Below are 144,179 nucleotides of genomic sequence, written 5' to 3' on the forward strand. Positions count from 1 at the left end.
TATTTTGCCTTCATATTTTTTTATTTCTAGTTCCTTGTGTCATGTCTGTTGTGTCATGTGTTTTTCATGTTTGAGCAAGGTGCAGTATTTTGCTAGCGTGTAGTATTTGCAGCCCTTTTTGTTTTGCTTTTTTTTTCATGAGGTAGTGTATTGGTGTTTTAGCGCCTAGTGTCATTACAGTTCTGCCTTTTCAAGCATAAGGTTGTAGCTCATCCAATCCTTGGAATTAGTGCTGTTATGGTTTAGTAAGGATATGAGTGTGTTTTTGCACAAGTTTGTGTATAGCATTTTGCAGTGGAGAGATTGTGGGATAATGTAATTATATTTAAAAATATCAATTTTTCTATTAAGTATGTATGTGGTTATACTGATGAAGGGCAGCTGTTGGGTATCAAGTGAATTCTAAGGTATTATTTTGTAGGATCCCAAGAGACACTACTCATACTTATATAGACAGTGCGTGCCCATCCATATTAGCTCTGGGCCCACCCAAAAATCTCAGGTCTGGCTACGCCACTGCCCACAGTCTCCAAAAATAACAAAGCCTTTCACTGTCTAAAACAACTGAAACCAGAAAAAGTCAAACAAGCTTTTCTAGCACGTCTGCAGAAGTGTGTGACTTCTCTATGTATCATCTCCGCAAGGGACAGGCAGCAGCAGCCGCCCCGCAATTACTTAAAAGCTGCTGCCAGTTGAAGGGAGGAGAGGGGGCGCTGGGTAGGAGCGCCACTTTTTTTTTTTCTTCCATGACGTCACCGCGAGCTCTTCTCCCTTCTTAGAGTGTCAGTCACACACTTGTAGACAGACAGTCAGATCCCCTTTTACACGGAAGGGAGGAAATAGAAACCACTGAAGCGAGAGAGGGAGGGATGAGTCGGGAGATGTCGATGAGTAGCAGCCGAGTCCACGGCGGCCCTGCTGCGCACACGCCTCCGTAAGTAACTCTTCTTCCTTTGCTTTTTCCTTCCTGCCTCGTTTCTCAGCAGCATCCTTTTAATCGCTACTAAATCGGGCCAACTTTAAAACTTCGGGGCTGGAGCTTTTGAGGGTAAGTAGTAGTAGTAGATTTTGTGCCACGGCGCTCACAACTTTTTTTTTTTTTTGGGTGCTTTGCCAGGTCGCGCTGCCTTGTTGTAGCTGAAGGAGCAGAAGGGGAAGGACTCGATTCTGCGCCAGTGGATACTTTGTAAATAAGTGTGTGTGTGGTTTTTTTTGAATTCATGGACTGTCAAGTATTTTGGAACGGTAGGATCTTATTTTTCATCACTTTCCAGACTTTTAGACTTTGTTTTTGGATTTAAGTAGGAACTCGTTGATTGCATACGCTTAGTTCATACCAAAACGAACGAATTAAACTTAAGTGGAGGAAACGATGTTTCCATTAACTGAAGGTGATGCGCGTCTATGCTGTGCCAGACTGTCTCCTGGCTATTTTTTTATCCAGAGTGAATAGGTCCTGCCTTTTTGCAATGGTAATGTAGATAAACAACCCTAAGCGAGTACATCCAAGGAAGCTCAAGTTCCACGTTAAATGCAGAACTTGTTATCTGCGATTGGTTTATAGCTGTGAACACATATTAACGGTTAATCTCAGGTATTTGTGAATTGTATTAAACAATTATTAATTCCTGCCATGTGGTCATGTGCCCTCAATTGCCCCACGTGTAGTTGTTTCAAAACCTGGCTGTCTCCAGCAAGACTAAACCAGGCCCTTCAGTATAATCTGGGGTGGGGACTTGATATCTCAGAGGAAAGTCACAGCCATACAGAGCCTGTCATCCTCGGCCCACAGTTCATATCCCAGTACATAACTATTACCGTACTGGGACAGACCAAAGGTCCATCAAGCCCAGCATCCTGTTTCCAACAGTGGCCAATCCAGCCTCCAGGTCACAAGTACCTGGCAAGATCCCCAAAAAGTACAATACATTTTATGCAGCTTATCCTAGAAATAAGCAATGGATTTTCCCCAAGTCTATTTTAATAATGGTCTATGGACTTTTCCTTTAGGAAGCTGTCCAAACCTTTTTAAAACCCCGCTAAGCTAACTGCCTTTACCATATTCTCTGGCAACAGATTGCAGAGTTTACTCATTGAGTGAAGAAACATTTTCTCCTATTCGTTTTAAATTTACTACTTTTGCAGCATCATTGCATGCCCCCTAGTCATAGTGTTTTTGGAAAGAGTAAACAAACAATTAATGTTTACCCATTCCACTCCACTCATTATTTTATAGACCTTTATCATATCTCCCCTCAGCCATCTTTTCTCCAAGCTGAAAAGTCCTAGCTGCTTCAGGCTTTCCTCATAGGGAAATCGTCCCATCCCCTTTATCATTTTTGTCACCCTTCTCTGTACTGTTGAGAATTTAGGGGTCCCGAGCCCCCCCAAGAAGGCTAGAGTGACCTTAATCTGACTCCATCTCCAAATAGCATTAGTACTGGGGTAATCAGAGAGTTGTGAAGTTCTAAGAGGAATTGCCACAGAGAGAGACGTTAGGTCTAAGGGACCCGCATTAGTCCGCCTCTCAGCACTGGCAAGGAATAGATACCAGCCTTATGACAAACTGGATTTAGGCTACAGGTTATACAATGCAGCGAATGATAGCCTGATATAGCAAAAGCATTTATACTTACAGCCTTTCATCATTAAGTGAAGCCCACAAATCATCATTTGGAATGAGGAGTTTATTTGCTAAGGTATAAGTCAAATCAGTGATTGACAACAGGCATGTACAATCAATTAATTATAGGAATATAATAAGCTGCAAACAGGTGTTACTTATTTGCTAATGTTTTATAATTTCTTTTACCAATTAGAGGTTTTACAAGGGAAAGCAATTAGGTAATTTGTCAATTCTGCTGGACACATTGGTTTCCCTTGGAGAGAGAGTGGCAACCCTTTTCTCTCTAACTCAAACCAGGAAATACCCTGATTTTTATAGGTGCCCTCAGGATATGGATAATATGACAGTAGATATACCTGATTGGATCTATGCTAATGTCATGGTTGTCACTGATTGGCTCATGCTAATGAGTAGCTTCTATCTTGCTAACATGGTTTTATCTTTAGCTCGCTTGACCACAAATCTTAAGCAAGACCCTGCTCACAGGAAAGTCTCCCTCCTCTCTTGGACAGCTAGTTCCCTATTTTCTCTGCACCTGGCATGACTCACTCATTGCTCAACTTGTTTTTCTAACTTACATTAGAGAAAATTCCACTTTGTAACAGATACGGGCTTCCATTTTGTGTTGAAATCCTCCATTTTGTTTCCATATCTATTAACTTAACTTTTAGGCCTCAATCTGGGCTACAAACTAGGTCATACTTTTCCAGTAAGCTCCCAGTTATGTCAGCCATCAGATTTCTGACTCAGCCAAGGTCTGTAATGGCTTGAGCTCTATGACAGAGCCCTCCACCATTCCAGTGGGGGGGTCTCTGGCTGTACCATAATTATACAGTACCTTTTCTAATTTCACTATATCCAGTTAAAGTGGTCTTTGTATGAAACTGGAGTATAGATTTAATTATACATCTTTCCATATCTAAACTGGAGGCAAATTGTAATTAGATACAGTAGGTATTTCGTACCCAAGAGTGCTTAAAATCCTAAGAAAGGGCTTAATTCTTTAATACATTGTGTTGCTGTTCCTGTTTAACATATGCCTCATTACTTTTGCCAGTGGGGGTCTCTGCTCATAACAGGGGCGTAGCCAGACAGCAGATTTTGGGTGGGCCTAGTCAAGAAGTGGGTGGGCACCAAGTGTTCTCCTCCCCCCCCCCCCCCCCCCCAATGCGATGAGGCCAGTATCAGCAGCTTAGGAAGCTTAGACTGCTGAAGTGGAAAGCAGTGTTTTCAGCACCATCAGGAGGAGGTGTTCAGCTGGCGAAGCTTGGGATCCCCCCTAGCTAGCACTAAATATGTGCTGCTGTTGGGTGGGCCTGAGCCCTAAGTGGATGGGCCCAGGCCCACCTGTGGCTACACCACTGGCTCATAATGCACATTTAAATAGCAATAACATGACATAAATGCAATTTAGTAAATCTAGCCCTGACTCTACCAGAGGTAATGTGGAAATTAGTTATCCAAGTATCAGTGAGCCAACCGGAATTAGAACGCTTGACTTCTCTGGGTCATTATTTTAACCCGTTCTATCCTCCATCAGTGGTGACCTCAGTTCCAGTGCCATAGCAAAAGCATTCACATTGCAATTCCTGTCAGATTCCTATAAATCTGTGAATTATTTGTTTTTTTTTCTCACACTTTTTTTCAGTAGTAGCTCAAGGTGAGTTACATTCAGGTACACTGGATATTTCCCTGTCCCTGGAGGGCTCACAATCTAAGTTTGTACCTGAGGTAATGGAGGGTTAAGTGACTTGCCCAAGATCACAAGGAGCAGCAGCTGGATTTTAACTGGCCACCTCTGGATGCCAAGACCAGTGCTCTAACCACTAGGCCACTCCTTTGGCTGACAAGCTACATAATAGGTACTTTCTCTCTAGTGGCCTCTAGGGTTAAGTCTCTTGCCCAGGGTCACAAGGAGCTGCAGTGCAAATTGGATCCTGTTGCAAATCTCATCACTGATGGGCTGATGCTCAAAATGTGTTACTAGAGGTGATTAGCTTTGGCATTACTGAGTGCAGAATGCTCAGATGGCTCTAGTGTTGGAAACTGGGGCTCATTTTCAAAGACTTACAAAGTTCCATAGCTTACTACTGGCTCATTTTCAAAAGAGAAAAATGTCCAAAAAGTGGCATAAATCTGCATTCAGGCATTTTTCTCACAAAAATGTCCAAATTGGTATTTTTGAAACCAATTTTTAGATGTTTTTCTGTGAAGTCCGTCAAGAAGTGCGTTAAAATAACAAGGGGGCATGTCAGGGGCCTGTTAAGGGCGAGGTCTGGGCATTCCTAACACATGGTCGTTTTTCAGCCATTATGGAACAAAACAAAACCGTCCAGGACTAAAACTAAGACGTTTTGAGCTAGACCTGTTCTTATAACTAAGGCAGCACAAAAAGGATGCAAATCAGGGATGACCGTCCCATACTCCCCCATTGGTCACTGACCTCCTCCAAAAATGTGATTAAAAACATTACTTTCCAACCTTTATGCCAGCCTCAGATGTAATACTCATGTCCATTAAAGCAGTATGCAGGTCCCTGGAGTAGTCTAGTGGTGGGTGCAGTGCACTTCAGACAGGTGGACCCAGACCCATAACTCCCCCTACCTATTACACTTGTGGTAGAAACTGTGAGCCCTCTAAAACTCACCAGAAACCCACTGTACCCACATATAGGTGCCCCCTTCACCCATAAGGGCTATTGTAGTGGTGTACATTTGCGGGTAGTGGGTTTTGGGTGTATTTTTGGGGCTCAGCAGATAAGGGAGCAGCGGTGAGATATATACCTGGGAGCATTTATTTGAAGTCCACTGTAGTGCCCCATTGCTCTCCTGCGATGTCTGTGTGGCCAGTCTACTAAAAATGCAGGCTCCTCCTACATCCCAATGGCATTTTTCCAAGTTTTTCACTTGGACTTTTTTTTTTTTAATGGACCAAAAAGATAAATGCACACAGCACAAAAACATCTAACAAATATTCATTTTCAAAAGAAATTCCCTGCTTGAATTTTGGACGTTTTTAGCAAAACGTCCAAAATTGGACTTAGACGTCATATCGAAAATACGCCTCAATGTGCGTTCCAACGATTAGCGCAAAAAGCATGCAAATGTAGTCAAATGGATGTTAATGAGGTCATTTCTCTCCCAATGTTCAGAGAACAGCGCACAAAACCAAGCTGCCCTTACCGCTGAAAAAGTAATGCTATCTTGGAGCAGGCAGTAGGGTGTTAGAATTGTGAGAAATCTTCTCTTCATTCTTTAAAATCTACTGGGTTTTATTTAATTTGGAAGCAGAAAGAAGCCTGTGGAAGCCCCTAAACACACTGGTAGTGAAAGACCAATGTGTGTGAATTGGAGCAAACCAGAAAATGACAGCACACATTGTCACCCTTTTCCTGCACTTAAATATACAGTGGGGGAAATAAGTATTTGATCCCTTGCTGATTTTGTAAGTTTGCCCACTGACAAAGACATGAGCAGCCCATAATTGAAGGGTAGGTTATTGGTAACAGTGAGAGATAGCACATCACAAATTAAATCCGGAAAATCACATTGTGGAAAGTATATGAATTTATTTGCATTCTGCAGAGGGAAATAAGTATTTAATCCCTCTGGCAAACAAGACCTAATACTTGGTGGCAAAACCCTTGTTGGCAAGCACAGCGGTCAGACGTCTTCTGTAGTTGATGATGAGGTTTGCACACATGTCAGGAGGAATTTTGGTCCACTCCTCTTTGCAGATCATCTCTAAATCATTAAGAGTTCTGGGCTGTCGCTTGGCAACTCGCAGCTTCAGCTCCCTCCATAAGTTTTCAATGGGATTAAGGTCTGGTGACTGGCTAGGCCACTCCATGACCCTAATGTGCTTCTTCCTGAGCCACTCCTTTGTTGCCTTGGCTGTATGTTTTGGGTCATTGTCGTGCTGGAAGACCCAGCCATGACCCATTTTTAAGGCCCTGGCGGAGGGAAGGAGGTTGTCACTCAGAATTGTACGGTACATGGCCCCATCCATTCTCTCATTGATGCGGTGAAGTAGTCCTGTGCCCTTAGCAGAGAAACACCCCCAAAACATAACATTTCCACCTCCATGCTTGACAGTGGGGACGGTGTTCTTTGGGTCATAGGCAGCATTTCTCTTCCTCCAAACACGGCGAGTTGAGTTCATGCCAAAGAGCTCAATTTTTGTCTCATCTGACCACAGCACCTTCTCCCAATCACTCTCGGCATCATCCAGGTGTTCACTGGCAAACTTCAGACGGGCCGTCACATGTGCCTTCCGGAGCAGGGGGACCTTGCGGGCACTGCAGGATTGCAATCCGTTATGTCGTAATGTGTTACCAATGGTTTTCGTGGTGACAGTGGTCCCAGCTGCCTTGAGATCATTGACAAGTTCCCCCCTTGTAGTTGTAGGCTGATTTCTAACCTTCCTCATGATCAAGGATACCCCACGAGGTGAGATTTTGCGTGGAGCCCCAGATCTTTGTCGATTGACAGTCATTTTGTACTTCTTCCATTTTCTTACTATGGCACCAACAGTTGTCTCCTTCTCGCCCAGCGTCTTACTGATGGTTTTGTAGCCCATTCCAGCCTTGTGCAGGTGTATGATCTTGTCCCTGACATCCTTAGACAGCTCCTTGCTCTTGGCCATTTTGTAGAGGTTAGAGTCTGACTGATTCACTGAGTCTGTGGACAGGTGTCTTTCATACAGGTGACCATTGCCGACAGCTGTCTGTCATGCAGGTAACGAGTTGATTTGGAGCATCTACCTGGTCTGTAGGGGCCAGATCTCTTACTGGTTGGTGGGGGATCAAATACTTATTTCCCTCTGCAGAATGCAAATAAATTCATATACTTTCCACAATGTGATTTTCCGGATTTAATTTGTGATGTGCTATCTCTCACTGTTACCAATAACCTACCCTTCAATTATGGGCTGCTCATGTCTTTGTCAGTGGGCAAACTTACAAAATCAGCAAGGGATCAAATACTTATTTCCCCCACTGTAAGTAAAGTCAAAATGAGAAGCTTATATTTAAAGGTGCAGAAAATAGACACTAATGTGTGCTTCGCTTTCGGGTTTACCTGGCTTATGCGCACAAGAGCTGAGTTTAACACAAAACTCTTCTGCGTATGCATCAAGCATGGTCCCCTACTTGCTTTCGCTTTTACAGCATGCATTTCCTTTGAGCGTTGGCGAGCTAGTTTTCTGTGCTGTTCCGGAGGTGTAGGTTCTGCGCTGTTGGCTTTACCATGGGAGTTAGCATTGGCCCATGAGTTTGGCAAGAACACGAGAGAAAGTTCTTTATGGCCCCCTGTGGGGCTAAATAACCAAGGGCCCTGTTTACTAAGGCGCATTAGTGTTTTTAGCGTGCCTACAGTTAGCATGCGCGCTAACCATGTAGGGACCTATAGGAATATTGTAGGTGCGTACACTGTTAACGTGTGTACATGGTTAACGTGTGTTTAAAAACATTAACGCGCCTATAACGCTGCTTAGTAAACAGGGCCCCAAATGTTTAGTTTTCAATGTGGTACTCGGTGATGATTTTCTACTGTTACTAATCCAGACCTTTTTCAAATTATAGCAAATTCATGCTTCACAATTTAAAAATTATTAAATTTAATTATGGAAAGTAAATTTGCTACTCTTCATGACTCTGTGGTTATAGTGAAAATCTCTAGGTGCCACAGACCTTTTTTTTATAGCATTTTTACATAATAAGGAAAACATTTTTACAGAAAACTTTTATATAAAAGAAAAAATACTAATATACAGTAATATACCAACAAATACTAGGAAAATTAAATGTCACTCAAGGCCATGTTTAATTGTATCAAAGATTTAAAGAAAGGGGGGAAAAAACAAACAGAAAATGTATTAAAATGTCGTAGGCCTAGCAGTAATAGTAACAAAGAGCTAACATTTATTCTCCTGACTCTCATTTAGTTACCAAAAAAGGCAGAAAGAAGTGAAGGTTCAAAGAACTCACATTTAGTGGACTTATATCTAGTGATACTTTTAAAAGGATATCTTAAGAAAAAGGTAGCTTCAATTTAAAGAACACCTGGTTTTTAGCAACAAAATTTGCCTACGTCAGCATTGGGCATCTCTTAAAACATCAGGAAATAATTGAATCTTAAAATCCATGAACATTTATTTTTAAAGTACATTCTCAACAAGCATACTTTATCAAGAGTTAAAGCCACAGAGGCTATCAAAGTTGCCACTGTGGCTACTTCTGAGTCCGAAGTTTCTAATACCGCAGACACATCCAAAGAAGTCTGCTGTTCATAGATTTCTCAGAGAGATGATCAACTTGAGAGAAAGGAGAAAGTTTATCCTCTGGAATTTCCAAAATTTCCATCAAGTAAACATTTCACCATATCCCTGGATGTAACTGCAAAAACCCTGGGGAAATTCACAAAGTGAAGATTATTACGCTTAGCATAAATTTCTAGGGCTTCGCATATTTCTCAAGTTAGTCATATCCTTCACCATTAAAGATTGTAAATTTAGAATGTCAGAAAAATCCTTAATAGTCTGATCAGCATGAGAAGCCAGTACCTTCACTTCTGTTTGTCTTGCCCGCTTTTATTTCAACTTGATTCAGTTTTTGCGAGAGAGCATGATTTTTGGGGGGTGGGGGGGGGGGGGAGTCTTACCAAAATCCGATATTAACCACAATGAATCCAGGGTTACTTCAGTGGGCTTCCTCTGTTTAAAAAAAAAAAAATCCCTGAATAGGAATCACTGACCTTGTTGAGGTTGACCACTTTCCAATGCCACTTTGGTGACTCCTCCTTCCCCCATGCTGGAACTTGCCATAGCAGTCTCACCCCGAGGGAAGCAATAGAAATGTCTCCCTCTGCTCCCTCTGTTGAAGGCTACTTGTGTTCTTTTTGTTTACCTGCTTAAGAAAATCATAGCCAGGAATTGCTGATCCAAAACTTTTTTTAAATGCTTCTGGTTGCTGACATTGGACAACTGGGAGCCAATTCCTTCAGCTGCTGAAGAGAGGAAAAGCCCCATGGTACTCGGTATAACCCATTCTGCCAGCCACCGAAGAGGAGGGTAGTCAGGGAAGTTGGCCATTGAAGAAAGGAGGCCTGCTCACCACTGAAGCAGCTCAGGAATGTGGAGAAGGAAAACAGCACATGATGGAGATGGATCTGGAACTTTCTAAATGATTTTACTTCTTGTAGGTCACCTCATATTATCTTTCCTGGACCAGCAATGAGGGGACGAATGAAGGTCTGGAGAAAAGGGTGAAGAAAAGGTTGCCTGAGGCAACTCCTCACTCCATGACTGGTACCTTTTTTTTTTTCCTTTCTATCATTTTTTTATTTAAGAAAGCCAGTGCTGATAACTCAGTTTTGTTTTCACATTTTTATTGATCTGATAATTATTTTTGTTGGCTCAGTTCTTCTTGCTCCTTTTGGGCCTTAAGTTCCATCAGAACCATCTTCTACTGGGCTTACAGCACCATGAACCTTTATTTAGAACTACCTGTAGATTCCCTACCCCCACCCCTAACGTAAAAAACTAACAGCTCGTGTGAGCCAGCTCCAGCACACCACTGCATATATTATAAGCCCTCTGGGGTAGGGAGATACTTACTTCCTAGACCTGTATGTAACTCACCTTGAGCTTGGGTTTTGAAAAGGTGAATAATGAAATGTAAAATGCAAATTAATTGAAAATCAAATAACATTTTTAATATCTCCCCCCCCCCCCCCCCCCGCTTTTACAAAGCCACGTGGTAATGCTGACACAGCTTATTCACTTTGAATGTGCTGTGTCAGCATTACTGCACCATTAGTGGGGCTTTGTAAAAGGAGGGGGGGCTAAAAATTAATTTCTTAGGAAGTATTTAGTAAATTTGATTAGGTCATTAAGGGGGCCCTTTTACTAAAGTGTATTAAGCATTTAGGGCACAATTCTATCTATGGCACCTAAAATTAACATGTGATAGGCAATTATGCTTAAGCGTATTCTAATTACAGTGCATAAATTTACACATGGTATTTAGAATACGCTTAGGCGTAGTTCATGTGACTACATCTACATGCGTCCATTTACACCAAGGAAAAGCTGGTGTAAATCCCTGCACGTAGATTTACATACACTGGCCCATATTTTATAACAACGCACATAGATTTTTGGAACACCCAAGAAACGCCCATTTCCATGCCTCTATGCACAATTTGTTTTGCTTGTGCATGTTAGAATTTAGGCGCAGTCCATTACAGAATATATTTAGCAATGTTTGCGCATAAATTCTAAATACAGTGCACTCCATTTAAGTCCACGTTGAATAAGCGCATGCTCTGTTTAACTGCATGCCGTACTTCGGTCCCGTTTTTTGTACCATCAATTTCTATGGGGACAAACTTCAGTTTAGCGCACCACTGATAAGTGCAAGATTTGCTTATATGCATGGGTTAAGACCGCTCCTCTGCAGGAAAGACTCCGCATAAGCGCACACATGGAATATGGAAGCTGATTGGCACTTGACAAAGGGGCGATAAATTTGAAACCTCATTGGTTAACTGCCACAGGCAGAATAAGCGAAAGAATGTTGTTAAGAGTGTACACTGGAGGAGTCGCCGTCGTCATCGCACAACTATAAGACTTTAACACAGGTTGAACAAATAGAAGTTTTTAAAAAATTAGAACACATAGTCAAGCATCTATTGCTAAAGAATATGGTGTCAATCCCAGTGAAATTTCACATATCTTGAAGCAGAAGATAATGTTCACAAACTTAACTTCATAGGTTCAGTGGGATTGAGGTCTCTTTCCCCTTCGGTCTCCTTCACCTCCATATCTACTGAGGTTTCATCTGGTTTAAAAGGTGTCTGCTCACAGTCCAAGGGCTCAAGATCCTCCCCTTCCTGTCTCAGCCTCCTCCCTTCTACTTCCACCCCTCTATTGGGCTGGGGGGGCAAGGATGTTTAGACAGGAGATGAAGTGATGTCAAAACGCTGAAACCAATTAGGTCAGTCTGAGTTTTCCCTTCCCTGCACAGCCGTTATCCCCATCTACTCAAAAGCAAGCAAACAAACCTATGAGCTGTTGTCATTCTTTATTGTTGGTAGCATTTTCATACATTCTAGCTTGTGCAGCATACGGATGTACACAGAGGAAGCATAAAAACGGGATAACTTTTCATAAGTAGAGTAGTAATTTGTTATAAATGTTAATCAGTGGTCAGTTGGAGGGGCTGGTTACAGGGACACCCTAGCACGTGTTAAATTCGTGCAGAGATTTTTTTTTTTTAAATCCTGGTAATGGGCCACTAAAACAGACATCATGTTATGAGAATCAGGTGCTCAACATTAAGAGTTTCTATTTTATTTATGACAGTCATATTCCACATTTAACCTGGGAGCATTTGAATTTTTTTTTGTTTGTTTTTACCTGTGCCTAGGTGGTTTGTGGTAACTTGCTCCTTCTGTTTTGAAGAATGCAGTGGTATATTATAAAAATGCACTTAATATTGTTTACTACTATTATTTACTACTGGTTGATATACTGCAAGTCAACTTCATTCTTTGTATTATAATTACACGCCTGTGTCTTCCTCTTATGGTAGCTTTTGTTAATTAAATCTGTGTCAGAAAAATATTTGCAAGTGCGATTTTATTATGCAGGCAAACAATACACCGCCAAAATACAAAATACCAAGCAGCACAGTATTAGTTGCCAAGTTTATACAAAGTTGATTATTTTCAGTGGAAAATATCTGTTGGCTGCCTGCTATGTGAATATTTCATCACTGATTTGCTACCAAGTATTACATATTTAGGGCATATTCCTTAAACATAGATTGTTTACATTTGTTTATCTAGACCTTACATGCACATAGTATTGCTTATTAAACCTGAAAGCAAAACCAGAGTATGGTTAAATAATTTGGTATAAACTGTGTTGTTTGACTTTACGTCTTATGAAATGCTTTGAGTCCTACTGATCTGTACATGTGTTATTTTGGCAGGTGGAAACAGGTGGGCTTATAGTGAGGGGAGTACGGGAGGGGGAGGGCTCTTGGGGTAAAAGTAATTTTTTTTTATTGTGCCATGTTGGATGGTTTACTGTTTTTTCTTCTGTATGAAACTTATCAACCAACATGTTTTGCTTTTTAATAAAGATGATTAAATCATAAAAATAAGTTTTGGATGTTACTGAATTGTATTATTCTGTCTCAAGGTATTTCCAGTTTTGACACAATATAAGCCATCACAAGAACAAAATATAGGAAAACCAATGGGCTGCATTAGGGGCTTATAGCCCATTTAGTTATGTTTCCACAAATGAGAGATCTATTTGACAGAAAATATTTTTATTATTTTGACTTATAAACGACTTGTCCATGAAACATGTTTAAATAGAATAATCCATTTGTGTATCTAAAAGATGAAGATGTGATTACATGTGCCCCAATGAAAGGAGAGTTTAATTCTACTTCCATTTAATTTGAATATATTCCATCATCTTTATAACAGCATGCTTCCCAAGGTAGATTACAACAACATTTAAGATGAACCCATCAGGAAACAGGATATCCTCACTGAAATTTGGCCATCTGTATGGTATACAATCCAGCTTATAATCGAAAGAGAAAAACGCCTATATTGCGACCCAAATTGGGAGATGGGCGTCTTTCTCCTGTGGGCGCCCAAATCTGTATAATTGAAAGCCGATTTTGGGCGTTTCCAACTGCAATCTGTCGCGGAAACGGGTAAAGTTGATGGGGGCGTGTTGGAGGCGTGGTGAAGGCGGAACTGGGGCGTGGTTATCGGCCGAGGAGAGATGGGCGTCTTTAGCTGATAATCGAAAAAAAAGGCGTTTTTACCGCGATTTTGGGTCACTTTTTTGGACCCTTTTTTTTTCACGAAGAGGTCCCAAAAAAGTGCCCCAACTGACCAGATGACCACTACAGGGAATCAGGGATGACCTCCTTGGATTCCCCCAGTGGTCACTAACCCCCTCCCACCAAAAAAAAACCACTTTACAAACTTTTTTTCCCAGCCTGTATGCCAGCCTCAAATGTCGTACCCACCTCCATGACAGCAGAATGTGTTCTATCCTGTGACAGCCTTTCCCTGGTTCTGATGTGGCTCTCGGGTGAGTGTGACACCTTTTCTGTTATGCGCACTGCAGAGTCACATCAGCAATGCATTGTGGTTGGTGTAGGGTATTGGGCTCCGTGATTCCACTAGCTTGTGGCAAATGCTCATGATGTTGGTAGTTGGTAGGCTCTACTCCCATGATGCTTTTCCCCCTGCTTACTGGGTCAGAGTGTGCCTTGTTTTGTTTCCGGTAGTCCATGAGGTAGTGGCCATTTTTGTAAGAAACTTTTAGATCCCTTTCACGTGTTAGCCACGTTACAGAACTTAGTTCTTCCTTTCAATGTGGCTGAAAGAGGGCATTGTACAGCATTCTGCCAGCTCTGACCTACTGCTCATCTCAGTACCAGGGAGACTCGTTGCTAGTGGGGCACAACCTCTGATGTGCAGTTAACTGTGAGTACGCGTGCTTATTCCAATAAAGGAAGTTTTCGGAGAGATTAGTCTTCAGATGTCAACTGGTGTGCCAATGTTATATAGCAGCAACCAGTCCTAGAGGCCTGCGTGTATGCAGGTCCCTGGAGCACTTTTAGTGGGTACCGCAGTGCACTTCAGGCAGGCGGACCCAGGCCCATCCCCTCCCTACCTGTAACACTTGTGCTGGTAAATGGAGGCCTGCAAAACCCACTGTACCCACATGTAGGTGCCCCCTTCACCCCTAAGAGCTATGGTAGTGTTGTACATTTGTGGGTAGTGGGTTTTAGGGGAGGGGGGTTGGGGGCTCAGCACCCGTGGTAAGGGAGCTATGCATGTGGGAGCGTTGTCTGAAGTCCACCGCACTGACCTCTAGGGTGCCCAGTTTGTGTCCTGGCATGTCAGGGGGGCGAGTGTACTATGAATCGTGGCCCCTCCCATGACCAAATGGCTCGGATTAGGACGTTTTTGAGCTGGGCATTTTTAGTTTCCATTATCGCAAAAAAAAACAAATGCCCAGCTGAAAAACGTCCATTTTTTCAAAAATATGGTCTGTCCCGCCTCTTCACATACCCGTTTTTGGACATAGACGCCCATGGAGATAGGCGTTCGCGTTCGATTATGCCCCTCAATGTATTTTTAGTGAAGAAAAATGAGCACAAAATACAGAGTTTAAAATAGCTGTTTCTACAAGCTATAATAATTTTTAAGCTGTTTTAGTGATATTCAATTATTTCATGATATTTATATCTACTACTACTACTAACTAGCATTTCTAAAGTGCTACTAGGGTTACGCAGCGCTGTACAATTTAGACATAGAAGGACGGTCCCTGCTCAAAGAGCTTACAATCTAAAAGACAAGAGAACAATCTAAAGACAAGTGAACAATCTAGAGGACGAGTGAACAGTTAATCTGCTGTCTATCTAGAGCGGTTAGGCGCCGAAGGCAGCATAGAAGAGGTGAGTTTTAAGCAGAGATTTGAAGATGGGTAGGGAGGGGGCATGGCGTATGGGTAAAGGAAGATTGTTCCAGGCATAGGGTGAAGCAAGGCAGAATGAGCGGAGCCTGGAGTTGGCAGTGGTGGAGAAGGGTACTGAGAGAAGGGCTTTGTCCTGTGAGCGGAGGTTACGGGCGGGAACATAGGGGGAGATGAGGGTGGAGAGGTAGTGAGGAGCCGCAGACTGAGTGCACTTGTAGGTAAGGAGGAGGAGCTTGAATTGTATGCGATATCTGATTGGAAGCCAATGAAGTGACTTGAGGAGAGGGGTGATATGAGTATATCGGTTTTGGCGGAATATAAGACGTGCAGCAGCGTACTGAACTGATTGAAGGGGGAATAGATGGCTGAGTGGGAGGCCGGTGAGGAGTAAGTTGCAGTAATCAAGGCGAGAGGTAATGAGAGCGTGGACGAGAGTTCTGGTGGTGTGCTCAGAGAGGAAAGGGCGAATTTTGCTGATGTTGAAGAGGAAGAAGCGACAGGTCTTGGCAGTCTGTTGGATATGCGCAGAGAAGGAGAGGGAGGAGTCAAAGATGACTCCGAGGTTGCGGGCAGATGGGACGGGGAGGATGAGGGTGTTATCAACAGAGATAGAGAGTGGAGGAAGAGGAGAAGTGGGTTTGGGAGGAAAGACGAGGAGCTCGGTCTTGGACATGTTCAGCTTCAGGTGGCGGTTGGACATCCATGCCGCGATGTCGGATAAACAGGCCGATACCTTGGCCTGGGTCACCGCGGTGATGTCAGGTGTGGAGAGGTATAGCTGAGTGTCATCGGCATAAAGATGATACTGGAAACCATGAGACGAGATCAGCGAGCCCAGGGAAGAGGTGTAGATTGAGAAGAGAAGGGGTCCAAGGACAGATCCCTGGGGAACTCCAACACATAGTGGGATGGGAGTGGAGGAAGATCCATGGGAGTGTACCCTGAAGGTGCGGTGGGAGAGATAAGAGGAGAACCAGGAGAGGACAGGGCCTTGGAATCCAAAAGAGGATAACGTGGCAAGAAGTAAATCATGGTTGACAGTGTCAAACGCGGCGGAAAGATCGAGGAGGATGAGGATGGAGTAATGACCTCTGGATTTGGCCAGGAGCAGGTCATTGCAAACTTTAGAGAGTGCTGTTTCTGTCGAGTGCAGAGGGCGAAAACCGGATTGAAGTGGATCGAGGATGTCATGAGAGGAGAGAAAATCAAGGCAGCGGCTGTGAACGGCGCGCTCAAGTAATTTGGAAAGGAAGGGTAAAAGAGAGATGGGGCGGTAGTTAGAGGGGCAGGTAGGGTCAAGTGAAGGTTTTTTTAGGAGAGGTGTGACAACAGCGTGTTTGAAGGTGTCAGGGACAGTTGCCGTGGAGAGAGAGAGGTTGAGGATGCGACAGATGGCGGGGGTGACAGTATGGGAGATAGTGTTGAGTAGGTTGGTGGGGATGGGATCAGAGGAACAGGTGGTGCATTTCGAGGAGGAAAGAAGGCGGGAAGTTTCATCCTCGGTGATCTCAGGAAAGGAGGAGAAGGAGACCTGGGTAGGTTGGTTGAGGGAGAGGGTTAAAGGGTGAAGGGGAGGTGGAGGTTTGGTCGTGAACTCAAGTGGGAAGCTTTTAAATTTAAAAAGCTGCCCAAAAAGTAAAAAACAAAAAACTGTTGTCCTCCTCCTTTTAAGGCACTGCCTATCCAATTGAAACAGCTTTAGATGCTCATATTAGCCCTCTCCTCAAGTCACTTCACTGGCTTCCTATCCGTTTCCGCATACAGTTCAAACTCCTCTTACTGACCTATAAGTGCATTCACTCTGCAGCTCCTCAGTACCTGTCCACTCTCATCTCTCCCTACATTCCTCCCCGGGAACTCCGTTCACTGGGTAAATCTTTCTTATCTGCACCCTTCTCCTCCACTGCTAACTCCAGACTCCGTTCCTTTTGTCTTGCTGCACCTTATGCCTGGAATAGACTTCCTGAGCCGGTACGTCAAACTCCATCTCTGGCTGTCTTCAAATCTAAGCTAAAAGCCCACCTTTTTGATGCTGCTTTTAACTCCTAACCCTTGTTCACTTGTTCAGAACCCTTATTTTATCATCCTGAATTTAATATTCCCTTATATCTTGTTTGTCCTGTTTGTCTGTCCTAATTAGATTGTAAGCTCTGTCGAGCAGGGACTGTCTCTTCATGTTCAAGTGTACAGCGCTGCGTACGTCTAGTAGTGCTATAGAAATAAGTAGTAGTAGTAGTTTCAATGTATCATCAACAACAACGACTAGATTCCTTTCTTGGTCGGTGACTCCTAATGTGGAACCTTGCATCATGTAGCTATAATTCGGGTTCCTCTTTCCCACATGCATCACTTTGCACTTGCTCACATTAAACGTTATCTGCCTTTTAGAATCCCAGTCTCTCTGTCTCGTAAGATCCTCTTGCGATTTAACAACTTTAAATAACTTTGTCGTCAGCAAATTTAATTACCACACTAATTACTCCCATTAGAGAATGACACGGGGACAAAGTTTGTCCTCGTCCCCGCGAACTCTGTCCCTATCCACAGAAGCCTCCCTGTTTAACCACACTTAAGATTTACCTTTGGGTTTAAAAAGCTTATCAATAGAAATCAAACAAAATAAAACATGGAAAAGAAAATAAGATGATACCTTTTTTATTGGACATAACTTAATACATTTCTTGATTAGCTTTCGAAGGTTGCCCTTCTTCCTCAGATCGGAAATAAGCAAATGTGGTATCATCTTATTTTCTTTTCCATGTTTTATTTTGTTTGATTTCTATTGATAACCTTTAAGAGTGGACTAACACGGCTACCATACCTCTCTGTTTTAAAAAGCAAAATCCATGTGCATGTAAGGACTGCATACACGAATTAAAACAAATGCCCTTAAAATGTAGTAATACTGGTCTGGCAAGCAATAATGAAACAGTGATGGAATATTCATTCACATAACAAGCAATAATGAGCACTAATTTTTCTAATCATTCTACAACTCCAAGCACATTTAATTCTTTTCTCACTATACAAAACGGGGAACCACAGGAAAACTGAAATAGAGATCTCCCTCAAGAAAGCCAGGTAAACACTGGTAAAAGAGAAACAGAAATGTATTTTCTCCTGCACTCTGCAAAATACAAAACTAGAAAAGACGTACATTTCACAAAGCAGGCACATCTCAGTCCTTAAAAAGTATTAAATAAAAATATTTCTTTTCTACCTTTGTTGTCCGAGCACTTTATTTTTCTAATTGGGATAGTCCCAGTCTCTTTTCCACTTTCCACGTGTCCATCTTCTCTAAATTCTTTTCCACGTTGGCGATTCCATTTCTTCTCTCTCCTCTTGGCTTTGTCCTTTCCTTCTCTACATCTGTCTGGCAGTGACCTTTAATTTCATGCCCCCCCTTATTTGTGTTTATTCCCCTTTCTCTCACCTTAGTCTCTGTTTCACTTCTCATTTACCTACTAGCTTTTACCATTGCTCCCTCTGTCTCTCACTTAATATCCAGTCTCCTAAACCCGTATCTTTTTTTCACCCACTTCCTTAGCCCTCATTCCCATCCTATTAGCCCTCATCTACCCTCCACTGAATCTCATTACCCTATCAGTCCCCAGCTCCATCCATTTCTCTCTTTCATTCCCTTGCTTCCAAGGCCGTATACCCCTTGCCCTTTCTTCCTCTTCCCCCTTGCAAGATTGTGTCACTCTCCCTCCCCACAAGGTCTTGTGTCGCTTTCACTCCCTCCCTCCCCACAAGGTCTTGTGTCGCTCTCCCAATCTTCTTCCCCCCCCCCCCCACAGGGTCGGTGTCACTCTCCCTCCCTCCATTCCCACAGGGTCCGGTGTTGCTCGCTCTCCCACCCCCCTCCCCGCCGCTGCTGCCGCCATCGGGTCCTGTATCGCATTCTCTCCCCCCCCCCCCCCCCGCAAGCTCTGGTGTCACTCCTGCACCTCTCCGCTGTTCTCCCGCTGCAGCCTTTCCATCTTCCGGGCTGCCAGCAGCGTTAGCAATGTAAACATGCTGCCTTCGTGCGCCAGGAAGCCTTCTCTCTGCAGCGAGCGGAAACAGGAAGTCGCAATAGAGAGAAGTCTTCCGGGCTGCGCAAAGGCAGCGTGTTTACATTGCTAATGCTGCTGGCAGCCCGGAAGATGGTAAGGCTGCAGCGAGGGCACAGCGGAGAGGTTCAGGAGTGACACCGGAGCTTTCAGAGGGGGAGGGAGAGTGCAGTACAGGACCAGATGGCGTCGGCAGGAGAGGGCAGGGAGAGCAAGTGAACAACACCGGATTTGGGAGGATGAGAAAAAGGTAGGCATCTGTTGTACCGCAGGTGCAGGGTTTATTACTGATCCTGCGGGGCGGGGAAATAACCTCTTTTTGCACCTGCGGTAAAACTTTGAAAATTTTCCCCATTCCTGCGGTTTTACTTTGGATTACTGCGGTTTACCACGATTACCCGCTCCCGTGTCATTCTCTAACTCCCATCTCTAGATCATCATTTATAAATATGTTAAAAAGCAGCAGTCCCAGCACAGACCACATATCTTCTCTGCTCCTGCGTGCCTTGCTTCCCCGGTTCATGTGCAGACTGCCAGGTAGCTCAGTGTACAATACCCCATCTAGAAGCAGGGGCCCTGGCCCTGGCCCTGTGGTATTCTGCAGGATCACTGTGAATGCGATCCAGTTCAGAGTATAGCTCCAAATCTGGTCTCATGCTGCCTCAGACTTTTGCCCTGATTTTGAGGAAAACTGTAACCCCGTTTGAATGGCAAAGCTAATGCTCTTCTGCCAGTCCAGATGCCGATTTGAGTCCATAACGATAAAGGGGATGGGACACCTCTCATATGAGGAAAGGCTAAAGAGTTTGGGGTTCTTCAGTTTGTAAAAGAGACAGATGAAGGGAGATATGATTGAGGTCTACAAAATGTTGCGTGGTGTAGAACAAGTAAATCGATTTTTACTTGTTCCAAAAGTACAAAGACTAGGGGACACTCGAGGAAGTTACATGGAAATACTTTAAAATAAAATAGGTGGAAATATTTTTTCACTGAATGAATAGTTAAGCTCTGGAACCCTTTGCTGGAGGATGTAATAACAACGGTTAGCTTATCTGGGTTTAAAAAAGGTTTGGACAAATTCCTGGAGGAAAAGTCTATAGTCTGCTATGGAGACAGACATGGGAAGCAACTGCTTGCCCTGGGATTGGTAGCATGGAGTGTTGCCATTTCTGCCAGGTACTTGTGACCTGGCTTGGCCACTGTTGGAAACAGGATACTGGGCTAGATGGACCATTGGTCTGACCCGGTATGGCTACTCTTTTATGTTCTAATTTCCTTTTAAATAAGTTTCTGTTTCAAGATGTCTAATCCTATTTACATATGACTGCTCCTATAACTTTTTCGTTTGCCTCTCATGCCTAATTACTGTTGTGATTCACATTTCATTAATATTCTTTTCATTAAAATACTTTAATTTTGTTAGTCACATTGAACTAATAATCTTATTTTGGATAATGTGGAATATAAATATCAAGTAATAATTTTATCTTGAATGTAATGCATTACCACCACTGGTATCAGATACCGTGGACTAAGAGGAATGGATTAATAGATCTGTTTGCTTGCAGGATTTGTTTGCTATGCTGGGGAAGGGGTAGAGGACTAGATTCTATATATGGCACCTGAAAAATCCACACTGAAAAGAATACACCTAGGCGTATTCTATAAATGTAGGTGTACTTTATATAGAATAAGCCTAAATTTCTGCACAGATTATAGAATATGCCGATCGCCCGTCCACGTGACTAAATTTAGTCAGGGGCAAGTTATGCCAAGTAAAACTTGGTGTAAATCCCGATGCCTAAACTAGGCACAGACCTATAACAACGCGCATATATTTTAGAAATGCCAATGAGCCAACCATTCCATGGCCATGCCCCCTTTTCAGCTATGCGACTTACTTCCCTGTTTACTAAGCAGTGTTGGTGGCTACTGTGCGCTAATGCCGACTCAGCCCGTTCACTTTGAATGGGCTGTGTCTGCATTGCCGCACGGCTTAATATGCTTAGTTGTGTGGGTAAATTCTAATTATTGCCAGTTAGCGTCAATTGCTTGTTAAGTGGCAATTATTGGCGCTGATTGGCTTGTTAACTAAGTAAGTTGTGCACTCAAATCCAGAATATGACTGGGGATTTGTGTTCACAACTTAAGTCGCGCAATATAGAATGTGGGAAGGGAGTACATAGGGAGGTATGAATTTTTCTAGAAAGGTTGTTTGTGGGGAGTGTTTCTCTTAAGGGTTGGCTTTGAAACTCAACCCTTAAGGATCATTTTTTTATAAGTTGTGGCGAATTAAGATAGGCTCATTAGTGGCTATAAAGTGCTCATGAATTTCCTGAACCAAGGGGTCCAACTGTTTGCTGAAAATTTGTGCACTCAGATGCTGCAAGAAAGAAAGAGGGAGAGGATGACATAAAAAGAAACTGTTCCAACATTGCCCATACTCAAAGTAGAGGCATCTTACCTTTGGATGTATCGCATACCACAGGGAGCACCAGTGTGGGGAAAAAGGAGCACTTGTGCTTATGAAAACAAGAGAGTTACAGCTGACGGGGTGCATATGCAATGTATGCACCGTTTATGGCTACGCCCATCTTAGTTATTCTTTTGCATTGTCATTGCGTTGTGCGCCTTTGCATTGTGGGCTTTAGGTCCTGGCTTTGAGCATTAGCCCCCAGGGAAGCCAAGGTTCAAAGCCTATTGCTGCTGCTCCTGACCTAGGCAAGTCACTCAATCCTCCATTGCCTCAAGGTACAAATTTACAGCTAGAAGTACTAACACTTTTAACATAGATTATTAGTAACTAGGTCCTGTGGTATAAAATGGGACCTGTGGTAAATAATGTGCATTAACAGTGTTAGGGCAGGCTAATAATTCTAGTTTTTAGATTTTAAGCCCTCTGGGGACAGGGAAATACCAATTATACCTGAATTATACTGGCTATGAGTGACTAGTGAATAGCTGTGACCTAATCCAAATAAATATTGGGAACTGCAATATTGTGGATAATCCAGGAATGAGGAAAGCACTTCGATCTTGCTTTCTGAGAGAGTGTACTTTTATGTTTAGGGGAGAGGGGGGAGATAGAGAAATTGGTGCTGTGAAGATTGATATGGGCTTCTATATCATATACTACGGTAGCACTTAAGCCTGAATTGGAGAGGCCGAGTGGGAGCGCGGTTCTTTTGAATTGCCAGATTTTCTGTGGCTCCGACGGCTTATGGCAAGGCGTTCCCTCTTTCTTGACGTTTTTTCATCGGTTTTTCTCATGCCCTCCGTTGTTTCCCTTTCTATTGCTGTTCCTCTATTTTCTGAATGAGTAGGAAGGAGAAAGGCAGCAGACGAAACGTTGCATTGAAGTTTAGAAGTCCGGCATTTCATGGAGCGCTACAAGTCCGTGCAGCAACAACAACAAAACAGATACCTCCTCTTAATTTTTTGTATTATTTATTTTTTTTTTTATTGCAGAACTGAAAATAAAGTACTCAAATGTAATTATAGATCTTGCAAGAGGGCAAGACTACCTTTGTATGTTTCTTAGGGCATTATTGTAGCTGATGGACTTTAGGCACTGACTGAGAGCCTGGGTAAAAACTGGATTTCATGGCTACATCTGGATTGCCAGGATTTTAAGGACCACTCTAAAAAAGGAGTAGTCTGGGGGGGGTTCTTTCTTTTTCTACCTGCCGCTGCTTAGTTTCCAATGGAAATCCGTGTGATCCGTTTTTTTGTTTTTACCTTGTAAGTGTACAAAGCAGATGCTTTTGTTGCTTATTGAACTGTTTCACGCTGCCCATGCTATACCACAATCAATGATTAATACAGTCTGAATACATGGTTGGCATTGTGGCGCTATAAAGCGAGAATAGGATGAAATGAAATCTAAAGAACCCCTTTGGGATGATAGGAAACCCCATCATCAAACTGACCAAATTGGCAATTATCTTTCTGTCCTTAACTTTTATTCAAGGAACATGCCTGGAAAAGTTACGTTCTGATCCTACGTTTCTTACAGGCATTGAGAGATTTTACCAATAAATGTAATTTCTGACAACTGATAGAGCCAAATGTTCTAAATAAAAAAGCTCAAATTTTCAAAGTTGTGTTTTTGCTGTGTTTTGTCTGAGTACACCAAAACCTAAAGAAAATTAAAACAACACACACAAAAAAAGCAAAAAGTAGTAAGTTGGTACCATTTTGTTGGACTGATTTAACACCGGTAGCAGGCAGCAAAATGCTCAACGCCACCGGCTGAATATCTGAGTGTTTTTACAGTCAGAAAGAAAGAACATAACTGCTGGTTCAGACAAGGGAACTCTTCTGTGGGGTTTTTCTTTTCTCTCTTTTTTTTTTTTTTTAAATTATTTATGAAACTTTGTCTATTGCCACACTGGCCTTGGTCATTCAAGGCAGTTTACAAATAGTTGGAATGAGTATTTTATATTTTTATGCTAACATTAAACACCAAGCCGGGGGGGAGGGGGAGTTACAAAGTGTGGTAAAAGGTCAGCTTTTACCTTACCTTGATTTTACCATGGGAGTCGACAACTTGCAGTATCTTAGTACTGCAGATTGTTGACTTCCGTGGTAAAAGAATAACTCTGCTTGGGGGCCTTGAAGCAGCTCCAGCCATAGCTTTAAAGAGATTGCAGTGCAGATCCAGACCCCCCCTCCATCACACTTCCACCCCTGATCAAATCTCCCTCACTTGATCACGCTTCCACCCCCCACCTCCCTAAATAGCCCTCTCTATCAGCAGGGGCCTAAGGATCCTGTATCTGGTGTGCTCCAGTCACTCCTGCCCTGCCAGCTCCAACTCTAAAGTGACACCCTTAGCAGTATAGTGCTACTACTTCTAGGGATCGTGTTTCCATAAGGGCTAGGGCTAACTATTTTGGGATGGGGGTCTGGATTGGGGGGTGGAGGCGCCAGATCAGGTGGTGAAAGTGTGATCGGGGGATCTGGGGGGTAGGAATGTGATTAGAGGGGAGGTCTGGGTCAGCACCTTTAAGCTGTGGCTTGGGACCGTAATGTGACTTACAGTGTGCATCCAGTGTTCACCACAAGTTGTTGTTACGGTTTTCACTTTGTAGTGAGCTTCTTTACATGTATTTGCATATTGTAGGTACTTATATCAGATAACAGAGAATTACTTAGGCAATTATTCTGGACCAATTTGTTAAGGATATGAGAGTGCATAAATATAGCCCTTAGGCTCTTGCTGGGCTGTCCACCAATGAAAGGAATAATGCCAAAATGGAAATATATTATTTATTATATATAAAAAATAAGTAGAAATATAGCCCAGCATAATGCAAAAATAAAATACTGTGTACACTGCAAAAATACTGATTACCAATGGGTATATGAATATAAATAAGTAACTAAAGAACTATAATATACCCTGAGAAAAGATTACCAACCTAGCGGCAAAGTTAGGCTACTGACTACCAGTCCTGGGAAACCAAACTAACTACACCCTGAAGCATAAGAGGAAAATCTCCTGCTTCTCACCCTTGCAGTCTTTTAGTCCTAGATTTCAGGTGATGTGAAGAATTGGTTCCTCTTCTAGGCTCCAGCTGTTACCTGTGAGCCTCTGTAGATCAGGAATATAGTCCTAGGTCCCTGCTCTGTGCAGGGACCCCCTCCCAGAGCTGGTCTGAACTTGACCTTGTGCAGTGCTGTGCAGAGATGCAGTTCACAGGTGTTTAGATAAATTAGGCTTTAACTTTGAGGAGAGAAAACTGTACCCCTTGCCATCTTCTCTTCTTAATCTCCTATGCACAGCATTGGCATTCTTCTGAGTCCAGATGACACACATGGACCAATGGACTAATCACCAACCGTGTACCTCTGTCCAACAAATTACCGACAGTCATGACAATGAGGGCCTTGTGAGCTTCCAGCAAGAATATCTTATCAGACACAAGCCTGACAATAGCAAACTCCCCTCCATGCTTCACAGATATACCGGAGACTCTGTCTCTGTAAAAACCACTCCTCTGCACCTTCCCAGGAGATAAACTGGATGGCTCGTACGTGTACAACTCAGGGGCGTATCTGGACTCTGGCGGTAGGGGGGGCCAGAGCCAGAGGGAGGGGGCACATTTTAGCCCCCCTGGCGCCACTGATCCCCCCCCCCGCCATTTCTGGCCCCCCCCCGCCACTGCTAGACCCCCCCCTCGCCACCAATGACACTCTCCACCCCCTCCCGCCGCCGCCAACCCTCCCCCGCTGCTGTCACTTACCTTTGCTGGCGGGGGACCCCAACCCCCCCGCCAGCCGAGGTCCTCTCTTCCATGCAGGCTGCGCCGCTGCAAGTTGCAATGCTTCCTGTTCTTCTGAGTCTGGTGCAGGACGTCAGACTCAGAAGAACAGGAAGCGTTGCAACTTGCATCCAGCACGGAAGAGAGGACTTCGGCTGGCGGGGGCTTGGGGTCCCCCGCCAGCAAAGATCGGCGACAGGTTGGTGGCGGGCGGGAGGGAGGGGGATGTGGAGAGGGTCTGTGGTAGGGGGGTCCAGGGCGAAATCTGCGGGGGCCCAGGCCCCTGTGGCCCCACGCAGATACGCCCCTGGTACAACTTGTCCTTGTATGACGTCAGCAGCACAGCTATGCCAAGAAGTATTTTTCCTGTAAGAAAACTGTTTTTTGTTGTATTCAGGCCTCAAGCTGCAGAATCCATTTTGGTGCAGGAAAAGGCCCTTACACTATTTTACATCTCACTACTATGTAGCCCACTGTGACCTAAATATTGCCACTTTAGGGCAAAACAAGCTGCATTAGAGCCTTTTAAGTTGCATTAATGGGCAATTTATGTGACTTAAGGCCCTAATGCAACTTGATAACTTTTCCTCTAAATCCAAACATAACCCAACCTGACGTAGGGATAAGAAAATCTTCAAGGCTGTCCATAGAGTTTGGGCATCTACTCAGCTGTCTTCCATTTTACTCCCATATAACCTGAGGGATCCATTGCCTCTTACCCCAAATTTCCAGGGAGAAAGCAAGTTTTTAACTACTTCCAGAAAGAATAGATATTTCTCTGCCCACAAGTCCCCCAGGTAGCTTGTCCACTGCTCAAATGCCACCATGGAGAAGGCCCTGGTTTTCCATTTCATCTTTTGTATCGCCTACAGAAATGGTGCCCTCAGTGAATGATCTTGGTTGGGAACAGCATAGTTGTCTTCTTGGAGTGTAGCACTGTAGATACTGTTTTATAAGGGCCGTTTTACTGAGCTGCACTAGTAAATAGGCTTAGCGCATCCTAACATGGGACTTTCCCATGCACTAAGCCCATTTCTAGTGCAGCCGTAAAAACGGGCTGTTTTCTATTTGTTGACTTCCTAGCCATGCGCTAATGTTAGCATTAGCATGCGGCCATTAAAAAAAAAATGAATACAGGAGCACTTGCCGCCTCCTACTTAGCCATGTAGCACATCAGTAATAGTGATTTGGTTGAATAGCACTTACACACCTACTTCCCTCCCCCCAAAATAATAAAATAAAACCATGCACTTAGGGCCTTATTCTATAAAGGTTATGCTCCTAAATTAATCTATTTTAGAGCATAGATTATACTCTTAATTTAATTTAGGACATAACCCTCTGTAAACCATATGTATATTCACTTCTATTTCCATTATCCATGATGAATTGTAAGCCACATTGAGCCTGCAAAGAGATGGGATACTGTGGGATACAAATGCAATAAATAAATAAATAACCTTGTAGAATAATGCCCTTAGTGCCAACCAATGGCCAAACTAACACAGAAGGCTTTAGCGTGTCCTGCATTAGGTGTGAATCGCGTGTTAGCGCTTAATGTAGCTTAGTAAATGGACCCAGTGGCGTTCCTAGGGGGGCGGACACCCGGGGCGGTGCCCCGCCCCCTGGGTGCAGCGCCCCCCCCGATGTAGCGCGGACCCCCCCCTCTGGCAAAAGACCCCCCCCCGCGAAAGAGCCCCCCCCCGGGTGCATGCCGCTGGGGGGGGGGGTGCCGCAGCGCGTGCCGGCTGCGAGTTTACTAACTTTGCTCGTTCGCTGCAGCTCCCTCTGCCCCGGAACAGGAAGTAACCTATTCCGGGGCAGAGGGAGCTGCAGCGAACAAGAGAAGTTAACGAACTCTCGAAGCAGGCTCGCGCCACGGCACCCCCCAGCGGCGTGCATCCGGGGTGGACCGCCCTCACTGCCCCCCCCTTGGTACGCCACTGAATGGACCCCTCCATGATGTAGAATTTTAAATGTCAGCACCATCCATTTACATAATACTCTTTCTTATACTGTAAACCAGTGAAGGCTGGCTAAAGATAGTTACAAAACTCTCCCTCTCCGTCTTGGTCCAGTAGCATGGGACAGGAGAATATTTTTAAATTGTGACTGGTTTTGGTTTGAAACAGCTCTTAATTATAGCTTGGGTGCTATAGGCTTGGAAGATAAAAGGAAGGGCACTTGTACAATTGTTATAAATGGTTTGGCAGCAAATTGTCACTGAAAATTGTGCTATTTGCTGAGTATAGTAGAGAGATTATTTGAGTTGCTTAAAATCAACACAGTGGTTATCAATGATAACAGTGGAAGATTTTTATTCGTGTCATATGACCAAAAGAGGAAAAAATACTTTATTCCCTGATCATTGTTTTTAAGTTTAATGCGTTCAAAGAATATTTCTTTATTTTTCAAATGATTTATGACATATTGCCACTGTGCTTAATTATGCAAAGTTTTATCAAATTAATAGTGTACAGTTCAGCAAAAACATAAATAACACAGTCTCGAAACAATGTCCAATTCACTAAAAAAAAATTCTGTGGGTACAGAAAACCCTGAGAGCTCAAACCAACTTTTTTTATTTATATTTTCCACTGTAGGAGGAATTTTATATATCTTTTAGAAGCTAAATTGTGCCCTTGAATAAGTTGATGTATTTAAATTGAGGCCCTTATTACTCAGTTTGGAAGTTACAAAAAGACGTCAGTGGAAACAGCTACCTCTTAAGCGCTAGCTCAAGTCCTTTTGTAAAATATAGCTCAGAGGCTCTGGATATTTCAGGAAAACTAACCAAATCCTCAGACTGTGATGTGTATGATTGATATAATTAAATGTTTTATCCTCTTTGGTATGGAAGATTGTGTTAGTGCTGGCCTATCATAAAATGGGTTTCTTTTATAAGTTAGAATGTATTGTATGTTATTTGTATTTTTAAAGATGTAAACCGTTCTGATTTGCTATGCAAGAAGTGACGGTATAGTAAATAAATGATAAACTATAATGCTATGAATTTTATAAAAGGTTTGCTTTGGGAAAAATGTCTGTTTTTGGCAGTACGTACAGTGGGTACAACCATATTGTAAATATAACATACTGTGCACACACAATCTTTTATTACAGATGTACTAGTACTTTGGATAGCAGAAATCTTATTTTCACCATTTTGCACGTAAGAAGACAACTGTAAAACTTTAGAATCTATTTCTTTAAATTAAGGATAGCATCAGAGGTTAATAAACAAAAGTTGAGGCACCACATATTTCAGCAGTGTCTGAGTAACTCCTGTCCAGAGATCCTTAAGGGTAACCTCGGTCTAAAGCACCACGTCTTTCAACTGTGTCTCTATTTGAGTAACTACTGTCCAGATTGCCTGAAGGGTAAGCTCAGTCTCAAGCAAAGAAGTCTTGGAACCCAATCCTAGACCCAAAAGAGGAATCCAACTGCCCCTGAGATTGCCCCTTTTGAGCTATAAAATGAACCAGTGAAGTCGGCTGGGGAGGCGGAGTTCTTGCACGAGGGCTCAAAGACACGCCCTCTAAACAAGGAGAGAATGAAAGATCCCCAGTTTTGGTGTCTGGAACCAAATGTTTATCCATGGGGCCTACTACTTTAGGTGTGGAAGACCCCCAGCAATTTGGTCTTATTCTTCCTTTTCTTCCCCATAAGTACACAAAAATATCACAAAAGTTAGGCTCACCAGTTCTGCAGATCTCAAAGCATCTCCTTAATGTCACCAACAAATATAAAATCCCTTGGTGCTCCTCAATATTCCTTGGGGCTCCCAAGTGGCCTGGTGTGGCCCTTAGGGCATGCTCCTTTGGCCACGCCCTGCAGTGGTAGCTGAATTTTAAAAAGGAGGTACATGGTGCCTTATGATGTCAGATTCCACAGTTCGAGGTACTCCTGGGAGAGTAGATGGCAATACTCTCAATCTCAGCCAGTAAATCACACAGCATCCTCTCCTCCCACACATGTATTCTCTAAATAAGGCATATAAGTTTTGACTCTATCCACATCTGCCCAAACGCCTTCCATGAATAATCAGTGGGACACACAAAAGTTCATGTCTTCCTGGCACTGGGCAGACTTTCATATGTGCATCCCCTGGGGATGGGTTAATATTATGAAAGTCCTTTGACACACATAAAAAAGCCAAAATATGCACACATTCCTTTCTAAGCCCACAAAGACCTGTTTACTAAACCATGGTATGATTTTGCCATTTACGGCAGTTTTTGCCATGGGTTAATTGCTTAATCTTTGCAGTAATTGTAAGTGTTGAAAAAGGGTATTTCTGTCATGCGGGTACAACCAGCCACCATGTTAATGTTCATGACCACACATTAGCACAGCAACAGGTATCTGCCCGCTTTGCAGTTAATGCACAGTAAGTGATGTACCACCCTCCTCTCCCATTTCCCCAGCCCTTCCCTTCCTTGCAGTAAAATTACACATTAGCTCCAGATTTTATAGTCACCCGAAACTGGATGCACAGATTTGGGCACAGATTGCAGATCTGCACATAAACTAATTAATGAGCCATTAACAATCATTGGTGTTAATTGGCAATCATTAATTGGTGTTAATTGGCAGTCATTTGGGTTTATACACTGATTTGCCCTACACCATATTCTATAAAATGTGCTCCTAAGTGTTATACCACGCAACTCAAAAGGGGGCATGGGAGAGTCAGGAGTGTTCTGAGAAATTAGGGGCAATATTAGAGAATAGGATCATTTATGTACCCAACCTCCATTAGTTGTGCACCAGCGTTAACACCAGGTTTCAGCAGGTATAAGTGCAGCACCCAAAGTTAGGTGTGAGATTTGTTCTAAGTTGCTATTCTGTAAAGGGCAGTCCAGTCCATGCAGAACGCTCTTTGTGGAATACTAGTTTAGCGTGGATCTTCCCGTCACCTAACTGGGTGCCATCCTCCCAGTTGTATGCATTGTACAGGAAATGCAGCTTAGATGTGTAGAATTGGAAACTCTGGATAAATTGAAATTAAAATGGTAATGCAAAAGAATTGGGTGTTTTCTAAAAAAAAAAAAATTGCTGTTGTGCATCAAATGGAAATAAAACAAAATACCAAAGGAAAGAAATATTTTTCAAACAATAAGGATTAGAGAAAAAAATAATCAGAACAGAAGAGTTGAAATGGCAAGAATGCAACAGGACTCACCAAGAAAAAATATGCATGCCAAAAAAAGGCGAATAATTACGATCGAGGTAATTGACATCAAAAAGCCATTTTAGTAGATTTGGTGCCTCAGGTTATTCAACGGAATAGTGTGAACTACTCACTCACCAGACTTCAGGACCTGTCAGATAGGTGGCAATGGCAAACAGCACTTACAATGAGGTGGTGGGAGTAGGAAATATTTAATTCAAGCTGTAAAGAGATGGCAGCTATTAGTCTGAGAGATGATATAAGTACCCATATTAATGGGCAATCTTATACTAGTTTCCAAATTAGATGCAGGATTGAAAGTGATTTTTGGCAAAAACAGTCACAAAGTCAAAAATGGCAAAGTACTTTTTAATAATCAAGGCCCTGTTTACTAAGTCACGTTATAGGCGTGAAAAAATACTAACATACCTTAGCAAACAGGGCCCCAAATTAGAGGACTGTGCCAATGACTGATCATGTAAATATATTGTACAGGCTGCTTGTGCTAAGTTGTGGCACGAGAGCTGTGCACATTGCAACTATGGCACACCTAAATCTGTGAGTGAAAATGAAGATTAGATCGGAGGCAAACATTAAAAAAAAAATTATTATGGTAATTTTTTAGGACCCAAACAAAATCCACTAGAGCTAGGACTTATAGATTTATATGGATCCATGGCGGTGGACTAATCAATTTATCAAATATGCTGGAAAGATATTTTTCTTCCACACGGCATCTCATTTTCCTTGACTCAATCAAGTGAGAAATGGGTAATGGGAACATTAAGTTCGAATTTGGAATAAATCAAACTTATTAAAACAAGACAAGGATATATATATATATATATATATATATATATATATATATATATAAGCCTCTGTAAATAGCTTCTCTTTCCCTCTTTTATTTCCTTTGTGTATTTTCTAAAGTCCTTTCAAGTTTAGAAAGGCATTGTCCATAGTTTACAGCTTGTAGAATGATATATATATCATTTTAAGTCTTTTGCTAAACATGGTCATTGCTACGATTTGACCCAGGTCTGCTCACTCATGGTCACACGACTAAACACGCATTGTTAGTGCAAACTCAACTGAGAGAATAGCTTTTAAGAAAGCAAATCCCTAGTTCCTGCCTGCCATACAAGGCTTGATCATATGCTTTTCACGTATCAATTTCTGTGTTCTCAATGAGAGTTCTGTGAACTACTACTACTACTACTTAACATTTCTAGAGCGCTACTAGGGTTACGCAGCGCTGTACAATTTAACAAAGAGAGACAGTCCCTGCTCAAAGAGCTTACAATCTAATAGACAAGTGAACGGTCGGTCCGATAGGGGCAGTCAAATTGGGGCAGTCTGGATTCACTGAACGGTAAGGGTTAGGTGCCGAACGCAGCATTGAAGAGGTGGGCTTTAAGCAAAGACTTGAAGACGGGCAGGGAGGGGGCTTGGCGTAAGGGTTCAGGAAGGTTGTTCCAAGCATAGGGTGAGGCGAGGCAGAATGAGCGGAGCCTGGAGTTGGCGGTGGTGGAGAAGGGTACTGAGAGGAGGGATTTATCCTGTGAAATCCTAAATGAACAAGGCATTCTCATGTAGACAAAGCATGAGAGAAAACACTTGGTGATATCTTCTGTTTTAAGATTCAAAGCAGTGCACAGCTGTTTTCCGAACGATGCACAGAAGCAGCATCTACCTTTACCTTGGAAAATTTAACAGGAGGTCTGGAGCTGTCTGTAATTCCTGACTGGGGCTGTTGAGAGCTGCAGACTGTCTGGGGCTGGTGAAAGGAAGTAGATCTGATGGTTCTTGCTCATCCAATGGACGGGACTTTTCAGAGCACTTTGTACTGGGAACTCTGGATTTTCCCAAAGGAAAAAGGATGTGGGAAGAGGGGGGACAAACACGATTGAAGGGAAGTTCAACCATCCCTGTTCTCTGGAAGTTCCTTCTCTGAGCCTGTCTTTCCTGCCTCTCTCTCTCTCTCTCCCTTCCTTCTTGTACATTCTCAAGCAGGGAAACTGCAGTGCAGTTCAGCTCCCCAGGAACTAATATTAGCTTTAGAGACTTAAAGACAGAGAGCACTGGGAGGCTCTTCCTGGAGGAGTGAGGAGACGATGAAAGAAACCATGGATCCAGGCAAGGCCAGAACTGGGGCACCGGGAGAGCGAAAAAAAAAGGCTACCTGCTTTCATACATGCCGCTTGTCTGTGTGTATGAAAGCCGTCTGTGGCATGCACAGAGCAGCCACATTTAGCGATTGCTCTGTGACCGACTGGCTCCCCCCCCCCCATAGCATGCAAATGAGCCTGTTTGCAAAAGCAGCGAGCAGCTCATTTGCATGTGATTCGCTTTAGGAATCCCTTTGTATTTTCAAATTGGTAATTTTTACCAAGGTGGAAATACAGACAGATTCTTTACGTGGACCTATGTGCATCTGGGTCTAGTAGTACACTGGAGAAACTGCCTCTCTACAAAGATGAGAGGCGCACTGGAACACCAGAGGAGCAGGTTCCCAGATGAGGAGGAGTTTCAAGAGAACTTATTAGAAAAACTGAGCTTCTGGAAACTCTAGTGGCCTCATTTCAGAAGACAAGTTGGACAATTATTCAAGCCAACTACATATGTTCTTAGAAAATTGTCACCTCTACCAAGGCAGTGGATTTGTTTAAGAAATAAATTATATACATCCTTCTGTGCAGGCACTACTGATTAGTAAAGTGTCTTGTTTGTCATTCAGTCAATAGAGAAACAATCTGTGGACAAGATCAGGCCCAGGTTTTACTGAATAGCTAGGACCCAGCAGCTCTTGTGGAAAAATCTATAGGAGTCTAGCAGGGCTACCCTTCTCATTGCTTTCATTTTTGAGTTTGCTAAAAACTCAGAGATCAATGTTCAAAAGCACTTATGGAGCCAATATGGGTTGGTGGTTGCATAAATGACTTTGTTTAAATTTCCAAGGTTGCAAACAGATATATTTTGACCATATATTGATCTATATTGTCAAAATTTATCGTATATCTAGAGGATGGGTCAGGGCATTCCAGGACGGAGCTTAAAGTTATATAGCTAGCAGCAACATTCAGCTTCTATCTGTATAACTTTATGCATATAACCACTACTACTACTTAGCATTTTTATAGCACTACTAGACGTACGCAGCGCTGTACACTTGAACATGAAGAGACAGTCCCCACTCGACAGAGCTAATTAGGACAGACAAACAGGACAAATAAGAGATATGGCCGCCGTTTAGAGGGTCGAAGAAACCGTTAGCTCCGGAGACCTCGTCGTGATTGATATTTTGGTTGTGGACTGACCCGTTTTTAGTTGGATCTGTACCGGGCATTGATTGGGGTGCCATGGGGAGCCTACTGGGTTGCTGACCGGCCGTCTGTGGAGACCATTTGAGCATAACATCGCCGACGTTGCCGCGGCCCAATCATGTCAAGAGTGCAGCAACAAGTGGCGTGAAGTTTGAACAGGCACTTGCTCACCTCGCTGGGTCTGAAGTGTGGTGGGGAACTCAATATGTTGCTGGTCGACCCGACCCTGGTGAATAGCTGATTTTGTGAACTTGTGGAGTTTAAGCCAGCCCATTGACGTCTCTGAACTCCACCTGCATTGAATGCCGCTCAGCTGTGGACCAACATTTGACAAATTTTCCTGCTCCTTTCTCCTCTTGCTGATGCTGGTCCTTCGCTGTGCACATCTTGCTACGGTGCCTGCTGTCTGTTCTCCTGCTCTGAAGCGGTGTATTATCCATTTGGGACGGTCTGCAAATCGTGTCACTTCAGGGAAACTTTGATGGTTGATCAACTGATCGGATGATACTGTGACTAGCTGCTGCTCTGCTCCTGGCCCCTAACTAAATGAATCCTATTATATCAGGAACCACTGCCCATGACTGCGATTCAGCTGACCCTTTCCCCCATTGACTAATTGAAAAAGGCTGCTGATTAACGAGTTGAGAGAGCCGTTAACAGCTGAAACCACTTTATAAGGATCAGTGAGACATAACAGGTTCCGCCATATCGTGCTAAGGGCGATTTTGCCAGCGAGAGGAGTGGGAATTTAATTGAGAACATCATGGGAGTTGCACACAGTTAATTGCTGTCTGGTGACTGCTTTCTATCCACCATTCACCTCTCTCCGTTTTCCCAGCTTCCATGTCTGTCCTGTTTAAAATCATACAATTGAATAGCCATATCGTGTTAAGGGCGATTCTGCCAAAGAAAGGATTAGGAATCTAATTGAGAACATCATCGGAACTGCACATAGTTAATGCTGTCTAGTTGCTGATTTCTGTTCACCATTTACGTCTCTTCGTTTTCCTAGCTTCCACGTCTGTCCTGTTTATAACCATACAATTGCATAGCCATATCGTGTTAAGGGCAATTTTGCCACCGAGTGGCTTGGATTCTTGACTAAGCACATCTTTGTAGTTGCACACAACTAATGTTTGACTGGCTGCTGCTTTCTATCCATTATTTACATCTCACTGTTATCCCAGCTCCCATAATTGTCCTGTTTATAGTCCAACTGAACAGTAAGGAGATCATTAACTTTTATTGCTCTTATTTTTAGTCCTTCGACTTTTTATCAACTCTTACTGACTTATATTGCTGGTAACTGTCTCTTAACTGCTTCTACTGCATCATATTGCTTTATTCTGAACTGTATTATTGGTTATTGACCTCTAACTGCCTATACTGCATCATATTACATTATACTGAAATGTATTGCTGACTTGTATTATTGACTACTGACCTCTAACTACTTATACTGCATCGTATTGCATTATACTGAATTGTATTACTGATTGTTAAAGTTCCATCAGCTACTACTGCTTCTATTGCATTATAGTGCATCTTTCTAAATTTGTACTATTGACTGTAAGTGTTCACCAGTTCTACTACTTCGCACTGTTAACCATTGATTTCCATCAGCCCTACTGTATTATACAAAATCAACGCCAAAATGAATATTACCAAATTGCTCTTAATAATCTATTCTCTATCCTTGATCTCCCACGTACTGGCCATCACTCCCACAGACAACAATATACCCACAGTATGTAGACTTTGCAGATTACCTAAATACAGTACACCTCACCAGAAGAATAACAGCCAATTAAAAGGAAAATCTACTATATACGGTTACAGTCAACTTAAAGGAAAGAAAGGACACAATAAGTCCAGATTCCAAGAGGATAGACAACTAATAAAAATTAATACATCTTTGATCCCAACCGAATCTTACCAATCAATCCAGTTGGGATATATAAATGCCAGATCGCTAGTTAATAAAACAACAACTATAACGGACTGGATCACAACAGACAATCTTGATCATCTTTTTATTAGCGAGACCTGGATTCATGATCTTAAAGACCCCATAATTTTAGACCTTTGCCCCCCAGGGTACAAAATTACCCACTGGACAAGGAATGGTAAAAGAGGTGGAGGTATAGCTATAATTCACAGATCCCACTTCATTGTTACAACTTTAGCCGAATCTATACGCCCCCAACTTGAAATTGCCCCAGTTAGAATTAATCTTATAAATAAATCTGCTTGACCACCTAAATGTAGTCCTGTTTTATAGACCACCAGGAAACTGGCTTGATTGCCAAACACACTTCATGGACTTTTATATTGAACACATGTGTTTCTATCTCCAACCTTATTATAGTAGGGGATATTAATCTTCACCTTGAAGACCCTAACTCTATTAATGTGCGTGAGTGCATGGATCTCTTCCTACTATGGGATCTTCACCGGCCAAATATGGAATCAACCCATACTAAAGGACACACACTTGACATCATTACATATAAATTCTCATCAGACTTAAATCTTTTATTAACAACTACAAAGTGGACAGCTATACCATGGTCTGATCACTACAAATTAAATCTTGTCCTTCAGTGGTGGAAAAAAGACTTACACTATATTAAAGAACGGTTATCATACAGCGAGAGGCCAAATTGACCCGGTTATATTCTGGCAACAATTTTATAACAATGAATGGACAACTCAAACAGATTCAATTCATTTTCTTCAAGAATGGGACTACAGATGCAGAAGCATTTTAGACAACATAGCACCATTACAAATTAGAACCTCACATAGAACTCAATACCATGGTTTAATGACGAACTGAAAAAACTAAAAACACAAGTTAGAAGGTTATAACGAGCATGGAATAAAAAGAAAGACGACTCCACACTCAACGCCTGGAAACTTCTACAAAGAAAATACAAATATACCATCAGACAAACCAAAAGATCATACTACAAAACTAAAATTGGGCCAGACTACAAGGATACACATAAACTTTTCCAACTTGTGAGCAAATTATTAGATATCACACCCATTACCTCTAACAGCTCAGACACCCCTTCAGCAGATAAGCTTGCGAAACATTTCAGAGAGAAAATTGTTAAGTTACAACTCACATTACCAACTAATTCCACAGACTACGTAAAATTCCTTGACTGTCTAGACCCAATTTCCGGTGAACATCCAGCAGATCGAACCTGGACTAACTTTGACACACTCTTGGATGATTCCATCTCCCAAGCGCTCAAAAGGTTTGCCAAGTCCCACTGCAAACTAGATATATGCCCTAACAACCTTATAAAATTCACTGCTCAACAATTCATATTAGACCTCACGTTGCATTTGAATTATATTTTACAAAATGGACTATTCCCAAACAAGAGAGGAAATATTTTACTCACCCCGATTCCCAAGGACTCAAAGAAAAGTAAAATGACTTAACCAACTATCGTCCAGTAGCATCTATCCCTCTAGTAACCAAACTAATGGAAGATATGGTGACTAAACAACTTACTGAATACTTAAATAAATTCTCAATTCTTCATGACTCTCAATCAGGATTTCGGTCTAACCACAGCACCGAAACAGTTCTAATTACTCTTCTAACTAAATTCAAATGAGCAATTGCAACTGGCAATAACATACTCCTCCTATAATTTGACAGTGCATTCGACATGGTAAGCCATAAAGTATTATTAAACATTCTTGAATACTTCAGAGTTGGAGGTAACGTTCTTAATTGATTTAGAGGCTTCCTAACTACAAGATCATACCAAGTGAAATTTAATTTGAATACGTCAGTTCCATGGACACTGGAATGCAGAGTCCCCCAAGGATCTCCACTCTTCCTGACCCTCTTTAACCTATTGATGATACCCCTGGCCAAGTCGTTATCCATTCAAGGCCTCAATCCATATATATATGCAGATGACATCACGATTTACATCCCGTTCAAACATGATCAAACGGAAATCATGGATGACATCAACCGCAGCTTCCAAATCATGCATTCATGGGCGGATGCTTTTCAATTAAAACTTAACGCTGAAAAAACACAATGCCTTATACTTGCATCACAACATAACACAAGTAAATTCACCACCATAACCACACCTAACTTTTTCCTCCCTGTCTCAAGACACCCTGAAAATTCTTGGCGTTACCATTGATCGAAATCTCACACTTGAAAGCCATGTGAAGAATACAACTAAGAAGATGTTCCATTCAATGTGAAAACTCAAAAGACTAAAACCTTCTTCCCTAGAAGCATTTTTCGCAACCTAGTACAGTCAGTGGTGCTAAGTCATCTAGACTACTGCTATGCACAATATGCTGGCTGTAAAGAAAATATCATCAAAAAAACTTCAAACAGCCCAAAACACTGCAGCCAGACTCATATTTGGAAAGACAAAATATGAAAGTGCTAAACCCTTAAGAGAGAGGCTACACTGGCTTCCAGTTAAAGAACATACTGTGTTCAAGGTCTGCACGTTCATAAAATTATTCACGGAGATGCCCCGGTCCACATGTTAGACCTTATTGACCTGCCATCCAGGAATGCTAAAAGATCAGCACACACATTCCTAAATCTTCATTTCCCAAGCTGTAAAGGTCTAAAATATAGACTAACACATGCGTCCAGCTTTTCCTACATGAGCACACAGCTGTGGAATGCACTACCACTTGACCTGAGAACTATTTACGACATACTCAACTTTTGAAAATTACTAAAGACATATCTTTTCAATAAGGCATACCACAATGATCAATAATAGGAATTCTATCGCATCACTACTTACCTGTTACTCTGACTGTTTTCTTTGTATACCGGTTTGCTTAACTCTATTATGTTATAGTTGTTCTTCATTTAATACCAATTGTTTCTTTACTCTTGAATGGCGTATGCCATGATGGAACATTTGTAAGCCACATTGAGCCTGCCAATAGGTGGGAAAATATGGGATACAAATGCAACAAATAAATAAATAAGGGAATTACTAAGATGGGGATGCTGAACTAAGGGTACTGAGCAAGTGAGTAAGGGTTAAGAGTTAAAAGCAGCATCAAAAAAAGGGGGGGGGGCTTTTAGCCTAGATTTGAAGACAGCCAGAGATGAAGCTTGACATACCGGCTCAGGAAGTCTATTCCAGGCATTTGGTGCAGCAAGATAAAAAGAACGGAGTCTGGAGTTAGCGGTGGAGGAGAAGGGTGCAGATAAGAGAGATTTACCCAGTGAACGGAGTTCCCAGGGAGGAGTGTAGGGAGAGATGAGAGTGGAGAGGTGCTGAGGAGCTGCAGAGTGAATGTACTTATAAGTTAATAAGAGGAGTTTGAACTGTATGCAGAAACGGATAGGGAGCCAGTGAAGTGACTTGAGGGCTAATATGAGCATAGCAACACTGGCAGAATATAAGTCGTGCAGCAGAATTTTGAAAAGATTGAAGAGGAGAGAGATGGCTAAGTGGGAGACTTGTGAGATGCAAGTTGTAATAGTCTAATCGAGAGGTGATAAGAGTGTGGATAAGGGTTCTGGAAGTGTGCTCAGAAAGGAAAGGGTGAATTTTGGTGGTGATATAGAGAAAGAAACAACAGGTTTTAGCAGTCTGCTGAATATGTGCAAGAGTGGAGTCGAAGATGACCCCAGGGTTACGAGCTGATGAGACAGGGAGGATGAGAGTGTTATCCACAGAAATAGAGAATGGGGGAAGAGGAGAGGTTGGTTTAGGAGGGAAAGATAAGAAGCTCAGTCTTGGTCATGTTTAGTTTCAGATGGTGGTGAGACATCCAGGCAGCAATGTCAGACAGGCAAGCTGATACTTCGGCCTGGATTCCTTCTGAGATTTCTGGTGGAGGTAGATCTGGGAGTCATCAGTGTAAAGATGATACTGAAAAACATGGAATGAGATCAGAATACCAAGGGAAGAAATATAGATGTAGAAAAGAAGAGGGCCCAGGTCAGATCGCTGAGGTATACCAACTGACAGTGGGATATAAGTGGAGGAGGATCCACCAGAGTATACACTAAAAGTAGGATGGGAGAGATAAGAAGAAAACCAGGAAAGAACAGAGCCCTGAAATCCAAGTGAGGACAGCATAACCAGGAGTAGGCTGTGATCAACAGTGTCAAAAGCAGCAGATAGATTGAGAAGGATGAGGATATAATAGAGACCTTTGGATCTGGCCATTGGAGACTTTAGCAAGCGCTGTTTCAGTTGAATGAAGAGGGCAAAAGCCAGATTGAATTGGATTAAGAATAGCTTGAGATGAAAAACAAGACAACGGCGGTGAACAACACGTTCAAGTATCTTGGATACAAAAGGGAGGAGGGAGATGGGGCAATAGTTGGAAGGACAAGTAGGGTCCAATGAAGGTTTTTATTAAGGAGTGGTGTGGCTACAGCATGTTTGAAGGTATCGGGAACAGTCACAGTGGAAACTGAAAGATTGAGGCTATGAGAGATAAAAGGGATGACAGTAGGAGAGATAGTGTTAAGTAGATGGGTGGGAATAGGATCAGAGGAACAGGTAGTTAGTTTTGAGGAGCAAAGATGATGTGCAGTTTCCTCTTCAGTGATTTCAGAAAAGGAGGCAGGGATTGGAGGGTTGAGAGAATGGACTAAGGGAATTAGAGGTGAAGGTGAGTTGGTTGAGAATTCAAGTTTAATCTTGTGAACCTTATCATGAAAGAACTCAGCCAGAGTCTGGGGAGAAAGTGAAGGGGGAGTTGGAGGTGAAGGCACTTTGAGGAGAGAGTTCAGTTTAGCAAAGAGATGTCAAGGGTTTGAGCCAAGAGAATTTGTCAACTGGATGTTATAGTCCTGTTTGGCCAGTAAAAGAGCAGACTGGAAGGAGGTCAGCAAGAATTTGAAATGTATGAAGTCAGCATGGGCATAGAATTTCTCCAAAGGCATTCAGTAGAGTGGGCACAGGAATGTAGGTAGAGTATTCTAGAGGTCAGCCAAGGCTGGGGTTTGGTATTCCTTACAGAACGGGGAATGAGAGGAGCAAGAGTATCCAGAGCAAAGAGGAGAGAATAGTATTATAGTAAGAGACAGCCTCATTGACAGACCTGGATAAGATAGTGTTAGAGAAGAGATTTGAAACATTGGAGGACAAAGTAGAAGGGTCAATAGCCTGAAGATTCCAAAATGTATTGGTTAAGATTGGACGGGACTGGGGGAAGAGTGTTTAAGTGTGAAAGTTATCAGAAGTTGGTCAGAGAGGGGAAGAGCTGAAGCACAGAAACTGGAGAGTGAGCAGTTTGAAAAGAGGATAAGATCAAGACAGTGGCCATTCTGGTGAGTGGGGGTAGTGGAGCAGTTGAAGATTGAAAGAGGATGTTAAAGCGAGAAACTAAGAAGCATAAGAGTCGGGAGGGATCATTAGCATGAATGTTAAAATCCCCAAGAATGAGGGAAGGAGATGAAGGTTCAAGAAAGAAGGAAAGCCAGGTGTCAGTCAGTGAGAAAGGAAGAAATGAACTTATCTGGGGGTCGATAAATGACTGCTACTCGGAGAGGCAGAGGAATGAGTAGACGGATTGAGTGGACTTCGGAGGAAGAAAAGCAGTGAGACTGAGGTGGAAGAAGTTGAAATCTACAAGAGGGTGAAAGTAGTAGCCCGACACCTCTGCGGCCAACCGGGCAAGGAATATGGGAGAAAAGATAACCTCCATGGCATAGGGCCGCGACTGAAGCAGAGTCTTCAGAGCAAAGTTAAGTTTTAGTTAGGACAAGCAGATGGAGAGTACAAGAGGTAGAGGTCGTGGATGTAGGAAAGTTTGTTATGGACAGAGTGAGCATTCCAAAGAGCACACGAGAAAGGCAGGGAAGAAGGGGGAAGGAATGGAACGGAAATTAGGTTGGCGACATCATGGTGTGACCTTCACAAATAGGATGAGAGCTGATGTGGAGGACCAGGATTGGGATTGATGTCCCCAGCGGAGAGCAAGAGAGTACGGAGAAGAGTAGGAGAGGTATGACGACAGCGACGAAGGCGAGATGTACTCTGATAGAAATGAAATGGCTGAATGGAAGGAAGGAAATGTTGAAGGTTGAGAGCTGAGAAGAAGGAAAAGGACAAGAGAGATGGTGAGGTGATGAAAGCAGAGGGTGGACAATGTGTTCCTGCAGTGTACAGTGGTTTTAGATGGAGAAACAGATTAGGAAGGGACAGTACCAAGAAGAGAAAGTGTACTGGAGCCATAAGTAGTAACTGGGAGAAAATATAAATGTATAGAGAAAATACCCCTGCACGCGGCACCTTGAGCAGAGGCCCTGAGTGGATCTGAGTGGACCTGGGAGTCGCCCCGGAGAAGGCTGTGAGGATATGCAGATGAGCTGCAAGTCCTCCACAGCACCTGAAAGGCAGCCGGTGGGAGAACTGGGCACCTAGCCAAGGAAAGGCTTACCAGGAGTTAGGCCAAAGCCTGCATTCCTCCACCTTAGGGTCACCTGCACCAATAGCAGACCTAAATTAATATAAATAATATGGCCACACATATTTTGGAATGCTATATCCAGAGGTCCAACTTAATACATGTGAGTTGGTGGAATATGTTTATAAAGATTTCTATGTAACTTATGCAGATACTTTTATGTGATAGGCTGATATTCAGCAGGCTATCAGAAGTCTTTTCTTTTAGTTCCAGGAAAATTTGTGTATGGGGCCATAAATTTTGGCTTATTCCTGATATTTGTAAACGGAAATTGTTTCTGTAGATGCATCAAAGGTTTATTTCCCTTGGAGGAAACGTTTTTTTTTTTTTTTGTGTTACTCTTGTGAATATTTGATAAAACTCTTTTGGTATAGCTTTTCTTTTTTTGACCCAAAACATCTGTACAATTTATTGATTCCTTTCCAGGGTTTTTGATCCCTCTCTGAATATGTATAAGTATGGTTAGCTCTTAAATTGAAGCATGCAAAATTATGATTCTGTCTTTATTTTTATTTATATATTTAATCATTATTTCTGTAGATCTAGCTTTTCCTTCTTTATGAATTGAAATCTCTCTTATTTTTTTTCTCCTGTAACTATAACTCAGGGTATTTTTAGGGAATGTGCTGGTATGTGTTGTCTCAGAGGTTATGAGGGCACGTCATACACTCCCCCCCCAATTCTAGAAAGTGGCACGCTCAAATTTGTGACTAGCATGCAAACTTACACATGCAAGTTACAAAATAAATTCTGTTTTGCACATAATTTAATAATGATCTGATAATTGGTGTTAATGAGCAATAGGCTATAAATTGCCTTCGTGCTAATTGGCACCAATTAACAGATGCACACATAACTGCCATTAGTTGCTATTCTGTAAGTTGCATGTGCATTTTCAAGGGACCTGGGAGGGGCATGGGTGGGTCAGGTGTGTGCAAGGTACACAGGTTATAAAATTCTAGTACTGTATTTACACACCTATCTGCCTACATTTGGGCATGAACATTTACTGAGTTTTAGTCTGATTCAAAACGATGTCAAAAGGGTAGTTAATAGGTTAATACCCTTCTCCACCCACCCCCCCCACCCCCGGTCCTCTAGAAATGCTGTGAAGTGCAGAATGTTCGATGAGAGTTGCGATGCTCCCACTGATGCCCGCTCATTCCTTCATATATTTCTTGGAACAACTTTTTAGATCAGCCTTGCAGCAGCTGGAACCTCACAGTCTTGAGCTAAGTCAAATATCTGCATTCTTTCTTTTTTTATCTATCTGGCTAATCCTTGCTGTTCTGAGATTTCTACCTTTCTGTTCTGTTTCTGCAAAGTTTTTCTGTACTTATTCCAGAAAAGAAAGAAAAAACCTTTGTCTTGCTCTGCACTATACTATCTTAAAAACTGTTAAATCTCTGATATTTGTTTACCACTGGTTTTGGTAGAAATTAGCTATTTATCTGTGGTTCTCCTGCCTGCCCCCTCCCCTACCTTTTCTCTATTATAGCTAAAGCAGTCACCTGGTTTAGTAGGCAGGGTTTGTGAGCTGCTTCAATACAGCATTGGAGATTGGTTTCACAGCTATAATCTATTCAGGAAGGACAGGGTAGGAAAAAAGGGTGAAGGAGTGTCATATATGTTAAGAATATTATTAAAGTGGCAGAATTGCAGGATGCATGGGTTAAGGAAGAAGCACTGTGGATTAATCTGGAAAGAGGGAATGGAAAATGTATTTACATTGGCATGATTCAGTGCTGTAGCGGGGGCGGCTGGCACCCAGCGTGGGTCGCCACCTCACACCCTCCCCCTCCCCCCCGGAGCGCATTGTACCTTGCTTTGGCAGCGAGGGGCGGGTGGGAGGGCCGATCTGCCCCCGAGCCCATGTCGCTGGGAGCTGCGTTGGCTCCATTGGTTCCTTGCTCTCTCTGCCCCGGAACAGGAAGTAACCTGTTTCTGGGGCAGAGGGAGCAAGGAACCAACGGAGACGACACCCCCCCCAGCGGCGTGCACCTGGGGCGGACCGCCCCACTGCCCCCCCCCCTTCCTACGCCACTGGCATGATATACAGGCCTCCTTCACAGTCAGAAGAAATGGACAGTTATTTAATTGAAGACATTCACAAGCTAGCAAGGAAAGGGGAAGTACTACTGATAGGGGATTTTAGTGTGCCAGACGCTAATTGCGGAGTCATCTAGAAGCAAGGGCATCTTGGGTTCTCTACAGGAAGAATTGTTCCAGCAATGGGACCCACGTGGGATGGAGCTATTCTAGAACTGGGGAGAGTGTTTCTGATGTTACAGTGGTGATCATTTGGCATCTACTAACCACGGAGTGGTGTGGTTCAATATTAAGTCACAAGAGGAGAGGGCTTACTCTAGACTGATGGTTCTTGACTTCAACAAAACTAATTTTGCCAAGATGGGAGAATATCTCAGAGTTCGTTGGATGGTACAGCAGTGGACAAAACTGAAATGAAAGGAGCTATTTTAAAGGTGACAAACCTTTTGTTTAAAAAGTACATAAAAGTAAGAGGAAAAGAAGGCCGCTTTGCTTCTCAAATGTAATAGCTCATAAAGTAAGGGGGGAAAAAAGGTTAACCTTCATAAGTTACAAGAAGACACAGAAAGAGAAAGAAAGAAAGACAAAATGCCCAGAAAAGAAAAGAGATGCTGTCAGGAAAGCAAAGTTGCAAATGGAAGAGAAGAGCCAATACAGTAAAATTATGAGACAAGATATTTTTTAGGTATGTAAGTGGTAGGAGAAAGTGGCATTATAAGACTCAAAGGTGAAGGTGGAAAATATGTAGAAGCTGATAATGATAAAGCTGAACTGTTCACAGATGAAGGGCCAGGGGTAGGACTGCAGAAAACAAATGGAAATGGATTTGTTTTAGACCCAAGACTGATTTTCAGAAGTCTATGTAGCTAAATTAAAAATAGACAAAGCGATGGGGTCTGATGGGGATACATCTGAGGGTGCTCAAGTTCTGGCAGCTCTGTTTCTGACCTCTTCAATATTTCCTTAGAATCTGGAGTGGTCCCGGAGGATTGAAGAATGTCCTTCTGCACAAAAGCAGAAGTATGAGGGAGGTTGGGAATTATAGACCTGTTGGGAATTATAGACCTGTCAGTCTAACCTCAGTGGTGAGTAAACTAATGGAAACGCTTCTAAAGTAGAGGATTGTGAGGTTTCTAGAATCGAATAGACTGCAGGATCCGAAGCAGCATAAATTAACTAGAGGCAAGTCTTGTCAGATCTGATTTGATTTTTTTGACTAGGTGACCAAACAGCTGGATATAGGAGGAGTACTAGATGTGGTGTACTTGGATTTTAGCAAAGCCTTCAACACTGTTCCACAGACGACTGATAAATAAACTTGAGTGCCCTCGGTGCCCTCAGTATGGGCCCTAAAGTGACTGACTGGGTTAAAAGCTGGTTAAATGGAAGGAGGTGGAGGTTAGTGGTAAATGGAGCTTGCTCTGAGGAAAGGGATGTTATCGGTGGTGTACTGCAGGAATTGTGAGTGATATTGTGGAAAGACTGGTAAGGTCTGTTTCTTTGCGAATGATACCAAACTCTGTAACAGGGTTGCCAAACTGAAGGGTGTGGATAGCATGAGGCGGGATCTAGTGAAGCTTGAAGAATGATCCAGAAATTGACATTAAGATTTAATGCTAAAAATTGCAGGGTCATGCCCTTGGATTGCAAAAATCCAAAGGAATGGTATAGTATAGGAGGCGAAGTACTTCTGTGTAGAAAAGAAGACCAGGGAGTTGGGGGTGATCGTATCTGATGATTTTAAGGTGGACAAACAGGTAGAAAAGGTGACAGTCAAAACCAGAAGTATGCTTGGGTGCATAGGGAGAGGAACGGCCAGCAGGAAAGAGAGTTGATAGTGCCCTTATATAAGTCTCTGGTGAGGTTCCATTTAGAATACTGTGTGCATTTCTGGAGACCGCACCTACAAAAAGATATAAACAGGATAGAGTTGGTCTAGAGGGCAGCTACAAAATTGGTAAGTGGTTACTCTTAAGCATATGGGGACAGGCTTATAGACCTCAATACATATACTCTGGGAGAGAGGGGCTATGATAGAGACGTTTAAATACCTCCGTGTCATTAATGTACAGAAGATGAGAAGGCATAGAATGAAGTTAAGAGGTTATAGTCTCAGAAGTCATCTAAAGAAATACTTTTCCACGTAAAGGGTGGTGGACACATGGAATAGCCTATCAGTGGAGGTGATGGAGACGAGGGCTGTATTTGAATTTAAGAAAGCGTGGGACAGGCAATTAGGATCTCTTACGGAAAGGAGGAGATAGTGGTTGCTGAGGATGGGCAGACTGGATGGGCCATTTGGCCCTTATCTGCTGTCATGTTTCTCTGTTTCTAGAATCTAGAAGACTTTGTTGAGAGGGGGAATTTTATGATCCTTCATCTTTTAAAAATTTTTTTCTTAAATATCATTTTCCTAGGACTTAAAAAAGCGATAAAAGAAAGGTTGAGTACTCAAGTTTAAATATCTCAACTTATTTTTCAAAGGTCTAGTTTGTGTCAAAGTGAGATATTGCCCTGCATTAAAACAGCACTTGTTGCTTGCCCGGCCACACCTTATGACTTGTAAATTTTCAGTCTTCCTCTTTTTCTACCCTGCAGGCTTTTCCAGAATGGCCTCTTGTCCTTGTATAGTTCCAATGGAGACTTCCATGGTACTCGTTTTACTTGTAACGGCACATTCCAACGGTGTAATCCCCTGCCATATGTTACTACTGAGGGGTATTTTAATTCATGTAACTTCTCCACAGTAGAGAGGCCTGATGGCATTGCTGTCTTAGGTACTCTGTCAGCTTTCTTCATCCTGTCTGCTGTTGGATTCATCAAGCTTTACACATCCACAAAAATACTTGCCTTTCTAGCCTTGCTACTGATCTCTGTTGCAGGAACTGCCTGAGGTAGTTGTCTCCACAATCTCTGATTCTCATTTGTCAGTTGTTTCCATTGTGGTCCAAGGTGTCAGAGGATAAGTGTAGTCCTCAAGGCCGAGGGGCATGACCCTCTCAAGCTAAGATGAAGCTCCCTCTTCTACACCAGCAGCAAGGGCATTTTGTAAGGCATCAAAGCCCTCCCTGACCAGATTTCTCTTTTTTTTTTTTTTTTTTTCTTGACAATAGTAACGGCAAAAAAAACTAAAATAACACAGCCATGTGGGGAGCTAGTGGAGAGATGCCTCATCACAGCAGTGCCACCTTGAGTTGGAGGCGATTATTAGTTACTATATATTTCTCGTGGGTGTGTTTACTGATTCTGTTACTATGACAAGTTTGCTTTTGTTGATTTAATTTTAAATTATGAGGCCCTTTTACTAAGCAGCGGTGAGCACTAATCTGTGCTGACCACAGGTTAGAATGTACTACTGCGGGGCATGCTCAGGTGTTTCTGCATGTGTGCGTGCTACCCATGCACTAAGAAATAGGTTTTGTTTTTTAGCACTGGGGCAGACAGTAGGCATATTATGCGCTGATTGGTTAGCATACCTACATTGCCATGTGCTAAACAATTAGTACGTGAACCCTTACCGCTTACAAAAGAGATGTCAGTAAGTGCTCACGCACTAATGGGAAAAATAGCTTGTGGCCATTAACGCCAAAATAGAAAATCAGCCATTTACTGGCAGTGCTAAAGTGGCCTTGGTGGTGGGAAAGACCAGTGCCGGGGATAGCGCAGGCTACATTTTAAGTTCTGCTTAGTAAAAAAAGGTCCCTATGTCTATTGAGTAAACATATAAATTATTTGCACTATTTACTCATTGCTATAAGTTGATACACTAACAAAAGAAAAAATAAACAAAAAAAGCACCACACCTCCATTAGGTTCAAAAGTAAGTTACATTACATTATCTCTGGGGATCATGTGATGGCAGTAAGGGGAACAGACTTGGGTCTGTTCTGGTTGTGACTACTGGGAGTAAATTCAAAGTAGTTTTATTATTTGCAGGGTGGATTAAAATAAAGCTGTCAGCTATATTTATGAAACATTCTTCTCTCTATGACAGTGGGTATCGTGGATTAATAAATGGGTCAGTAGTTAGCTGGCACAGGCATGGTAACATAGTAGGTGACGGCAGAAAAAGACCTGTATGGTCCATCCAGTCTGCCCAACAAGATAAACTCATATGCGCTACTTTATATGTATACCTGACCTTGATTTGTATCTACCATTTTCAGGGCACAGACCGTAGAAGTCGGCCCTGCCTCCCAACCACTGGTGCTGCCACCCATTCTCCGCTAAGCTTCTGAGGATCCATTCCTTCTGAACAGGATTCCTTTATGTTTAGCCCATGCATTTTTGAATTCCATTACCATTTTCATCTCCACCACCTCCCACGGGAGGGCATTCCCATCCACCACTCTCTCCGTGAAAAAAATACTTCCTGACATTTTTCTTGAGTCTGCCCCCTTCAACCTCATTTCATGTCCTCTAGTTCATTGAGTTAATTTAAACTCTGCCACTGGTGCTCAAATTAAGAACCTTGAAAAATGAAATATCTTGGCATTTGATATACTAATGCCATAGATAAATCTATGAAATTGATTACTGATTCTATCCTATCCCTTACCAAATCAACCCTGAATTCTTGGTCCCCTTTATATCTCGCGTGGTGGGGTAGATCCGAAGCTATTAAAATGGTCCTTTCCCCAAAATTAAACTATATCTTTAGTATGACCCCTTTGCCCTTTCCCTGTAATTTATACAAGAAACTAGATTCTTCAATTAATATATTTCTCTGGAAACACAACCCCCCCCCCCCCCCCCCCCCCCGGATGTCTCTTAAAAAAACTTAACTTAGTAAAGACAAAGGTGGCATTAACCTACAAGATTTTAGACAATATCATTCTGCTTTTAGACTATCCCAATCTTTACTTTGGTTTCAGAGAGACTTGGGTAACGATACTCCTAGGTGGCTATCCTTTGAAGCCTCTTTTCTACACCCATGTCCATTATACATTCTTCCAATGGTGGACAAATTCCATTATCCTAAATTCCTCATAATAAGTGAATTTCGTAAGGATATTAATATGCAAACACGTTCATTGGATGATGTACCACTTTGGCATAATACTAAATTTGATTCCAACTGCATAATGCACTTAGAATCACAATGGAAAACCAAAGGAATATGGTGTTTATCACAGTTATTTAATAATGGTAATGTAGTTTCCCAAGATGCTCTGGCAATGATGTTTAAAATACCACTAATGCACTCCAATTTATGGAAACAGGTTGTCTCCTACATATCTTCTTTTTGATCCCTAACAAACCTTAAGACCTCTACATCAGAATTCACATCCCTATGTCAACAAATAATTATGGGGGGGGGGGGGGGGGAAGAGCTTCTGTTTTGTATAATAAAATACATGATTTACCTAATAAGTGCATACATGTTTTGGAATCATTCTGGGAGGAAGAATTAGGATTTTGGTCTTCTGAATTTGATCGGCCTCCATTCTGGTCTAAAACTCTTAAGACCCACAAAATTGGTGGCAATATACCAATCATCTTTTATTTTTCATAAAGCTTACTGGACCCCATCCCGAATAGCCAAAATTAGAAGTTTATCTAAATTAGATCTATGCTGGTCTTGTTTGGATGAATCGGGTTCTTTATCCCATATGATTTAGTTTTGCAAAAATGTTAAACCCTATTGGAATTATATTTGGAGTAGAATGGTTTTTTTTTAACCTACCCAGAGACTTGGATACTTCTTACAAAACCATAATTTTACGTGCCTTCAACCCAGACATTATAATACCAGATGATCAACAAAAATTGTTTAACACTATGATAGCAGTTGCTCTCCATCTTATCATACGCAATTGGAAGGACAACTCACAACTAAACTTTATGGAATGGTGGAGCCACCTGTGTGTAATAAGAAAATATGAAGCTGCTTTGGAAGTTAAGCAACATTCACTTCAATCTTCATTAAAAAAGTGGGCACCATTAGACTCGTATTGTGCCAAGATCAGCACCTGGACTCAGGCCAATATATCATAATTGCAGATCACCTTTACTGATACCTTTTTTTTTTTAAATTTGATTTCTTGGTCTTTAAATAAGCAGTTTGTGAATTTTTATACTAGTTACAATGGATGCTTTTCTGTTATATTGTTAAATTGCAAGTTGTAAAATTTAAGAAAATATTTCAATAAAAAGATTTAAAAAAAAAGAAATATATTAATAGCATGGAATATACATTAACCCCAAGATTCTATATATTGCGCTGAGATTCCATGTGGAAATCCAGTGTATTCCATAACAATGTGCATAACTTATCCCCCTGTTTACTAACTGTGCTAGCGATGGCCACAGGCTGCGTGGCAATTCCGACACAGCCCATTCAAATTGAATGGGCTGTGTTGGCGTTACCGCACTGCCAGTGCTAGCGTGGCTTAGTAAACAGGGGGATTAGTTAACAAGCTAATCAGTGCTGATAATTATCAGAACTAATTGACATTAGAATTTACGCACACTACTTGGTAAGCGTATTCTGTAACATGGTGCACGTAAATATGTTGCATAGTTGAAAAGTGGGTATGGTTACGGGTGTGGAATGGGTGGGTTATGGGCATTTCTAAAATCTATATGCATTATAGAATATACCCATTCCACGCATAATATAGGTGTCTGGATTTACACCAGGTTTTACTTGGTGTAATTGATCGTGACTAAATTTAGTCGTGTGGACTGCCACTTGGCAAATTCTGTACACCGTGTGGAAATTTGTCTCAATTAAAGCATACTCATAGAATATGCCTAACGAATCTAAGAGGGGAATTCTATAAATGGTGCTCAAAAATTGGCACTGGGAAAAGGCAGCTCTTAAGCACTATTCTATAAAGCACACTCCGAGATGAGCGCGTTTTATAGAATAACAGTTATGCTGATTCTTGCGCCTAAACCTGAGTGCCAGAATTTACACCACCTAAATCAGGTGCTTTTTATTTCTATCTACAAAGGTTTTTTAAGACCTTAATTAGGTTGAAACCTGGGAGCATTTAAAATCTTTTTTTTACCTGTGCCTAGATCAAAAGAGAAAGATGGTATGTGGGAACATGCTGTTTTTTTGTGTGGAATGCAGTGGTATACTAATAAAAATGCATTTCATATTTTTTTATTACTACTATTTAAAAGAGAGATATTGAATAATGAGGGCAGAGCTACCTTCATCACTAGAGTCAGTCTAAGTATGTCAGTTCTGTTGTATATATTTATTTCTACTTAGTCTGTTTGGATGTAAATGCAAGCAGCTCACTATTAGCCACCAAGTTCATACAAAGTTAATAATTTTCAGTGGAAAATCAATCTGTTGGCTGCCTGCTATATGAATATTCCATCACTGTTTTATCATTGCTACCAAGTATTATATATTTGGGGCATTTTCTTAAAACATTGATGGTTTTAATTTGTTTATCCAGACCTTACATGCAAATGGTATTGCTTTTTAAACCCAAAGATGAAATCTAAGGGTAGTTGAACAATTAGCTAGCTTATTTTCGAAAGGGAAGGACGCCCATCTTCTGACACAAATCGGGAGACGGGTGTCCTTCTCCCGAGGTCGCCCAAATCGGCATAATCGAAAGCTTATTTTTTTGTATCCTCAACTGCTTTCCGTTGCGGGGACTACCAAAGTTCACGTGCGCATGTCGGCAGTGTACCGAAGGCGAGACGGGGGCGTGGTTAAGAGATGGGCGTCTTCGGACGATAATGGAAAAAAGAAGGGCGTCCCTCACGAGCATTTGGTCAACTTTACTTGGTCCCTTATTTTTCACGACCAAGCCTCGAAAAGGTGCCCGAACTGACCAGATGACCACCAGAGGGAATCGGGGATGACCTCCCCTTACTCCCCTAGTAGTCACCAACCCCCTCCCACCCTGAAAAAAAAAATTAAAAAACATTTTTTTCCAGCCTTTATGCCAGCCTCAAATGTCATACCCAGCTCCATCACAGCAGTATGCAGGCCCCTGGAGCAGTTTTTAGTGGGTGCAGTGCACTGCAGGCAGACCTAGGCCCATCCCCCCCCCCCACCTTTTACACTTGTGGTGGTAAATGTGAGCCCTCCAAAGCCCACCCGAAACCCACTATGCCCATATGTAGGTGCCCCCCTTCATCCCTTAGGCTCTATGGTAGTGGTGTACAGTTGTGGGGAGTGGGTTTTTTTTTGGGGGGGGGGGTTGAGGGGCACAGCAACGAAGGTAAGGGAGCTATGCACCTGGGAGCAATTTGTGAAGTCCACTGCAGTGCCCCCTAGGGTGCCCGGTTGGTGTCCTGGCATGTGCAGAGGACCAGTGCACTACAAATGCTGGTTCCTCCCATGACCAAATGGCTTGGATTTGGTCATTTCTGAGATGGGTGTTCTCAGTTTCCATTATGGCCAAAAACCAGGGATGACCATCTCTAAGGTCGACCATCTCTAAGGTTGACCTAAATGTTGAGATTTGGGCATCCCCGACCGTATTATCGAAACGAAAGATGGACGTCCATCTTGTTTCGATAATACAGTCGGGGACGCCCAAATCTCAACATTTAGGTCAACCTTAGAGATGGTCGACCCTGTTCGATTATGCCCCTCCACGTATAAACTGTGTTGTTTCTGACTTTACTTGTTTTGGACTACTTTGGGTCCTACTGATCTGTACATCTGCTGTCTGGAATTTTGGAAGATGGAAAAGAGGAAGTTAAAAAAAACAATTTTTGTATGTTGAAGTTGTTTGTTTTTTGCAGTGTGCGTATGGATGTCTGTTCTGGTGTGTGCATGTGATAATGTTTGAATAACTGTCTATACTTATGGCTATGATTTCTGAACATGCAGCATCATTAAAGGACGGACTTTTAAATGTCCCGTTGGGTATATGTGCTAATCTCAACTTTGTTAAATGTTTCAGGTACATCCATTGACTTGCTCCCATGATGTTACTGAATTTTATTATTCTGTCTCAATGTATTTTCAAATGTAAGCTACATTGAACCCAAGTTTGCTTGGGATAATGTGGGATATACATGTTTAAAAAAATCCTTTATGCCCCACTTTTTAAAGCACTGCCTATCCAACTAGATGGTGATTTATTATTATTACATTTGTACCCCGCACTTTCCCACAGAAGCAGGTACAATGCGGCTTACATAGTTAACAGAATTACAATTATTAGATTCATTAAGAAGAATGAACTATAATGTAACATAATAATAGAATGCTTTAAGTATATGTTAATTGACATGGGAAAGAGTAATGAAGATAGATAAGGCAAGTTTGGTCCAGTGAAGACTAACTTACCTGGGCTCTTGTATTACTACTACTACTATTTAGCATTTCTATAGCGCTACAAGGCGTACGCAGCGCTGCACAAACATAGAAGAAAGACAATCCCTGCTCAAAGAGCTTACAATCTAATAGACAAAAAATAAAGTAATCAAATCAATTAATGTGTACAGGAAGGAGAGGAGGGTAGGTGGAGGCAAGTGGTTACGAGTCAAAAGCAATGTTAAAGAGGTGGGCTTTCAGTCTAGATTTAAGGGTGGCCAAGGATGGGGCAAGACATAGGGGCTCAGGAAGTTTATTCCAGGCGTAGGGTGCAGCGAGACAGAAGGCGCGAAGTCTGGAGTTGGCAGTAGTGGAGAAGGGAACAGATAAGAAGGATTTATCCATGGAGCGGAAGGGGTGTAGGGAAGGACGAGTGTGGAGAGATACTGGGGAGCAGCAGAGTGAGTACATATCGTACCATGCCTTTATGGTTATGTTTCACTAATAAGTTAAAAGACTGACTGGCTTTCTTGAAAGGATTATATAACCTTTGGATGCATGACTAGGAACAAAACACACACTTATTTATGCAACATCTTAGGGTGGATAGTGTTCACAATTAACTCCTTTTATTATCCACCTGAAAGAGATATGTTTTCAGTTTTGCCACAGTGTAAGTCATCACAAGAAAAAAAAATATAAGAAAACCAATGTACTGCATTAGGGACACAGTTAGTTATGTTTAAACAAATTACTTATAAAACCACTTGTCCCTGAAACATGCTGAAAATAGAATAATCCATTTGTGTATCTAAAATGTAAAACTTAAGAGATGAAGTGAAGATGTGATTCTATGTGCCCCAATGAAAGGATTACAAGGCATATTTTAACAGTTTAGATGAACCCATCAGTAAGCAGGATATCCTCACTGAGATTTGGCCATTTATTATTGTATAGAATGGTGAACAAAAATGAACACAAACATTCAGAGTTTAATGAACACAAAAATTCTGAATTTATTACTGCTGTTTCTACCAGCTACAATAATCTTGAATGCTGTTTTAGAGATTTTCAATTTTATTTCATGATACATATGTGAAGCTTTCAAATTAAAAAAAAAAGCTGTCAAATTAAAAACAATGCACAAAAGCATTCATAAGCATTTGCTATTATTTTTATATAGAAATATCTTTATTGTCATCATAAGCAAAAATAAAGGCATATGGGAGAGATTCTATATATGGTGCCTAAAAAATCGGTGTGGAAATCAGTGCCGACTAAGTATATTCTGTAAGTGGTGCCTAGATTTAGGCGCGGTATATAGAATATGCTTAGTTGATAGTATCTTAGCGCCTAAAACTATACACATCCATTTACACCAACGAAAACGTGGTGTAAATCTCAGCGCATAGATTTACACGCACTGGGTCATATTCTATAACTACACAGGTAAATTTTGGAATGCCCATAGCCATGCCCCTTTTTGTCTGCCCACATTTCAAGTTTGGTGCACTTCATTACAGAATACGCTTAGCAAGTCGTGTGCATAAATTCTGATTAGTACCAGTTAGTGCTCATTATTGCATGTTACATGCTGTTAACAGCGCTCATTAGTTTAAGCTTGATAAGTTATGCGCGCTGTTATAGAATCTGCTTGGATTTTGGCACAGATCTCTAGGCGCCATATATAGAATCTGGGAGATTACGCAGCACTGAAATCCACAATACAGCATTGCAAATAACAAAGCAAGCTTTGGAGCATTGACAAATACATTCTTTTTTTTTATTTTGTCTTTATTAACATCAATACGAGGCAATGCTGTACAGTTCCAGATAGTACCCTATACTTCACAACATGGGCACTAATTACACATGACAGCACTATCCCCTTGTATGTTAGTACAGCACCATCTCGAGTCGAATTTTCCATTATACAACAACCCCCACACAACTCTCAGAACATTTGTAAACTTTCGTATCCCCACATAAGTCCCATACACATATTCCCATTCTCTCAACTCCTTCATTCACACTCTCTCACAGGCTCCCCCTCAAACCCCCCCCCCCTTACTTCTACTAATTAGGGTCCTTGTTTCTTGTCTCCTCAAGGAGTCTGTGCCAATAAGATGCGTACTGTCTATTAAGTAGATTTGGGGAGTGGTTATAGATTGAATACTCATATTGGGCAATTTCTGTTATACGTGCCAAAATACATTCTGAATATAACCCCTTACATCCCCCCCCCCCCCCGCCCTCCTAACAGAAAGAATGCAAAACCTAGGAGGTTTAATAAAACAATATACCGTATTTTTCGGACTATAAGACGCACCGGACCATAAGACGCACCTAGGTTTTAGAGGAGGAAAATAGGAAGAAAAAAAAATTTGGACTATAAGACGCACTTTTTCCCTCCTCTAAAACCTAGGTGCTCCGGTGCGTCTTGTCCGAATCCCTCCCTCCGAGTTGGGGATCGCCCTCCCTAGGGTTACCTCCCCTCCCCCCGGCCCTGTCACGACCTCTCCCCTTACTCACGCGATCTTCCCTGGTGGTCTAGTGACGTCGGGGCAGGAAAGAGCCCCCTCTTTCCTGCCCAGCGCGCTGCTCTCCATCCTCCTGTATGCTGCCTGTGACAGTCTCGGCGAGATTCAAAATGGCCGCCGAGAATTGAAAATCCAGTGTTAAAAGCCTGATCAATATAGACACCTAGGGCCCTGTTTGTTAAGCCACTCTGTAGGTGCGTTAGCGTTTTTAGTGCACGCTAAAAATTAGCACGCGCCAACACTAAAGACATCCATATGATATATAGGTGTCTCTAGCATTGGCATGTACTAAAAACGCTAGCGCACCTTAGTAAACAGAGCCCCTAGTAATTTGATAACTTTTTGTAAGGAATACAAAGTACCACCGACCATTAAACCTCCTTGGTATGCTCAGTGACTCCGGATTGCAGCTTCTTGTATTTTCATCTTTGTGCTGGTATTAACCATATGACCTCAACAGTCTACTTTTTTTTTTATATCATATCATATATATTTAGATGGACCTCGGCTCCTTTTATGAGTGGGCTTGATATCGGGCTTGTCCTTATAGGAGTTTTTTTTTTTTTCTGTAGTGATACTAGCCTTATTTTCTCTGTTAGTTGGCTTGTATGTATTTTAAAAATTATTTGATAAAACAAATGTGCATCTGCTTGTCATAGTATGTACTTCACTTCAAAAAGCTTGGAAGTGCTTGAGAAAGCATTGATAGACCATTTCTAGATGTGATTTTCAGTCTGATGTGAAAGCATTCCTGCCTCTTTCTCTCTTTGCTTCCACTTTTTAAAAGAAAAAAAAAAGTCTTTTGTTCCTTTGCCTCCCTGCTTCTTGATTTAGAGGGTCTTTTACTAAACTGTGGTAGTGTTTCTAGCTCGTAGTAGAAATCAGGGTCTGTCGGTAAACGCCGAGATGCTCATTTTATTCCTATGGACAATCTCGGAATTTACCACCAGCTGACTTCTACCACGAGCTAAAAACGTTGTTGCGGCTTACTGAAAGACCCCCTTAGTGAGAACTGCATGCTTTTGCAGACTGAGGTGCAAAACCTAAGAGTCAGTTTAGAATCAAAAAATGTCATTGAAATTTTGCACCTGGGTTGTGGCCCACTCCACCTTTATAAATTGAGTCTAGTTCAAAGCCTGAAATGTTGGCTGTGACCAGTTTTGCAGATGGAGTAGGGGGGGAGGGGGAGAGAGAGAGTGTTGAAGATTCACAGAAGAGTTAAAGAGTCACAGAAAGGTTAAGTAATGATTCACAGGCAACAGTGATCCTGTCCTATTTAGATAGTGATTCCATCTATTTAGAGCTCCCAAGCTCACATATTAGGGTACTCCTGCCTGTCCAAGAATGCAGCTGTTCATGTCCGGGTCAATTATTTAAAGCGATTTAACCGGCCAGAAACTTCTCCTGGCCAGTTAAATCTCCTGTTCGAGGTTAACCTCTTATGTTCAGCAGCACTTAACCAGATAGCATCGCAAAAAAGGTCCAGTTAGTGCCTAACTAAAAACTGCTATTTTAGGGGTATATTGAGGGTGGAGTTGGTACTTAGCCAGTTAAGTGCAGATATTCAGCTTAACTGGCAAAAATCACCACATAAATAGGATTGATTTTTGTGCGCTTCTATCTTATGTGGTGCCCCATAGCCGGTTTAGTGATGAATATCACTGATCTGCCTATGGTTTAGCCAGCTCCGTAAATCCCAAAATTCAGTGCCAAAGACTGGACATGGCCCGGCACTGAATTTCCAGGCATGACACTGGTGGAACTCGGCAAAACACTGAGTACTACTGGCTGAATATCGGGCCCATATTTCTCATCTCTAAAAACACCCATATTACAGAAATATGCTGTATGATCTTTTCTGTAGCAGGCCTGGATATGTGGAAGGAGCATCCTTTTAGTGCTAAGAAAAGAAAATGAAAGATAATACACAGTCCGATATGCAAACAAAGTTATGCCTTCACTAGTACAATATATTCATTCACTATAAATGATTTTTCAGCCCTTATATGGAGAGTATCGAGCCAAAAACCTGTCTGAATTGTCCAGTATTATCCAGATAAGGTAAAGGCGAGACCCGCGAGACTACCGCAGGAAATATCAGCCGCCATTTTGAAAACAGTGGCACCGGCAGGCGGGGGAATAGCGGCGGCAGTTCAGTGGGCAGGAGAGAACATGCTCCCCCTCCCCTGCAAAGACCACCAGGGCCCTTCAGGTAGGACCGGGGCAGCGGAGCCATCAGCTGCGGCGGTAGGGGGGGTTCGGGCAGTGGCCAAGGTGGGGTGCCCAGACCACTCAGTCTGCTCCTGCATAGGCTGCTTGCTTTCTGCACCAGGGCTTTCTCTGTGAACCGTCCCACCTCTTCTGATGCAATTTCAAGTTTTGTGAAGGGCAGGATGATTCACAGAGAAAGCCCTGGTGTAGGCTGCGGGCAGCCTGATGAGTGCCATTACCCAAGCGAAGACTGGAGCTGTGCATGTGATTTTAAGGGGCATAACCCCCTGCCTCAGGGCTCACAATCAAACTCTGGCAGTCAAATCAAACAAAGTGTGCCTGGTGTAGGAGTGTAGCAGAGTTTGATTGTGACCCCTGAGGCAGGCGTCTGCCCGCCGAAACACGGACCATGTTGGGTCCACATTTCTGGTGCTTTTGTTAAAGAACTTTGAAAATCATCTCCCTGGTTGGTCATCATTTGCATCTTACTCTACTGTTCTTTGGTTCCTACATAACTGTGTCTGTCATGCCTAATTGTGTGCCAAATTAGTATGTAATTTTACGTGACAGATTATAGAATGAGGGTATATGTGACTTAGCATGAAACAGAGCCTGTGTTAAGATGAACTATATGAATTAGAATGCCTGTTCAGTAACTTCTTACCCTTAAGGAAAAATGAACCCAAGATGGGACAATCAGGTGCATTCAGTCCACTGCATGAGCTTTTGAGGATGGGAAATGAGTAGCGAAGAACGGCAGGGTTTTTATTATTGTTGGTTTGCTTTCTTCTTAAGAGTTGCCAGAGTTAGACACAAGGCTGAAAGAATGTGGAATGCCAGGAAACACAAGGAATCCGCATGTTTTGAGAGTTATGAGTAATTAGTGTATAATTATATACCAAGGTAAGTCTTGCACAACATGGAAATTATCACAGAAGTCACACTTGATCCTAGGACTTGAATTGCATAATACAAAATAATTTCTCCTCCTGTTTTTGGATTTCAATCCTCTTGTCTTTCAAATCCAAGTTTAAGATGAGCTACATCCAGGTAGAGTAGGCATTTTCCTACCTAGGAGGACTCGCAATAAGGGTTTTTTTTTGTTTTTGTTTTTTTTTAAATAAATCAACTCGCTTTTTAGTAGTAGATCATGCAAGTTTGTACCTGAGGCAATGCAGGGTGTGTATGAGTTTCTCAAAGTCACAGGTAGGATCAGTGGGTTTAGAGTTCTGGTTTTTCTGCTTTGTAGCCTGGTGGTGTAACTGCTACACTACTCCTCCAGTCTGCTGCATTTGTATGGCAGAAGCTCAGAAACACATCAAAGCTACTCAGACTGCAAAAGAAGTAAATATACCTTTTATTAAAAAGTTAAGATGGTAATTAAGCAATACTGTACTGAATGTATTTGCCAAGGATTCAAAATATTATGAAATATATTTGGAAAAGAGCGGAGGTGGCTGGCTGAACCGTTAGACAGACTAGGTGGTCACCTAAGATAGCAGCTTCTGGGAGATGGCAAAGAACATCTGCAATTTCCCCACCCCTAGCTGTCTGTCTGTCTGTCCAATTTAGATTGTAAGCTCTGTTGAGCAGGGACTGTCTTTTTCATGTTGATTTGTACAGTGCTGTGTAAGTCTAGTAGCGCTATAGAAATGTTTAATAGTGTTGCAGGAATTGATGCATGAATTACCCCTATTGTTAGCAGAATCTGTGGTACTTCAGGAGTCAGACAGCACACATCAAAATGAGAGAGAAATCTTCTTTATTTGCCAGCAAACAAAGTAGAACATCAGCATTAAGTCTCTTCTTCTCTTTCTCAGCTCTCTGTGTCTTTGTGGCTTCTGTCTCAGCTGCTTCTCTCCTTCTGCTGTCTCTCCCTCTGTCTGTTCCTTCTGCTCTCTTTCTTTTGTCTGTTCCTTCTGCTCTCTCTTATATACAGTTCTAAGCCCCCTCCTAGCCTAGCCCCCCTTACTCTCCAGATGGTAAAGAATAGATTGGTTACCTTGCCTCAGCCAATCAGCTCTATAAAAATATGTTACATAGGTTCCAGACATCCTAAACTGACCTATGACCTGGGCCCCTCACACCAGACATTTGGGCTCCAGAACTCCTGCATGTTATTATGATTAATTTCTCATATTCCTAGTACTAACTGCTAACTGAACTCTGGCATTCATTAAAGGGGTCAAGGGCCAGTCTTACTTAATAGCATACAGCTATAGTTTGTTATTTCTTTCAAGATCCATTCCTACATTTACCTATAATTAATCAAGGAGAAGCTTTTCCTGACCTTTTTCACCCACCAGCTCCATACATTAAACCAGCCAGAACTGCAGATAAGTCAAAACACATGTTTGACCTCTTCACTGCAGCCCTACTCAGAACGTCAGACAGAGAGTTGAACAGACATTCCACACAGAATTATTAATTTACACAGAATACAGCATATTCTAAAGTAAGCATCCTTATAAGACATACAGTGGTGGAAATAAGTATTTGATCCCTTGCTGATTTTGTAAGTTTGCCCACTGACAAAGACATGAGCAGCCCATAATTGAAGGGTAGGTTATTGGTAACAGTGAGAGATAGCACATCACAAATTAAATCCGGAAAATCACATTGTGGAAAGTATATGAATTTATTTGCATTCTGCAGAGGGAAATAAGTATTTAATCCCTCTGGCAAACAAGACCTAATACTTGGTGGCAAAACCCTTGTTGGCAAGCACAGCGGTCAGACGTCTTCTGTAGTTGATGATGAGGTTTGCACACATGTCAGGAGGAATTTTGGTCCACTCCTCTTTGCAGATCATCTCTAAATCATTAAGAGTTCTGGGCTGTCGCTTGGCAACTCGCAGCTTCAGCTCCCTCCATAAGTTTTCAATGGGATTAAGGTCTGGTGACTGGCTAGGCCACTCCATGACCCTAATGTGCTTCTTCCTGAGCCACTCCTTTGTTGCCTTGGCTGTATGTTTTGGGTCATTGTCGTGCTGGAAGACCCAGCCACGACCCATTTTTAAGGCCCTGGCGGAGGGAAGGAGGTTGTCACTCAGAATTGTACGGTACATGGCCCCATCCATTCTCCCATTGATGCGGTGAAGTAGTCCTGTGCCCTTAGCAGAGAAACACCCCCAAAACATAACATTTCCACCTCCATGCTTGACAGTGGGGACGGTGTTCTTTGGGTCATAGGCAGCATTTCTCTTCCTCCAAACACGGCGAGTTGAGTTCATGCCAAAGAGCTCAATTTTTGTCTCATCTGACCACAGCACCTTCTCCCAATCACTCTCGGCATCATCCAGGTGTTCACTGGCAAACTTCAGACGGGCCGTCACATGTGCCTTCCGGAGCAGGGGGACCTTGTGGGCACTGCAGGATTGCAATCCGTTATGTCGTAATGTGTTACCAATGGTTTTCGTGGTGACAGTGGTCCCAGCTGCCTTGAGATCATTGACAAGTTCCCCCCTTGTAGTTGTAGGCTGATTTCTAACCTTCCTCATGATCAAGGATACCCCACGAGGTGAGATTTTGCGTGGAGCCCCAGATCTTTGTCGATTGACAGTCATTTTGTACTTCTTCCATTTTCTTACTATGGCACCAACAGTTGTCTCCTTCTCGCCCAGCGTCTTACTGATGGTTTTGTAGCCCATTCCAGCCTTGTGCAGGTATATGATCTTGTCCCTGACATCCTTAGACAGCTCCTTGCTCTTGGCCATTTTGTAGAGGTTAGAGTCTGACTGATTCACTGAGTCTGTGGACAGGTGTCTTTCATACAGGTGACCATTGCCGACAGCTGTCTGTCATGCAGGTAACGAGTTGATTTGGAGCATCTACCTGGTCTGTAGGGGCCAGATCTCTTACTGGTTGGTGGGGGATCAAATACTTATTTCCCTCTGCAGAATGCAAATAAATTCATATACTTTCCACAATGTGATTTTCCGGATTTAATTTGTGATGTGCTATCTCTCACTGTTACCAATAACCTACCCTTCAATTATGGGCTGCTCATGTCTTTGTCAGTGGGCAAACTTACAAAATCAGCAAGGGATCAAATACTTATTTCCACCACTGTATTCTACATACTTATAATGGTCTCTATATCTATATCTAAGCTATCTCCTTATAACAAAATCTACATATCAAGAACTTCTGAAATTATTTCAGCTTTAAACTACTTTTAAACTACAGCACGTCTGGCTCATTCCTTTGTTCATTCATAATAGTTTACAGCTGTGCCAGCATTTAGCAATCCATCAATCACAAGGGACAGAGTTTCATTTCTCACTGACCTTTCTAACCTTTAGCTTAGCCAAGCTAGACATTGAAGTAAATTAAATCCAGCTTGCATTCCTTCACTTGCAGGGCTGAAGAGTTAAAATAGTATTTGAGCACCTTTAAACAGAATTAACACTTAATATGATTTCTCAGAATTAATCAATTTCTTTTGCCCACTGCCTCAATAGTAGTAGTAGTAGAACAGCTATAGTCCAAGCAAATCAGTACATCCTGACAAATTCAAAGATTCATCAGTGTATGCCTTTACCTGCAAGGAGGGTGGGCAGTTCTCAGATAGCCCACCTGCCTAGATAAATAGCTTTTGGCCATTTTATAAAGCAATTTCCACATTTTAAACCATATCAAGTTAAGCAGACTTAGTAGGTGATATCATGCACGTTGCCAGGGCAGCATAGCTCTCCCAGAACTTAGAGCATGTGCAGCCCTGCTCTTATGCAGTCTCCTCAGCATTTTGGCTTTGGTTTTTCCACTCTGCTAAAGAGATGCAGAAACAAAGCTCTCCCATTTCTTCCTTTATAGAAGAGGTTCAATCTCTGTGTTATGTGGCATTCATTGTTCTTTATCTCATTTCTAAAAAAAAAAACAATTAATAATGTATAGTGTTTTTTTTTTCTTATACATTTTCTTCTGATTCCTGCAACATGTCCTGGATAGTCAGGATTCTGCCTTCCCTTAATGTGGTTAGTTCTATAACGGGACACCTCCATTCAGGCACCTCAAGATTGGAGCCTATTCTCTCAAAGAACATAAATGCTTTGGTTCCATGAATGAATACTAGTGTAACGCCCCCTTTCTGGGTGCACCTGGATTCAGGGTCCAACCTAGCTGGAGCTTCTCTAAGTCTGTGTCGGTCCTATACTTACTGCTCAGTGCCTCCACCTGGAGAAGAAAAGCATTAGCAGGTGCGATTACCTTCTTCTCTTTTCCGCCCCCCCCCCCCCAGGAAAAATCCCCCCCAAAAAGTGCTGTGAACAGGGCTAGCTAATAGATTAAACAGGTTTTAAATATTTAACTATTTACATAGATCTATATATATAGCGAGATACTTACCTGTAGCAGGTGTTCTCAGAGGACAGCAGGCTGATTATTCTTACACGTGGGTCGACGTTCATGTCAGCCCAGGAACTGGCATTTTGCAATAGCAAAAACAAAAAAGTTTTGCTCGAGTTTTGTGGTGTGCATGCGTGGACTGACTTCCTGCCCGCCACGCAAGTGCTTACCTCAGTTAAATTAAAATGCATAACAATAACTCCAAAGGGGAGGTGGGAGAGATTGTGAGAATAATCAGCCGGCTGTCCTCGGAGAATACCTGCTACAGGTAAGTATCTTTGCTTTCTCCGAGGACAAGCAGGCTGTTTATTCTCACATGTGGGGTATCCCTAGCATCCAGGCTCACACAAAACAATGAACATTGGTCAGTTGGGCCTCGCAACGGCGAGGACAATAACATAGGTTGACCTGAAACTATATACAGCTAGCTGAGAGTGCAGCCTGGAACAGAATAAAATGGGCCTGGGGAGGGGGGTGGAGTTGGATTCTAAACCCCAAACAGATTCTGCAGCACTGAGTGCCCAAACAGACTGTCGTGTCAGGTATCCTGCTGAAGGCAGTAGTGAGATGTGAATGTGTGGACTGATGACCACATTGCAGCCTTGCAAATCTCTTCAATGGAGGCTGACTTTAAATGGGCCACCGAGTCAACCATGGCTCTAACATTATGAGCTGTGACATGTCCCCCCAGAGTCAGCCCAACTTAGGCATAAGTGAAGAAAATGCAATCTGCTAGCCAATTGGAGAGTGTGTGTTTTCCGATGGCAACTCTCCTCCTGTTGGGATAGAAAGAAACAAACAACTGGGCGGACTGTCTTTAAAGGCTTCGGCTGCTTCACGTAAAAGGCCATTGCTCTCTTGCAGTCCAAGGTGTGCAAGCTGCTCTCGCCAAGTGGGCATGAAGTGAGGGAAAAAATGTTGGCAAGACAGTTGACTGGTTCAGATGGAACTCCAACACCACCTTTGGCAGGAACTTAGGGTGCGTGCAGAGGGCTACTGTGTTGTGATGAAACTTAATATAAGGTGCATCCATTACTAGGGCGTGAAGCTCACTGACCCTATGATCTGAAGTAACAGCCACCAAGAAAATGATCTTCCAGATCAAGTACTTCAGATGGCAGGAATTCAGTGGCTCAAAAGGAGCTTTCATCAGCTGGGTGAGAATGACATTGAGATCCCATGACACTGGTGGAGGTTTGACGGGGGGTTTTGACAAAAGCAAACCTCTCATGAAGCAAACAACTAAAGGCTGGCCAGAGATAGGCTTACCCTCAACATGCCGATAATAAGCACAAATTGCGCTGAGGTGAACCCTTACGGAGTTGGTCTTGAGACCAGACTCTGACAAGTGTAGAAGGTATTCAAGCAGGGTCTGTGTAGAACAAGAGAGAGGTTCTAGGGCTTTGCTGTCACACCTGACAGCAAACATCCTCCATTTGAAAGAGTAACACCTTTTCGTGAAATCTTTCCTGGAAGCAGGCAAGACCTGGGAGATACCCTCTGAAAGACCCAAGGAGGTGAATTCTAAGTTCTCAACATTCAGGCCGTAAGAGCCAGAGACTGGAGGTTGGGATGTAGAAGCAACCCCTCGTTTTGAGTGATGAGAGTTAGAAAACACTCCAATCTCCACGGTTCCTTGGAGGACAACTCCAGAAGGAGGGAACCAAATCTGGCACGGCCAGTAGGGTGCAATCAGGATCATGGTTCCGTGGTCTTGAGTTTCACCAAAATCTTCCCTACTAGAGGTATGGGAGGATACGCATACAGAAGGCCTGTTCCCCAATGAAGGAGAAAGTCTGTCGTGGGCCTGAAGCCTGGAACAGAATTGAGGGACCTTGTGATTGATCCGCATGGCAAAAAGATCCATCGAGGGGGTGCCCCACGCTCAGAAGATCTTGCGGGCTATGCTCATGTTCAGAGACCACTCATGAAGTTGCATTACCTTGTTCAGCCTGTCAGCCAGACTGTTGTTTACGCCTGCCAGATAAGTGGCTTGGAGAAACATGCCGTGACAGCATGCCCAAAGCCACATCTGGATGGTTTCCTGACACAGCAGGCGAGATCCGGTGCCCCCCTGCTTGTTGGTGTAGTACATCGCAACCTGATTGTCTGTTTGGCTGTCCAACCAAATTATCTTGATTCAATCTCTGAAAGCCTTCAGAGCATTCCAGAAAGCTCATAATTCCAGGAGGTTGATCTGAAGACCTTTTTCCTGAAAGGACCAAGCTCCCTGCGTGTTACGTCCATCTACATGAGCTCCCCACCCCAGGAGGGTTGCATCCGCCTAGGGCTCATTGAGCTGATCTCCTATGTAGACGTGCAATGGGAGTTACATGAACTGTAGAGGCCATGTGGCCCAGAAGCCTCAACATCTGCCAAGCTCTGATCTGCAGAGACGCTCAAACTGTGGACACCAGGAACAGGAGGATGTCTGCCCTTGTCTTGGGAAGATAAGCCCGAGCTGTCTTGGTGTCCAGCAGTGCTTCAATAAATTCCAGTTTTTGGACAGGAGTGAGATGGGACTTGGAGTAATTTATTACGAACTCCAGTAGCTCTAGCACCTGAATAGTCATTTGCATGGACTCCAGAGCACCTTTCTCCATTGTGTTCTTCATCAGCCAATCATCAAGATAAGGAAACATATGCACTCCGTCTGCGTAGTGACACGACTACTGCTAGACACTTTTAAACACTCTGGGCCAAAGGGCAGTACACTGTTGATGAGAACGAGTGTGCTGGGGCTGAGCCTGACTAGGCTCTCGAGAAGCTTGAGTGTACCAATGCCTAGCATAGGAATAGGGAGCACTCCTCTTCCCCCCGCCCCCCCCCCAAAAAAAAAAACCTCCTGGTTGAGGAGGTGTTGCAGCAGAAGGCGTCCAGCAGGAGAGAGAATCCATAGCATCATTATGCGTCTTGATCTGGTCAACAAGATCCTCTACTTTTTCACCAAAAAGGTTGTCCCCCTGCCAAGGTACATCCACCATCCGCTGCTGGACCGAATGATCTAGGTCAGAGACATGCAGCCATGAAAGTCTGCGCATCACGATACCTTGAGCAGTGATCCTGGATGCCACATCAAATGAGTCGTAAGCGCCCCTGGCCAGGAATTTACGGCACACCTTCTTCTGCTGCCTATCCACCTGGCGAAGAGGCTCGGCCTGCTCCAGAGGGAGGGCATCAACCAAGCTAGGCAGCTGTCTCACCGAGTTCCGCAAGTGTATGCTTGTGAAGAGCTGGTAAGGCTGGATATGGGCAGCGAGCATAGCGGCCTGATATGTCTTCCTCCCAAAAGAATCCAAGGTCCTAGCTTCTCTGCCTGGGGGCGCTGAGGCATAGTCTCTAGTACTCTTGGCACTTTAGAGGCCGGAGTCCACCACCATGGAATTGTGGGGTAACTGAGACCTCATCAACCCAGGTTCACCGTGGATCTGATACTGGGAATCCGCTTTCTTCAGGATCATGGGCCAGACAGAAGGAACGACCAGTTCCCCATAAGGACTCCCTTCAGTACCTCATGTAGAGGAGCCATCACAGCCTCCTTAGGTGGAGAAGGATAATCCACGACCTCGAGCATTTCAAACCTGGGCACATCCTCAACCTCCATAGGGAATGGAATAGCCGCAGCCATTTCCCGGAGAAAAGATGTGAAGGAAAGACTTTCAGGTGGAGGGGAAGGTTCAGAGGGAATTCCATACGTCTCATCAGAAGACAAGCATCTGGGATCTCTCTCTGACTCCCACAAACGCTCCTCTTCAGTATCGGATAATACATGTCTCAGGGAACTCCGAGACTGAGCCTGCCTCGACGCCAAGGATAGATGTCCTCAATGACTGACTATGTTGAGAGGATGGTGTCGAGAGGCCGGTGCCCACGTGGACTGCGGCGAAGCTTTCTCCACTGACGTCAAAGGGGAGTTGACCTGGGTGGCATCCGACACCGAGGATGGGGACCTCACCGCAGGTGAAGGGCCAGACGCCACTGCAGCAGATGGTATGGAAGACGCAAGCACCCCCACACCAAAGCAGACTGGTGCAGCAGTCTTTCCAGAAGCTCTGAAAGCAGGGCCCGCATGCGCTCATCGAGAGCCGCCATCGGAGAAGGCTGCGGGGTCAGTGGAACAACCGGTGGCAGAATCTGCTGAGGCTCAGGTGCAGGTACCAGGCTGCTAAGAGACCGGCGCATTGGCTCCGATACTTCCGGGTGCTGAATCCCTCGACGCCCCGGACCTCCCAGCACCATGTGTAGAAGGAGATCGATGACTGTGCTTCTTCGCCTTCACTCGATACCCGTCATTGAAACTCCTCAGTATAGTCGTTCTCGGGGTTGGGTCTCACGATGGTCAGTCCCAGGGGGACTCCATAGCAAGAGGCCTCGAGGCAGGTGGAGACCCACTCGATGCCTCATTGCTGCCAGTGCGACTTGGTCTCTCAGCAGCCATTACCTCTGCTCCTGACATCAATGCTTCCCTCGATGTTCGTCAAAGGACTGGACCAAGCCCCAAAATGTTTCTCACTGGGCATATGAAGACACAGACTACAAGCAGCTGGGCTGTGGTGAGGCCCAAGGCACTGGATACACCAGGAATAGGTATCTGTACCTGAGATGATCCGATTGTACCGAGTACAACATTTGTAGCTGCTGGGTGTCTTCGAGGACATGGAAGGAAAAACGGCCTCAGTGAAATCAAAAGATGCAATTGTGCCAAAATGAAATGGGCACAAAAATGGGAGAAACCCGACTGCGTGGCCTAAAAGCCTGCCGCATCGAAAACAAAGAAAACTTTAAAATTAGGGAAATAAAATACTAAGAGAATCTAAAAGGGTTAAAAAAAAATTTTTTTTTAAACATACCAAAGGTTAACAGCGAAAAACTGTCAAAAAAACAAGACTCCTTTCCCGGGCCTCAACGAGGAGCACAGGAGGAACCTGCCGCACCTCGTCGCGGAAAAGAAAAACTGAGTTACGCACTCGCGCAGCAGGCAGAAAGTCAGTCCATGCATGCGTGGTGCGTGCTGCATGTGCGCCAGAAGACTCCAGCAAAACATTTTTATTTTTGCTATGGCAAAACGCCGGTTCCCGGGCCGACACGGACGTCAGCCCATATGTTAGAATAAGCAGCCTGCTTGTCCTCAGAGAATTAGCTATTATACACAAATACCAATAGTCTTGGCACTTAACCTCTTAAACCAAACGCACTGAAACGCATTCTAGTATTAACACTTAGTCTTTGACTCAGGAATTCAGAATTAGTGACTCAGTCCTTTGCACACTATTCAGACCCTGTTGGTCTTGCTTGTCAAGGTAGTAGCTGTAAGCTCTTCCCTGCTGCTTTGTCAAATCAGTATACGGGCGTGACTGTGACCTAGGTCCCTCCTCTCCTTTCCTTGCAAATCCACCCTCTCTGTCCCCTCAGATCTCACCCCTCCTGCAGGAGAATTCTTGGGCTGGTGGCTGCAGTGCTGGATCCAGGCTAGCTAAGCCTGTTCTTCCTGCGGCTTCCTGGAGGCTCTCCCTGGGCAGTGGGGACCAAATGTCCTCTCAAGAGCTATGTTCCACTGGGCTCCTAGGGCCAGCCATACCTAGGGAACCTTCACCCTCACTCGGCCCCTAGTACCGATCACACCCTGGAGGCCTTGACCCTTGCTGGTCCTCTCTTCAAGAGGAGCCTCTGAGGTTTTTCCCTGCTGGGGTTCTGAATTGTTGGCTCTTAACAAAGCTCTGCAGCCACCAGTTCCAGGGTTCCCCATGAGAGGGCTGCCTCTGCTCTTCTCAGCCCTAGGCACTGATGGCACCCTCTGCAGACCCTTTTCTTTCTGCCCTGAGCTGCTCCCAAAAGCTTCTTTGCTTTGAGCCTGCTCCTAAGGGTTGCTAATGCTCCTTCTGCTTCTAAGGGTACTCTCCCTGCTTGGGTTCAAAGTTTCCAGCTCTTAAGAAGACTCTGTAACAACCAGTAGCACGACTGTTTAGCATGAGACAAATACTCTCCAAAGACGACAATCTCTCTCTCACTGAATTCCCAAAGTGCCACCAATCTATCTCTCCCCTAAACTCATGGGGAGCAGGATTTCAATTCCCTCATTCTCCATTCTCTCTCTGCATACAGGATGTAGGCATAGTCTGTCCCACAAGCTTTATTCATTTCAGTGAATCACTTCCCTCTAAATGTATGAAAAGCTCCCATCAACCTGTCTGCTTGCCCTTATCTGCAAGCAGGAAAAGCTGAAGGACCCATCCCCCCTCCTTCAAAATGTGACAAAGTTCATCACATTTCTGGGCAGTTCTACTATGACAAGCAAACTGACAGTTCACCTTAGAAAGAATAAACCTATTTGCTACTCAGGCAGCATGGAGTTGGACCTCAAACAGTGGACCTCTTCAGCTGGTAGAACTTGGGCATCCCCACAAGCCAGCCATAATTTTAGAGTGGGATTATGCTATGGCTCCCCTTTTGAGTTCACGGGGGCACCACAGTGCACAGTTGAGAACCACTGTTCTAGTGATAGAGAAGTGTGCTACCATTTATCGTGTATTTATTTACTATACTATACCGTTTCTTATTGCATTCACAAAACAGAACGGTTTACATCTTATAATAAAATATTACATTAAAAAAACATATAGGAAATCCATTAATTTGATAGAGCAGCACAGCAAACTAAAAACATCTATACTAAAAGATTTATATCTTTGCTGTCTGAAATGGATAAGAGGAATATCTTAGATATATTTTAATAAGAGAGAGCTTCCTTGTTCTTGGTCAGAAGCTTAATATTTTCCCTGAATTTGCCAGGCAGACTCAGTTGTGAAGAAGTCTTTTCTTTCTTTAAAGCCAAGGGTGTTGGCTTTCAGAGGTACCTTCTTCTTTTTTTTTTTTTAAATTTCTGTTGAAATATGCCTGGTTACATCTAAGGAAAATTGAATGTTTTCATTGATTCTGTATACCTGAAGATATTTTTATTAGAGCCTGCTTTTAGTGGGAAAGTGCGGGATACAAATATAATAAATAAATAAATAATATTTAGAGTGGTTGAGGAAGTAAAAAAAATACTCTTGATAATTATTTGCTTAAACGTGATGATTATGATTTTTCTTTGTCAAAATCAAAATGTTCTGTGGTTTTTCTAGTCTTCCGCCATATCTTAACACTACCTTGGACTGAAACTTGAATGGCAGTGTCAAGATATGGCAGAAGATGGATGTATTATTGTCAGCAGATATTACTATGATTATTTGGGCTATAATTGGGCTCATGGTTGCACATTTGATGCAACTGACTGATGTTGTTCAAGATATAGATACAAGTAGTAAGGTTGGATTGGCACCTACCCAATGGTGTTTTAATGGACATTAAGCGACTATCTGAATCATACTGCAATAAGTCTTTTTAACTGATGGTCTCCACATCATTTCTTAAATCATTGATTTGGTTAAATTTTGTCTGGCACATAGTGGTGATTTTCTAGCACTTGTCTAATAGTGTCCTTCCAAGCTTATGACATTAAGGAGCTTCTCTGATTCAATTTTCTACTCTTTGGGGTTGTTTGGTATTTGAGACATAATTACAGCAGAACTGATCAGAAGCCTCAGTCTTCAAAGGCCCCTATTATCTGCACTCAAGTGACTTCAAAGCATGTTGTTGATATTGCAGATTACAACCTTGATGTTGTTTATAAGTCAGGCCCTGAGATGTTTGTTAGTGACACATTTGGCAGAACTACTGTAGACAATCAGCAGGCCAGCGCTGGTACTGAACAGCTTGGGCTTTGTTCAGTGCAACAAGAACAAACTGATATTGTACAAATTAACCGGATAGATTATTTGAATGTTACAGACCAGAGGCTGATTCAGATCATACTGCAAAAGCTGAGACCTTGCAAGTACTGGATAGCCAGATTCAGAGGAAACACCAGCTGAAATTAGGGAATCCTGTCCTTTCAGGGATGAAATAAGCATACAAAATGACACTTTAAACAAAGGGTCCAGAGATCTTAACTATATTTGGTCATGAAATGTGTTACCGGCTGTCCAATGATACAATTTACTGGCCTAAGGTGAGATCAAAGACTTCCCCTCTGTTTACAAAGCTGCACGGCAATGCCAACACAGCTCATTCAGAGTGAATGGACTGTGTCAGCATTACCACACTGGCAGCCACTACCACAGCTTTGTAAACGGGGGTTTGTGAGCTTCCACTTGCAATTAATATACACATGAGTAGCAGAAAGAAACAATAATGTCATATGACATGCAAGTGCAGCCTTGGTAGATTATCAAGCATGGACTTTTCTGTTGATTATCAATTTTCAGATTTCTGAGAAGTTAAACATATCTCAGCAAAGTCTGCTAAAGCCACAATCAAGTGTTGCAAGGTAGTTTGTATGTTTTGGCCCTCAGTTTACTGGCTGTTCAAAAATACCATTCTGGTAGGAAGGAAAGCCAAACGACAGCTGGCCTGGTTATAGTGAAGGAAGCTATTAGAGCTAAAACAGAAACCTTCAGAAAATGGAACAAGAATCCAACTGAAAAGAATAATAAACAGCATAAGGAATGGCAAGTCAAATACAAAGCACTGGTATGGAAGGCAAAGAGAGATATTATGCTCACTCTGAAAGGCTGCTGTCCTAAAACTGCAGATAAGCAGGTGCTCCTTTAGGTTAACCTGTGTTGGTCTCTCTCAGCTTTCCATATTACTTATGTCTTCTGTTGAGTGATAGGAACCTAGAGATAGCAATAGTGGCTAAATTCAAGATGGAGTGGACTACGAGGAAGCCGAATCTTTAAAGTGGCAAAGCTCCAATGTGTTTGTCATATAAACCATGCCAATCCTGTGTCCTTAATATGTAGCATTTTGCTCTAGCCCTGAAATGGCTATCAGAATATAATGTGTAAAAAAAAAATTATGGGGCTGGTCTTTTGTGTGTTGTGGCCTAAGGACTGGTGTTTATTATGTAAAGACGTTCATTGTCTTACCACTGTGTTCTGTAAACTGTCTGTGTGCTGTCTGATCCCACAGTCTGCTGGGCCTGCTTCTGGCTATGTTTGTGCTTGATCCACAGCCTACAGTCTTTCAAGCCTACTTGCTTCAGTGCTGGCCTCACCCAGTTGCATGCATGGACTGGTAGTTGAATTGATTGTAAGCTCTGTTGAAAAAGGATCATCTCTTATGTGTTTGTCAACAGCACTGCATACAGCTAGTAGCACTATAGAAATAAGCAATGTTCCCTCTAAACCAGTGGGAAGGGTGGGGTGTTATTTCATTATCACATTTTCAATAGCGAGGGACAGGCAAACTGCAGAACTCCAGGAAACCTGCTTGATCCTAGAAATTAAAAATTTAATATTGAACCCCCCCCCCCCCCACTAGCAGGAATGTGTTAGAGGGAACATTGATTATAAGTAGTAGTAGTTCTGACTGCTCCCTGCAGTCTACCAAGTGCAGAGTACATGAGCCAGCATGGAGTGAGATGAAGCACCAATCACAGCATCAGTTCTGATGCATGACCTCCCAGGTGCTTAGGCAAGTTTGCAGGCAATATTTCTACAACAGTATTAAGTCCTGTATGGCTGCACTCCCAGAGCAAAGGTTATACTTTCTTCAGTCCACCCCAGTGTACTTGAGCAGAGGCAGAGTAGGAGACAGGGCCCTGGCCGTTCTGTCATTCTTGTGCCATGTTTATAACCATCTGGCCTTCTGAAAGGAATGTTTCAGTACTGTTGGAGATGGCCGGCTAATGTACTGTTGTATTGTTAGAGAACACTGAAGCTGTAGCTATGGCTTGTGGTACACTGTCTCTTTGTAATCCTCGCTAAACGCACCACTTCTGAAACGTTCACATGCAAATCTGCATGTACATTTGCTGCTGTTCACGTGCCTGTGTTATAGACCATGCAGCCCCCTTCACATTGTTTTTAAAGACAGGGGGACATCTAGGCAGCACATTTTTCAGACACACATTTCTTCTTATCTTGTATATACAGTATAGAATTGCCTTGCATGTAAATGGGAAGTGAGATCATATTTTATTTATTTAGATTTTGCTCACACCCATATACTGTCCAAGTGCCAAAACTAACTAAGCTAGAAAGAGAATGGCAATTCAATCTGTTTAGTTGCAGCTGAGATTTTTAAATCAACAGCTTTTAAGAATTTACTTTTAAGAATGAAAATAATTCAAAGTGTTACATGTAGTTGGACAATACAGTGTATTTGTTAAACCGAAACCTTTCATTTCTGTGTTTCCAGAGCAGAATTTGCAACAGGATTTTCTTACTACTGTAGGATCTCCTGTTTAGCTTTGTCATTTTGAAGAAGTAAGAAAATGCGGAAACAAACCAGAATTCTCATAGACTGTATGAGACAGGTCTGTCCTTGGTGTAAACACAGTGAACAGGGAGATCAATCATTATCATCTTAAGCAAGTGGATATTCTGTTTAAATTTCCGGAAGCCAAACAATAATGCATTTAAGTGCCTGAAAGGAGAGGGAAATAGGATTTTAAATAAATCATTTTTAATTTATGCACTTAGTCTGAGGACTAATCCTATTAATATGGCAGGAACATGGACAGGTAATAGAAATCGGCTGTCATCGCCTATTTGTATATGCTAAGCAGCTTTCATCAAACCATGGATAATAACTTTAAGGGTCCTTTTGCTAACGATTAGCGCGCACTAAACGCTAGAGATGCCCATAGAAATATATGAGCATCTCTAATGTTTACCTCCACCAGCCAGGAACCTTGTTCCAATATATTAGTGGTGCTGTTCACATCGTCATTGATCCACCTGTATAGTAGATTTTTTTTTCAAAAGTTTATAAATTGCCTTTTCATAAAATTCTCTTCATAAATTAACATCTTCCAAAAAATCTTTTTCAACTTTTTTCAAATTTGTAACGTTAATTATAGTAGTATCACTTAGCTTTAAGTGGCTGTAAGCAGCGATTTTTCTCCCAGTTCAAACCTCCGCCAACATGGCCAGGTTTCGAAATTCTTCAGGGAAGAGGTTTGCATTTATATGCTTGCTTCCGCAAGTAGGAAAAAATGGCTAGTTTTTGCTTCAGAATTTACACGGAGGCTAGCACAGAAACCTGGGCACCTGTATTAGGGCAGAGAGGATATGTTAAGCCAACAATTCTTCTGAAGCCACAAGGGATTTTTGTTTGCATTCTGAGAGCAGCACAATTATATAGGTTTTTGAAAATATCAAATGTACTGCTTCTTGGCTGTGTTTGCTTTCTGACTTTTTTATTTCTAGGTCTACATTTGTCTGATATATTATGGACTATGTTTATACATTTACTGGCTGATCTGCATCAATGCACTTTAACATACACCAATGAAATAAAACACATTAAGAGGCAAACTTTAGATACAACATGGAGAAGTGAATTTAGACATCCAGGTTTGGACATGCAAAATTCCCATAGTATTTTGCAAGAGGCTCTGCTATTTTGCGCTTTCTTTATTACCATTTATTTATGCCTTTTATGAAAAAATTCACTCAAGGCTGTGTACAGAATAAGTGGAACACAAGCAATAGACAATTGTAGCAGTTATTTGGCAGTCTGACCCTTAATGGTAATACTGCAAAACAGGGCCGCCGAGAGGGGGGGACAGGGGGGACAAACTTCCCCGGGCCCGGGTCTCCGGGGGGGGCCCGGTACCGCCGCCGCAGTCCAGCCCATCCGCCCTCCATCGCTCCCTGGCATTGAACTTAAGCGCCTCACCTTCGAAAGCACAGCAGGCAGCGGCAGACCACTCCTTCCTTCCGTGTCCCGCCCTCGCCTGACAAAACTTCCGCAAGAGCGGGACACGGAAGAAAGGAGTGGTCTGCTGCTGCGCTTTCGAAGGTGAGGTGCTTCAGGTCAGTGCAGAGGGCCCAGGGGTGGAGGGGGGGGCCCGGCGACCTCGGGGGGGGGGGGGGAGCGACCTTGTCCCGGGCCTGGCCCAGTCTCTCGGCGGCCCTGCTGCAAAATTACTGTTAAGAGGTCATGATGGTCATTTTTGAACCCAGTGAGCAGGAGCAAGTGAGGATCATTTCTGTTCCTGTTGGACAGCGCTGCATTCGTCTAAGTAGTAGTAGACATCAGGGGCCCTAGTAAAGTCAGGAATGGAGACCAGAGGGCATGGGGTTGGGGGGATTGGATTGTTTGGATGGATTCAGATGTATTGGATGGTCAGCTGATGGGTGGGGGGGCTTGCTGGAGAAGAGTTTCAAGTGCTTTGGGGGCTAGGGAGGATCAAAAGGGTGATGGGGTGAGTGAGTTAAGGGGGCTGGACCTTGGCATTGACACATGCCCCTTAAAGCAGGTACTTTCTCATGCCAGGGGAAGGGGGCAAGGTGTAAATGCTGATATGTAGATTTTATTTTTTAATCTATATGGATTCTCCTTGTAAGATGGGGAATCTATGTCACTGCGTTAGGTATACCCAAACCACTCCTACCCCTACCATATCTCCTAACAAGGTAAACATGATGCGCACCACATTTAAATATCCCCTATATGTATGCCTACATTTCTATATGTGTAAATGCTGCCATTTGTATGTGGGGTGCTTCTAAAAGAGAAATAAGGCCAGCACCATTATTCTCATGGGGGACCTATTTACTAACTGTGCCCTTTATTTCATTCACATTAATGTATGTAAATTTAACACAGGTTAGCTGGTCACCTTATATAAATAAATAGAGCTCTTGATTGGTCAGGAAATGTTTCATATTTCCTTAGCCTCTATGCTGGATTTAGGCATAAGCTTAGGGCCTCACAAAATTTCTAACAATTTTTTGGAGGGCTTTTATAATTTTATGTGGCTTTTTTATGTGTACTGTAGTTTTTAAAATTTTGTGTAGCAAAATTTTTATGTGTACTTTTTAGAATGGCTTTATGTGTAATTAAAGTAATATTTTAAGCCCAACCTTATGGCGAACCAAGGTCCTGTTTTGGTATGTACCTTTGTGAGTGTAACATTTTAGCAGGGGGCCTCCAAGCTTTATATACCGTAGGGCCTCACCAAGTCTAAATCCAGCTCTGCTTAGACTAAACTCTATTTACCTCTTGTTATGATTAAGCACTTTCAACCATTTAAAATTGCCTTCCTGAAGCTCACTGTTGCTATTTATTTATTACATACCTGCCTCCTACTAGTACTAGGTGTGGTACATTAACATCAACAATATTTAATTTATGCATTTATATTCTGCTTAACCCATTAGTTCAAGGCGGATTACAATTATTTCAATATTACCTTTAAAATTTATTATACATTATATAATCAACCAAGTAAAAAAAATACAATAAAATAAAGCAATAAGTCAAATGGAATAAAGTCATTAAACAAAAACTACCTCTGGGCACCTGTGTGACGTCTGAAATGGTGCCTATTTTATTACGCCTGGGGGGGGGGGGGATATACTGTGCAGCTGCAGAATTCTTCCAGAATTTATTAGCCTCCCACAAAATTTGGGCAGCCACTAAAATCAAGCCTCAGCACTTCTCACTGTTTCCTTGCTCCTACCTTGCTCTATGGTTGCAGCCTTCCTGCAGTGCCCAAAACAGCTGCTATGTTTCAGCACTGCAGGGCGATCATTGTGTAGGAGCCTCACGGTGCCTGTATTCTTAAGCTGTTCTCACAACAATATGGAGCTTGAGAGAACTTGCATTTCATGGAGCCATGTGATGCTCAAAACATAGCAGCTGTTCCTGGTGATGCAGAAGGACTGCAGCCACAGAGCAATATAGAGCAAGGGAGCAGCTTACTAGTTAAGGTCAATGATTTCTGCTTTTTATGATCTGGGCAACTGGTCAAATTTAGGAGGAGCAGCTGGCTGCTTGTTTGGCTTAAGTGGGGATAAGCAAACTGGCTACTGGAGTGGGGATTGGGGCAGGGGACCTGCAGATGGGGTGGGATGTTTGCCAACTGGATCCAGATTCACCTGACAGGATTGATCCTGTCATAGGTTTACCCCATTGCATGCAGGGCCTTGTAGTTCTACTTTCCCCATTGCATTCCTTAAGAAAAGCAAGACTACAGGTCCCTGCACACAATAGGATACACTCAGGACTGGATCAACCCTGTCGGGTGCATCTGGATCCAGTGGGCACCCTTAGTAGGATGTGAACCGGTTGTCATCTTGCGAGAGTAGGAGGAAGGCTGGATGGATGGCCAGCTGCTTGAATGGGGGGGGGGGGGGGGAATAAGCTGCTGAATTGGCTTGCGAAAGAAGAGGCAGGTCTTCTGACTAGAGAGTTGCACAGAGACAGAAATCTTACTCGTCCCCAGTGGAATCTTACCCATCCCTACCTGTCCCCACTGGAATTTAACCCGTCCCCTGCAAGAATTTAACCCGTCCCCACCCATCCCTCTTCTTTTTCCTTGCGCCTTTTATAGGCATCTAGAAAAGATGCTCACCAACTTTTTGTGGAACCTTCGATTACCCAGAATCTCTCTGAGCAAACTTAAGCTCCCAAAAAGGTATGGAAGTGTGAAATTTCCTGATCATAAAGCCTTCATTATGCGGCAGGGCATGGAATGGATCTCCCCTATAAATGTTGCTTCCCCGCCTAGATGGTTAACCTTTGAACAGGCTCTTATTGACCCATTAAAATATTCCCATATCATTGACATGCGCCTCCCCAAGCACGTTGTGTCTAATCCGGTCATTCACACTGCCTATAAATTAATGGTATCCTTAGATAAGTTAATGGATATCCCTTGGTCTGCTACGCCACTCACCCCTATATGGCATAATCCTAACTTTAAAATTGACAATAAACAAGTTTCGTGGTCTCAGTGGCAGTGCATAGGTATTTGGGCCTTAACAGATATGATCCTTACGAGTAGGCAGACATGGCAAATCTTCTCAGAGATGCAGTCAGAATTTGCACTATCTGACACCCAATTTTACCAATGGCTTCAGATTAGCTCCATGGTAAAAAAGAAATCCAAAGATAAGTTACACACCTGGTTCCTGGCCCAAACTCCAGAGTTTATTGATTTTAATATGAAGCTTCAGCACATTGGTCACGCTGCTTCCCACATTTACAAGTGAGGCAGTGGACAAAGAAATGATATTAAAAGTCTGGTGTTTAAAAAGTTCAATTTTTTACTCTGCAAGTAAAGTGAAGGAATGCCAGATGGTTCAGATTATTTTCAATGTCTAGCTTGGCTAAGCTAAAGGTTAGAAAGGTCAGTGAGAAATGAAACTCTGTCCCTTGTGATTGATGGATTGTTAATGTAAACACATATGTATCCTATTATGAACAAGGTATATTGCAGGCAATTTAAAAGGATTAGGTTGAAATGCTGTTTAGTTAGATTCTAAATAATTCTAGATATAAATGAGTTAGATTTTAGAAGTTCTTAATATGTAGAATATGTTTTATTCTGGTAGTTAATGTGTAGAATGTCTTTCTAAATTCTGTATTACTCTTTGTCTGACTTTCTAAGCAAAACTGTAGTTGAAGAGATCAACATATGGTTTGACTTAGCCATAGTTCTGGCTGATTTGATGTATGGAGCTGATAGGTGAAAAGAGGTCAGGACTAGTCAGCTCTCTTCTCCTTGATTAATTATAGGTAAAATGTAGGAATGGTCCTGGAAGTAATAACAAGCTATGCCATTAAGTAAGACTGGCCCTTGACCCCTTTAATGAATGCCAGAGTTTAGTTAGCAGTTAGTACTAGGAATATGAGAATAATAAATGTAAGAATATCCATTATCCTCTAAGTGAACCCAGGTTAAGCTATAGATGAGAAATCAATCATAATAACATGCAGGAGTTCTGGAGCCCAATTGTCTAGCTTGAGGGGCCCCCAGGTCATAGGTCAGTTTGAGAAATATTAAACCTATGTAACTGATATTTGTATAGAGCTGATTGGTTGAGGCAAGGTAATCAATCTATTCCTTAACCAATTGGAGAGTAAGGGGGCTAGGCTAGGAGGGGGCTTAGAACTGTATATAAGAGGGAGTAGAAGTAGCTTACGTCAGAAGGAACAGACAAAAGAAAGAAGGACAGAAGGAACAGACAGAAGAAGGAGAAGACAGCATAAGAAGAGAAGCAGCTGAGACAGAAGCCACAAAGACACAGAGAGCTGAGAAAGAGAAGAAGAGACTTAATGCTGATGTTCTACTTTGTTTGCTGGCAAATAAAGAAGATTTCTCTCTCATTTTGATGTGTGCTGTTTGACTCCTGAAGTACCACAAATTCATGCATCCATTCCTGCAACAATTCTTGGTGGCAGCGGTGGGATCCTGAATCCTGCATTAATCCCAGCACCCAACTGACTGAGGAACATTCGCCGGGTATGTATTCTGTATTGTAATCCTAGCTAGGAAATTGTAAACCAGCCCCTCAAAAATTGGGGGAAGGAGAGTCTGATCAACTCTCAGCGAAGGCCCTAGTACCTTCTAGTCTAGTGGAGATTAGAAGCGAAACCGCTTAAGCTTATCTGTATCTGAGAAATCTGAAATTGTTGGGTGGGATTTTCTGTACTGAATGAATGTGTGATGCGTGAATGTTAAATGAGTGCGGACTTCTTATAACTGCGTTTCCAATTAACGCGAGTTCAATTGGCCAGTGACCGAAGGAAGCGATTGTTGTCTGTCTACCTTGTGTCTCGGATCTGTGGACCCCTTACCACAAATCCAAAAACTCCTTCCCTTTTGTGTGTTGTAACTGTAAGCATTATGGGAGGGAAATCGTCTAGACAAATTGATACTCCCCTAGACTGTATGCTTAAGAACTTCAAAAAAGGATTTTTAATTAATGACTATGGACAGACTTTAAGCTCAAGTACTCTAAGAACCTTGTGTGAAGTTGAGTGGCCATCTATGGGAGTGGGGTGGCCCCCTAGTGGCAGCTTAGATATTGAAGTAATCCGGAAGGTCTACAGCATAGTTGTAGGAGAACCAGAATATTCTGAACAACTCCCCTATATAGATTCCTGGGACAGTCTTGTGACTGACCCTCCCTCTTGGTTGAAAACTTATATGGGATCCCCAGTAAAATTCATGTTAGGCCGTGCTCAAAGAAAGATTAGAAAATCTAAACTAGAAGAGGGAAAGAGCCCTAGGAAGCCTACCACCCAATCGGTGGCTTCCGCCCCTACCCTGTCTGAGAAACCCATACTCTCTGATGACCCCTCAGACCTTGAGCCACCACCTTATGGCCCATTGTTGGGGTTCCGTGCCGCCCCTAGAGATCCACGCCGCTCAGCCCAAGCTTCTCCAGTACAGGCTTCTCCGGATAGTTCCTCCCCCACTGTGCGAACCCCACCACATCCTAGGTTGGACTTTTCAGCCAGTCTCTACCCTCCTTTGCCACGTTCTCCCCTGCTAACCTCCCAAGACCCGCTTTGGGCTGCACCCCCTGACTCCTCAACTCCCGATAGCCCAGCCTTTCCCTCTAGTACCCCTACCCACTCATCAGGGGCCCGGCATCCCTTTCAATGGACTGAATCACCTGTGACCACCTCTCAGTCTATGAGTACCCCTCCCCATCCCTCAGGGTTTCAACACACCTCCACTGAATGGGTTAGACCTGCTGCAATCACTTTTGAGCATAATAGGAGGGTAGCTCCTAGCTCTACCTCAGATTCCATTCCCACCTCCTCGAGAGTTCTGCCACTCCGACAGGTAACCATCACTCGACCGGATCCTAATAATGAGGGTCAGGTTATACAGGCACAGGCCTACCAGTATGTACCCTTCACAACCACTGATCTCCTGAATTGGAAGACGCATTACCCCTCTTATACTGAAAAGCCTCAGGCAGTGGTGGACCTAGTGGCTAGCATTATGGCCACCCATAACCCAACCTGGACTGATTGTCAACAACTTCTCTTGACCCTCTTCACAACTGAGGAAAGGCGGAAGATTTTGCAAAATGCTGAGGCCATCACGCGAGAGCGTGTCCCCGGGGGGACACAGGACCCAGAGGGATGGGTTAGAGCTCGGTTTCCTCGCGCAGCTCCAGTTTGGGATCCAAATGATGGGCAGCACTATGAACTGTTGTCTGGCTATTGCCGGGACTTGCTGGAAGGTATGAGGAAAGGCATAAAGAGGCCCATTAATCTGGCAAAGGTTTCTGAAATTCTCCAAGGGGCAACTGAATCCCCTGGGGCCTTTTTAGAGCGACTAATTGAAGCCTACAGAACATACACCCCATTTGACCCTGAAGCCCTAGAAAACCAGAGAATGGTGAATAGTGCATTGGTGGCCCAGAGTATGCCAGATATCCGGAAGAAGTTGCAGCGTCAAGAGGGATTCGCAGGGATGAATACCACCCAGCTAATTGAGATCGCAACCAAGGTTTTCATTAATAGAGATCAGGAGGTGCGCCGAGAGGCTGACCGGAAGATGCAGAAGAAGGCCGACCTTTTAGCGGCAGCCATTACTAATTCCACCCTTAATCGAGGTCGACCTCTAGCTAATGGGAAGCCAAAGTGGGACCCCGGACCACCAGCCAGGCCCCGAGATTCCTTCAATCAATCCCGGCCAAGGGGGGAGAATCCCAGACCAAGATTGGAGAGGGATCAGTGTGCCTACTGTAAGGAAAGAGGGCACTGGAAAGATGAATGCCCCCAGAGGTGCCAGGGACTGAGAAGGGGACCAGGAGATCGAGGAAGCCGAGGCCGAGTTCGAGAGGGAAGATATGAGCCTCCTGAATCTGACATCATCGGGATAGCCGAGATGGCAGAATGGGACGAATAGGACAGACCGGGTTCCTACAAACTGGGCTCCCAGGAACCTATGGTCAAGTTAACTATAGGGAGCCGCTTAATTCCATTCATGATTGATACAGGAGCTGAACATTCTGTTGTGACGGAGCGATTAGCGCCTGTGTCTGGAAAAACTGTCCGAGTGGTGGGAGCCACGGGGGTGCAGAACCGGAGGCCCTTCCTGACAACCCGTAGATGCCAATTAGGCTCACACACAGTCACTCATGAATTCCTGTATATGCCAGACTGTCCAATCCCTTTGTTAGGCCGAGACCTGCTGTCCAAGCTTAGGGCCCAAATTTCCTTTGACTCTGATGGCCAGACTTCGGTCTCCTTTCGGCCCCCGATATCCAGCCCTAAGGGTATATTGAGTTTCTGCTGCCCCCTTGAAGAAGAATGGCGGCTGCATCAGTCGCAGGGCCAAGTTGACCTACCCCTGGCAGACAGCTTTCAGGTCAGTGGGGTATGGGCAGAAGATAATCCCCCAGGGTTGGCCCGAAATATTCCTCCTGTCCATGTAGACTTACTTCCAAGTGCCCGGCCAATCCATCTTCGCCAATACCCAATTCCCAGAAAGGCTCTGGAAGGGATCCAAGCACACCTGATTCGTTTGTTATCCCATGGAATTATTCGACCTTGCCAGTCTCCATGGAATACGCCACTATTGCCAGTTCAGAAGCCAGGGACTGAGGACTACCGGCCAGTCCAAGACTTACGAGTGGTCAACAAATCCACTATTTCATTACACCCTGTAGTGCCTAATCCATATGTCCTGCTGGGATTGATACCTTCTGGAGCTACCCATTTCACGACACTTGATTTAAAAGATGCCTTCTTTTGTATTCGGGTGGCCCCCGCCAGTCAACTGCTTTTTGCCTTTCAATGGGAAAACCCAGTAACAGGAAGGAAGCTTCAGTATACATGGACCCGCCTGCCACAGGGGTTCAAGAACTCCCCCACCATTTTTGGTACAGCCCTAGGACAAGACCTTAAGACTTTTAAATCTGAGCCTTCCAGGCGAGTTTTACTCCAGTATGTAGATGACCTCCTGATTGCAGCAGTGACTCAGGAAGTGTGTTTTGAGGCTACCAGAGAATTGCTGGAGTTACTCTTGGATGCAGGCTATAAGGTCTCACGCTCAAAGGCCCAACTTTGTCAGTCAGAAGTGAAGTATCTGGGCTTTTGTATTTCCCAGGGAAGTCGGAGACAGGATGTCAGTAGGAAGCAAGCAGTTGCTGCAATTCCCCAACCCAAGTCCAGAAGGGAAGTTAGGGAATTTCTGGGAGCAGCCGGATTCTGCAGAATTTGGATTCCAAATTTTGCATTGATGGCGAAACCCCTTTACCAGGCCACAAAGGGGGGTGAAAAGGAACCGTTTGAATGGGGACCTACTGCTCAACAATCCTTCATTGCCATAAAGAAAGCCCTACTCCAAGCCCCTGCGTTAGGCCTTCCTGATGTGGAGAAACCTTTCTCATTGTATGTCCATGAGCGACAGGGGTTGCTCTGGGTGTGCTGACCCAGATGATGGGATCCTGGCAGAGGCCTGTTGCATACCTGTCTAAACAGCTAGATGGAGTGGCTAAAGGATGGCCAGCCTGCATGAGGGCCATTGCAGCAACAGCCTTACTGGTCCAGGAAGCTGACAAGCTGACCTTGGGGCAAGAACTGGTTGTTAAAGTCCCCCACGCAGTTCTTACCCTCATGGAGTATAAGGGCAACCACTGGTTTACAAATAACCGCATGGTTAAGTACCAAGCTAGCTTGTGTGAGAATCCACGGATACACCTGGAAACAGTGGCTACATTCAATCCCGCCACTCTTTTGCCAGCATCTGAGGGACCACCGGATCATGACTGTATCCAAACCATGGATGAAGTGTACTCCAGTCGACCAGATCTTAAAGATGTTCCGTGGAGGGACCCAGATGTAATTTATTTCACAGATGGAAGCAGTTATGTGGAGAACTCCAAGCGATTGGCAGGCTATGCTGTGGTGACAGAAGACAAGGTGATAGAAGCAAGAGCCCTGCCCCAAGGAACTTCAGCCCAGAAAGCATAACTTGTGGCCCTCATACGAGCTCTGGAGCTAGCAGCAGGACTGGTAACCAACATTTATACTGATTCCAAGTATGCCTTCACAACTTTACACGCTCATGGAGCTTTGTATAAGGAAAAGGGACTCATAAATGCTGCAGGCCAACCTGTTAAGTATGGACCTGAAATACTTCAGCTGCTAGAGGCTGTGTGGGCCCCTAAGAAGGTAGCTGTTATTCATTGCAGGGGACACCAAAGGGTAGATACTCCAGTGGCCCGAGGGAACCACCATGCTGATCGGGTGGCCAAGGAAGCTGCTCGAGGACCCCCAGCAAGTACTGTGACTCCCCTGTTCCAAATTCGACTGCAAGAATGGACGCCTATGTATACCCAAATGGAAGAGAAATGGGCTCAAGAGGAAGGTGCAGTAAGGAGACCTGATGGCTGGTTACATCTCCCTGATACCAGAGTTCTGGTGCCACGCCACCTAGCTTGGCCTGTAGTGTCTCAAGCTCATGACCTATCACACTTAGGGAAAACAGCACTAGCCCGCCTACTCAGTCGAGTAGTGGTGCTGGAAGGATTGGATAGTCTGGTTGCCACTGCCTCTGCCCGATGTACTCTCTGTGCCCAGAATAATGCTCGTCAGGGACCCCGTATTCCACCAGGAGTTCAGTCTAGAGGACTAACACCCTTTGAGTCTCTAGTTATAGACTTCACAGAAATGCCCAGGAGCGGTAGGCTCCGATACCTCTTGGTCATGGTCTGTACCTTTTCTGGGTGGGTGGAAGCATATCCTACAGTTACTGAGAAAGCCACAGAAGTAGCTCGAGCCCTCCTTAGGGATGTCATCCCCAGGTATGGATTGCCCCTTGTCATAGGTTCAGATAATGGTCCCGCCTTTGTTGAAGCCACACTTCAGGCCCTGTCCCGCGCATTGCGCATTACCTGGAAATTGCATTGTGCCTATCGTCCCCAGAGTTCAGGGCAGGTTGAGCGGGCAAACAGAACCTTGAAAAATAGCCTAGCAAAGATTTGTCAGGAAACCCAACTGAAATGGCCACAGGCACTGCCACTAGCCCTCTTCCGCCTCCGATGCACCCCAACTAAAGGAACAGCCCTCTCTCCCTTTGAAATTGTGTATGGGAAGCCCCCAGCCATTTTGCAGGGAATTAAGGGAGACATAGGGATTTTAGGGTCTGCCCAGGTGCAGGAGCAGGTAGCCCTCTTGGGCAAGATAATTTCTGAGCTTCAGTCTTATGTGAGAGAAATAAACCATGTCCCCTTCCAGGCTCAGGTACATTCCTTCCTGCCAGGGGATAGAGTTTGGGTGAAAGACTGGAGGCTCCAGCCTTTGGGGCCCCGATGGAAAGGACCTTTTACTGTTTTGCTTTCTACCCCTACAGCTGTGAAGGTCGCAGGGATAACTCCATGGGTCCATTGGTCTCGAATTAAGTCTGCTGACCAGACTGAGCCCAGCACGGATCAGACGGAGCCTAGACAGTGGAGAGCAGAAAGTGATCCAGCGGAGCCATTGAAGTTGCGCCTGACCCGAACCAAAGAATCTACTAGCTGAAAAGAAGGGTCAACTGCATACTGCAGGAGCTGCTGAACTTCGGCTTCACACTGAGACTCTTTCTTGCCCAGATTCTGGCTTTCTTGGAATTTGAAAGCTTGATCCTTGTCAGTTGAGGGTCTATCCCAACTGGTATAAGAACTCAATGACTGAGAACATTATATTAGAGTAATCTGTGATTAGCACAGACTGTTGAAATATTATTGCTTAATTAGTTTGCTGTATTTGTTTTAGATTAGGAAGAAAGAAAATGTTAGTAGTTTGGATGCTTTTGTTGTTTTCTACTCCTTGCCTCCTTGTTCCTAAAACCCCAACTCGCTCCAACCTTTGGTTACACTCTGTCCAGGAACTAATTAGCCAGGCAAAGATTACTTCCCCTTGTATTGTGTGTTCCCGATTTTCTCCTTATACTACAGATGTCCCAGCTGTTCCTGTCCCTGTGCAGCACCCAGCTCTTATACCTCCCTACTTTTCGAGTTCAGGTCCTTGGAGCCAGGATTATACTTGGTGGTCCTTTTATAATGCTACTTCCCCCTCTGACTCTTCTCTAAGGCCGGTTTTTACGTCTCCCTATCCAGCTTCTGGAGTGTTTTGTTTAACAAGAGACATCTCAACTGTTCTTCCCATTCCCTGTAACTATACTAATGTTCTTCCAGAGAAGGAGGAACCTGTGTGGGTAGTTTCTCCAGGTACTCCTATGTGCCCTACTACCATACCTGCAGATTATGACCAAGGTGATTATCTGGCTCCTAACTATACTACTGAGAAGACTATAGTGTCCCATCCTATTTTCTACTTTCATAAGTCCCCGGGGTATGAAGGGGTTGCATCATATGAGCGGTCTGTTACAATTGGGGATTGGCACCTATGGTGTACAAAGTCTCCATTTCTTCTTCGTTCCCCCTGGGATAGGGGCTCGCATTATGGGCATCCTAATCTCCATCCTGTGCCTACATTTATTGGGAACTTTCGTCGCCCTCTCCTTGGTCATTACTGGCTCTGTGATAATGTCCTCCACATGATTCTTCCCCCCACATATGATTTTTGTGTATTGGTAACCTTGAATTATTTTCCTAAAGTTATTCCTCTCCTCAAGCCACCATCCCCGCACCGCTGTAAGCGAGAGGCCTTGTCCTTACCTTCCTCCGTTGCCACAGAGGATGAGGCGATTGAATTAGCCCTCCAGTATATTAACTCTACTTATCCTCTGACTAAAAAGAGACTTGTAGCCCTTTCTGCTACGGCCTGGATTCCAATTGGGGGCCCGGTAGCGGGTATTACTGAACTAGGTATGGCTACCCGGAGACTTCAGTCTCTACTCCATGTTTTAGTTCATGAGCTGAATGTGGTAGTCAATGCATTGCAGGATCAAATTAATGAATTAAGTATAGTTTCTCGGTATAACCGTATGGGCCTTGATTATCTCTTTGCAGCCCAGGGTGGCCTCTGCACAGTGCTAAATTCTTCAGAGTGCTGTACCATTGTCATAAATAGGACGCATGTAGTTAGGCATGCCATGGATAAAGTCCTACAGTTGGCCAGCCTTAATGTGGAGGATTACCGAGGAGGATTAGACCTTACCTCCTGGTGGTGGTCATTGACCTCCTGGATACGTCCCTTGTTCATTTCCCTAATAGTCTTAGTTCTAGCAGGGTTGTTGTTTTGTTTCCTGGCCTCATGTGCTTTGGCAGTATGCCGTCGGACCTTAACAAGTAGGGTAATGGTGGTTCATAAGTCTATTCCTAGTTAGGATCACTATAATCCCCAGAGTTTGAGTTGTGAGACTTATCTCTGCATAAGCTGATTTTAGTCTCAAAGGGGGGAATGAGGCAGTGGACAAAGAAATGATATTAAAAGTCTGGTGTTTAAAAAGTTCAATTTTTTACTCTGCAAGTAAAGTGAAGGAATGCCAGATGGTTCAGATTATTTTCAATGTCTAGCTTGGCTAAGCTAAAGGTTAGAAAGGTCAGTGAGAAATGAAACTCTGTCCCTTGTGATTGATGGATTGTTAATGTAAACACATATGTATCCTATTATGAACAAGGTATATTGCAGGCAATTTAAAAGGATTAGGTTGAAATGCTGTTTAGTTAGATTCTAAATAATTCTAGATATAAATGAGTTAGATTTTAGAAGTTCTTAATATGTAGAATATGTTTTATTCTGGTAGTTAATGTGTAGAATGTCTTTCTAAATTCTGTATTACTCTTTGTCTGACTTTCTAAGCAAAACTGTAGTTGAAGAGATCAACATATGGTTTGACTTAGCCATAGTTCTGGCTGATTTGATGTATGGAGCTGATAGGTGAAAAGAGGTCAGGACTAGTCAGCTCTCTTCTCCTTGATTAATTATAGGTAAAATGTAGGAATGGTCCTGGAAGTAATAACAAGCTATGCCATTAAGTAAGACTGGCCCTTGACCCCTTTAATGAATGCCAGAGTTTAGTTAGCAGTTAGTACTAGGAATATGAGAATAATAAATGTAAGAATATCCATTATCCTCTAAGTGAACCCAGGTTAAGCTATAGATGAGAAATCAATCATAATAACATGCAGGAGTTCTGGAGCCCAATTGTCTAGCTTGAGGGGCCCCCAGGTCATAGGTCAGTTTGAGAAATATTAAACCTATGTAACTGATATTTGTATAGAGCTGATTGGTTGAGGCAAGGTAATCAATCTATTCCTTAACCAATTGGAGAGTAAGGGGGCTAGGCTAGGAGGGGGCTTAGAACTGTATATAAGAGGGAGTAGAAGTAGCTTATGTCAGAAGGAACAGACAAAAGAAAGAAGGACAGAAGGAACAGACAGAAGAAGGAGAAGACAGCATAAGAAGAGAAGCAGCTGAGACAGAAGCCACAAAGACACAGAGAGCTGAGAAAGAGAAGAAGAGACTTAATGCTGATGTTCTACTTTGTTTGCTGGCAAATAAAGAAGATTTCTCTCTCATTTTGATGTGTGCTGTTTGACTCCTGAAGTACCACAAATTCATGCATCCATTCCTGCAACACAAGTACCTTCTTAGCAACTCCCGCACTAAATGTACTGGTTTACGTAGATGCTGGGAGGAAGACATACACCAACCTATGTCTGATAAGCAGTGGGAACAGCTTTGGAAGTCCCTCTTCCAGTGCTCTAACTCTTCTGATACTATAACTTCTATGTATTTCTTCATACATAGATCTCTTTGGACGCCATATAAGTTGCATGTTATCAATTCCTCAAACTCTAGTATATGCTGGTCTTGCCAGTCTCAAGTGGGTACTATAAAGCATCTTACCTTTGATTGTGTGTGCCTTCATAAGTATTGGCTGGAAATCTGGTCACAGCTGGTAGACATTTTTCACCTTCCTGGCTCACTCACTTAACAATTTGTGATTCTCAGGGATCAGTATTACAAGAGTCTGCTGACTCCTAGTGAAGGGGCTCTTGTTAGCACCCTGGTTTCTTTAGCATTGAAGGTAATCTTCTCCCATTGGAAGTCTTTACATCAGGCTACCTACCAGGAATGGTGGAACTTAGTGCTCCAAATTTACAAATTCGAATCACACCTTGCAAAGAAATCTTCTCATTTTGCTTCATATAGGGAAAAATGGCTACCACTTGTCTCTTATTTTGATACAGTACAAAGATAAGTACTAAATTTGATGTATTTTTTTATACTTTGATTTGTATCCTCCAGCCCCCCCCCCCCCCCCCCCCCTTTCCCTCTTCTTTTCCTCTTTCCTCCCTCTCTCTTGTTTTCACTTAATTTGATTCTGGATGTAGATTGCTGCTTCTTACATGTGAGCTCCGGTATTGCCTTACTTTGTAAAATGTTACTTGTTATGTTGTGAGCTCTTGATTGTATTTGTATCAAAAATCAATAAAAGAAATTAAGCTATCAAAAGAAAATTCCGCTCTTTCTGGATTTGAGCCACAGCACTGTAGCCAAGGAAGGAAGGAAGTTGGAATTTGGAACACTCTGGTGTGCACATATAAGATTTGTCTCTGATGCACTGGCACTGTGTACTGAGAGGTCGCCACATGCATGTGCCAGTAGGTCAGGTGACATCTGATGCTTGTGCCTGTGTCAGAGCTGAGGTCTGCGCATCAGTCCAGGACCAGAGAGGATTAATAGTAACATAGTAAATGACGGTCTATCTAGTCTGCCCAGTAGTCACACTCATTATCAATTCATGATCAAATCAATGAGTGTGATATTATGTACTCAATTATGGTCTTTCTTTGGCATTTCTGGGACCAAAGACGTCTGTTCTGCCCTATCCTTATGTTCCAACTGCTGGAGTTGCTGCCGAAGCCCACTCTGGTCAATTCATCTTCTCATTTGTGGGACACACACTGTAAAAGTCTGTCCAGCACTGTCCTCATGTTCCAGCCACTGAAGTCGCTGTCTAAGCCATTTCCAGCCCATCCTAAATCAGATTGCCATATATGAGACACAGACCATACAAGTCTGCCCGATATCGGCCCTAGTTCATCACAGCCAGAGTCGCCATCTAAGCGTTGCTCGAAACATCCACAAACATGCAGCCATTTAGGTTTTTTTGTAACTTCTGTTTTCTAATTAGAGATCGTCTGTGTTCATCCCACACCTTTTTGAATTCCGTCATCATTTGTTTCTCTACCACCTCCTTAATGGAAAATTTTTCATGTTTGTGCTGTTAAAGCGAGAAGGAGGATGAGACAGCACTCAAAGAACTTGGTACTCAGTAGATGAGAGGCTGGCGCAGGTGCAGCTTACACTTCCATGGGAACTCCGCAGGAATTGTTTCCATCCCCATAGGATCTCTGCAGGAACTGCTTCCATCCCCGTGGAATCCCCGCAGACCCCATTCCCATGCAAGTCTCTACTTCTGATTGGTTTGGGGAGAGTTTGTTGGATGTCTGATTGGTGGGGAAGAAAAGGCTGGCTTTCTGGAAGTGTGTGGCTGATTGGTAATAGAGACAAGTGAGGGAATAGTGAGCATGCAAAGAGAGAGTATATGTTGAAAGTGCTAGAGAAAAAGGATGGTGAATGTAGGGATGAGTCAGAGGTGTAGCCACAGAGGGCCTGGGAGAACCCGGGCCCATTCACTTTCACCTGAGGCCCACCCAGCAGTAGCACACTTTTGGTGTAACTGGAAGGGTTTTCCAAGCTCCACCAGCTGAAAACATTGGCAGCCACCTAAATTGTGAACCTCTGTCAAACTACTATAATCAGTGCTTCAAGTTGCTAATAACAGCACACCACACATCCTCAGTTTTTATGTATACAAAAATTGCAGGTGCCAGCATCAGTGGTGATAACTGTTGCGGTTTTCGATGATGGTTCACAAATTCAGCGGCCTGCTGAGGTCTTCAGCTATCAGGGCTTGGGGATCCCCACCATACAAGTAATTTAATTTTAAAGTGTTTGGGGGGGGGGGGCAGGTAGATTAAATGTGTGTCAGCACAATCTACCTGTTGGTCCACCCAAAAATTGACTTCTAGCTACACCACTGGGATGAGTGGTCTGTTACCATAGGGTTTCTGGTTTTTGTGGATTTTAAATTGACAGTTAATGGAGCCAGAGAGAAGCTCTGAGCTACTTCCAACACTGACTTCTTTACACTGCTGCCATTTTTGGCAACAACCACAAGTATTGACAAAAGCAAAAAAAAAAAAGACATTTTACCTGCAGCTCAGAGCTTTCATTGTGCTGCACAGATTGACAAAAGTAACCCCCCCCCCCAAAAAAAAAAACTCTGGTTATGGTTTATAGGTATAGTACTCCTGCCAGGAATTCTGCCCAAAATGCTAAAAAAAATTCTGCATCTTTGAGAAAATAACATTTTTTTTGTTTTATAGTTTAATTTATTGAGACTCGAAATCAGTGATCATATTTTGATATTTTGACAAGCAGAAGTGCAAGAGTTTGTGGAATTTTCAAATGTAAGTGTAGAATTGTATTGTTTTGCTCAGATTTCCCCCAGGAATAATATTTTATGAGGGCAATATAGGTGCCTATGTACCTTTTATAAAATAGGCACCCAGAACTGGCCCCAGTAGTGCATAAATCTTCACACACAAATTTGCACCTGCTCTAGAGATGGTGTGAATGTGCACATGTACTCTGTCTGTGTGTATATTCATATTTAATAAAATACTTGTATAACACTGCTTTACCCTCATTCTACCCAAACAGTTTGGGTGGAATGAGGGTAAAGCTATGTTATACAATATGCAGACAGGTCCATGTCAACTTGGATACTTAGGGGGGAGTTAAGAATATGGGCTACTGTTAAGACAAGTCGTACTATCTTAGCCCAGGATCTCACTGCATATAATTATAAAGATTATAAATCTGTTTAAATAAATTTAAATAAATAAAATTGGACCTCCGCTAAAATAGCAACCTTGTGGTAAAACAGCCCATCTGAATGATATCCTATGTTGATATCTTCATGTCCTTTCCTACTTTGTTTTTTTACGTGGTTTTATAAGAGCATTTTCCACTTGTAAAACATGCTTTTACATTCAGGAAATGCTTTATAAACTTCCCCCACTCTGCACAAAAACAGAGAAGTCACAAAAAAAGCCTATAAAACACAAAATAATGAAAGAAAAGCAGATTTCCACAAAACGTACTGAGATGCATTTTTGATATGACATCCAAATGGTGATGATAAACGTTTATCAGAAAACATGCAACAAACCAAGTCCATAATGAAAGAGGTAAATCAATGTTTTCCAATATTCAAAACTACACTAAAAAAAAAGTTTAATAAAAAGATGTACTGCAACCGTCATTGACATTTTGAGATAAAGTCTCCACCAGTCAGAAACACCTACACAAAATGTGCAGTGGCACTACTGGTTCCTGCACCGAGAAAACATCCACAGCAATGGCACGATGTTCCCTTCATGTGCAAAATGTGCATATAAACCTCTGTGTGTTGAACGTTCCTTAGTGTCTGCCATGCCTGCTGGTGAGCCCCCTTGATAACCACCCTAAACACATTCAGGGGCAAATACTGACAGCTCAGGATGCTCCTTGAGGAGCAGTGGCATCTACAATGAAGACAATGGATCAAAACATTTGCAATTAGTTTCAAGTGTTATTTTTATTACAAATACAGTGTTTACAGTTATAAGCATAACCTCCACTTTTCTAAAGTATATGTTGATTTCTTGATATGCAATGCTGATGACAGCTGTGGTTTAAACACTACTAGGTAAGCCCTGGGAAAGGGAGACTAGAACAAGGAGGGGGATGTTGAGATGGGGGAGAGAAGTGTCCAAAGGGCCCTCAGTGTCCACAGAGCAACTCTTCCTTAATGTCAAGTAAGCAAACAGAGGGTTGCCTAGTGGAAGGGGATATAATATGGCCTGCATCACAAGAAGCCACAGTGGGACTCAAACCTGCCACCCCCCCCCCCCCCCCGAATCCCAGGCCACACTCCAAACCATTTTGCCATGCCTCCACTAGCTGGAAAAAAGATGACAGGAAATGTGTTGTAGCCTGCCAGTTGAATTTAGGTTGCCCACTCCAGTGCTACCAGGTTCCACTGGGGGAGGGGGGCAGGGTGGAAGCACATATGACTGCATTCTTCCTTTCCAGTCCCTTCTCCCAGCTCTTGGCTGTAGGGCATCTTTGAGTCGGTTCTTTCTTGAGTTGAGGCATTAGACCAGATATTCCCCTGACGGGTCCTGGGGGCACCCTGGCCCCTTGGGTGGTGAGGGATGACCAAGGAATCTGTCTTAGAGAGATGTGCAAGCAATCCTTGGACATCTCACCATCTGAGGGGCTGAGGTGCCCCCAGGACCTGGGAGGGGAATATCTATCCTAATGTCTCATTTCATGAAAAGACCCATTCATGGATGCCCTACAGTCAGAGCATAGCCAATGTCCCTCTAAGGAGTTGGGGGGAGGGTGGCCAGCTGAACTGACCAATGCCATTCTCCCCTTATATAGCTACAGTAACCTGGACATGAGGAGACAAAGCAGTGCAGATAAACAGCATTGTGGGTCACAGTAAAGGGCTGACTGCCCTCCTACATCACCTTTGCACTCTGTAGCCATCTGTCCCCTGGGGGGTTCACAACCTGTGCATAATCCTATACCAATGCTGCCCACTGATATCAGGCCCCCAGTCCAGCTCCATGCTGGAACCTGGAACCAATTTCTATCAGAGGTGTCCCTTGACAAAGATGATAGAAAGATAATTACACTGCCACCCCCAGAAAGGGGATAGTAGTTACAGATGTTGGCCACATTTGGCCCATTTCAAAGCATTGTGCCTAACAGCTTGCATCAGGAGCCCAGTCCCATATACCCTCTTTTTCTGGCAGACCCACACCCATTTGGCAGACTGCATACAGCTAATCAAAGTAAAGATGTGTTTGCACTGACCACCATTCTGATACCAACCAGATGGTTTGCCTAGGCTGGAATCGGAGTTGCGCTTTTTGGTATTACAACAGATCAGGTTAATTCATGGAGGTGATATTTCTGAACTGCTTATACACTCTGAACAAAGATTTATACTTCAATGGGGTACCATGGATCTGAGAGGGTTAAACAAAGGTTGAGTGGTCTGAATTGTCATAAAGGGTAGGGAAATCCTTAAATATATTTACAGGGAGTACTCAGTTCTGTTGGTTAGTTAAATTACGTCATTTGGTATAATTGAACTAACGTAGCCAATGGCTCAAATATGTATTCGCTGGCATCTTACGGCAGTTAGGCAGGAGCCTGGTAAACGAGAATTGGCGTGCCAGCCAACAGTGCTCTCCATTGCATTGTTTGATATGAGTATAAAGCTTGATCTTTAAGGTATGAATGATGAGAAAGACGGAAAAGGTTTTATACATATATTTTATGATAATGGTAGTGAATAGAATGTATTCTAATATGAGAAATTGGTGATGCATTGTAGAATCTCCTGATGACACATTTAGCAAAACATGAGCCCATGTAAAGATTCTATGAAAATTGGGAATATCAGCTTGAGACAACGATCATCTGATATGAGTACCAATGGACAGCTGGTAGAGAATATGTTCAGTGATTACCAACTGGTGATGTATTTACATCTTGAAGTACTGTAAAGATCTGAAACAGGTAGACTGGGATAGACCTTGGAAACATGCTATCCTGAACTTAAGCTTACTTTCAAAGTCTTAAGAAGAAACAAGTGACATTTGTAAAGCATTTGGATTGATGAAAACACCAGTATAAAGTTAAACATTTACCAAAAGTTTATTTTGCATCAAGAAGAGTGAATTGGTGTACTAGATACTGGTGTATATGAACAATTGGCAGTCAAGCTTTATATACTACATACGAGACTTTGTAATTAAGCAGAATATTTTGGAAATTAGTGGTAGAAAATGTTTTTAATTAGATTGCAAATAAAGTACTGTTGTTGCAATTATCTATTGTGTATAAAGGGAGTCTCTATAGTGAATTTTGGTTTAAACATTTTCATGTCCACCTGCCACTTAGACCATTTTTTGGATGTTTTTTTTTTCTTTTGATCGTGAGCCCCACTGACTATCAAAGCATCATCACCAAACAATACCAGGAAAAATGGATCCAGACAAAATATGGACAATTTTTATTAGGAATGAAAATATAAAAGCTCAAGGTATTTTAATCTGAGTTTTATGGCTTAATTCCTAATAAAAATTATGCATATGCTTGACTGAGTCCACTTTTCATGGTATCTTTTCACCTTCTGTGGACTTTATTACCTCCTTAGTAAAAAAAAAAAACCCCAAAACAAAACTGTATTCATCTTGTGAGGTATTATATGAATCAAACCTTAGTGTGTTAGTAAGTCATAGAGCACTTCAGTGTTTAGTCAAGGCATACAAAATATTATTTACCGTTATAAAGCATTCCTTTTAAATATTTTTGCTTTGCTTGTCTTTTAAGTGAAAAAGATTGTATTATTTCCTTAATCCATAAAACCACATAGTTACACTAACCTTCACCAGGGACAACAGTCTTTCTTAAGATACCTCAAGTTTCCAGAGAACCAAAAAAAGCCCTTAAGATTTGTTTTCCATTTATTAGTAAACTAATGAGCGGTTTGCATAGTTCTACAGAAATGGAATTTACAGTATCATAGAGTAGTAAGCAAGAAAAAGAAGAGTGTGTTACAGAAACTGGTGGTCCTCCCACCCAGGCCCCCAAAAGCCAGTGAAGCAGAGAGCTAGGGGAAAATTTGGAGAAATATAGTTACGATAAGAATGCCTCTTTAAATAAAAATATCTTCAGGTCAGTTTTAAATTTCTGCAAGGAACATTCTAATCTTAAGGTAGAGGGGAGAGCGTTCCATAATGTAGGTCCAGTAACACTGAAAATATGTGTCCATGTAATGTCTAGACAAATGGTTTCATGTCCAATAAGTATGTTCTTTGATGTATACCAAATAATGTCAGAGGTCTGATACTACTGGTGTTTTGGCTTCTCACTTTGTCTTGGAGGCTTGCATAGTTAACATAAAAACAAAGAACTTGTTGAAAGAAAAAGACTTTCAGGCTCATTTTTGAAAGAGAAGGATGCCCATCTTTCGACACAAATCGGAAGATGGGCGTCCTCACAGTGTTGTCTAAATTGGTATAATCGAAAGCCGATTTTGGTCATCCCCAACTGCTTTCCATCGCAGAGACAACCAAAGTTCAAGGGGGCGTATCGGAGGCAGGACTTGGGCATGCCTAACACATGGACGTCCTCGACCCATAATGGGAAAAAAAGGGTGTCCCTGACGAGCACTTGGACGACTTTACCTGGTCCTGTTTTTCTTACGACCAAGGCACAAAAAGGTGCCTGAACTGGCCAGATGACCACCGGAGAGAATCGGGAATCACCTCCCCTTACTCCCCCAGTGGTCATTAATTCCCTCCGACCCTCAAAAAATATCTTTCAAAATATTTTTTGCCAGCCTCAGATGTCATACTCAGGTCCGTGACAGCAGTATGCAGGTCCCTGGAGCAGTTTTAGTGGGTGTAGTGCAATTCAGGCAGGTGGACCCAGCCCATCCCCCTCCCTACCTGTTATGTTTATGGGCTGTGCACACAAGGGAGCTATGTTCCTGGGACCAATTTATGAAGTCCACTGCAGTGCCCCCTAGGGTGCCCGGTTGGTGTCATGGCATGTCAGGGGGCCAGTGCACTACAAATGCTGGCTCCTCCCATGACCAAAGGGCTTGCATTTGGTCGTTTCTGAGATGGGCGTCCTTGGTTTCCATTATCGCCGAAAATCAGAAACGACCAAGTCTAGGGACGACCATCTCTAGGGACGATCTAAATTTCAAGATTTGGGTGTCCCCGACCATATTATCGAAATGAAAGATGGACGTCCATCTTTTTTGATAATACGGGTTTCCCTGCCCCCTCCATCGGGACGTTTTGCGAGGATGTCCTCAATAAAACTTGGGCATCCCTTTCGATTATGCCCCTCCACGTAACTTTGCAAGTCTAAGTGCTTTGAAAATACATCTCCATGTGGACTACCCAGTCTGCTCACCCACACCCACTGATCAGCTGCACAATCTCTTCCTCTTTCTTAAAGATCATTTTTGTTTGCTTGTCCCATTTCGCCTTGAATTCATAAACTGTCTTTGTCTTTACTACCTGCACTGGTGGCTGTTCCGTGTATCCATCACCTTTTCCATAATGAAATATTCCTTAGGTTCCTCCCGAGTCTATTTCCTTTCATCTCCATCCTTTGACCCACTCATTCTAGAGCCTCATTTCTGTTGAAGGAAGCCTTCACCCTATGCATTTATACCTTGGGGGTGTTTAAATGTATCTGTTATATATTATTTTTTCCGCTTCTCTTCCTTGGTATACATGTTTGGATCTTTAAGTCTGTCCCATGTACTTTGTGACATTTTGGTAACCGCCGAATTATACACAATACTCTGAATGAGATCTGATCAGGAGTACACCTTGGTAATGGCCAGATGACAGTAGGGATGTGCAGGCAAAAACATTTTGTTTTGTGTAGTTTCCTCTGTCATTTGCAGGCTTTTTCATTTTGTTTTTATACATTTTTTTAGGGCACAACTGAACAAGAGCAACACTGAAGCAACAGGAAACAAGCCCAGAGGCAGGAGAGAAATGCTTAAACCTGCAGTGAACTGGTTTCTGTTGGATCCGTCAGGAAACAGGAACACAGATTACCAGAAGTACAAGGTACAGCTAGGTATGGGCTGGTTATAGTACATTCTCAAGAAGCAGAATAGCTCTCCTTGGAAGGTGGCCACCTTCCAAACCTGAAGGGCACAATTTCCAGGCTGACTGGTGCATAGTCTCTTAACACTGGAAAAAATATGGAAAATTAAGGGCACTGGAAGGAAACCTGCCATCTTGGGGGAGGAGGGAGGGGGTTTCCCGTTTTTTTTTGGGGTTAGACTCAAATTTAGTTGAGTTCTTTTATCAGCTTTTTTATATAGGTGATTCATTCTGTCACAGAGTCCCTAGTAGGTGACTATTACTAGACTAGAACTAGGATTACTCAAGGTAAGTTTTATTGTCATTGTACCTCTAAGAAGTGCTTACAGCACAAAAGGATTACTGAAAGCAAAGAGCTATTTAGGAAACAGAAACAGAGTACCAGAAATACAAGTCACAGCAGGGGCTGGCTATAGCAGAATCTCAAGAGTAGGATGTCACTTCCTGGAAGGCAGCTGCCTTCCAACCTGAAGGTCAAGACTGACTGGTGCCTAGTAGCTGTTAGCACTGGGAAAATAGCTGAAATGTAACAGGTTTCAGGTGGCACACATGCATAGGATTCTCCTGACTTCTCATCACAGAGGCATTTGATTGTTTAGTTTTGACAACACTCAACATATAACTATAGGTTTGCTATTCACACCCAGAAGTCTGACAGTAGAATTCTGTTCAACTTTACTTGTATGTTTCATCAGAAAAATGGTAAAGTTTTCTTGTAAATTAGTAGCACCACTCTTCATTTCCAGTTAGTATCTTCCATGGAAATAATTATAGTGGATTAAAATGGCTACCACACTACTTTATGCAGGTAGCATTCTGTTTAAAGATATATGGCCCAATATTCAAAGCTGCTTTCCAGATATATAAGTAGTGCTCACAGGGACCATATCCAGATTTACAGTCCACATAATGCTACTGAAAATCTTTATACTACTACCCCTACTAATCATTTCTATAGTGCTACTACTACTACTTATTTCTATAGCGCTACTAGATGTACGCAGCGCTGTACACTTGAACATGAAGAGACAGTCCCTGCTCAACAGAGCTTACAATCTAATTAGAACAAACAGGACAAACAAGAGATATGGGAATATTAGTGAGGATGATAAAATAAGGGTTCTGAACAAGAGTTAGGAGTTAAAAGCAGCATCATAAAGGTGAGCTTTTAGCTTAGATTTGAAGATGGCCAGAGATGGAGCTTGACGTACCGGCTCGGGAAGTCTATTCCAGGCATAAGGTGCAGCAAGATAAGAAGGAACGGAGTCTGGAGTTAGCAGTGGAGGAGAAGGATGCAGATAAGAGAGATTTACCCAGTGAACGGAGTTCCCGGGGAGGAATGTAGGGAGAGATGAGAGTGGAGAGGTACTGAGGAGCTGCAGAGTGAATGCACTTATAGGTCAATAAGAGGAGTTTGAACTGTATGCGGAAACGGATAGGAAGCCAGTGAAGTGACTTGAGGAGAGGGCTAATATGAGCATAACGACACTGGCGGAATATTAATCGTGGAGCAGAATTTTGAACAGATTGAAGAGGAGAGAGATGGCTAAGTGGGAGACCTGTGAGAAGCAAGTTGCAATAGCCTAAGCGAGAGGTGATAAGAGTGTGGATGAGGGTTCTGGTAGTGTGCTCAGAAAGGAAAGGGCGAACTTTGCTGATATTATAGAGAAAGAAACGACAGGTTTTAGCAGTCTGTTGAATATATGCAGAGATGGAGAGGGAGGAGTCGAAGATGACCCCAAGGTTACGAGCTGATGAAACAGGAAGGATGGGAGTCTTATCCACAGAAATAGAGAATGGGGGAGGAGGAGAGGTTGGTTTAGGGGGAAAGATGAGAAGCTCAGTCTTGGTCATTGTTTAGTTTCAGATGACGCTGAGACATCCAGGCAGCAATGTCAGACAGGCAGGCTGATACTTTGGCCTGGATTTCGGCTGAGATTTCTGGTGTGGAGAGGTAGATCTGGGAGTCATCAGTGTAAAGATGATACTGAAAACCATGGGATGAGATCAGAGTACCAAGGGAAGAAGTATAGATGGAGAAAAGAAGAGGTCCCAGGACAGATCCCTGAGGTACACCAACTGGCAGTGGGATAGAAGTAGAAGAGGATCCACTAGAGTATACACTAAAGGTACGCTGGGAGAGATAAGAAGAAAACCAGGAAAGAACAGAGCCCTGAAATCCAAGTGAGGACAGCGTATCAAGACTTACTAGACTTACGTAGTGCTGTACACATTATATGCAGGTACTTTCTCTGTCCCTAGAGAGCTCACAAACTAAATTTTTTGTACCTGGGGCAATGGAGGGTTACGTGACTTGCACAAAGTCACAAGGAGCATTGAACCCAGCACTAACCATTAGACTACTCCTCCACTCAGACTACCCTGTGCTATCAGGGTGATCTGGGGGCAGATCTGGGAGTTACCTGGAGACCAGTGCCAGCATCTATATAACCAGCAAAAAAGCTGTCCTAAGTTATCCAGGTAATAGCACTGGATACCACCATTACCCAGGTAACTTCTGGCACTGTCCGTTGTACCTGGCTATTCAGCATTGGTGAATACCAGGATATAGGCTCTAAACGTCCTAATATAACTTGACTGTGGCGACCAGAGTTTAAAACAAACACCAAGCACTGCGGCTGAATATTGGGCCGATATTTTCTCTTCCATTTCATTCTGGATTCTTAAGAAAAGGTAACAAGTCTAATTATTAGTTGTAAAGGCTGTGGAAGGAAAGAAGCAATGCAATCCAGTTATGTAAAACATATATGTTAGTTGGACTTACAAATAAACTGTTTTTATGATGTTTTATATCTTTTGTTGTTTCCAGGAAAATACATATATATTGATTGCTATGCAAATTATAATAAGTTAACTTGGATGTTGTTTTTTATCTTACAGGATGAAGCTGCATAAGTTGTTTTACAAATGGCACAGACAACAGAAGGTGTTCTTCCTAGGATTACTCACCGTGTTGCTGTTCTCTGTACTGAAACTTTTCAATGTTGAAAGACTTGTGTTCATTCACAGGGATATTTATTTGGTCGAACCTGAGCTGAGCACCTCTGACTATGTTAGAAACAAGTTTAGCTCTTATACAAATGAATCAAAAATGAGAATTAACTGTTCTCAAATATATGCAAAAGAACCAGTTGAGACTGGTAAGAGTTTAGCATTAAGAAGAAGGAACATCATTGATTTAGAAGATGAAGATGTTGAAGCAATGACCAGGAATTGTAAGGTGTATCGTCGAATTAGAGGATACCACCTAAAACCAGTGACATTGGAGGAGAAGAACTTTCCATTAGCTTATTCCTTGGTCATACACAAAAGTGCTGTGAGTGTTGAAAGGTTGATTCGTGCAATCTACAGCCCTGCAAATGTGTATTGCATCCACTATGACCAGAAGTCATCAGCTGCTTTCAAAGCTGCCATAGAGAGCTTAGTCAAATGCTTCAACAATGTTTTTATCGCTTCTAAATTGGAGGCTGTGACATACGCACATATTTCTAGGCTCCAAGCTGACCTCAATTGTTTGTCTGACCTACTGAATTCATTAGTTCAATGGAAATATGCCATTAATTTATGTGGTCAAGACTTACCTTTGAAATCAAATTTTGAACTGGTATCTGAGTTAAAGAAATTGAATGGAGAAAATATGTTAGAAACAGGTAGGCCAAGTAGCGTCAAAAAGGAACGATATATGTACCAGTACACAATCAAGAGCATGCTTGAAGTTTTTATACCAATGCCTGTAAGAACTGCAGTTTCCAAAGAACCACCGCCTCATGATATTGAAATGTTTGTTGGCAGTGCCTATTTTGTCTTAAGTCAAGCATTTATCCAGTATGTTTTTGAGAGTCCTCTTGCTAAAAAATTTTTAGCTTGGTCTGTTGACACATTTTCTCCTGATGAGCACTTCTGGGCAACCCTTGTTCGTCTGCCAGGAATCCCAGGTGAAATCCCCAGGGCAGCACCTGATGTTACAGACCTTCAAAGTAAAACCCGTCTTGTAAAGTGGATTTACATGGAAGAGTACCTGTATCCTCCTTGTACTGGCACCCACCTTCGCAGTGTTTGTATCTATGGTGCTGCAGAACTAAGATGGCTTCTAAAAAGTGGACACTGGTTTGCCAATAAATTTGACGCTCAAATAGATCCTGTTATAATTAAATGTTTAACAGAAGTCATTGATGAACAGCAGTGGCAGTGGTTTAAGTTGTCTTCTGAAGAGGTTTTTATACGTAGAACCATCAGAGAATCTTGAATGTAAATGTAACCATTGTGCAATTTATTTGTCTAACGAGCTGTGTGGGTAACTTAGATCTATAAGTCTCAACCCAGTGCAAAGGACCCACCCAGCTAGTTGGATTTCATGTATGAGATAGATTTGCATCCACTGCCTCTATTATATGCAAATCTATCTCATTCATATTCATTACAGAGAGCCTTAACTTAGATAATGCCATTGCAAGTTTTATAGCTTTCAGAATCATTATGAAACTCGCACGGATCGTGAAGACTACCATGCCTTGCCTTGTTTTTAGAAATGGTAAAGGACTGACTTCAAGAGCAAGATGAGATCATTTAAAAGTGACTAAGATAGTTTCACTTTTTCTGTCTTTGGTTTGAATGTGGATAAAAAGACTGACTCTGTTGCTCAGGATACAGTATTCTGTGGTTCAGGGGATCTGGTTCACCCAGGCCCAGAGAGGGAAGATAAATGGCTGCTGCTGCACAGCAGGACAGAAGCTGTGCTCAAGCAAGGTGTTCCTCTAACCCTGCGACCAGCAAGGGGTTCCTAGGTAGCTGAGGAAGACATCGGAGGTGGGAGAATATGTTATTGGGGGGGAGGAGGCAGATGTTTTACAGAAATGAAATGTGCGAAAAATGTATGGCAAATTTGTTAACTACCTTTGAAGGATTCAAGGAAATGCTAAAAGTTTAAGAAAGCCAAAGGCAATATAAAAATATACAACTTACTAGAAACTCAGGGCACAAAGATTTTTATTTTTTTTTTTTGGTCAAGGATGACTTTGTGCTTTAAGAATGAGGAAGTGTCCTGTTGTTTTAGTTTGACAGGGCCAGCAGAAGATGACCAGTCTTATCTGGGCTTTATTTTTGCATCAACTGATCTTACAATTTATTAGGCTTCTGTTTTACAAAAGTGGAGCAGGAGTGCAATCTCTAATGCCCAGGAGTAAATTTCTGAGAAGACAGATATCACCCAAATGTCTGTCCCCAGTTAGTTGGTCATTTACCTTTATGCAGAATTTAGGCCATAAACTTTTCCAGATTTATGAATATTATTTCCCAGTGGTCGAGACACCTTTGTACGTTGAAAATAGAGAGTTACACGGGGACAGAAATCTTACCCATCCCCGCCCGTCCCTGCTAGAATGTTACCCGTCCCCACCCATCCCCGTAAGAATTTAATGGTACATAAAAGAAAATTCCGTTCAGCTCCCTCAGTCTCTCTCTGGATTTGAGCCACAGCACTGTAGACAAGGAAGGAATGGAAGTTGAACCTTGGAACACTCTGGTGTGCACATGTAAGATTTGTCTCTGATTTACTGGCACTGTGTGCTCAGAGGTCACCACATGCACGCGCCAGTAGGTCAGGTGACATCTGATGCTCATGCCTGTGTCAGAGCTGAGGTCTAGGCATCAGCCCAGGAGCAAAGAGGATTAATTGTAACATAGTAAGTGACAGCAAATAAAGACCTGAACGGTCCATCCAGTCTGCCCAATAGTCACACTCATTATCAATTCATGATTAAATCAATGAGTGTGATATTATATACTTGATTATTGTCTTTCTTTCGTGTTTCTGGAACATAGACCATAGAAGTCTATCTGGCCCTATCCTTATGTTCCAACTGCTGAAGTTGCTGTTGATGCCCACTCCAGTCTATTTGTCTTCTCATTTGTGGGACACAGACTGTAAAAATCTGTCCAGCATTGTCCTTATGTTCCAGCCACTGAAGTTGCTGTCTAAGCCCCTTCCAGCCCATCCTAAACCAGATTGCCATGTATGAGACACAGACCATACAAGTCTGCCCGGTATCAGCCCTAGTTCATCACAACCAGAGTCGCCATCTAAGTGTCACTTGACACATCCACACATGTGAAGCCATTTAAGATTAGGGTTTTTTTATAACTTCCATTTTCTAATTAGAGATTCTCTGTGTTCATCTCACACCTTTTTGAATTCTGTCATCATTTGTGTCTCTACCACCTCCTTAATGGAAGACTTTCCACATTTGTGCTGTTTAAGCAAGGAAGAAGAGGGAGGAGGAGGAGGAGACAGCACTCAAAGAACTTGGTACTCGGTAGATGACAGGCTGGTGCAGGTGCAGCTTACACTTCCATAGGAACCCTACAGAACTGATTCCATCCCCGCGGGAACCCCACAGGAACTGCCTCCGTCCCGCGGGAAACCCGCAGAAATGCTTCCGTCCCCACAGGAACCCCACAGAACTACTTTTGTCTCCGAGGGATTCCCGCGAACCCGTTCCTGTGCAGCTCTCTAACTGAAAATCCTTGATGGTTATGTTTTTCATCTTATCAGAGTTTTGAGAAGCAGGCTGTGAAGACAGAGATATATTTAATGTTGGATGTGAATCATTTACTGTAACATGCAAGCTGCAGTATCTGGTTGAAAGAATTGTACATTAGGAGCTTTTCCGGTTATCCACAATGAATATTCATGAGATACATTTGCATACCATTGCTTTAACTGGTTCATTTGAATAATTTGGTAGTATTTGGACATTCTCAATGACTGGATTTGGGAGCCAATGGTCTAGAGTAGGGGTGGGCAACCACGGTCCTCAAGTGCCACAACCCAGTCGGGTTTTCAAGATTTCCACAACGGATAATGCATGAGGTTGATTTGCTTGTACTGCTTACATTGTATGGAAATAAATCTCATGCGTATTTCTCGTGGCAATCTTGGAAACCCAACTGGGTTGTGGCCCTCAAAGACCATGATTGCCAATCCCTGGCCTAGAGCATGTTTGTTTTTAATATGTACAGGGCACAAAATATGATTGCTGCTTGTACTTTTAGTCTAATCAGGGACCTTTAATACAAAGTAAATAAGAAGTACAGATTTTTAAACAGTAACACTTTGCTATTTATCATATCTTAGTAATGTAAGAATGACTGTGCCTTATATTGATATATGGGAGAGGGGGGGAGTTTCTTTTTCTGCTATTATTACACATACCAGGGTGACAATAGCAGAACCAGGGTATCCAGGGCAAGGCAGGGTACACAGAGGGAACTTTTCAAATATGCTTAAAGATAAGCAAAGTTTACTTCTTCAATTGCACTGAAGACATTGCTCCTAGCACACAGTTATTCCTTGGCTTTTCTGTGGGGGGCATTTTGGAAGAGTTGGAGTAGCAGCCTTTTTTTGATCCCAGTGCCAAGTGTGTTTTCCCTCTTTGCAATATTTTATAGTAAGAAAGAGATCTACAATAGCGGCCTTCAGAAGTTTCCAAAACTGTGTTGGTACATCATGATCATTATTTCTGACAGTTAACATTTAATATTTGTTAAAAAAAAGCATTTCATAGTGAATGCTGCCGTTTTTCTGTGACAATTGAAAAGCACCCAACTTAATTTTCCACTTAACCTATTCTAATAATAAATGCCAAGTAAACAGTAATAATTGCAAACCCTCCCCCCCAACCCTTGAGGGCCCAATGTTCAGCCGATGGTGATCAGTGTATATACTAGGAAATTCAGTGCCAGGCCATGTGCAGGCTCCAGCATTGAATTTCTGGGTATATGGAGCCGGCAAAAACATAAGCAGTTAATTGTGATATTCGGCACTTAACTAGCTATGAAGAACCACATAAACATAGGACTGCGTTTTATGTGGTCCTATTTATGCGGTTATCTTAGCTGGTTAAGTGCTTAAAATCGGCACTTTAGTGACTAAGTGCTGACTCTGCCCCCAGAATGCCTCCAAAATTGCTGGTTTTGGCTTGGGTGCCAACTGATCATTTTCAGTGGCACTATCCAGTTTAAGTGTTGCTGAAAATGCCCAGTTACCCCTAGACAAGCAATTAAAACAGCCAGGAGCCTCTCCTGGCTGTTTAAATCATTTTGAATATCAGGCCCTGAATTTATGTCTTAATGTTTCTTGGGAGGTGAGAAGAAAGAAGATTAAAGAGCATTGTAAAACCTAAGTACTTAAGAGACAGCCTAAACTATGTTGATTATTGACTGGTTCATATAAAAGAGTAACATACAGTTCATGGCAGAGGTGATTTTGTAAACACTGGTCACAGCTGTTAATTGAGATCTGAATATTCAATGGCAGACCATATGTGGCTACCAGCCCTGAAAACCTGGATCATCAGTGACTGCTGAAAGGCATCCAGGTACTGTGAGTATTCAGTGCTGGAACCCAGATATGTATCTGGGCAGGTTAGGACTGTTATGTATCTCACACTGGCACTTAATATTGGCAGTACCCATAACTCCCGGTTCCACCCTAGCAGTAACTTGATAGTGCCACGGTAGTCTGTGCAGCTATTCAGTGTCACTCTCTGGTTAAGGTCTGCTGATTATCTGCCCCAAACTTGGTCCATGAGAGTTAACGCCTGCTGAATATCGACTGGTTAAGATTTCTAAGCATCAATATGTCAAACAGCTAAAATGAGATTTTCTTTTAATTAGAAAGCTTTTAAGATGAAGTACCAGAGTTGCTAAAGTGAAATCAGGAGGCGATAGCATGAGTTGTAAATTCCCTAAGTTGTGTTTATGATGTTTGTGGTTTGAGAGGAAGGCGAGAGGTTTAGAAGGAGGATGGAATGAGTTGACTTGCACTTTATATTTTTTCAGGACGTTGCAATACATGGTAAATATGGTTATGCTCCCTGTGCTTTCTTCTGTCTCTTCTGAAAAGGCCATGCACGGAGAGCATAGATGCTCTTAATTTTTAATTTCATGATGTGTGGTGTCTGAGGTAGCCTCTTGACACATCTGATAAGCAGTAATGCATCAGGGCTCTTGTCTGCCAGAAGATTCTGAATTGACAAATCGAATTTGTATTATCAGAACTCTCCAGTAAATAAAGCCCTAAATATATTGCTGATGTCGTGAATCAGACCCATGGAAAATTACTGTACAGAAAGAAAAATAATTTCTATGGAAAAATAAATATCTACTGCATCTGATTTCTTCACCATTTGAAACAGAACAGTGAATCATGAAAAAAAAGCAGCTAATCAAAATACCCTATTTAAGAGTCCTAAGAACAGTAAGTTTGGTTTTGGAGTTTTTTTTTTGTTTTGGTTTTGGGCTTTTTTTGCAGTTATTTTGCGTTACCAAATTAAAGTGTAGTAACTGCAGAGCCTCCAGGTTAAATGTCAGGGTATGCTCAACATCCTCTTATACAGTTTACACAGTGACAGTCGGCGAGTTAACTGCATTGTAGATAACAGCAGACTTTTTACCGATCACTTGGCGACACAACAGGAGACGCTGTTTTGTGCTGCTTATGCTGATTTTTTAAAGAAATTCCTTTTATCCTTGTCCTGATATGCAATTTGCAACGGTTCTTATTTAAGAAAGATACTAACTAGCCCCTGACGCAGCCCCTTTGTTGGGCGAAACATGGCCTATGTTGGGCATTTGTCTAACATATCAATAAAGTATTTTGGATATTATACTGATCTGCTGGTTTGTTCTCCCCTTTCCTTGTTTGGCAATTAATGTGGGAATGAGTATGTGTTGTCTAGCCGCCATACAGCTAGTGCTGCAAATTAACTGATCATATCCTTGTTAACTGCTTAGTGTGCTTTAGGAAATACAGTTGTGAAAGGCAATTCTGTAAGCTTACACCTAAATGTAGGCAAACAAAAAGGTGGAGGTGACCAGAAAAAGTCTGTTCCAGGAGAAATGTCGCTAAAAATTAAAAATGTATTCAGGCAAATGTGGTGCCAAGTGTACAGTTCCAAACATGAGCAATGCACTATGTTCAGTAGACCCAACAGAGGCCGTATTTCAGCTCCAAAGCTTTTGTTGAGGGTCCTCTCTTATCATGCTAAAGCCACAAATGTAGGAATCACCATGGGTTAAAAACCACTGGTCAAAGAAACAGACCATGTCTTTGAAGCAGCCATGGGCATAATCATATATAAGAAATCATATGAAGGGTTAATTCTGTTAAAAGCTTGAAGTTAGAATTCTAACTTTTTACCTTGCAAGCAGAGCAAAGGAATGCCAGATGGTTCATATTATTTGAAAGTCTTGGCCGAGCTAAGGTTAGGAAAGGTCAGTGAGAAATGAAACTCTGTCCCTTGTGAATTGCCAATGCTAGCTGGCACAGCTGTAAACTATTATGAATGAACAAAGCATGAGCCAGACATGCCGTAGTTTTAAAAGAATTAGTTTAATGCTAGTTAGATTCTAAATAATTCTAGATATTCCTGATGTTTAGAATATGTCTTATAAGAATGCTTATTTTAGAATATGTGTATTCTGTGTAGTTAATATGTAGAATGTCTGTTAAATTCTGTATTACTCTTTGTCTGCTGTTTAAGACTGCAGTTGAGGAGATCAACATGTGGTTTGACTTAGCCATAGTTCTGGCTGGTTCAATGTATAAGCTGATAGGTGAAGAAGGTCAGGAAAAGTCTTGATTAATTATAGCTAAGTGTAGGACTGGCCTCCTGGAAGTAATAACCTGATATGTATGCTATTAAGTAAGATTGGCTTTTGACCCCTTTAATGAATGCCAGAGTTTAGTTAGCAGTTAGTATGAACCAGACTAGGAATATGAGAATAACCAATCTCACTAGGGCCTCTTGGTCTCTAAGGGAACCCAGTTAAGCTATAGATGAGAAATCAATCATAATGAGAAATATAAGAGTTCTGGAGACCAAATGTCTGGCTTAAGGGGCCCCAGGTCAGAGGTCAGTTTAGGATGTCTGGAACCTATGTAACTGATATTTTTAAAGTAATGATTGGTTGAGGCAAAGTGACCAATCTATTCCTTAACCAATTGGAGAGTAAGGGGGCTGGGCTAGGCTAGGCTAGGAGGAGGGCTTAGGACCTATTTAAGTGGGAGCAGAAGCAGTTTACGTCAGAAGGAGCTCAGAAGAAAGAGAAGGACAGAAGGAACAGATAGAAGAAGGAGAAGACACAGAGAGCTGAGACAGAAGCCACATGACACAAAAAGAGCTGAGAGAAAGAGAAGAGAGCTAGAACTGATGTCTTGCTTTGTTTGCTGGCAAATAAAGAAGATTTTTCTCTCATGCTGGTGTGTGCTGTCTGACTCCTGAAGCATCACAAATTCCTATCTCAATTCCTGCAACAATTCTTGGTGGCAGCGGTGGGATGAATCCTGCATTAATCCCAGCACCCAACTGACTGGAGAACATTCGCCGGGTATGTATTCTGTATTTTGTATTGTAATTCTAGCTAGAAAATTGTAAATCAGCCCCTCAAGAAGGAGGGAAGGAGAATCTGATCAATTCTCAGCGAAGGCCCTAGTACCTTCTAGTCGCGGGGACTAGAAGCGAAAACGCTTGAGCTTATCTGTATTTGAGAAATCTGAAATTGTTGGGTGGGATTTTCTGTACTGAATGAATGTGTGATGCCTGAATGTTAATGAGTGCGGACTTCTTATAGCTGCATTTCCAATTAACGCGAGTTCAATTGGTCAGCAACGGAAGGAAGCGATTGCTGTCTGTCTACCTAGTGTCTCGAGAGTGCAGACCCCTTACTGCATTCTCAAAAATTCCCCCCCTCTTTGTGTGTTGTAACTGTAAGCATTATGGGTGGGACATCATCTAGACAAATTGCTACCCCCCTAGACTGTATGCTTAAAAACTTTAAAAAAGGATTTTTAATTAATGACTATGGACAGACTTTAAGCTCAAGTACTTTAAGAACCTTGTGTGAAGTTGAGTGGCCATCTATGGGAGTGGGGTGGCCCCCTAGTGGCAGCTTAGATATTGAAGTAATCCGGAAGGTCTACAGCATAGTTGTAAGAGAACCAGAATATTTTGAACAACTCCCTTATATAGATTCCTGGGACAGCCTTGTGACTGACCCTCCCTCCTGGTTGAAAATTTATATGGGATCCCCAGTAAAATTTATGTTAGGCCGTGTTCAAAGAAAGATTAGAAAATCTAAACTAGAAGAGGGAAAGAGCCCTAGGAAGCCTACCACCCAATCGGTGGCTTCCGCCCCTACCCTGTCTGAGAAACCCATACTCTCTGATGACCCCTCAGACCTTGAGCCACCACCTTATGGCCCATTGTTGGGGTTCCGTGCTACCCCTAGAGATCCACGTCGCCCAGCCCAAGCTTCTCCAGCACAGGCTTCTCCAGATAGTTCCTCCCCCACTGTGCGAACCCCACCACATCCTAGGTTGGACTTTTCACCTGGCCTCTACCCTTCTGTGCCAAATCCTCTCCTGTTAACCTCTGAAGACCCGTTTTGGGTTCCACTCCCTGACTCCTCAACTCCTGACAGCCCAGCCTCTCCCTCTAATACCCCTACCCACTCATTAGGGGCCCGGCATCCCTTTCAATGGACTGAATCACCTGTGACCACCTCTCAGTCTATGAGTACCCCTCCCCATCCCTCAGGGGTTCAACATACCTCCACTGAATGGGTTAGACCTGCTGCAATCACCTTTGAGCATGATAGGAGGGTAGCTCCTAGCTCTACCTCAGGTTCCATTCCCACCTCCTCGAGAGTTCTGCCACTTCGTCAGGTAACTACCACTCGACCAGATCCTAATAATCAGGGTCAGGTTATACAGGCACAGGCCTACCAGTATGTACCCTTCACAACCACCGATCTCCTGAATTGGAAGACGCATTACCCGTCTTATACTGAAAAGCCTCAGGCAGTGGTGGACCTAGTGGCTAGCATTATGGCCACCCATAACCCAACCTGGACTGATTGTCAACAACTTCTCCTGACCCTCTTCACAACTGAGGAGAGGCGGAAGATTTTGCAAAATGCTGAGGCCATCACGCGAGAGCGTGTCCCCGGGGGGACACAGGACCCAGAGGGATGGGTTAGAGCTCGGTTTCCTCGCGCAGCTCCAGATTGGGATCCAAATGATGGGCAGCACTATGAACTGTTGTCTGGCTATTGCCGGGACTTGCTGGAAGGTATGAGGAAAGGCATAAAGAGGCCCATTAATCTGGCAAAGGTCTCTGAAATTCTCCAAGGGGCAACTGAATCCCCTGGGGCCTTTTTAGAGCGACTAATTGAAGCCTACAGAACATACACCCCATTTGACCCTGAAGCCCAAGAAAACCAGAGAATGGTGAATAGCGCATTGGTGGCCCAGAGTATGCCAGATATCCGGAAGAAGTTGCAGCGTCAGGAGGGATTCGCAGGGATGAATACCACCCAGCTAATTGAGATTGCAACCAAGGTTTTCATTAATAGAGATCAGGAGGTGCGCCGAGAGGCTGACCGGAAGATGCAGAAGAAGGCCGACCTTTTAGCGGCAGCCATTACTAATTCCACCCTTAACCGAGGTCGACCTCTAGCTAATGGGAAGCCAAAGTGGGACCCTGGACCACCAGCCAGGCCCCGAGATTCCTTCAATCAATCCCGGCCAAGGGGGGAGAATCCCAGACCAAGATTGGAGAGGGACCAGTGTGCCTATTGTAAGGAAAGAGGGCACTGGAAAGATGAATGCCCCCAGAGGCGCCAGGGACTGAGAAGGGGACCAGGAGATCGAGGAAGCCGAGGCCGAGTTCGAGAGGGAAGATATGAGCCTCCTGAATCTGACATCATCGGGATAGCCGAGATGGCAGAATGGGACGAATAGGACAGACCGGGTTCCTACAAACTGGGCTCCCAGGAACCTATGGTCAAGCTAACTATAGGGAGCCGCTCAATTCCATTCATGATTGATACAGGAGCTGAACATTCTGTTGTGACGGAACGATTAGCGCCTGTGTCTGGAAAAACTGTCCGAGTGGTGGGTGCCACGGGGGTGCAGAACCGGAGGCCTTTCCTGACAACCCGTAGATGCCAATTAGGCTCACACATAGTCACTCATGAATTCCTGTATATGCCAGACTGTCCAATCCCTTTGTTAGGCCGAGACCTGCTGTCCAAGCTTAGGGCCCAAATTTCCTTTGACTCTGATGGCCAGACTTCAGTCTCCTTTCGGCCCCCAACATCCAGCCCTAAGGGTATACTGAGTTTCTGTTGCCCTCTTGAAGAAGAATGGCGGCTGCATCAGTCACATGGCCAAGTTGACCTACCCCTGGCAGACAGCTTTCAGGTCAGTGGAGTATGGGCAGAAGATAATCCCCCAGGGTTGGCCCGAAATATTCCTCCTGTACATGTAGACTTACTTCCAAGTGCCCGGCCAATCCATCTTCGCCAATACCCAATTCCCAGAAAGGCTCTGGAAGGGATTCAAGCACATTTGAATCGTCTGTTATCCCATGGAATTATTCGTCCTTGTCAGTCTCCATGGAATACGCCACTATTGCCAGTTCAGAAGCCAGGGACTGAGGACTACCGGCCAGTCCAAGACTTACGAGTGGTTAACAAATCCACTATCTCATTACACCCTGTAGTGCCTAATCCATATGTCCTGTTAGGATTGATACCTTCTGGAGCTACCCATTTCACAACACTAGACCTAAAAGATGCCTTCTTTTGTATTCGGGTGGCCCCAGCCAGTCAGTTGCTTTTTGCCTTTCAATGGGAAAACCCAGTAACAGGAAGGAAGCTTCAGTATACATGGACCCGCCTGCCACAGGGGTTCAAGAATTCCCCCACCATTTTTGGGACAGCCCTAGGGCAAGACCTTAAGACTTTTAAATCTGAGCCTTCCAGGCGAGTTTTACTCCAGTATGTAGATGACCTCCTGATTGCAGCAGTGACTCAGGAAGAGTGTTTTGAGGCTACTAGAGAATTGCTGGAGCTACTCTTGGATGCAGGCTATAAGGTCTCACGCTCAAAGGCCCAACTTTGTCAGTCAGAAGTGAAGTATCTGGGCTTTTGCATTTCCCAGGGAAGTCGGAGACTGGATGCTAGTAGGAAGCAAGCGGTAGCTGCAATTCCCCAACCCAAGTCCAGAAGAGAAGTTAGGGAATTCCTGGGAGCAGCCGGATTCTGCAGAATTTGGATTCCAAATTTTGCATTGATGGCGAAACCCCTTTACCAAGCCACAAAGGGGGGTGAAAAGGAACCATTTGAATGGGGACCTACTGCTCAACAATCCTTCATTGCCATAAAGAAAGCCCTACTCCAAGCCCCTGCGTTAGGCCTTCCTGATGTGGAGAAACCTTTCTCATTGTATGTCCACGAGCGACAGGGGGTTGCTCTGGGTGTGCTGACCCAGATGATGGGATCCTGGCAGAGGCCTGTTGCATACCTGTCTAAACAGCTGGATGGAGTGGCTAAAGGATGGCCAGCCTGTATGAGGGCCATTGCAGCAACAGCCTTACTGGTCCAGGAAGCTGATAAGTTGACCTTGGGGCAAGAACTGGTTGTTAAAGTCCCCCATGCAGTTCTTACCCTCATGGAGTATAAGGGCAATCACTGGTTTACAAATAACCGTATGGTTAAGTACCAAGCCAGCTTGTGTGAGAATCCACGGATACACCTGGAAACAGTGGCTACATTCAATCCTGCTACTCTTTTGCCAGCATCTGAGGGACCACCGGATCATGACTGTATCCAAACTATGGATGAAGTGTACTCCAGTCGACCAGATCTTAAAGATGTTCCATGGAGGGACCCAGATGTAATTTATTTTACAGATGGAAGCAGTTATGTGGAGAACTCCAAGCGACTGGCAGGCTATGCTGTGGTGACAGAAGACAAGGTGATAGAAGCAAGAGCCCTGCCCCAAGGAACTTCAGCCCAGAAAGCAGAACTTGTGGCCCTCATACGAGCTCTGGAGTTAGCAGCAGGACTGGTAACCAACATTTATACTGATTCCAAGTATGCCTTCACAACCCTACATGCTCATGGAGCTTTGTATAAGGAAAAGGGACTCATAAATGCTGCAGGCCAACCTGTTAAGTATGGACCTGAAATACTTCAGCTGCTAGAGGCTGTGTGGGCCCCTAAGAAGGTAGCTGTTATTCACTGCAGGGGACACCAAAGAATAGATACTCCAGTGGCCCGAGGGAACCGCCATGCTGATCGGGTGGCCAAGGAAGCTGCTCGAGGACCCCCAGCAAGTACTGTGACCCCCCTGTTCCAAATCCGACTGCAAGAATGGACACCTATATATACCCAAGTGGAAGAGAAATGGGCTCAAGAAGAAGGTGCAGTAAGGAGACCTGATGGCTGGTTACATCTCCCTGATACCAGAGTTCTGGTGCCACGCCACCTAGCTTGGCCTGTAGTGTCTCAAGCTCATGACCTATCACACTTAGGGAAAACAGCACTAGCCCGCCTACTCAATCGAGTAGTGGTGCTGGAGGGATTGGATAGTCTGGTTGCCACTGCCTCTGCCCGATGTACTCTCTGTGCCCAGAATAATGCCCGTCAGGGACCCCGTATTCCACCAGGAGTTCAGTCTAGAGGACTAACACCCTTTGAGTCCCTAGTTATAGACTTCACAGAAATGCCCAGGAGCGGTAGGCTCCGATATCTCTTAGTTATGGTCTGTACCTTTTCTGGGTGGGTGGAAGCATATCCTACAGTCACTGAGAAAGCCACAGAAGTAGCTCGAGCTCTCCTTAGGGATGTCATCCCCAGGTATGGACTGCCCCTTGCCATAGGTTCAGATAATGGTCCCGCCTTTGTTGAAGCCACACTTCAGGCCCTGTCCCGCGCATTGCGCATTACCTGGAAATTGCATTGTGCCTATCGTCCCCAGAGTTCAGGGCAGGTTGAGCGGGCAAACAGAACCTTGAAAAATAGCCTAGCAAAGATTTGTCAGGAAACCCAATTGAAATGGCCACAGGCATTGCCACTAGCCCTCTTTCGCCTTCGATGCACCCCAACTAAAGGAACAGCCCTCTCTCCCTTTGAAATTGTGTATGGGAAGCCCCCAGCCATTTTACAGGGAATTAAGGGAGACATAGGGATTTTAGGGTCTGCCCAGGTGCAGGAGCAGGTAGCCCTCTTGGGTAAGATAATTTCTGAGCTTCAGTCTTATGTGAGAGAAATAAACCCTGTCCCCTTCCAGGCTCAGGTACATTCCTTCCTGCCAGGGGATAGAGTTTGGGTGAAAGACTGGAAGCTCCAGCCTTTGGGGCCCCGATGGAAAGGACCTTTTACTGTTTTGCTTTCTACCCCTGCAGCTGTGAAGGTCGCAGGGATAACTCCATGGGTCCATTGGTCTCGAATTAAGTCTGCTGACCAGACTGAGCCCAGCACGGATCAGACGGAGCCTAGACAGTGGAGAGCAGAAAGTGATCCAGCGGAGCCATTGAAGTTGCGCTTGACCCGAACCAAAGAATCTACTAGCTGAAAAGAAGGGTCAACTGCATACTGCAGGAGCGGCTGAACTTCGGCTTCACACTGGGACTCTTTCTTGCCCTGATTCTGGCTTTCTTGGAATTTGAAAGCTTGATCCTTGTCAGTTGAGGGTCTATCCCAACTGGTATAAGAACTCAAAGACTGAGAACACTATATGAGAGTAATCTGTGATTAGCACAGACTGTTGAAATATTATTGCTTAATTAGTTTGCTGTATTTGTTTTAGATTAGGAAGAAAGAAAATGTTAGTAGTTTGGATGCTTTTGTTGTTTTCTACTCCTTGCCTCCTTGTTCCTAATACCCCAACTCGCTCCAACCTTTGGTTACACTCTGTCCAGGAACTAATTAGCCAGGCCAAGATTACTTCCCCTTGTATTGTGTGTTCCCGATTTTCTCCTTATACCACAGATGTCCCAGCTGTACCTGTCCCTGTGCAACTCCCAGCTCTTATACCTCCCTACTTTTCGAGTTCAGGCCCTTGGAGCCAGGATTATACTTGGTGGTCCTTTTATAATGCTACTTCCCCCTCTGACTCTTCTCTAAGGCCAGTCTTTACGTCTCCCTATCCAGCTTCTGGAGTGTTTTGTTTAACAAGAGACATCTCAACTGTTCTTCCCATTCCCTGTAACTATACTAATGTTCTCCCAGAGAAGGAGGAACCTGTGTGGGTAGTTTCTCCAGGTACTCCTATGTGCCCTATTACCATACCTGTAGATTATGACCAGGGTGATTACCTGGCTCCTAACTATACTACTGAGAAAACTATAGTGTCCCATCCCATTTTCTACTTTCATAAGTCCCCGGGGTATGAAGGGGTTGCATCATATGAGCGGTCTGTTACAATTGGGGATTGGCACCTATGGTGTACAAAGTCTCCATTTCTTCTTCGTTCCCCCTGGGATAGGGGCTCGCATTATGGGCATCCTAATCTCCATCCTGTGCCTACATTTATTGGGAACTTTCGTCGCCCTCTCCTTGGTCATTACTGGCTCTGTGATAATGTCCTCCACATGATTCTTCCCCCCACATATGATTTTTGTGTATTGGTAACCTTGAATTATTTTCCTAAAGTTATTCCTCTTAAGCCACTATCCCCGCACCGCTCTAAGCGAGAGGCTTTGTCCTTACCCTCCTCCGTTGCCACAGAGGATGAGGCGATTGAATTAGCCCTCCAGTATATTAATTCTACTTATCCTCTGACTAAAAAGAGACTTGTAGCCCTTTCTGCCACGGCCTGGATTCCAATTGGAGGCCCGGTAGCGGGTATTACTGAATTAGGTATGGCTACCCGGAGACTTCAGTCCCTACTTCATGTTTTAGTTCATGAGCTGAACGTGGTAGTCAATGCATTGCAGGATCAAATTAATGAATTAAGTATAGTTTCTAGGTATAATCGTATGGGCCTTGACTATCTCTTTGCAGCTCAGGGTGGCCTCTGCACAGTGCTAAATTCTTCAGAGTGCTGTACTATTGTCATAAATAGGACGCATGTAGTTAGGCATGCTATGGATAAAGTCCTACAGTTGGCCAGCCTTAATGTGGAGGATTACCGAGGAGGATTAGATCTTACCTCCTGGTGGTGGTCATTGACCTCCTGGATACGTCCCTTGTTCATTTCCTTAATAGTCTTAGTTTTAGCAGGGTTTTTGTTTTGTTTCCTGGCCTCATGTGCTTCGGCAGTATGCCGTCGGACCTTAACAAGTAGGGTAATGGTGATTCATAAGTCTATTCCTAATTAGGATCACTATAATCTCCAGAGTTTGAGTTGTGAGACTTATCTCTGCATAAGCTGATTTTAGTCTCAAAGGGGGGAATGAAGCAGCCATGGGCATAATCATATATAAGAAATCATATGAAGGGTTAATTCTGTTAAAAGCTTGAAGTTAGAATTCTAACTTTTTACCTTGCAAGCAGAGCAAAGGAATGCCAGATGGTTCATATTATTTGAAAGTCTTGGCCGAGCTAAGGTTAGGAAAGGTCAGTGAGAAATGAAACTCTGTCCCTTGTGAATTGCCAATGCTAGCTGGCACAGCTGTAAACTATTATGAATGAACAAAGCATGAGCCAGACATGCCGTAGTTTTAAAAGAATTAGTTTAATGCTAGTTAGATTCTAAATAATTCTAGATATTCCTGATGTTTAGAATATGTCTTATAAGAATGCTTATTTTAGAATATGTGTATTCTGTGTAGTTAATATGTAGAATGTCTGTTAAATTCTGTATTACTCTTTGTCTGCTGTTTAAGACTGCAGTTGAGGAGATCAACATGTGGTTTGACTTAGCCATAGTTCTGGCTGGTTCAATGTATAAGCTGATAGGTGAAGAAGGTCAGGAAAAGTCTTGATTAATTATAGCTAAGTGTAGGACTGGCCTCCTGGAAGTAATAACCTGATATGTATGCTATTAAGTAAGATTGGCTTTTGACCCCTTTAATGAATGCCAGAGTTTAGTTAGCAGTTAGTATGAACCAGACTAGGAATATGAGAATAACCAATCTCACTAGGGCCTCTTGGTCTCTAAGGGAACCCAGTTAAGCTATAGATGAGAAATCAATCATAATGAGAAATATAAGAGTTCTGGAGACCAAATGTCTGGCTTAAGGGGCCCCAGGTCAGAGGTCAGTTTAGGATGTCTGGAACCTATGTAACTGATATTTTTAAAGTAATGATTGGTTGAGGCAAAGTGACCAATCTATTCCTTAACCAATTGGAGAGTAAGGGGGCTGGGCTAGGCTAGGCTAGGAGGAGGGCTTAGGACCCTATTTAAGTGGGAGCAGAAGCAGTTTACGTCAGAAGGAGCTCAGAAGAAAGAGAAGGACAGAAGGAACAGATAGAAGAAGGAGAAGACACAGAGAGCTGAGACAGAAGCCACATGACACAAAAAGAGCTGAGAGAAAGAGAAGAGAGCTAGAACTGATGTCTTGCTTTGTTTGCTGGCAAATAAAGAAGATTTTTCTCTCATACTGGTGTGTGCTGTCTGACTCCTGAAGCATCACAAATTCCTATCTCAATTCCTGCAACATCTTCATATAAGCCAAGAGAAGCACAGCGTCTATAGATGCTTTTATCAAGACATGGTCAGTTTCTTTGACCTGTTGCTTTTTAACGCGTGGTGCACCCCTGCATTTGTGGCTTTAGCACGATAAGAGAGGGCCCCCGTCGAAGGCTTTGGAGCCAAAACACGGCCTGTGTTGGGTCTACTGAACATAGTGCATTGCTCATGTTTGGAACTGTACACTTAGCACCACATTTTTATGAATGAATTTTTAATTTTTAGCGACATTTCTCCTGAAACAGACTTTTTCTGGTCACCTCCACCCAGTGGTATAGCCAGACAGCCAATTTTGGGCGGGCACAACATTTTCTCTACACCTGCCCTTCTCCCACTCTTCCCCCGATGCCTCACAATTCAAAATATATATACTTTAGCTAATGAGGATCCCCATGCTCTGTTAGCTGAAGGTGGCCAAACTCCCTTTCACCAAGTTTGGCAGGCAGCAGCAACATCCCTGAGCCACAGATGTCGGCACCCCACGCATGCGTAGTTGTCAGTGACTCAAAGATGATGCTGCACACTGCAGAGCTTGGTAGTAGGGAGTTCTGGTCGCCTTTGGAGAAGGTCTTAAGCTGGTGATACTTGGAAATCCCCATCAGATATGGCAAGCGTCAAGGCTGGTATTAGACATCCTGGGCCCAAGTCAGAAAATAAAGGAGGAGGCCTTCCCAATCCTCTCTCTTCCCTGCCTCCCCTCCAATCTCCTAACCTTCCATTACTATCCTACTGACAGACCCTCACCAAATACAGAATAAGGGTTTCACAAAAACTGAACTGGCAAACCCAGTTATCCAAATGCCACGCAACTTGAGAACTAAAATTTCCGCAAACTATTGAAAACCTATCTCTTTGACAAGATATACAACAAAGATCAACACATGTAACTGTATAATCTTTGACTTATCCAGTAATGTTTTATACTATCTTTTGCTTTAACATAACATATAACATAGTAGATGACGGCAGAAAAAGACCTGCACGGTCCATCCAGTCTGCCCAACAAGATAACTCATATTTGCTGCTTTTTGTGTATACCCTACTTTGATTTGTACCTGTGCTCTTCAGGGCACAGACTGTATAAGTCTGCCCAGCACTATCCCCGCCTCCCAACCACCTGCCCCTCCTCCCAACCACCGGCTCTGGCACAGACCGTATAAGTCTGCCCAGCACTATCCTCACCTCCCAAAAACTCTCTGTTAATAATAAATGTATGTTTCCTTCTATTTCCCATATCCACGATGAATTGTAAGCCACATTGAGCCCACAAAAAAGTTGGGATACAAATGCAATAAATAAATAAATAAACTTGGTGTGTAACTGCAACACTAGAGAAATAAAATAGAAGTGCATTTCCTTTACTACTGAACACATTATAAAGACATGTGCTATGCATCTTTCCCAAAGCTATCATATTACATTTAATACATTAAAAAAGATGCCTTTTTTTCTACCTTTCTTGTTGTACTAAAAAGGATTTTAGAGATTGCTTTTCAACTCTATCTGCCTTGACCAACAAGTGCACTCAGGGTCTGTATTTGTGGTTAGAAGTCGTTCTGTTTAAAAATGATTGTTTAACTTTGTGTGAAAATAAGTTGGAATGTAGAAGATAAGACACAGCTCTAATTATGTGAAGGGGGAGGTGGAGCCTATTTTCGAGTTCAGACTGGCCACCTGGACTTGGAAACATGTGACCACATTCCCACAGTATGGCTTGTTTAACTAAACAGAGAAACTCTCAAGCATTCTGTAATTTTCCTTAGCTCTGAACATGAGTTCTAAACCTAATAAAAAAGGGGGCCTCTGGCATTGAAGGGGGAACTCATCTATGGGTGGATATACCGTGTAGAACCAGATTCCTGGTCAAAGAAGCTCCTGGCTTTTGGTGTGAACAGAGCCCCCCCCCCCCCCCCCCAGCTGCTGATAAGAGCCTGGATGATGTAAGGACCAGTGATGATTGTGTAATCCGTTGGGTTGGTCGTGAGCCCTTGGGCCCTGGCCGAGGCCAGCAGGGCGCCGACCCAGGCCAAGGGGAGACCGACCCACCACCGCACACCCCAGCTACACAATACCCCCTAAGCTACCCCTCCCCCCAGTCCCTCAGGAAGAAGGGAAATAGGCATACAGGCGGGCCTCGCAGCCGAACCGGAACCCACGCAGACAGAGCCACTCGTGCGAGCCTCACGGCTGAACTGGAACCCAATCACACACAGGGAGGGGTGAAAGAACCCAGAGGGCCCCAAGATGCCAGACACGCGCTGAACACCAGCAATAGGGCAGAGGGGGAAACAAAGGACCAGAGCGGGCCACGCCCACGCAGGGGACTAGCGCAGGACAGGGGAACTAACACAGCAACCCCCTCCCCACCAGGGTAGGAGCCCCAGGCAGAAGCCAGAGGAACCAAACACAAAGGAAGGCAGAAAGCCTTTGCCTCAAACCCACTGTAGACAGAGGCACACAGAACATAAAGGGTTAAGCTTGTAGAGCCAGCAGAGAGAGAGTGCCATAAATCAACAAAACAATCAGAGAGAACCAGAGGGAGTGGGGCCCATCCAAACAAACACACTGGCAGAGGCAGGAATACAATACACACAGTACACAAAGGGTTAAACTCACTGAGCCAGCAGGCCAGGACACTGGGAAGAGAAATCCTTAAAACAAACAAACATCAGCCCAGAGCCCCGGAGGCTGAGCAACGCCCAGCCCCCACTAAACAAACGAGCAGCTGACACTGATTACAGAGCTACACACACACACACACACACACACACAGCAGCAGCTAACCCAGAGGGAAGGAAAAGAATACTCTAAGAGGCAGATGCAGCAACCAAACGTAAAAAAATCTAAATCGTTAAAGTCCCTAACTGACGTCAGACAGGGGCGGGCCCAGGAGGAGAAAGACGCGCCATCGCGAAGGCAGGCATCAGCTGATTCAGCGTTCTTCTTGCCCGTGCAGCGCCTTCGGACAGAGGAGAGAGGCGCTGCACGGGCCCGGTAAGAGGAAGGGGGGCCCGATGGAGGAGGGGAATGGCGGCGACGACCCCAAAAGGGGGCGGGGCACGGACGGAGGATGTCGGGAGGCGGAGCACAGGTGACAGAGTACTGAGGAAGGGAGGGGGGCAGGGGCTTCTAGAAGTTTGCTTTTTCGGGGTGGGGGGAGCGGCGGAAAGTGGGGAGCAGCGGGGGGGGGGGCAAGGCCGTCCGTACAGGACGCTCCTGATGAGCGCCCTTGCCCCCTCCCGATCCTTTTTTTATTTTTATTTTTTTATGTGTTTTCTGAGGTCCTTTGGACCAATCACAGCGCTTTTAGCTCTGCTAATGCGCTGGGATTGGCTCAAAGTTTGTTTATTTTTTCAATTAACACTTTTTCCTGGCACAGAGCTGTCCTAACGAGAGGTCCAGACCTCTCGTTAGTTTTCCTGCCTTTTTCCTGCGTAAAGGCAATCGGAAAAGGTTAGTGCATGTCGTTTCAATGGGGTTTTCACACTAATTGCTCATCTCCATTCCGTTTTCGTTAGCTGCTACTGTCGTTGGAAAATAGGCTTAAGTGCATGAAAAGGATAGGAAATTCTTCCCTGAGGGCTCATTTAACGATGAAAAACGTTTAGTGCATCTGCCTCTAAATCAGCACAGATCCCTGTCAGAACCTAGAGCACGTTCTGAGAGAAACCTATCAGGCTTTCCTGTTATCACCAGATAAGTAACGCAAAAGCAGAGAAACTCTTCAGCTGCAGGCTAAAGTACTATCCCCTGACGTCAGCACAACCCCTGGCAGCCAATCAGAAGAGACGTCCCCCCTCCCCCTCAGCCAAACCGGCAGAATCATAACATCACCCCCCCTTCAAGGGCCCCCCTACCCCGTCCACGAGGTTTAGGTTTGTGAGGGAAAAGGCGATGGAACCGTCTGACTAGGATTGGCGCGTGGACATGAGTAGCGTCCTCCCAGGAATTGTCTGCCGGTCCATATCCCATCCACGCAATGAGATACTGGAGATGTCCCCGGAAGCGCCTTGCATCCAAGACATCCTGGACTTCGTATTCCCCCTGGGAGGCTGAGATGGCTGGACTAGCAGGCAACGCGGGCAAAGCCCCTTTTCTCAGAATCACAGGCTTCAGCAAGGACACATGAAAGGTGTTATGTACCCGTAATGTAGGTGGTAACTTTAGCTGATAACAGACCCGATTCACTTGCCTCACAATGGGATACGGGCCCACAAATCGAGGTGCAAAGCGGGAGGAGGGAATCTTCAGACGAAGATTACGCGTGGACAACCACACCAAGTCGCCAGGCTGGAAGTGCGGTTCCACTCTGCGAGACCGATCTGCTTGGCGTTTCATACGAGTGGAGGTCACTCGCAGCGCTTTCTGAACTGATGACCAAATTGCTTGGAGCGAGGTCACCGCATCAACCGCTGCCGGGACATCCAAGTTGGTTTTCAAGGGGGCTGGTATCCGCGGGTGTCGTCCATATACGATGTAAAAGGGCGACGCGCCCGTGGCCGAGCTCACTCGGTTGTTATGAGCGAATTCTGCCCAAGGCAGCAGCTGACTCCAGTTGTTGTGGTGCTCATTGACATACATCCGTAGGAACTGCTTCAAGCATTGGTTCACTCGTTCTGTTTGGCCATTGGATTGTGGGTGATATCCCGACGAAAAGTTCAGCTTTACTTCAAGGGCCCGATTCAGGGCTCTCCAGAACTTTGAGACAAACTGTACTCCTCGATCAGAGGTAATAGATTCTGGCAGACCATGGAGACGAAAAATAGAGCTGATGAAATACTGTGCCAGCTTCACCGCCGAAGGAAGGGTAGGCATGGGTATGAAGTGGGCCATTTTAGAAAACCGGTCCACCACTACCAAGACAACTGTGTGCCCTTCAGAGTTAGGCAGATCCGTAACAAAGTCCATGGCAATGTGGGACCACGGTCTCTCAGGTACCGGTAAAGGCATCAGCAACCCCTGGGGTCTCCGACGGTCAGCCTTATGCTGGGCGCACTCAGGACACGCAGCCACAAACTCCTGCACATCCCAATCAAGTGAAGGCCACCAATACTGCTGGGAGATGAACCGCTTGGTTCCCAGGATCCCGGGATGTCCTGCCATTCGAGAGGCATGCCCCCATTGGAGTGTCTTTTCTCTCAGCCGGGATGGCACAAAGGTCATACCTGCAGGTACTGCTAGCGTCATCGCGGGCACAATGACATCAGGTTTAATTACATACTACAGGGGTTCTTCCTCCAGGTCAGCCTCCATGGACCTGGAGAGGGCATCTGCCTTGATGTTCTTCTCCACTGGACGATAGGTCAGAATGAAATCAAAGCGGGAGAAGAATAGTGCCCACCGGGCCTGGCGAGGATTCAGCCTTCTCGCTTCTCGTAAATAAGTCAGGTTTTTATGGTCCGTGAACACCGTGAGGGGCTCCTGTGCCCCTTCCAGCAGATGACGCCATTCTTCCAGGGCCAATTTAATGGCTAATAGCTCCTGATCCCCGATGGCATAATTCTTCTCGGCAGGGGTATACTTTTTAGAGAAGAATGCACATGGGAGAAGTTTCCCACTGGGGTGGGCCTGGGACAGCACTGCTCCTACGCCAACCGATGATGCATCCACTTCCACGAAAAATTTATTTGTCGGGTTGGGATGGCGCAACACTGGAGCTCCAACAAATGCCTGTTTCAGATTCTCAAAGGCCTGACACGCCTCAGGCGACCAGTTGCGAGCGTCAGCGTTCTTCTTAGTCAAGGCAGTAAGAGGTGCAGTCAGGGACGAGTAATTCCAAATAAACTGCCTATAGTAGTTGGCAAAACCTAAGAAGCGCTGTAGAGCCTTACGCCCCGTAGGTTGCTGCCAGTGCAGGATGGCTGTCAGCTTACTGGGGTCCATACGCAGCCCGTGGTTAGAAATGATGTACCCCAGGAAGAGCAGTTCGGAGCGATGGAATTCACATTTTTCCAATTTCACATAGAGGTGGTTCTCCCTCAACCGCTGCAATACGGTCTTCAGGTGCTCCTGGTGCTCTTCCTCAGCCCTTGAAAAAATCAAAATATCTTCCAGGTAGACCATCACAAACTTATACAGGAGATCCCTGAAGATGTCATTCATGAAGGCTTGGAAGACGGCTGGAGCATTAGCAAGTCCAAAGGGCATTACCAGATATTCGTAATGCCCGTCGCGGGTGTTAAACGCCGTCTTCCACTCATCCCCCTCCTTGATCCGCACAAGGTTGTAGGCCCCCCTGAGATCGAGCTTGGAGAAGATCTGGGCCCCCTGGAGGCGGTCAAACATCTCAGAAATCAAGGGAAGGGGGTATTTGTCCTTCCGCGTGATGGCATTGAGTCCCCTGTAGTCAATACAGGGGCGCAACCCCCCATCCTTCTTCTCCACGAAGAAGAATCCAGCCCCCGCGGGTGATTTAGAGGGCCGGATGAAGCCTCGAGCTAGGTTCTCTCGAATATACTGGGACATGGCTTCCGTCTCTGGCCGGGATAGGGGGTATACGCGGCCACGGGGAGGTTCAGTGCCAGGTAGTAGCTCTATGGCACAGTCATAGGAGCGATGAGGAGGCAGAATCTCTGCTTGCTGTTTGGAAAAAACATCTCCAAAGGATCTGTAGGGCCCCGGTAACATAACATTGGCTCGATCCAAAGGAAGCGTCACTGGGGCTGGCGAGACCTTATCCAAACAGACCTTCTGGCAGCCCGGGCCCCACGCCGTCAATTCACCCCGGGCCCAATCAATGCAAGGGTTATGCAGGTGAAGCCAGGGTAATCCCAGGATTATGGCCTCAGTGGCCGACGGAAGGACGTAGAAGGAGATAACTTCTTTGTGTAAGACTCCTACCCGTATGGTCATAGGCACGGTTCTGGAGCGGAGAACTCCCCGAACCAGTCCCCAAGCCGCTGAGACGGTGATGGGCTGAGGTAACTCCATCGTAGGAATTTGATGAACCCGCACCAGGTCCGCGCTGATAAAGTTGCCTCCCGCCCCCGAGTCAACTAGCGCCTCAAAACAAGGGGTATCCTTAATCGCCAGTAGAACTGGCACCAAAACCTGCATCCAAGGGGAGAAGGACTTTGGCCCTGACCCGGTCTCCCTAGCCGGTATCAGGGCTGCTGGTTTCCCGACTTCTTTCTCTTCGGGCACTCACGGACAAAGTGCCCTTTCACTCCACAATGCAGGCACAGCCCCTTAGAGCGTCTCCGCTGTCTCTCCTGGGCCGCCCGGTCAACCTGCATAGGTTCAGACCCATCGGGCACACCCAGCGACGGGGAAGCAGGGCTCTTGTGCGAGCTCCTCGAGTTAGCCCCTGCAACCTGCTGACCAGCGCGACGTTCACAGGCCCGCTCCCTGAACCGGATGTCCACCTGGATACAGAGACGGATGAGGTCATTCAGATCTGAGGGCAGCTCCCGGCCTGTGAGTTCGTCCTTAATGTTGGCCGAGACACCATGCCAAAATACCGCAGTCAGGCTTGGGTTATCCCAACCTAGCTCTGCGGCCAAAGTCCGAAACTGGATGGCGTACTCACCCAGAGAGAGTCGCCCCTGATGTAGGTTCAACAGCTGAGTCGCCGCCGAGGAGGGCTTCCCGGGTTCCTCAAAGATGAGCCGAAATTGTTTCAAAAACTCTGCCAAATTATCCAGGAGGGGATCCTTCTTCTCCCATAAGGGCGAGGCCCAGGCCAGAGCGGGGCCTGCCAGTAGAGAGATAATATAAGCCACCTTCGCCCGATCCGAAGGAAAATCCCGGGCCTGCAACTCGAAGACAATTTGGCATTGATTGAGGAACCCCCGGCAGGTCTTACTGTCGCCCTCGTACCTCGGGGGCGTAGCCACCCGAATCCCTCGGCCACATGCGTGGGAACTAGGCGGAGTAGCTGCTGGCGGGACCTCCGCAGCCCCCGTGACAGTCAGCGAGTCTACCCGTTGAGACAGTGCGTTCACGACTCCCGATACCTGTTGTAGCTGAGCATGCAATTGCTGGAGCAGCTGCATGGGGGATGGATCGGTCGAGCTCATGGCTTTTGCGTTCTGTAATCCATTGGGTTGGTCGTGAGCCCTTGGGCCCTGGCCGAGGCCAGCAGGGCGCCGACCCAGGCCAAGGGGAGACCGACCCACCACCGCACACCCCAGCTACACAATACCCCCTAAGCTACCCCTCCCCCCAGTCCCTCAGGAAGAAGGGAAATAGGCATACAGGCGGGCCTCGCAGCCGAACCGGAACCCACGCAGACAGAGCCACTCGTGCGAGCCTCACGGCTGAACTGGAACCCAATCACACACAGGGAGGGGTGAAAGAACCCAGAGGGCCCCAAGATGCCAGACACGCGCTGAACACCAGCAATAGGGCAGAGGGGGAAACAAAGGACCAGAGCGGGCCACGCCCACGCAGGGGACTAGCGCAGGACAGGGGAACTAACACAGCAACCCCCTCCCCACCAGGGTAGGAGCCCCAGGCAGAAGCCAGAGGAACCAAACACAAAGGAAGGCAGAAAGCCTTTGCCTCAAACCCACTGTAGACAGAGGCACACAGAACATAAAGGGTTAAGCTTGTAGAGCCAGCAGAGAGAGAGTGCCATAAATCAACAAAACAATCAGAGAGAACCAGAGGGAGTGGGGCCCATCCAAACAAACACACTGGCAGAGGCAGGAATACAATACACACAGTACACAAAGGGTTAAACTCACTGAGCCAGCAGGCCAGGACACTGGGAAGAGAAATCCTTAAAACAAACAAACAAAGGAGAACGCTCTCACTCAGCCCAGAGCCCGGGAGGCTGAGCAATGCCCAGCCCCCACTAAACAAACGAGCAGCTGACACTGATTACAGAGCTACACACACACACACAGCAGCAGCTAACCCAGAGGGAAGGAAAAGAATACTCTAAGGGGTAGATGCATCAAGCAAACGTAAAAAAATCAGAAACGTAAAAACCTTTACCGAATCTCAAATAACGAAGCATGCTCCAAAAACACAGCCCCAAAAAGTTTGGTGCGGTATTGGAAAGAACGATGCACTAATCCCCGTCGGTAATCGGCTCGTAAAGCATGCGCAAAGCAGCCAAGCGTTATGCTGGCTGCTCTGCGCATGCCAGAAACATAAGAAAAAAAAAGAAAACACAAACACGTGGCTCCCCACTTTCCCCTGCATGTCTCCACAAACATTAAAGGATCGGGAGGGGGCAAAGGCGCTCATCAGCAGCGTCCTGTATGGATGGCCTTGCCTTGCCCCCCCCCCCCCCCGAAGTCCCCGCTGCTCCCCGCTGCTCCGTTTGAGAAATAAAAGCTTTTAAAAATAAACCTTTGCAGTTGCTGGGCTCCCCCTCCCTTCCTGTGTCTCTCTTCTTTAGTCGGCAATGCTCCGCCTCCTGCCCTCCTCCACCTCCGTGCCCCGCCCCCCCCGATTTCATCCCCGTTGCTCCCCCCCCCCACCGGACCCCCCCTCCACCACAATGGCCGGTGCAGCGCCTCTCACCTAAGTTTGAAGGTGCTGCACAGGATGGATCAGCTATTCTTTAGCTCTTCTGTCTCCTCCGATGTCTCCTTTGTCTTCCTGTGTACGCCCTCCTCTGACGTCAGTTGCATGCCAGTTTCGTTAGCTGCTACTACCGTCGAAAAATAGGCTTTAGTGCATGGAAAGGATAGGAAATTCTTCCTTAAGGGCTCATTTAACGATGAAAAACGTTTAGTGCATCTCCCCCTAAATCAGCACAGATCCCTGTCAGAACCTAGAGCACGTTCTGAGAGAAACCTATCAGGCTTTCCTGTTACCACCAGATAAGTAACGCAAAAGCAGAGAAACTCTTCAGCTGCAGGCTAAAGTACTATCCCCTGACGTCAGCACAACCCCTGGCAGCCAATCAGAAGAGACGTCCCCCCTCCCCCTCAGCCAAACCGGCAGAATCATAACAGATTGTTTATAGTGCATTGCTTCTTTTCCTGGTCTAGGAACTCCTAGTATTGCTTGGATGTAGCGACCAGTGATGTAATGATTGTTTATAGATAGATCTTTTCAGTTATATAGATAATCATTGTGTATTTAGAACCTCTAATAAAAGTCTCATTTACCTAATACAAATCCAAAAGAATCTGCAGTAATTTATTCTCTGAGCAGTCTGTAGTGATAAAGTAAGTAGGCTATACTTTTAGAGCAATACAGTTGTCTAGACAGTTTATTTTTCCATGGTTCCAGTTCTCTTTTCTGCCTTCCTGTCTTCCGCTAATTCTCCTTTAAGCGGCATCTGTCCATTTGACTTTTCTCCTCGCTCCTATCTTGTTTAGTTCCCTCACTATACCTACCTTTGACATATTAATATTTCCTTTTTAGTTCTTTCCTTTCTTTTTTTTCTTAACTGCCTCTCTTTTGGCTCAAATTTCACCCTCTTTCTCATCCTTCTCCTTTTTTCTTTTCAGCTACATATCAAATTCCATCTCCTTCTCTCACCCACTAGCTTTACCATTCCTCATTTAACTCCTTCCCCCAGCCCTCCATTCCCTTTCATCTTTAATCAGCTCCCCATTACCATATTTCTAACCCCAATAATTGCTTTCCTCCTTTCATTTGTTTCCTTGCTACCACCCCCACCCATTTGGCTACTCCCAATTACTTCCACCATTTCCAGCATACAAAAGTACATAAATGTTGTTACACTGGGACAGACCGAAGGTCCATCAAACCCAGTATCTTGTTTCCAACAGTGGCCAATCCAGGTCACAAGTACCTGGCAAAATCCCAAAACAATACAATACATTTTATGGTGCTTATCCTAGAAATAAGCAGTGGATTTTCCCAACTCCATTTTAATAATGGCTTATGGACTTTTTTTTTTTTTAGTAAGATATCCAAACCTTTTTTAAACCCGCTAAGCTAACTGCTGTAATGTCCACTCTGTCCCTTGCCCCCTAGGAGGAGAGGACACTTCAGCCCTAGAGGCTGGAATAAGCGAGACAATCAGACTTAAGTATAGGCGCAACCAGTAAAACTCTTTATTGTTATCTCACTAAGCCAATACAAAATAATTGTTCTCTCTGTAGCAGTTTGTCCCCCAGTAGCCAGACGCACAGACTGAATAACAAAACTGCTCAGCAAAACCTTCCTAGCCATCACATATATACTGTTGTAAGTTTCGTTTCTCCTAAATCGTGATTTCTCCTAAACTAACTAGTGATCATATATGGATTTTCCTGTTTCCTTTCATCACACAATATAGTAATATACAAAAATGGCAATTTCCTCCATTGTATCATCCTCTCCTACTTGTGTTCACATGCACACTTTGTGACAATTGGCTAATTCCTTATCAGTAACACGTGCTCCCAGCGTGCAAAACCATGTAGCAAGTAAGTAGTATGAAACACTTGGAGGGGCATAATCGAACGGGGCACCCAAGTTTTCCTGAGGATGTCCTCACAGGACGTCCCGGCGAAGGGGCGGGGAAACCCGAATTATCAAAACAAGATGGACGGCCATCTTTCGTTTCAATAATACAGTCATGGACGCCCAAATCTCAACATTTAGGTCGACCTTAGAGATGGTCGTCCCTGATTTTAGGTCATAATGGAAACTGAGGACACCCATCTCAGAAACGACCAAATCCAAGCCATTTGGTCATGGGAGGAGCCAGCATTCGTAGTGCACTGGTCCCTCTCACATGCCAGGTCACCAACCGGGCACCCTAGCGGGCACTGCAGTGGACTTCAGAGAAAGCTCCCAGGTGCATAGCTCCTTTACCTTGTGTTATGAGCCCCCAAAACTCACTCCCCACAACTGTACACCACTACCATAGCCCTTATGGGTGAAGGGGGGCACCTAGATGTAGGTACAGTGGGTTTGTGGTGGGTTTTGGAGGGCTCACATTTACCACCACAAATGTAACAGGTGGGGGGATGGGCCTGGGTCCGCCTGCCTGAAGTGCACTGCAGTACCCACTAAAACTGCTCCAGGGACCTGCATACTGCTGTCATGGAGCTGGGCATGATAGTTGAGGCTGGCATAGAGGCTGGAAAAAATATTTAAATTTTTTTATTTTAGGGTGGGAGGGGATTAGTGACCACTGGGGGAGTAAGGGGAGGTCATCCCCGATTCCCTCCGTGGTCAACTGGTCATTTAGGGCACATTTTTGTGGCTTGGTCGTAAAAAAAAAAAGAACCAAGTAAAGTCACCCAAATGTTTGTCAGGAACGCCCTTCTTTTTTCCATTTTCGGCCGAGGATGCCCATTTGTTAAGCACGCCCCAGTCCCGCCTTCGCTATGCTTCCGACACGCCCCCAGGAACTTTGGTCATCCCCATGATGGAAAGCAGTTGAGGACGCCCAAAATCGGCTTTCGATTATGCCGATTTGGGTGACCCTGTGAGAAGGACGCCCATCTTCCGATTTGTGTCGAAAGATGGGCGCCCTCTTTCGAAAATAAGCCTGCTGCTGTCCTTTTCTGAACACATATTTCCATTGGAACATCTTGGACTCTGCAGGGTCCTCAGTCTCTCATCACCATCAAGGTTATATCCATGTGTATCTGCCATATATGGGCCGCATAGCCTCAGCTCCTCCTGTGCAGTATCTCTCCCTCCCAAGGAGGACAGATTGAGCCAGTCCAGGTTTTATTTCCTTTACTTTCAGTGGAAGTAAAATCCAGACTGACTCAATCTGTCCTCCTTTTTCTGGAGCCACCCTAAGTCCAACAATTCTCTCTCTCTCCCAACCCATGCAGTATCTCTCCCACCCCACCCCATGTCTAGCAATTCTCCCTCTCTCTTCCTCCATACCCCATGCAGCATCTCCTCCTCCCCATATCCAACAATTAACCATCTCTCTTCCCTCCCCCACTTGCAGTACCTTTTTCCTTCCCTCCACTCCATTTTCATGTATTTCTCTGCCAGTCTGAATCTTCCCCTCAGTCTACTTCACAAACGTTTCTGGTGAAAGGGTTGCTGGCAGCAACTCTCACACGCAGTAAACGGCTAACCAGGAAGCTTCCTCTTTGCCACATACCGCCCCCATTTGACGCAAATTCCTGCTTTTGCCTTGGCGGAATTCGACAGAGGGAAAGTGTCTGGGTTGGCCACGGGTAGCATGTGAGAATCGTTGCCGCTGCTGGGTGCAGAGTTGCTGGGTGGGCCTGAGCACAAAGTGGGTGGGTCCAGGCCCACTTGTGGCTATGCCCTGCCTCCACCTTTTTGTTTGCCTGTGTTTTATTTGTGAAAGTGTTTGGTTTTCTCCCCTTTTTTGGACCTAAATTTAGGCGCCAATAGTGAGGTTACTTTATAGAATCCCAATGCTTATTTGCATGATTGTTCTAGCTCGCTTAGGATTCATTTTACAAAGCAGCACAAAAAAGTGGCCTTAGAGCGCTGATACACGGGTCTTTCCCAATGCTAAGGCTGTTTTTAGGGCAGCAGTAAAATGGCTGATTTCCAAATTTTAGTATTATTGGCCATGCACTAATGTTTCCATTTGCATGTGGTCATTAAAAAAAGAATAGCGGGGGTCACGTGACGCTTTGCACGAGAATGGTTGCTGAAAGCTCTGCTCCGTGCTCCTTCCAGCTATCCCCGTATCAGAGCCCCGTAATTTTAAGAAAAACGAACCCGAAAAGGTCGGCATCAACTTCTTAGTGACACAACAACTGTGTTTGGTGTCGGAGATCGGCAATGGCGGCCAAAGCGCTGCGACGGGATAAAGAAAAGAGCAAAATCGGAGAGGACAAGATGGCGGCCCCAGCAAGCCCATCGCGGGCTACAGTCAGCTCAGTCTGGACAGCTGAAATCGTGGGAGAAGTCACTCACGCTTTAGAAGACATCCTCGACAGGAAACTACAAGGGCTGGAAGTGAAACTAGAAGGTCTTCAATCGCATATAACTCAATTAAGCCAGGATGTGGTCTACTTCCAACAGCGCACTGGGGCCCTCGAGGATCAAGTTAATGTGGTGGAACAACGATATTCCAAATTACTGAAAACAATAGAAACTCAGGCGGAAAAACTTGAGGATCTTGAGAACTGCTCAAGACGCAGCAATCTCAGATTTGTGGGCTTACCCGAGGAAATCGGGGACAGAGAACTACGGGGCTTCCTGGAGACATGGCTCACTAAAGAACTTTCCTTACCTGCAGAACTGGGCCCGCTGGTTATTGAGCAGGCGCACCGGGTGGGCCCAACGAGGCAAAATACCGGCAAACCCAGGGTGGTGATTTGTAAACTGCTCAATTTTCATCACAAAACTGTCATCATGCAAAAAATATGAGCTGGAGCGGGCTTGCACTACAACAGCAGCAAAGTCCTTTGCTTTCAGGATTATTCCATGGCAGTGGCTGCGCAGAGGAAAAACTTTGCCCCAATTTTCTCCCAGCTGGTGCAACACAAAATAAAATTTGCTTTGCTCTATCCAGCTAAGCTGAAGATCTTCTACCAATCTGGCACGCAGATCTGTACCTCGGTACCAGAAGCCCAAGAGTATGTTAAACGCATTCTTACAACTGGAGATGAATGAATTTAGGAGAAGGGCTGGAGACTTGGTTATCTGTGATGCCATGATCTGGGAGTTCAGAATAAAGAACTAACTAGAAGTTCATTTGGACAATAATGATAACCCATTAACTTGGGAACATGTTTTTTTTTTTTTTTTTTTTAGAGTTCTGAGAAGCCAGTTTCGGCAAATAAGTTTGACTTTAAATGGTTTGTAATTTGATTGACAGTTGCTGACAGTATTACAATTGGATGTCGGTCTCTAAAAGCGTGGTGCAACGCCGCTGGGGGACCGATAAATACTATGCATTTAATCAACCCAGGGAAACTCGCGCTGCAGACTACACACCTTGCCGGATGGACAGAAGGGATCTACATTGATTTCAGTGGTCTTAGCAGACCCCATCTGGTCTCCTTGGGAAGTTTACTCGCGGATACTTATTAGGTGTTCGCTTGAGGGTTATCGCTAACCAAGGAGAGGACACATTGCACAACATGAACTTCCCAATGAGAGATCGGTCTGCAAAATAATAGCGAGCCCTAGATGATGCTCATTGTGCTGACCCAGAGGACAAACAGAGCAAGGGAATGAGATATCTCACCCTGGGACTATTGCATAATGTTTTGAATGTTGATGTTTAGTTTGCTATAGGACTTAGATGATATGATAGCAAGAAGTTTGACTACACAAGATTGGTCCGTTGACTAATCCATAAGATACTTCTAAGAAAAACTTTAACTTCTTATTGATAACATAGATATATAAGGTGATACAAGTTTGGACATGCTTAAAGATTGTGATTGCATATTTAGGGGGAATGTCATAACTGTAAAGGGACTAGGACTCGCCAATGGGGAAATGGCAGCACGGAAGCAGGGGTACTATGAAGGGGTATAATCATCGAGAGGGCAGGTAATGCTTAAGGGGATGACTGGAAGGAGGGGGGTTATACATGACTAGTTCCATAGGGACTGGGAGAACTGGGGAGGGGGATAGAGGGGGAAGATTTCAGGGAGGGGAGGGGCTGCGAAGAATACTAAGACAGAAGTGGGTCGGGGAGATGGAAGGGATTCAACAAGAAGGTAGGGATGGGGAGGGGAGCGGCATTCAAACTTACACTGTAGGACTGATAGTGATGTGGTATAATAATATGGTAAGGGGAGATCATGTAAGAGGTCATGGTAAATTAAGAAATCAAACGCAACAGATGGAGAGAGACTGGTATCTAAAAGAGAGAGGCTGGGGGCTGGGCTGGCTTCTCTCAGGTGCAATGGAGAATCAGGGGATAGAACGGTTGAACAAAGGTAACAGATTAAGGTAGCATCTTGGAATGTGGGGGGTATACACTCCCCAATCAAAAGATCAAAGATCCTGAGACATCTTAAACGTATTGGGACAGATATTGTGATGCTTCAAGAAACGCATTTGTCGGACGTGGAGCATACTAAATTGGCCAAATGGTGGGTGGCTGACTGTGTGGCTTCTGCGGCTCTGGGACGAAAAGGAGGGGTGGCAATCCTTTTTAGAAAGGGAATAGCAGCCCAGGTGCATAAAATAATAAAAGATCCGGAAGGAAGATTTATTCTTTGCATAGTTACAATAAACAGACAAAAAATAATCTTGGGCAGTGTCTACGCTCCTAATGTTATAGATTTAAAATTTTATAAGAAATTGCTAAAGCAGATCATGCAACTAGAAACATTGCCCATGCTGCTGGGAGGAGACTTTAATATGACTTGGGATCCTATATTGGATAGATCACACCCTCCAACAGATATTAGACGGATAAGTACTAGGGGCTTGCCGGATTTTTGCACAACGCTTGACTTAATTGATGTCTGGCGGACCCTCCATCCGCTAGACAAAGAATACACACACCAATCTAGAGCACATGGTTCCTCGTCTAGAATTGATTACTTGCTTGCGTCCAGTACACTATTAACAACCATCACAGAGGCACACATAGATCCTTGTGTTATATCAGACCACTCGGTAGTAAGATTGAAATGGAATGGAGGTGGGGAAGAAGAAAAATTAAAAGGTTGGACATTTCCTGCTTATTTACTAAGAGACACACGATTTGGGGAATATTTACAAGCAAAGTGGGCCGAGTATAAACATTTTAATGAGGGCTCAGTTGAAGGAACCACTAACTATTGGGAAGCTGCGAAAGCAGTTTTGAGAGGCGAAATTATAAGTTATGTTACGCAATATAAACGAACAAGAGATAGAGAAATTATGAGGCTCGAAAAACAACTAAGTAAACTGAACAGACAGTATGGCCTGAACCCATGTAATCACATTAGACAAGAGATGATGGTATTGCAAACGGCACTGAACTCACTGTTACATGATAGAGAAGTGAAATCACAGGCCTACTATCGTTTCCAACTGTATAGACATGGGAACAAAGGAGGTAAATATTTAGCTCGACTCATCGCATCTAAAAACGCTTCTAGAAACATAACAACTATTAAAAGTGCAGAGGGGAAACTTCTATATACCAACCAAGAAATTAGGTTAGCCTTCCAAACATATTACCAGAATCTATATAAGGCATCAGACTCGGAGGGACTCCTGGGAGAGCTATAGTTGAATAGTATTCAAACCCCGAAACTACAGAGTAGTGATTGTAATCGCCTGAATGCTAAGAATGATGAGGATGAGGTCTCCTGGGCCATAGCTCAGAGCAAATCTGGTAAAGCTCCAGGCCCAGATGGCTATAAAGCAGAATTTTATAAGTTGATGGGGGACTCGATTGTCCCTACCTTGGCCAAGCTGTTTAACGAATGGATAGAGAGGGGTAAGATGCCCGACCACTTAAACGTGGCCCGAATAGTAGTGTTTCCCAAGCCTAAACGAGACGATAAGCTGGTAACTTCTTATAGACCTATCTCCCTACTCAACCAAGAAGCAAAATTGTTTGCAAAAATTATTGCAAATAGATTGGGCAGGGTACTGCCTCACCTTATTCATAAAGCGCAGGTGGGATTTGTACAAGGCAGATCAATCACCAAAAACATGAGAAGCATTTTGACAGCCTTGGAAGGACTGGGTCACTCCAACGAACAAGCTTTAATGATTAGCTTTGATGCAGAAAAAGCGTTTGATAGAGTGGAGTGGCCCTTTCTATACTCGGTGCTAGAGAAATATGGATTTCACGGCAGTTTTGTGCAGGCGATCAAAGCTCTATACTGTTCACCCAGAGCACAAGTGCTGGTAAACGGTAATGTATCAGGGGAAATCCAGATTAGTAGGGGGACCAGGCAGGGGTGCCCTTTGTCGCCACTGCTCTTTGCGCTTCAATTAGACCCTTTAATTAGAGACATACACGGTTGTGCAGCGATTCCAGGAGTGCAAATCAGAAATCAGGAATTCAAACTAGCAGCGTTCGCAGATGATCTATTAATGATAATAACGAAGCCGCAGGAGACGCTGGATAATCTCATAGAGATATTCCGAGAATATGGAGACTACTCGGGCTTCAAATTAAACATAGATAAGTTGGAAGCTCTCGCGATAAACTTAGATACCCAAAACCTGTGGCCGGGTGGACTCCCTTTGAAACGGGCGAATAAATATTTTACATATCTGGGTATTTTGTTGCCATCTAAATCGAGAGAGATATATAATCTAAATGTTATAAAACTATTAGAACAGACGTCACAACAACTGGACTCATGGGGCACCCTGACACTGTCATTGACGGGGAGGATTTGTCTCATTAAAATGGTGATACTGCCGAGATGGCTATATGCACTACAGACTCTGCCCATAGCGTTGCTGCAGAAAGACATAAAACAATTGTATCGTTTAGTGTTCAGGTTTTGCTGGGCCAGGAAACGAGCTAAGATGCAGCAGAAATATATGCTGGGAGGATGGAGACAAGGGGGCTTGGGAATTCCCAACATTAAATATTACAATATGGCATGCCTCCTACGCCAGGTGAGAGATTGGATAGCTCGATCCCCGGTACACACTCCTCTTGAGATGGAAGAGGCGCTTTTTAGCCCATATCATTATATAACATTAGTATATTCACAGAAAAATGAGATTCCACATAGATTTAGGCAAAACGTTCTGCTTATGCCCATAAGAGAAGCATGGAGATTTTTGGGGACATTGCTAGGAGGGGATCCGAGAACAACTGAATTCCTAAGTATCAAGGGCAATCCGGCATTTATGCCGGGCCTGGAGAATGGAACTTTTGATAGATGGGAACAACTAGGAGTGAGCTGCTTAGCAGATGTATTGGGAGAGAATGGAAATATAAAACCGCTGTCGCAGATGTTGGCACAGGGGGTGCAAGGATGGGGTGACAGATACGCACATTGCCAACTTAAACATTACATACAAACATTAAATAAAGAAGCACTGAAGGACAAACTAGGCAATAAAATACAGAATTTTTTTGATGAGATTTCTGAAAATGCTCCGTCTATATCTCACATACATCAGAAGATATGGGGCTTGGCTCCTGGGAAGGAGCTGACCCAGCTTCGGCAGAAATGGGAAAAGGATGTGGGGCGGGAATTGGAATCCTGGGATATTATTGCACAGATAAAAGATATCCCACGCATAATAGGAGGTGCAGATTATAGGGAATGTGCGTATAGGGTGCTTCATAGAGCTTATTTTACCCAAGTTCAATTATATAAGTCTGGGGGTATTGAGACAACTCTTTGTTTGAAATGTAATAGCTATGACAACACTATATATCATGCGCTTTGGGGATGTGTATTAATACAGCGCTACTGGAGACAAATAGCTAGCTTCCTGTCTTGTATACTGGGCAGAGGAGTAGAAATGAACCCAATGCAGTTAGTGCTAGATATGAAAGAGTCACAATCGAGACTGCACGCTGACAAAATAATATTATATCGAAAATTATGTCTTGTAGCGAAGAAATGTATTATGCAATATTGGACTGCGGCCAATCCACCGACCTTTTGGCATTGGCGCAATCGGGTACATCAATTACTGGTATGGGAAGCAAAAGAGGCTAAAGGGCACTTCAAAAGGAAAATCTGATTTCTTAAAATATGGGGATGCTACTTAGATAAAATGACCCAGAAAGGACGAAGTCTTATTGTCAATACCTTATCATAGAATAATAGATAATAACTACAGTGTGTGGAGTACAACATGGGATAATTGGGGGGGGGGGGGGGACTAGAGATAGGGATGAGGGGGAGGAGGGAGGGAGGAGGGGTAAGAGGGTGGGAGGGAAAGTAGGAAAAGGGGATCAAATTATCTTAAAGTTGTCAAATGTAAATGTTGTATTTAAATAGAGCAATAAGAGAGACAAATTGTGTATACACTATGCTTGAAGTTTATATTGTATTGCTTTGATTTTCCATAATAAAAAAGTTCAAATATAAAAAAAGAATAGCGCGTGACCTTTACTACCACCTATTTTGTAGGCGGTAAGGGCTCACACGCTATTCAGTTTAGCACACAGCAGTGTAGCTGTGCTGATGACCACAGAGATTCCCACCCACCACCACTCGCTGCCCTGCCGCTGTCTACCCACTGCCGCAGCAAATACCTTGGCTGACGGGGGTCCCCACACCAGCTAAAGTTTTGTCCAGCACCAGTCTCCAGCGCAACCGCTAAAAGGAGCGTGCCGGACGTTAGGGAAAGACAGATCAGGGCAGGCAATGCAGTGGTGTTGGAGACCGGCGCTGGACAATGCTTTAGCTGGCGGGGGTTGGGGACCCCCACCAACAAAACCAGGGGCCCAGAGGAAATTTGGGGAGGCCCAGTCCCCCATGTATCTACGCCACTGATGCAAGTGAGGGTATACATGTGGGTGGAGAATGGGTGTGTTTCCAAGAGACGAGTGCCACTTATACAATACTATCAGTTGTTTGCATTGCTTGGAGCATTATGCTAGCCATTGACCTGTCTTAGCAGGCTCACCTTACTTTTGGTATACCAAAGACGCTTCATGCTAATGTTCTAAAATGGCTTAGGTGCACCCATAAGCTGTTAAAAAATTGGAAGTAAGCATGTCCCTGTCTGGTGCCTAAAATAAGGCACCAAGGACCCTGTTTACTAAGCCTTGCTAGAGGCGCGTTAACATTTTTTGCGCAAGCTGTGTAGGTGCCCACAATACTCATATGGGTGCTAAAAATGCTAGCGCACCTTAGTAAACGGCTCCAAATGTAAATATCCCTATAGTAGAATACAATGTAATAACATTTTTTTTCTTTTTCTTCTTTTAATTTTTAATATATTCATTTACTTACCCATATCTCTTATGATCCAAAATCATTTCTATTGACTTTTAACCACTTATTAAATATCAAAATTAATTCAAAAGTGAGACTGCCAGAACGTTTGTAGTTAAATTTAATAAAAATATGTGAATAAAAGGGGAGCTCACTTATACTGCCATTAACGGATAACAAATCCTTATATGTGGGTATTTTTAATCATCGCTCCCACCAGGAAAAGTCCATAGTTGTGATCAAAATTAAACACCAAAGTGCCAGGTGCAAAACCAATAATAGTCCAAAAAAAAAAAAGTACACTTATCTTAAAAAATGCCAGCTGCACTTAGCTGAGTCTTCAAGTACACTCTCATTCACAAATTTGAATTTTCTCCAGACTTAGCTGAGTCTCCAAATACACTTCTGTTCATAACTCGATTCTTCTTCTAAAATGAGGCTCCGGTTTATAGAATTGCCACCTAAAGGGACCCTTTTACTAAAGCTGAGAAGGGAATTAATCAAGCAGCATTAGGGCTTCATGTGGGTATTAGGGCCTTAACGTGCATTAAGGGAATTAATGCACGCTAAATGCTAAGTAGCCCATTTTATATTCATGGTCTTAGCATTTAGCATGCATTAATTCCCTTAACGCGCATTAAGGCCCTAACATTGCTTGATGCTGCATGTTGTATTTTATACCTATGGGCCACTTGGCACTTAGCGCACTTTAATGTCCATTAGCACTCACTAAGGGGTCCTCTTACTAAGGTGCACTAATGGGCTAGCGCATGCAAGTGAGTAGCATGTGTTAAATGATAAGACACAAATTATATTTCTATGGGTGTGTTATCGTTTAGCGCGTGCTGAATCTATTAGCACACCTTAGTAAAAGGACCCCTAAGTTTTAGGAAAAAGGGCACCAAAATGGCTTGATAGTAGAGGGGAAATAGGATTAAGCACGTAAGTGCATTTGTTGATGCATTGATACTCTGTAATTATTGCTGTTCATATAGACATACAGATTGCAATATTATTTATACTGACAATTTTTACAGAAAATATTGCCGTGCTTATTTTGTGATTTTTGTAAGTCTCTTTTTAAAAATTGCTTTTGAAAGCATTCTGTTCTATCTGATATTATTTTAATTGGATTCTTTTTTGGAAATATCTTTATTAAGGAATGGTGCACTTCACAATGATAACAAATCAACGTTAAAAATATGCGACTGATCAATTAACATGTAAACCATAAATCACAATGTTTATAACGAGTGAACACATTTGTCATCCATACAACAGTAGTTTCTCATGTACCATTCTCATTTTTCTGTTTTCTCCCACCAAGGTCCCCCTTCCCTCCCTCCCCTAAGTCCTTGCTATTACTCCGTGCCCTTCCCAGATATGTTATCACTATCCTGCCTGTCCAGGAGATCCCGTGCTGATTTCCAGAGGTCCTTGTACCATCCCCTAACGGCAACCTTCCCCCCAGTGAAGGGCATGCTCATCAATTCCCAAGTTGCCATTTGTTTCATACTGGCCTTTCACTCAGCCAACACTGGAGGGTCTTTCCCCACCCAATAATGGAGTACTGTTTTTCGCGCCAGCAATAAGGACAGTAGTATAAAGCGCTGCTGCTGTTCATCCAACCCCTGGGAAGTTAAGCTAGAATCTAGGCCCAACAATAGGATCCCATATGTCCATTCACAAGTTACGCCCACAATTCCCTCTAGGACTGAGATGACACCCTTCCAGAAAGATTGGAGTTTAGTGCATTCTAGAAAATGATGCACCGTGGAACCCCTACCCACTTCACATTTATCACACTTGTCATTGTCCCAAAGACCAAACAGCATCCCTCTGTGTTTTGAGATATAAACATCATGCAGGATCTTAAATTGGGTTTCATGCAATCTCACATTTGGTGTGATCCTGAAAGCTAACTCAAAGCAACAGGCAATGTCTTGCCTGCTAAAGGGCTCCCCCATGCTCTCACTCCACTGCAGCACTAGCTTATCCAAGTTCGGGGAAGCTCGCTGTTCCTTCCCCAATCTGTACCACCCTGAAAGCTTATTAGAGGAGGCCGGCATCTGCATGAACATCTGATCCAGTTGGGTAAAAACGGACACAGTCTCTAAATTTCAGGGTAGACGTAATGTAATGCCTAAGTTGGTAGTAAGAGAACAGCAAATTATCAGGGAGATGCCACTCTGCCTGACATTGCTGAAATGATGGTAGGCCACCCCCTCCGAGCGGTAAAACCTGACCCACATATCTGCAGCCCCATTTCCTCCATTTATCCCAAACCAAAAACCCCTGTCTTGCAGGAAAATCTGGATTGCACACAGCTTCCAAGAATGGCGAGGCTCCCCTCGCTCTCCCTAGTCGTGAACGCCACCACTCCCATGCCCTGCGCAATGGCTTCAATAATGATGACAGTATAGAGCCCGTTCCCTTAGCGTGAAGGGCATTAAAAACAGTGTATGGGTATGCCTCCTGGGACCATATGAACCCAAGAGAGTAGCGATCTGCCCCTGTATGCATCTCATTTAGCCAGCGAAGCAGAGCCGCCACGTATAATCATAAATCTGGTAGGTTGACACCCCCTTTTGCCCTAAGCTGCTCTAGCTTAGCCACCCCTATTCGTGCTCTCCGTGCTGACCAAATAAAGGAGGACACTGCTCCCCTGTATGTCCCCTCATCTTTTCTAGAGACCTATAGGGGCATCATTTGTAGGGGGTATAAGATCTTAGGTAGAAGAACCATCTTGACCAGGACAACCCATCCTAGGAACGAAATAGGCAGGTCCCTCCATCTGTGACACATAGCACGGTCTCCCTCAATTCTTTCCTGCACATTTTCTTATACATAACCACAGGGTCCAAGGGTAAGTATACTCCCAGATATTTCAGGGGGCCCATATTCGACGCCAGGGGAAAGGTTGTCAAGGACCTGCACGGGCATGCGGAAGACAATACCATCACCTCTGACTTATCCAAGGTAATGCTCAGCTCAGAGAAGGAGCCAAATTGTTGGATAAGGGCCACTAGTGGGGCTATATTGCGAGAGGTGTCATCCAAAAATATCAACATATCATCAGTGAAGAGGTTTATTTTATACTCCTGTTGACCCACCCCTATACCCTGTACTGAACTGGATTGACGAATTTTACATGCCAATGGCTCCAGGGAAAGGGCAGACAGCATTGGCAACAACAGGCATCCCTGTCTCGTCCCCCTCTGCAGTGTGAATGAGGGAGTAAGTTGTCCGTTCACCAGAATTTGCGCTGTGGGGCACGTATAAAGTGCCCATATACCAGTGAGAAATTCTCCCATGATGCCAAACTGAGGGAGTACTCAGAACAGGTAGTCCCATAGGATTTTATCAAATGCCTTTTCAGCATCCAAACTAGCAATGATAGCGTCCCCTGGCGAGTTTCCTTTTGCTTGAATTGCGCTTACTGCTCTGAGGATATTCGTTGATGTATATCTCCCAGGCACAAACCCAGTTTGATCAGCATGTACTAACCCAGGCAGCACTTTGCTAGCCTCGAGGCCATGATACTGGCGAACACCTTAAGATCTTGATTCAGCAAGGATATGGGCCTATATGATTCCAGCAATTCTTTATCCCTGCCCAGCTTGGGAAGAATCACAATGTCCTGTCCTCTAGTGCACAGCGCCTGACAGAGCATCTGAAATGGGCCTACTATGTTACTTCCTAGTATCTTATATTATTCTGGGCCTAACCCGTCTGGACCCGGGGCTTTTGCCAATTTCAAACGCTTCAGGGCTTGCTGTATCTCTTTCCCGGTGACTGGGGCATTCAGTTGTTGTACTTGGGCCTGGGACAGGCTTGGAAGCTCCAGCCCTCCAAAAAATCTCTCCTTGTTCTCCACATCACACTCCCTTTGTCATATAAAGTGCTATAAAATCCACAAAGGCCTCCTGTATAGCCTTGTCTTTGTTTAGTAATGCACCTTCTTGATTCCTAATTTTAGTAATCACCTGCTTTGGGGCTCTAGCGCGAATCAGTGTAGCCAGAAGCCATCCCGCTTTGTCCCCCCATTTCTGTAATTGGTATTTGTATAATTGTATATCCCTAAGGGCTCTCTGATATAGTAGTACATTGATCTTGTGCCTGATATCCATGTATTGTCACCGCACCTGCTCTGGGCTGCCCCTCACCAATAATGCCCTGGTGGAGTGCAGTTTCTGCGCCAAAGCCAGCAATTCCCACTCTTGTTCCTTTTGCTTCCTGGAGCTGTATTTAATTATCTTACCTTTTAGAACCGCCTTCCCTGCCTCCCAATAAACCACGGGATCCACCTCGTCTGGATCATTTTCCTCTAAATAATGCTTCCACTCTTCTCCTAAGAATCTCTTAAATTCCTTGTCTAAATAGAGGGAGAGGTTCATCCTCCATCCTCCTGGTTGTCTCCTAGGGGAAAGACCCATCACCACTCATACCATACTGTGGTCAGAGACCACCCTGTCCTCTATATCTGACTTCCTAGCTAATGATAAGAAAGGTTGGAAGATTAATATGCAATCCAGCCTCGCCTGCACCTTGTGGACCTGAGAGAAAAAAGTAAAATTGCGTTCATCCGGGTGGAATACCCTCCAGATATCAAGGAGGTTCAGTTCTTGCATTAAAAAATGTAC

At 43.9% G+C, this 144,179-nt stretch overlaps 1 protein-coding gene across 5 annotated transcripts; it reads left to right on the forward strand.

The window, feature by feature from the left end:
- Window positions 1-765: 765 nt before the first annotated feature.
- On the forward strand, window positions 766-103,748 carry GCNT4 (glucosaminyl (N-acetyl) transferase 4). Of its 5 annotated transcripts, none has more exons than XM_030193272.1 (4): window positions 766-934; window positions 1,118-1,245; window positions 98,166-98,311; window positions 101,242-103,748. In XM_030193272.1, exon 4 carries the CDS (start codon window positions 101,243-101,245, stop codon window positions 102,605-102,607), a length of 1,365 nt encoding a protein of 454 aa, XP_030049132.1. In that variant the 5' UTR covers window positions 766-934; window positions 1,118-1,245; window positions 98,166-98,311; window position 101,242; the 3' UTR covers window positions 102,608-103,748. The 5 variants fall into 5 exon arrangements, with proteins under 5 accessions (XP_030049132.1, XP_030049133.1, XP_030049134.1 ...); XM_030193273.1 differs by lacking the exon at window positions 1,118-1,245 and adding an exon at window positions 9,826-9,931; XM_030193275.1 differs by lacking the exons at window positions 766-934; window positions 1,118-1,245 and adding exons at window positions 1,017-1,048; window positions 9,826-9,931.
- The last annotated feature ends 40,431 nt before the right edge of the window (window positions 103,749-144,179 follow it).

Source organism: Microcaecilia unicolor, chromosome 2, assembly GCF_901765095.1.
Source record: "Microcaecilia unicolor chromosome 2, aMicUni1.1, whole genome shotgun sequence".
Taxonomy (NCBI): domain Eukaryota; kingdom Metazoa; phylum Chordata; class Amphibia; order Gymnophiona; family Siphonopidae; genus Microcaecilia; species Microcaecilia unicolor.

What these genes read in the sequence shown, in the direction of transcription:
- GCNT4 (XM_030193272.1), top strand. Translation starts at nt 101,243, where the DNA reads ATGAAGCTGCATAAGTTGTTTTACAAATGGCACAGACAACAGAAGGTG.